We start from the raw sequence: 144,179 nt of genomic DNA, 5'->3' as shown, positions 1-144,179 counted from the left end.
GTTTGAGATTTTGTGAAAACGACCCCGGAACGATGTTTTGATGGCTCCGATAGATTCGTATTATGATTTTTCATCCCCTTTTTCAAAATTGTATAATGTTTTGATGGCTCCGATAAATCGACTAGTGAAGTAAAGCCTGTATTGCGCACGGGCCCAATATTGCAATTAAAATTGTGATGAAAGAAGAAGAATCTAATATTATACAATTTTATCTAGCCGCATAAATTTTTTAAAAACTTTTAATGTTCTAAAGTATCAAGGAAAACCCTTGTAAAATCTTTAATTGCTTAGATGTGCTTTGCCTATATTAGCTAATGAATAACTACTCCTTAAAATATTTTTTATGTGTCAACTTTCTCTAGATTAAACATTATATACTAATTGGGGATTGAATAATTTTAGCTAAAATTTTAGATAAAGTTATTATAATTAAATTTGAGCATAATGTTAAAGATAGTTATAAATAATAATTGTGTATAAGATATATTTTTTGAGGGAATATCAACACAAATTTGCATCACTTCTTGTTTCCGTAGAATAATCAAATCAATTTCAAGTGCTAGTAATAAAAATAGACATATCAATTGCAATTCAAAAAGTAACTAACTTAAAATCTTATTAATTGTCATTTTTTTCATAACACAAATATTCTACTGATCCGATCCACTGAATTTAGGATGAATAGCAAATATAAATTAAATTAATAACTAAATTAGTAATTAATTTAAATATTAGCATTTTAAATAAATAAACTCATGATACTATAAGGTTTAATATGTTAGACATAATATCGTAAAAGTTAAATTAGAAACTAATTTAAAGTTGTAAATTAATATAAAATCTCAGAGTAACTTCTATTTAGCTAATCATACTTTTGTTAGAAGAAAAAGGTATGCACATGCCTTCAAATGAAAGAGTTGTCGTACAAAATACTTTTACAGTTTAAAAGCATCAGCAACAAATTAAATTGTAAATTGTGATATCGTATTTACTTTCTTTATGAATTCATAATGTTTAAATTTTTAGATAAATATGAATATTAATTATGAACTTGCTGGTGTAGTTAAACTTCAGCTTAGCATATATAATATATTTTTATGCTAATATTTTATTCAGTAAATTAATTTTGCTACGCTTTAACTTGTCAATTATTTATATTGAACAATTGATTTAACATATTTGCTATTCATACTAAAAAATTTATTAGTTCCTGATGGCATAAAATTTAAATATTTAATTGAATTCTAATATAATTTCCTTTTCACTTTCTATGGTTGGAATGAAATAGCTACCAAAATGTATTTGTATTTTGTGCAAGTATGAAACATGCAACTTTTAAGGAAAAGTGGGTCTCACAATTTGTATATGCATTCTACTATATTAGATTTAGAAGTAGAATACTAATCTACACTAATCCAAATAATATTTGAATACTAAGATCCAATATTTGCAAATACATAACCACCAATATTTAATACTGAACTTTTATTACCAAAATTTATAAGGTGAAATATTTAAATACTTCTTAGAATGTATCAAATAAAATAATTATAAGCTTCAATTTTATTAAAGTAAAATATAGATGAAATACAACTTCAAGAACTTTTTTCCTTTTAACTTCATTCAAATTAAATTATCCAAATGACCGCTAAAATAATTAGAAATAAAATAAACAATGGCTAAAGTTGAACTATAACGTAGCAAAGGTTAAACATCGTTAAATTTGGTCCAAAATCTTTTGGCCTTTTTTTTGAAATATTAAGAACGAATTAATTATTTTTTTGAAAGTTGCCCTTGGAGTAAAGAGATTAGTAGTATTTGTTATAATGCTAATGAACAAATAAAGGTTAATACGGTCAATTTTATTATTAATTAATGCTTAAAGATGAATTTTTTAATATGTGTAAAAATAATAAAAAAAATCAATTAAAGCGGACCGAAAAAAGTAATATTTAGGCATGTTATTTTTCGGTGTAATTATTCAGTGTAAAACTGATAGAATTGTTGTTTTGGCTTCAGACTTAATGCTTATATGTATGGAAATGTATACTTGTGTCTATATTTTTACTCTTACTGAGAGTTTTAGCGATCCCTATATGAGAATGGAGAGCTAGGTGATGGTTGCTGAGGGTATTTAAGTAATTTCATAAATCTGAGCAACACGATTGGGCAAAAAGTAAATGTACTGTAGCTACTACATAAAGTTTTCAGTGCCTTGGCGAAACTACCCTCGCTTATCTCATCAACCATCAGCCCATCCCTTGTACCACTTTTTAAAGTTTTGCCCTTGTTTCCATCCATTATTACATAGTTGCTTGTATGTGTTTTGTTAATTTTGAGCAAAGTTTAAGCACAATTTATATTTCGAAAAGCAATAGATATGGTGTCAGAGAGACACCTGACATATTTTCTCTCTTTCCCACAATCTCTATAATTCTACTTACTGACTTTAAATAAATAAAAGAAGAGACAAGATTTTATAACAAATTATACAATAATGCTATACATAGTTGAACCCATAGGAAAGGCTAAAATCTATCCACACAAAAACTAAAGACTAAATCTATCTCTACATATTAAAATGGAAAAGACTCAATTTTAAAGGAACTTAGAGTTGCAAATTGATTTCCATTTGTTTAAAATGAAAATTTATTTTAAAAACATAATTTTAACAATTCAACGTAAAGTTACGATCAGCCGTAATAATTCAAAGACGATTTTTTTTAATTTTAAATTAACCCACTTGTGAGAAAATTCTGAGCTTGTTATTGTATAGTTTATTTCATGATACAACAATAAATATAGAATATAATATTTGTTCTTGCATACGAAATATCTGTTGTTACAAATAGTGGGTTATCTAATATTTGATCTTTATAAAAAAAAATCATGCATGTGCTATAGGTCACATTAGAGTTCAAGAAAATTATCAAAAATTACATCCTAAATGGTACATTAAAAGAAAGAAATTTTTATTGTTCATTTGCAAATTAAATAAAAGAGAAATATATTCTACAACTCTGAGGTACATTAGTGTCACGACCCAAAATTCTAACCTGTCGTGATGGCGCCTATCTCAATACTAGACAAGCCGACACCATCAATAACCCACAATTTCCTTTAAGTTTGAAAATATAATGTTTAAATACAATCCAAAAATCTCGCAAATGCCGATACAAACACTCCCAAAATCCGGTGTCACTGAATACATGAGAATTTATACATTACAAGTCTAGAAAATACGGTCTATAATGATTTGAAACCAAATACAATAAACAAGAGGATAGGGAAGGAGAGACAAGGTCTGCGAAATATGGCAGCTATCTCTGAATCTCCGGAAAATTAATTATGTGAAAGAATCAACGCCCCATGTGTCCGGGATCACCTAGATCTGCACACGAAGTGCAGGATGTAGTATGAGTACAACTAACACAGCAAGTAACAATAATAAATAAGGAATTGAAAGTAGTAACGAGCTTCTCAGCTAAGTCCAAATACAATACTTTCCAACATAAAAGGGTAGGCATGCTTTCAAGTTCAACGTTTAAAACATCTATGATGACCCAAAAGGTCATCTTATGTTTTAGACCTCAACTCTGCGCTCTTAAGCCTTAAAAATCTTATTTTTACCCTCCTCGATTTATGTGCGCAGTCCGAGCATGTTCCCTGAAAGCTTTTATGTTGAAAATTAATGAAAATAAGAATTTTTATCTTAAAAGTTGATCTTAGTTGACTTCGGTCAATATTTTTGGTAAACAGGCCCGAATCCGTTTTTTGACAGTCCCGATGGGTCCGTATCGAATTATGGGACCTGGACGTATGCCCGGAATCGAATTTGGAGGTCCCTAGAGTTATGAACTTTTGATGAAAATTAAAAATCTGAAAATTAATTATTTTTAAGAATTGATTGATGTTTGGCATTTTGAGTACCGGGCACGTATTTTAGTTTTGGAGCCCGGTACAGGTTCATTATGATATTTAAGACTTGTCTGTGAAGTTTGGTGAGAAACGGAGTTGATTTGATTTGATTTAGACGTCCAGTTGAGAAAATAGAATTTTTAAAGTTTTCTTGAGAATTTCATTTGATTTGGTGCTAAATTCGTAGTTTTAGGTGTTATTTTGGCAATTTGATCGCGCGAGCAGGTTCGTATAATGTTTTTAGACTTGTGTACACGTTTGGTTTGGAGCCCCGAGCGCTCAGGTGAGTTTCGGGTAGGCCACAGGATGTTTTGAACTTTGAAAATCTGGTATTTTGCTGCAGCAGGTGTTCTGGCATGTCCTTCTTCGCGAACGCGAAGAGTACTCTGGGTAGCTGAAGTTTTCTTCTTCGCGAACGAGAAGCGATGGGGGCGTTACCCTTCGCGAACGCGACCAACTCCTCGCGAATGCATAGTGCACACCTGGGGGAGAGTCGATCGTTCCTTCATCGCGAATGCGAGCAATATCTCGCGAACGCGAAGGCCATGGGGGGTGGGGTAGCCTACGCGAACGTGAACACTGTCTCGCGAATGCAAAGGCTTGGAAGCCTATACTCTACACGAATGCGACAGTGCTCTCGCGAACGCGATGAACACTGTCGCCCAACACTTAACAGAATCCAAACACGGGAGTTAACCAAAAATTTATTTTTCTCAAAAACCAAACGGTGTGAGGCGATTTTTCAAGAGTCATTTCTTCCCCAAAGTATTGGTAAGTGATTCTAAACTATTTTTTTTCAATTACCCATTACGTTTCTTGAATTATCAACCTAAAATCTAGAGTTTTCATAGTAGAATTAGGGGTTAGGGTAGAAAACTAGGGATTTCAGAATTTGGGAATTTAGACCTCAATTTGAGGTCGGATTTCAAAACTAATTACATATTCGGGCTCGGGGGCGAATGGGGTAGAAGGATTTTGGTCCGAACCTCGGGTTTTGATCAAGCAGGCCCGGGGTCGATTTTTCGACTTTTTGGAGAAAAATTTGGGAAATTTAATTTATGCAATATAATTGATTCCTTTAGCAATATTTGATATTATTAAGTCATTTTTTGAATAGATACGAGTGGTTTGGAGGTGAATTCCAAAGGAAAAGCTGTGATTGAGAATTAAGTAGCCTTCGGAGCGAGGTAAGTGTTGTGTCTAACCCTGACTTGAGGGAATTAGGAACCTTAGATTATTTGCTAAGTGAAATTCATGTGAGCGGCGTATATGTGAGGTGACGAGTACTTATGTGCCGCCAATTTACCTGTTTTCCATGTTTCTTCCATTTTTCTTGTATTGTCTCTTTCCTATGCTTAATTGCTACATGTTTACACTAGTGTTGTAAATTGATTGCCATTATCATGTTTACGGATTTTCGATTGGTAATCAAGTATTTATTTAAAAGTTGAGATATATATTGTGGAAGCAAATATTGGAGTAAGGTTTGTACTTGTTATTCTATCTCCTTGTTGTTATTTATGCATTGCATTATGGTAAGGGAGAGCGTTAATGCACGAAGGGTGATGTCGTGCCATATTGAGAGTGTTACTGCACGAAGGGTAATGTCGTGCCATATTGTGAGTGTTAATGCACGAAGGGTGATGCCGTACCATATTGTGAGTGTAAAAGCACGAAGGGTGATATTGTGCCATGATATGAGAGTTAATGCACGAAGGGTGATGCCGTGCCGTTTCTATTGATTTTATGGTGAGATTGAGAGTAAAAGCACGAAGGGTGATGCTGTGTATTTTTTCTTACTATATTCACTATTTTTGTTGATTCATGGTATATTGACTGTTCCGATGATCATTCTGTTGTAGTTCTTTATCTTGTATTTCCCTCAGTCTGTTGCCCTCCCGGCATTTTCTGTTTAGTTCTTCATTTCTGTTATTTGTCTATACACTGTTAAATTGTACAGGTTGATTGTAGGTGCCTTGCCTTAGCCTCGTCACTACTTCATCGAGGTTAGGCTCGACACTTACCATTACATGGGGTCGGTTGTACTGATACTGCACTCTGCACTTTCTGTGTAAATTTTGGTACTGACTCGGGTTGATCGAGATTTTGCTATTGGTCTGCTGTCTGGAGACTCAAGGTAGATCTGTCGGCGTTCACAGACCTTGAAGTCCCCGTCTATCTTTTCTGTTCTACTGTTTCTTTCATTCAGACAGTTGTATTTCTTTCAGACTATTACTTGTAGTAAATTCTAGAATGCTCGTGAATTGTGACTCCAGATCCGGGTGGTAGTAATTAATATACTTTTATAATATTCCGCACTTATTATATTTTATCCTAGTTAATTATTGTTATTTACTGAATGAAAATAAGGAATTGGTTTAATGATTCTCTAATGTTGGCTTGCCTAGCAAGTAAAATGTTAGGCGCCATCACGGTCCCGTCGGTGGAAAATTCCCGATCGTGACAACTCCATAGTAATTTCATATCAAATTTGACTGAAACGGAAAATAATATTTTTCCGAAATTTCCAAAATAGTGATATATGATAGTTGAAATGCAACAATGATGAAATCAATGCATCCTTTCAGAGTAACAGCCACACAGTCCTCCCATTCACTTCAATCTTACAATCACTCTTTCCTCACAGTCACTCATTCCTCACAGACACTTATTCCTCCCAATCACTCAACACTCGACACTCGACACCTGCGCTCACTGGGGTGTGTACAGACTCCGGAGAGGCTCCTTCAGCCCAAGGGCTATATCAAGCCAATCATGGCATATAACAATGAAACATGTTGCGGTGCGCAACTCGATCCCATAAATATCCTCACAATTAGGCCCTCAGCCTCACTCAATCATCAACCTCTCTAGTCTCTCGGGCTCAAGATGTCATGAAAATCAACACAAAATGATAATATGATGTATCAATAAATAGCAACACAGACTGAGATATGATATGAAATGAATGAACATGACTGAGTGTGAAATTATAATTTGAACATATAATTCACCCACAAAAATGACCCATACGGATACCAATAATAACAACATATGTCTAAGCATGATTTTTAATATGAATCTCAGCTCAATTTTCTCTAACACGTAGAGAATGTACGGATATCAACAGATTATTCAACTACACAATTTCATGGAATTTGACCAAGTCACAATTCCTACTGTGCACGCCCACACGCCCGTCACCTAGCATGTGTGTCACCTCAAAACCAATCACACAACACATAATCCGCGGTTTTATACCCTCGGGACCAAATTTAGAACTGTTACTTACCTCAAACCGTGTAATTTATTATTCCGCTATACCCTTGCCACGAGAATTGGCCTCCAAACGCCTCGAATATAGCCATAAATAATTTGATTCAGTCAATAAAATTTATTAGAATTAATTCCATAAGAAAATACTAATTTTCCAATAAAATCGGAAATTTAGCTCAAATGTCGCCCGTGGGCCCACATCTCAGAACCCGACAAAAGTTACAAAATCAAAAAATCCATTCAACCACGAGTCTAACCATACGAATTTTACCAAAATTCGACCTCAACTCAACCTCCAAATTCTCAAATCTTATTTTCAATTCCCTAGGTTCAAATCCCAGATTTACACCTCAAAAACATGTAATCTAGTCGGATTTTCAATGATAATTCAATATTATGGAGTAGAAATGATCACAAGGGACTTACCTCAAGAATTCCTGTGAAAACCTCGCTCAAAATCGCCCAGCCCGAGCTTGAAATGCCCAAACATGGCAAAAGCTCGGAACCTCTCTGTTTTTGTACTGTCCAGGGGTTTCCACTTCTGCGGCATTTTTAACCGCTTCTGTGGATTTTCTCCCGCTTCTACACCAAATCTCGCTTCTGTGATCCCCCACGCGCAGGTGCGAGTCCGCACCTGCGAATTTTCTTCCCCATCTGCGCTTTCCGCTTCTGTGCATCCCAACTCGCACCTGCGGGCTCGCTTTTGCGAGTTTTCGTCCGCTTCTACGGACCTTGCACACCTGCGATTCCCATTGCGCTTCTGCGTGCTCGCACCTGCGAGCCAAATTCCGTAGGTGCGATTGCACCAGAAGGCAGAAACTTCAGCTTTTCTTTCTAAGTCCGAATTTGATCTGTTAACCACCTGAAACTCACCCGAGGCCCCTGGGACGTCAACCAAATATAACAACAAGTCCTAAAATATCATACGAACTTAGTTGAGTCTTCAAATCACATCAAACAACACTAAACACGAATCACACATAGATTCAATCCTAATGAACTTTGAAACTTCCAATTTCTACAAACGACGCCAGATCCTATCAAATCACGTCCGATTGATCTCAAATTTTGCACACAAGTCATAAATGACATAACAGACCTGTTCAAATTGCCATAATCAGATTCATACCCCGATATCAAAAAGTCAACCCCCCGGTCAAACTTCCCAAAAATTCGACTTTCGCCATTTCAAGCCTAATTCCACTACGGACCTCCAAATAATTTTTCGAACACGCTCCTAAGTCCAAAATCACCATACGGAGCTATTGGAATCATCAGAATTCAAATCTGAGGTCGTTTACACATAAGTCAACACCCGATCAACTTTTCTAACTTAAGTTTTTAATTATGAGACTAAGTGTCTCATTTCACTCTGAAATCCTTCCGGACCAACCAACTAACCCGGTAATTTATAAAACAACTGTAAAGCATAAATTGAGCAGTTAATGGGGGAACAGGATTGTAATACTCAAAATGACCGGTCGGGTCGTTATATTGTCCCTATCTTAAACAAACGTTCATCCTCGAATGGGTTTAGAATTATAACTGGATCCTCAAATAAGTATGGATATTTGCTCCGCATATCCCACTCAATCTCCCAAGTAGCCTCTCCGACTGGCTGGCCTCTCCACTGTACCTTTACTGACGCTATGTTCTTTGACCTCAGCTTCCGAACTTGCCGGTCTAAAATGGCGACCGACTCCACATCATACGTCAAATTACCGTCGAGCTGCACGGTACTGAAATCCAAAATATGAGACGGATCCCCGGCATATTTTCGGAGCATGGATACATGAAACACTGGATGAACACTTGATAGACTAGGTGGCAAAGCAAGTTCATAAGCTACCTCTCCAATCTTCTTAAGTATCTCAAAAGGCCCAATATACCGAGGGCTCAACTTGCCCTTATTTCCGTACCTCAACACACGTTTCATGGGTGAAATCTTGATCAGAACCTTCTCCTCAACCACGTAAGCAACATCACAGACCTTCCGATCGACATAACTCTTCTGTCTAGACTGCGCCATGCGAAGTCGCTCCTGAATCAATTTAACCTTCTCCAAAGCATCCTGAACCAAATCAGTACCCAATAGCCTAGTCTCACCCGGCTCAAACCAATCCACCGGAGACCGACACCACCTCCCATATAAAGCCTCATACGGAGCCATCTGAATGCTCGATTGGTAGCTGTTATTGTAAGCAAACTCCACAAGTGGCAGGAATTGATCCCAAGAACCCCCAAAATCAATGACACAAGCACGTAGAATATCCTCCAATATCTGAATAGTGCGCTCGGACTGTCCGTCCGTATGAGGGTTAAATGTTGTACTCAACTGAACCTGTGTGCCCAATTCTCGCTGCACTGCTCTCCAAAACTGTGATGTAAACTGCGTGTCCCAATCTAAAATGATGGACACTGGCACACCGTGTAGGCGAACAATCTCGCGGATATAAATCTCAGCCAACCACTCCGAAGAATAATTAGTAACAACTGGAATAAAATGCACAGATTTGGTCAACCTATCCACAATCACCCAAACAGCATCAAACTTCCTCAAGGTCTGTGGAAGCCTAACTACTAAATCTATGGTAATACGCTCCCATTTCCACTCTGGAATTTCAAGTCTCTGAAGAAATCCTCCCGGTCTCTGATGCTCGTACTTTACCTGTTGACAATTTAAACACCGAGCTACAAACCCAACTATATCTTTCTTCATTTGCCTCCACCAATAGTGCTGCCTCAAATTCTAATACATCTTCGCGGCACCTGGATGAATGGAGTACAATGAACTGTGAGCTTCCTGGAGAATTAACTCACACAACCCATCTACATTAAGCACACATATCCTGCCCTGCATTCGTAATACGCCGTCATCCCCAATAGTGACTTCCGGCGTAACCGTGCAGAACCGTGTCCTTAAGAACAAGCAAATGAGGTCATCATACTGACATTCTCTGATACAATCATAAAGAGAATATTGAGAAACAACACAAGCCAAAACTCAATTCGGCTCCGAAATATCCAATCTAACAAACTGGTTAACCAAGGCCTGAACATCAAAGGCTAAAGGACTCTCTGCTACCGGTAAGTATGCTAAGCTGCCCAAACTCTTCGCCTTATGACTCAAGGCATCGACCACCACATTGGCCTTTCTGGGATGATAGAGAATGGTGATGTCATAATCCTTAAGCAACTCCAACCACCTCTGCTGCCGCAAATTAAGATCCTTCTGTTTAAACAAATGATGTAGACTCTGATGATCGGTATAAACCTCACAATAGACACCATACAAATAATGCTGCCAAATCTTCAAGGCATGAACAATAGCTGCTAACTCAAGGTCGTCTACAGGATAATTCTTCTCATGTACCTTTAACTGTCTGGATGCATAGGCAATCACCCTACTGTCTTGTATCAGCACTGCACCGAGACCAATACGCGATGTGTCATGATACACAGTATAAGACCCTGAACCTGTAGGCAAAACTAGAATTGGAGCTGTAGTCAAAGCTTTCTTGAGCTTTTGAAAGCACTCTGCACACTCATCCGACCACCTAAACGGAGCACCTTTCTGGGTCAATTTAGTCATAGGCGATGCAATAGACGAGAAACCCTCGACAAAGCGACGATAATAACCAGTCAAGCCGGGAAAACTCTGAATCTCAGTAGCTGAAGATGGTCTGGGCCAACTCTGAACTGCCTCTATTTTCTTCGGATCCACCTTAATCCCTTCACTGGACACTATGTGTCCCAAGAATGCCACTGAATTAAGCCAGAATTCACACTTAAAGAATTTGGCATACAATCTCTCCTCTCCCAGCCTCTATAATACAGTACCCAAGTGTTGCGCATGCTCCTCCTAGCTACGTGAGTACACCAGGATATCATCAATAAATACTATAAAAAATGAATCAAGATATGGCTGAAACACACTATTCATCAAGTGCATAAATGTTGTTGGGGCGTTGGTCATCCCAAAAGACATTACTGGGAATTCATAGTGGCCATAACGAGTCCTGAATGTCGTTTTTTGAATATCTAAATCTCGAATTTTTAACTGGTGATACCCCGACCTCAAGTCAATTTTGGAGAATACCCTCGTTCCCTGAAGTTGGTCAAATAAATCATTAATATGCAACAAAGGATATTTGTTCTTGATTGTAACTTTGTTCAATTGTCTGTAATCAATGCACATCCGCATAGTACCATATTTCTTTTTCACAAACAAAACTGGTGCACCCCAAGGTGACACACTAGGACTAATAAACCCCTTATCAAGAAGTTTCTAAAATTTCTCTTTCAATTCTTTCAATTCAGTTGGTGACATACGATACGGAGGAATAGAAATGGGCAGAGTGCCCGACACCAAGTCAATACCTAAATCAATATCCCTTTCAGGCAGCATACCCGGCAGGTCTGCAGGAAATACATCCAAAAAGTCTCGCACAACTGGTACTGAATAAATAGTAGGAGTATTTGCATCCATATCTCTCACAAAATCCAAATATGACAAACACCCCTTTCCAACCATATGTTGGGATTTCAAATAAGAAATTACCTTGCTCGGAACCTGATCTAGAGAACCTCTCCATTCGACCTTCGGCAACCCTGGCATCGCCAACGTCACGGTTTTTGTGTGACAGTCCAAAATAGCATGATATGGAGACAAATAATCCATACCCAGTATTACATCGAAATCAACCATACTGAGCAGTAAGAGATCAACTCTAGTCTCTAGTCCCCCAATTGTTACCACACAAGACCGATACACACGGTCCACAATAATAGTATCACCCACCGGCATAGATACACGAACAGGTGAAGCCAAGGACTCACAGGGCATATCCAGATAATGATCAAAATATGATGATACATACGAATAAGTGGAACCAAGATCAAATAATATAGAAGCCTCCCTGTGGCAAACTGAAACAGTACTTGTGATCACTGCATCTGAAGAAACATCATCTGGCCTGGTAGGAAAAGTATAGAATCGGGACTGACCGCCACCTGATCGGCCTCCCCCTCTTGGGCGACCCCTAGCTGATTGAGCTCCACCCCGAGCTGGCTGGGCGAGTGGCAAAGTAACTGGTGCTGAAGTCGTAGTCTGACTCCTCTGATGCACTAGACCTCCCGAGCGACGAGAAAACTGTCTCCACATATGCCCAAATTCCCCGCACTCAAAGTAGCTCCCTGGTACTGGTGGTGGTACAGACTGAATCGGGCCCTGAGAACCAGAATAACTGCTATAAGCACCCGGTGCAAATGAACCCTGAACTGAGCGGGCACGGGACGAACTCTGGGCTGGAAGAACACCGAGAGATGGCTGACCCTGATGAGAACTGTATGAACCATGGCTGGATGATGCACCATGGTGAACTGGACGACCCGTCTGAGCGTGTCTGTAAGGACGACCCATGTCGCGGTAAATCTGACCCCCTAAAGGAACATTACTGAAATCTCCTGGTCCACGAGGCCTCTTGGCCTCCCTCTCTCCACACTCCTAGCTACGGACCATCTCTATCTGCCGAGAAATGATGACTACCTCATCAAAAGTATCACCAGATACCATCTCTCGAGTCATAAGTAATCGCAACTGATATGTGAGGCCATCAATGAACCTCTTAATCCTATCCCTATCAGTGGGAACCAACCAAACGGCGTGACGATCCAACTCAAAAAATCTCATCTCGTACTGCATCACAGACATGCCATCCTGATGTAACTTCTTAAACTCTCTGCGCAGCTCCTCTCTGCAAGACTGCGGCACAAACTTCTCCAAAAAAACTAACGGAGAACTCTTGCCATGTAAGTGGTACTGCACCGACCGACCTGCATCTCTCATAAGCCTCCCACCAACTGAAGGCAGTCCCAGAAAACTGAAAAGTAGTGACGAGACCCCACTGGTCTCCATAATACCCGTTGTCCGAAGCATTCACTGGCACTTATCCATAAAACCCTGAGCATCCTCTAACCTAGCACCGCTAAATGATGGAGGTCGAAGCCTCCCAAATCTCTCAAGTCTCCTCTGCTCATCATCTGCCATAGCATGAACTATCGGGGCCTGAGAAGCTATAGCCAGCTGGGCTGGTAATGCCCTTGGTATCTGAAGTCCTTGTACTACATAATCAGGAGTACGAGTAACTGGGGTATGAGTACCTCCCCCGGCCTGAGAAATGGTAGCTGCGGCTTGAGCCGAAACCACCTAAGCAAGGCCAGCGCAAACTGTCAATATCTGGGCCAAAGCCTCCTGAAGGCCTGGCATAACAATGGGCATAGTTAGTGCCTGAGCTGGTCTTGTCGGCTCGGCTATATCCGGAATCTGCACTTGAGCTGGAGCAACTGGTGGTGCCACGGGTGCTGCTCCAACTGTTGTACGAGTTGTACCTCGACCTCGGCCCCGGCCTCTACCACGGCCCCGACCTCTCGCGGCCCTAACTAGTGGCACTGGTGGCTAACCATCCGATCCGGTAGTACGTGTCCTCACCATCTCTGAGAGAATAGAATAACATAATTTTAGTTTCCGGAATCAACAAATTCGCACAACGGAGTACAAGAAGGTAAAATTTTCCTAAGGGTTCGGCAACCTCTCGAAGATAAGTACAGAAGTCTTCGTACTAATCCGCAAGACTCTACTAAACCTGCTCATGGCTCGTGAGTCCTATGTAACTTAGGCTCTGATACCAACTTGTCACGACCCAAAATCCTAACCTGTCGTGATGGTGCCTATCTCAATACTAGGCAAGCCGACACCATCAATAACCCACAATTTCCTTTAACTTTGAAAATATAATGTTTAAACACAATCCAAAAATCTCGCAAATACCGATACAAACACTCCCAAAAATCGGTGTCACTGAGTACATAAGCATCTATACATTACAAGTCTGAAAAACATGGTCTATAATGATCTGAGACCAAATACAATAAACAAGAGGATAGGGAAGGAGAGACAAGGTCTGCGGAACATGGCAGCTACCTGGGAATCTCCTGAAAATCAACTGTGTGAAAGAATCTACACCCCATGTGCCCGGGATCTTCTGAATCTGCACACGAAGTACAGGGTGTAGTATGAGTACAACTAACACAGCAAAAAACAATAATAAATAAGGAACTGAAAGTAGTGACGAGCTTCTCAGCTAAGTCCAAATACAATACTTTCCAACATAAAAGGGTAGGCATGCTTTCAAGTTTAACATTTAAAACTCTACAGTAATTTCATATCAAATTTGACTGAAACAGAAAATAATATTTTTTCCGAAATTTCCAAAATAGTGATATATGACAGCTGAAATGCAGCAATAATGAAATCAATGAATTCTTTCAGAGTAACAAGCACTCAGTCCTCCCATTCACTATAACCTTACAGTCACTCTTTCCTTACAGTCACTCATTCCTCACAATCACTCAGCACTCGGCACTCGCACTCGCACTCAGTAGGTACCTGCGCTCACTGGGAGTGTGTACAAACTCCGGAGGGGCTCCTTCAGCCCAAGCGCTATATCAAGCCAATCGTAAAATATAACAATGAAATATGCTGCGGCGCGCAACTCGATCCCATAATATCATCACAATTAGGCCCTCGGCCTCACTCAGTCATCAACCTCTCCAGTCTCTCGGACTCAAGATGTCATAAAAATTAGCCCAAAACAATAATATAATGTATCAATAAATAACAACAAAGACTGAAATATGATATGAAATGAATGAACATGACTGAGTGTGAAATTACAATTTGAACATATAATTCAACCAGAGAAATGACCCCAGTGGGTACCAATAATAACAACGTATGTCTAAGCATGATTTTTAATACAAGTCTCAGCTCAATTTTCTCTAACACGTAGAGAATGTACGTATATCAATAGATTATTCAACTACATAGTTCCATGGAATTTGACCAAGTCACAATTCCTACAGTGCACGCCCACACGCCTGTCACCTAGCATGTGCGTCACCGCAAAACCAATCACATAACATATAATTCGGGGTTTCATACCCTCTGACCAAATTTAGAATTGTTACTTACCTCAAACCGTGTAATTCTTTATTCCGCTATGCCCTTGCCACGAGAATTGGCCTCCAAACACCTAGAATCTAGCCACAAATAATTAGATTCAGTCAATAAAATTTATTGGAATCAATTCCATAAGAAAATACTAATTTTCCGACAAAATCCGAAATTTAGTTCAAAAATCATCCATGGGGCCCACGTCTAGGAACCCGACAAAGGTTACAAAATCCGAAAGCCTATTCAACCACGAGTCTAACCATATCAATTATACCAAAATCCGACCTCAACTCGACCTCCAAATTCTCAAATCTTATTTTCAAATCCCTAGGTTCAAATCCCCGATTCACACCTCAAAAACATGTAATCTAGTCGGATTGTTCGATGATAATTCAATATTATGGAGTAGAAGTGATCACAAGGGACTTACCTCAAGAATTCCTGTGAAAACCTTGCTCAAAATCGCCCAGCCCGAGCTTGAAATATCCAAAAATGGCAAAAGCTTGGAACTCCTCTATTTTTGTACTGTACAGGGGTTTCCGCTTCTGCGGGATTTTTAACAACTTATGCGCAACTGCTTCTGCTGATTTTCTCCCGCTTTTGCGCCAACTCTCTCTTCTGCGATCCCCCACGTGCAGGTGCGAGTTCGCATCTGCAAAATTCCTTCCGCATCTGCGCATCCCAGCTCGCACCTGCGAGCTCACTTTTGCGAGTTTACGCCCGCTTCTGCGGACCTTGCGCACCTCCAATACCCATTGCGCTTCTGCGTGTTCGCACCTGCGAGCCAAATTCTGTAGGTGCGATTACACTAGAAGGCAGAAACTTCAGCTTTTTCTTCTAAGTTCGAATTTGATCCTTTAACCACCCAAAACTCACCCGAGGTCCCCGGGACCTCAACCAAATACACCAACAAGTCCTAAAATATTATACGAACTTAGTCGAGTCTTCAAATCACATCAAACAACACTAGAAACATGAATCATACATAGATTCAAGCATAATGAACCTTGAAACTTTCAATTTCTACAAACGATGCCGGACCCTATTAAATCACGTCCGATTGACCTCAAATTTTGCACACAAGTCATAAATGACATAACGGACCTATTCAAATATTCAGAATCGGATTCGGACCCCGATATCAAAAAATAAACCTCCGGTCAAACTTCTCAAAAATTCGACTTTCGCCATTTCAAGCCTAATTCCAATACGGACCTCCAAATAATTTTTTGGACACGCTCCTAAGTCCAAAATCACCATACGGGGCTATTGGAATTATCAAAATTCAAATCTGAGGTCGTTTACACATTAGTCAACATCCGGTCAACTTTTCTAACTTAAGTTTTCAATTATGAGACTAAGTATCTTATTTCACTCCGAAATTCTTCCGGACCCGTACCAACTAATCCGGTAATTTATAAAATAACTGTAAAACATAAATTGAGCAGTAAATGGGGGAACGGGGTTGTAATACTCAAAACGATCGGCCGGATCATTATAATTAGATAGTTTAATTCTACTACTACAATCATGCATTGCAGCTCGAAAATATATTTAAGCAGTGAAAATAAAATTATAACAGAAAAAACAAATTAACTAAAATTCCAAAATACCATGAAAATGAAAATGAAAATGAATAAGAATGATTCATTCACCTTTTCGGCTATTGAATATTGTAAATATTATTTTGTGTAGCATTGAAATTTTTAATATTTGATGGTTACTCTTTAATCTTTTGCTATTTAAAATTTTAAAATTTGATCCTCTACCCAACCGATTAAACTAAACATAGTCGGTGGATGTGCATATATATATAATCGTGTATATCTATTTATACCGGCAAAAAAAATAAATTATGAATCCAATCGGCTATTTATTGTCCTATTAAACTAATTTTAAGTTAAACATTTAATAATTTCTAGTATTAAATTATTAGTCATAACTTTTGTATCTGTAGTTGAGGCTTCATAGCTAATATGCATATTGTTTTAAATATTGAAAGTGAGAAATTTGTCATACTACTTTTGATTTAAGATTTGAACCTAATTTTGTTCAATAAAAGGGGATGATTCAACATTATTATCATATTTATCAAGTACTAATTAACAACTTTCAAATTATTTAGAAAACAATCGGACCTAAATTTATTATACGAAGAAGGGCCAAAACTTCCCCTCAAGTATCGGAATTGGTACAAAAATACCCTCCGTCCATCTATTTGAATAAAAATGCCCTACCGTTATTTTTTTTAGCTCAACATTACCCTTATTACTAACAAAAAATTCTGGAAAAAAAGAAATTTAATTCATATCCACGTGTAACCGTTCCATTGGGCTAACTTGAATTTCAACCAAAATATAATTAAACTCACCTATAACTCGTCCAAATATAATTAAACTCCCTCCCTCTCCCTTCTCTCTCTGCCTTCTTCTCCTCGTTGCTACTTGGGCGGAATCCATCGGGCGGATCCGGCGAAAATAGCAACAAACATAGCAGCCCATCTCACATGCAAATTATGGATATAAATTTCTTTTTTTTTAACTAAAATTAAAAAAATTGAATCCATGATAACAAAAATGATTTCAAAAGAAGAAAATAAATATTAGTGAAGAAATTATGTAATAAATTGCCGACTATTATTAGTACATCATATAAACCCAGTGTACAAGAAATGTGATAAATGCACAATACCCGTTACACTGGGTAGAAAAGCTTACATATTAATAGAACAAATAGCGAAATGAATTAAATACACATTATATAAATAGTAAAAAAAATTGAAAGTACTCAGATTTTCATTGATGAATGGAAAAAAATAATGAAGCAAACCACCAGAAATTTCAAATAAAAAATTACAATAAATTAAGAATACCCATTACATAAACAAAAAGAATCTAAACCTTTTACATAAAGAAGAATATGACACTTCCTTCTATTTTCCATAAAAATTATTCTAATAGAGAACTCTATGTTGGGTTTGCTTCATGAATAATTATAGATATACACTCATAAAAAATGCTCATTAAAACGAAATGGCGAAGAGGCGGAGTTGTGTGTGAGAGAGAGAGTTATGTTTTAAAATTAGGATAAGTCAATATCCGGGCGGATTACAGTTGAATTTAATTATAATTTGACTTAGAGTTTAAGTTAGGCTAATAGGACGTGACACGTGGATATTAGTCATACACCAAACAAGCAGTTAACAGTCGTCATCCTGTGACTCTTGAGCACCTAATTAGTAATTATAGATAATTATCATCCCACCTTGGGTCCACTTCCCATAATGCAATTTGTTAGGCCATGAGTGGGAGCCTATATATGCATTTTCATATTCATTTATTTGGTTAGCACACTTGTTTAACCTCCCCAAACAAAAAAGTCCCTTCCTATATAATTTATGAGTTTACTATCAGTCTAAACTTTTTACACTATCAGAATTTTCATGTGATAATTATAGGTAAACCTTCTTAAAATGTGGAATTTATAATTTTGAAAATAAAATTGATACTTGTTACAATAGATAAAGGTAATATAATAGTGTAAAAATATTCTTTATATATATAACTTAAAACCTTAATTGATTGTATAATTCAAACACGATAAGATATTTGGTCAATTGTGATTATGCTTACACGATTACCGAAAAACTCATGATTTCCTATCGTATCAAAAGTTAAGTATTCAACCGCAGCACTTATGATGACAAGACGAACATGTACACTTGTCCAAGCTATTGCAACGGCGGAGTACTATTTCTCTTGTGATAATTAGTAAGGCTAGGATGATACAAATCTTTCACAGTAAGTAGACCAAAGACTCTTTAAACAAAACAAGGCAAAGCAAGGAAGTAGGAGATTTTCAGAGGAGTATAAGTATCGGTGTCCTATTTGCTAACCAAACAAGGCAAATAGCACAGCTAACTAAAGATGTAGTCTGTGTTTCAATTTATGTGGGGGTTTGACTCAACATGAATTTAAAAAAGAAACAAAAAAGTTTTTGGACTTGTAATTTTAAACTTGCGATGACATTTAGGTTCCACACTCCACCATGCAAAGCGAGTGGTAACACTCATTCTAATGGCTCATATGCACTAATTGAATTTTATGTGACCACACAGTCCCTATAGCGAGAAGCCGAGAAGAAATCCAAAGTAAACACTTTAATTCGACGAGAAACCTGGGAACTGTAGTTGTTCCCGGTGCTAAAAAATGAAATATCGAAACAAACACAAACTTTTTCTAAAGGAAATCAACAAACCAAAAAGATACCCAAAGAAAGATTAAAATACTCAAATTTGCAGCCCAGGCATTCCTAATCAACCACAGACCTAACAAACAGAGAGCTCTAGTGAGAGGGAAAGAGTGAACTGAGCATAACAACAACCAAACCACACAACAAATCACATGTGCTATCATCACAACAACACAACATATCAACTCGTATTATAAGTGCTCGTAGGTGTAACGATCCAGCCGGTAGTTTTGAGAGTATTAGCCCTGAACCCCTATTTATTGCTCCCTCTATTTTATTATGTGGTTACATGACTCGCCGGGAGATTTGGTTTTTTGGTTTCGGAGTGGAATGGGACACGTAGTCCCTGAAATAAAAGTTTAAGTCGTAGGAGACAGTAGTTTGAGTTTGGTGAAGACGACTCTGGAATATAGTTTTGACGGTTCTAATAGTTTCGTAAGGTGACTTTGGTCTTAAGAGTGTGTCCGGATGTTAATTTGGAGGCCCGTAAGTCATTTCGGCGTCAAATGGCGAAAGTTGGAAAATTGAATAATTTTGGAAAGTTTGACCAGCAATAGACTTTTTGATATCGGGGTCGGATTTCGATTCCGGAAGTTGGAGTAGGTATGTAATGTCAATTATGACTTGTGTGCAAATTTGAGGTCAATTGGACTTGATTTGACAAGTTTCGGCGTCGAATATAGAAGATAGAAGTTCTAAAGTTCATTAAGCTTGAATCGATATACAATTCGTGTTTTTAGCGTTATTTGATGTAATTTAAAGGCTCCACTAAGTTCGTATGATATTTTAGGACAGGTTGGTATATTTGGTTGAGGTCCCTGGGGGCATCGGGTGGATTCCGGATGGTTAACGGATCAAATTTGGACTTGAAGCATTTGTTGGGCCTTCTGGTGCATTCGCACCTGCGGAATATTGCCAGCAGGTGCGAGCTCGCAGAAGCGATCGGGCGAGCGCAGAAGCGAGGCTGAAGAGGGTGGCCAGTGGTCGCGGGTGCGATGAGGAGGTTGCAGAAGTGGACGAGAGCTTGGGAAGATGGTCCGCAGAAGCGAACGAGTTTGCACAGATGTGTACCCGCAGAAGCGGGATTTGGACCGCATAAGAGGTTGTCCAGCGTCAGTGACTTTCCGCAGATGTGGTTGGTTGACCGCAGAAGCGGATAAATGTACCGCAAAAGCGGTTTAACTAGGAAGAAAAGGAGATTTTTGAGGGTTTGATTTTATTGTCCATTTTTGGACCTAAAGAGCTCGGTTTTGTGGTGATTTTTATAGAGATATTCGGAGGAAATATTTGGGTCAAGATTCTTGACTCGTTTTTTATTAATGTCCACTAATCTATCATAAATTTCTTCATTTAATTAAGAATTTGGGTTGAGAAATTTGGGGAAAAGGTGAAAAATTCATTAGGCCGAATTTTGAGGTTTTGATCGAGATTTTTGAATCGGATTTGAATAATTTCTGTATGGGTGAACTCGATATCAAATGGGTGTTCGTATTTTATGACATTTACCCGATTCTGAGATGTGGGCCAGGGTCAACTTTTTGGGGCGATTTTCAAATTCCTTGTTAAAGTCATAATTTCATTATTTAGATTAGTTTCTTAAAGTTATATTTATAGTATGTAATTGCTTTTGGCTAGATTTTGGCCGTTCGGAGTCCGAAAGTCGACGGAAAAGCATTCTTATCGATTGATTGAGCGAGATTCGAGGTAAGTGACTTGTCTAACCTTGTGTGGGGGAACTCCCCTTAGGTTTGGTACTGTTATGGTATTTGCAATACGTGAAGGTCATGTACGCAAGGTGACGATTGCGTACTCGGGTTAAATGTTAAAAAATCCGGTTCTTGTTGAGTAGTTTTATTTTAATTCGTTAACTGAGTTGCTCTAGCATGTGTAGTCTTCATGTTTAGCCTAATGTCGCATGTCTACGTGTCTTAACTTTTACTTGCAATTTGTGAAACATGCTTAGTTAAATTACCTGCTTCCTTGATCTTGTATTCAGTGTTTAACTGTAGGATTCCTTGCCGTAAATTCATTTTTCCATAGGTTATGACTTGTGTATTTACTTTTGAGACTACGAGGCGGTACCTCGGGAGCGCTTCTGTTGCATATTTACTTTTGGGACTACGAGGCGGTACATCGGGAGCTCCCCTGTTGTGTATTTACATTTGGGACTACGAGGCGGTACCTCGGGAGCGCCTCTGTTGCATATTTACTTCTGGGACTACGAGACGGTACCTCGGGAACTCCCCTGTTGTGTATTTACATTTGGGATTATGAGGCAGTACCTCAGGAGCACCTCTGTTGTTTACCTCTATTTGCTGTGTTGTTTCCTTTCTGTAATTTCTCATTGTTCAATTCTCAGTCATTTCATTATATTATTATATCTTCTGTATTGTTTCCTTTTATTCCAGTAGGGCCCTAACCTGAAGTTAGGCTTGGCACTTACTTGGTACCGTTGTGGTGTACTCATACTATACTTCTGCACTTTTTTGTGCAGATCTAGGTACTGCTTACTAGACCAGGTACCAGTGAGCTAGCTCGTACTCGGAGACTTCAAGGTACATATGTCAATGTCCGCAGATCTTGAAGTCCCCCTCTATCTTTATGATGTTGCTTTCTTTATTTTCATTAGACACTTAGCATTTTCTCTTTAGAGCTTATGACTTATTTCTATCGGATTTTGGGATTTGTAATTATTTTGAACGGCAGTTCTTATTTATTTCAAATGTTGAGGTTGAGTTTTACCTTTATATTTAGTTATTCTGTATAATTGTTAGGCTTACCTAGTCTTAGAGACTAGGTGCCATCACGACATCCTACGGAGGAAAATTTAGGTCATGACAAGTTGGTATCAGAGCTCTAGGTTTATAGGTATTTGAGTCACAAACAAGTTTAGTAGAGTCTTGTAGATCAGTATGGAGTCATTTGTACTAATCTTCGAGAGGCTATGGAACTGTTAGGAAAAGCTTCACTTCTTTGATTCCTTATCGTGTGAAATTTTGACTTCGGATTCTAAATTTCTATCTTTCAATTCTCTTACAGATGGTGAGGACACGTAGAGCTGTATCAGATGACCAAACACCTGCGCCCCCTGCTAGAGTCATGAGAGGCTGGGGCCAGGGTAGAGGTCGACGACGTCCACGTGGTGCAGCCAGAGCACCCCGCACGAGCTACTACAAAGGAGCCACCAGTAGCTCCAGTTGGAGGGCAGGCTCGTGAGACGCCTGTTACTGCCCCAGCTCTCTAGGAGACTCTCGCCCTGTTTCTGAGCATGTTCAGCACCTTGGCTCAGGCAGGATTGATATCACTTGCTCCTATCACATCTCAAGCCGGGGGAGGAGCACAGACTCCAGCCGCCCGTACCCTAGAGCAGTGGGTCCAGGTCGACTAAGTTCCTGAGGTTATATCGATGCAGCCAGTAGCTCCAGTTTAGCCCGAGGTTAGGGCAGTAGTTTCTAAGGAGGGGCAGCTCAGGCTCGAGAGGTACAAGACGTACCACCCTCCTACTTTCGGTGGCTTGGTATCAGAGGATTCCCATGATTTTCTTGAGGAGTGCCACTGTATCCTCCGTACTATGGGTGTTGCGAAGTATAATGGGGTTTCTTTCACTACGTTCCAGCTTAGAGGAGCAGCCTATCACTGGTGGCGAGCATATGAGTTGGGTAGTCCAGCCAAGGCAGCTTCACTCACTTGGACTCAGTTTTCAGATATGTTCTTAAGGGAGTATCTCCCTCAGAGTCTCAGAGATGCATGACGCGTAGAGTTTGAGCAGTTGCGCCAGGGTTCTATAATTGTGTCAGAGTATGCGGTCCGGTTCAGTGATTTGGCCAGGCATGCACCAGCCTTGGTTGCTACTGTTCGGGAGCAGGTTCGTCAATTTATTGAGGGCCTCAACCCCAGTATCAGATTTAGCATGGCCCGAGAGTTGGAGATGGACATCGCATACCAGCAGGAGGTGGGGATCGCCAAGGGATTGGAGGGTATGTTAACTCGAGATAGAGAGGAGAGAGAGGCCAAGAGGTCTCGAGAGTCTGGCTCATATAGTGCTACTTGTTCCCCCGTTGTAGCTTGTCAGAGTAGGGGCTATGTTGGTCACCCTGTTCATTCAGCACTTTCAGCCGCCAGCGGTGCTCCAGCCACTCCTAGGCCCTAGACTCCTTACTATGCATTGCCATTGTCTAGTGCACCTCCAGCATGGGGTGCTTTCAGCGGTCAGTCCAGCAGATCGAGCCCAAGCCAGTCGCAGAAGCTACGTCCTCTGAGAGCTTGTTTTGAGTGTGGGGACACTCGTCATATGGTGAGGGATTTCCCCAGATTCAGGAGGGGTGCACCTCCACAGACCGCTCAGGCACCGCGTGCTACACCGGGTCCTCATGCTATGGTTACAGCACCATCTATCACCCCACTTGCATAGCCAACTTGAGGTGGAGGTCGGACAGGTAGAGGTCGCCGTAGAGGGGGAGGCCAGGCCAGATAGTATGCCCTTCCTGCTAGGACGGAGGCAGTTGCATCCGATTCTATCATCACAGGTATTATCCAGTCTGTCATAGAGATGCATCAATCTTATTTGATCCAGGCTCCACTTATTCCTATGTGTCATCTTATTTTGCTCTGTATTTGGGTGTACCCCATGATTCTCTGAGTTCTCCTGTCTATGTATCTACACCTGTGGGTGATTCTATTATTGTTGACCGTGTGCATCGGTCGTGTTTGGTTGTTCTTAGTGGTTTTGAGACCAAAGCATATTTATTATTGCTCAGTATGGTGAATTTTGATGTTATTTTGGGCATGGACTCATTGTCGCCCTATCACGCTATCCTTGATTGTCACGCCAAGACGGTGACGATGGCTATGCCAGGTCTACTGCGGCTAGAGTGGAGAGGTACCTTAGATCATGCTCCTAGTAGGGTTGTCTCATTTCTAAAGGCTCAACGGATGGTTGAGAAGGGGAGTGAAGCATATTTGGCATATGTGAGGGATGTTATTGCTGAAACTCCCAACGTCGAGTCAGTTCTGATAGTGAGGTATTATTCAAACGTATATTTGGAGGAGCTTCTCGGCATGCCGCCCAACAGAGATATCGACTTTTGCATTGATTTGTTACCTGTCACTCAGCCCATTTATATTCCACCTTATCATATGGCCCCAACAGAGTTGAAAGAATTAAAGGAATAGTTGCAATAATTTCTCGATAAGGGCTTCATTCGGCCTAGTGTGTCGCCGTGGGGTGCTCCTGTATTGTTTGTAAAGAAGAAGGATGGTTCTATGCGAATGTGTATTGATCATCGCCAGTTGAACAAGGTTACAGTGAAGAACATGTATCCATTGCCACGTATTGATGACCTATTTGATCAGCTTTAAGGTGCCAGAGTGTTCTCTAAGATCGAATTGCATTCAGGCTATCCTCATTTCAAGATTCGGGAGCCATATATCCCGAAGACTGCTTTCAGGACTTGGTATGGTCATTACGAGTACCTTGTGATGTCTTTTGGGCTTACCAACGCCCCCGCAACATTCATGCACTTGATGAACAGTGTATTTCAGCCTTATCTTGACTCTTTAGTCATTGTGTTTATTGATGACATTCTGGTGTACTCCCGGAGTCGGGAGGAACATGAGCATCGCCTGAGGATCGTGCTTCAGACCTTGAGGGAAAAGAAGTTGTATGCAAAAATTTTGAAGTGTGAATTCTCGCTAAAGTCAGTGGCATTTTTGGGTCATGTAGTATCGAGTGAGGGGATCAAGGTAGATCCGAAGAAGATTGAAGTAGTGCAGAGTTGGACCAGACCATCCTCAGCTACGGAGATCCGGAGTTTTCTTGGCTTGGTAGGGTATTACCGTCGATTTGTACAGGGTTTCTCGTCTATTGCAGCACCTATGACCAGATTGACCTAGAAGGGTTAGGTGGACCGAGGAGTGTGAGGAGAGCTTTCAAAAGCTCAAGACAGCTTTGACTACAGCCCCAATGTTAGTATTGCCTACTGGTTCGGGGTCCTATACGATGTATTATGATGTGTCACGCATTGGTCTCGGCGCGGTGTTGATACAGGACGGTAAGGTGATTGCCTATGCATCTAGACAACTGAAGGTGCATGAGCAGAACTATCCTATCCACGACCTCGAGTTAGCAACTATTGTTCATGCCTTGAAGATCTTGCGGCACTATTTGTATGGTGTCCCTTGTGAGGTCTACACCGATCACCGCAGTCTACAACATCTATTTAATCAGAAGGACCTTAACTTGCAGCAGCGGAGATGGTTGGAGCTGCTTAAGGATTATGACATCACCATTATTTATCATCCCGGGAAGGCCAATGTAATGGCTGATGCCTTGAATCGCAAGGTGGAGAGTTTGGGTAGCTAAGCATATCTAACAGTAGCAGAGAGGACTTTAGCCTTGGATGTTTAGGCATTGGCCAACCAGTTTGTCAGATTGGATATTTTCGAGCCGAGCAAGGTTTTGGCTTGCGTGACTTCTCAGTCTTCTCTTTATGATCGCATCAGGGAGCGTCAATATGATGACCCCCATCTGCTTGTCCTTAAGGACACGGTTCAGCATGGTGATGCCAAGGAAGTCACTATTGGAGATGACAGTGTATTACGGATGCAGGGCAGGCTATGTGTACCCAATATAGATGGTTTGTGTGAGTTGATTCTCCAGGAGGCTCATAGTTTGCGGTATTCCATTCACCTAGGTGCCGCGAAGATGTATCAGGACCTGAGGCAGCATTACTGGTGGAGGAGAATGAAGAAGGACATAGTGGAATATGTAGCTCGGTGCCTATTGTCAGCAGGTGAAGTATGAGCCTCAGCGGCTAGGTGAATTATTTCAGAAGCTAGAGATTCTGGAGTGGAAATGGGCGCGGATCACTATGGATTTCGTTGTTGGGCTCCCACGGACTCAGAGGAAGTTCGATGCAGTTTGGGTGATTGTGGATAGATTGATCAAGTCAGCTCATTTCATTCCTGTGGTTACTACTTACTCTTTGGAGCACCTGGCTCAGGTTTACATTCGCGATATTGTTAGGCTTCATGACGTGCCGGTATCTGTCATCTCTGATTGGGGCACGCAGTTTACATCGTGGTTCTGGAGAGCCGTACAACATGAGTTGGGTACTCGGGTGGAGTTGAGTACATCATCTCACCCTCATACGGACGGACAGTCTGAACGCACCATTCAGATAATGGATGATACACTTCGTGCGTGTGTGATGGATTTTGGGGGTGCTTGGGATCAGTTCTTGCCACTTGCGAAGTTTGCCTACAACAACAGTTATCAGTCGAGCATTCAGATGGAACCATATGAGGCTTTGTATGGTAGGCGGTGCCGGTCTCCAGTGGGTTGGTTCGAGTCGGACGAGGCTAGGCTATTGGGTACAGACTTAGTTCAGGATGCTTTGGAAAAGGTTAAATTGATTCAGGATCGACTTCGTACAGCCCAGTCTTAGCAGAAGAGTTATGCTGATCGAAAGGTTTGCGACGTTGCCTTCATGGTTGGGGAGCGGATCTTGCTCCGGGTTTCGCCCATGAAGCGTGTTATGAGGTTCGAAAGGAAGGGCAAGTTGAGCCCTAGGTATATTGAGCCTTTTGAGATCCTTGAGAGGGTTGGAGAGGTGGTTTACAGACTTGCACTACCACCTAGTCTCTCTGTAGTTCATCCAATATTCCATGTTTCCATGCTCTAGATGTATCACGCCGATCTTTCACATGTGTTAGACTTCAGCTCAGTCTAGTTGGACAAGGATCTATCTTATGTTGAGGAGCCGGTGGCCATTTTGGACAGGCATGTTCGAAAGTTGAGGTCGAAGAACATCGCTTCAGTGAAGGTTCAGTGGAGGGATCATCCGGTCGAGGAGGCGACTTGGGAGACCGAACATGATATGAGAAGTCTTTATCCTCATCTTTTCACCACTTCAGGTATGTCTCTATACTCATTCAAGGACAAACGTTAGTTTAAGAGGGGGAGGATGTAATGACCCGGCCGGTCGTTTTGAGAGTATTAGCCCTGAACCCCTATTTATTTCTCCCTCTATTTTATTTTGTGGTTACTTGACTCGCCGGGAGGTTTGGTTTTTGGTTTCGGAGTGGAATGGGACACATAGTCCCTAAAATGGAAGTTTAAGTCGTAGAAATTCACTGTAGTTTGAGTTGGGTGAAGAAGACTCCATAATGGAGTTTCAACAGTTCCAATTGCTCCGTAGGGTGATTTTTGTCTTAGGAGCGTGTCCAGATATTGATTTTGAGGTCCGTAGGTCATTTCAGCGTCAAATGGCGAAAGTTGAAAAATTGGATGATTTTTGGAAAGTTTGACCGAGAGTGGACTTTTTGATATTGGGGTCGGATTCCGATTCTGGAAGTCGGAGTAAGTCCGTAATGTCAATCATGACTTGTGTGCAAAATTCGAGGTCAATCGGACTTGATTTGATAGGTTTCGGCGTCGAATGTAGAAGATAGAAGTTATAAAGTTCATTAGGCTTGAATCAATATGCAGTTAGTGTTTTTAGTGTTATTTGATGTGATTTAAAGCTCGACTAAGTTTTTATGATATTTTAGTACTGGTTGGTATATTTGGTTGAGGTCCCGGGGGCCTCAGGTTGATTCCGATGGTTAATGGATCAAATTTGGACTTGAAGCATTTGCTGAGATTCTGCCTTCTGGTGCATTTGCACCTACGGAATGTAGAAGATAGAAGTTATAAAGTTCATTAGGCTTGAATCAATGTGAAATTTGTGTTTTTAGCGTTTTTGATGTGATTTAAAGCTCGACTAAGTTCGTATGATATTTTAGGACTGGTTGGTATATTTGGTTAAGGTCCTGGGGGCCTCGACTTGATTCCGGATGGTTAACGGATCAAATTTGGACTTGAAGCATTTCCTGATATTCTGTCTTCTGGTGCATTTGCACCTGCGGAATTTTGCCAGCAAGTGCGAGCTCGCAGAAGGAGCGGGCGAGCGCAGAAGCGGGGCTGAAAAGGGTGGCCAGTGGTCGCAGGTGTAACGAGGAGGTCGCAAAAGCGATGTCGCTTCCGCGGAAGGATGATCGCAGAAGCGGACAAGAGTTTCGGAGGCCGGTCCGCAGAAGCGGATGAGTTTGGGCAGATGCGCACCCCCAGAAGCAGAATTTGGACCGCATAAGCGGTTTGCCAGCGTAGTGACTTTCCGCAGATGCGATTGGTTGACCGCAAATGCGGCACCGCAGAAACGGTTTAACTAGGAAGAAAAGGAGATTTTCGAGGGTTTGATTTCATTGTCCATTTTTGGACCTAGAGAGCTCGGTTTGTGGTGATATTTTGAGAGATTTTTAGAGGAAATATTTGGGTAAAGATTTTTGACTCATTTTTGATTAATGTCCACTAATCTATAATTAATTTATTCATTTAATTATGGATTTGGTTTGATAAATTTTGGGAAAAGGTGGAAAGTTCCTTAGGCCGAATTTTGAGGTTTTGATCGAGATTTTTGTATCGGATTTGAGTAATTTTTGTATGGGTGAACTCGATATCAAATGGGTGTTCGTATTTTGTGACTTTTACTCGATTTTGAGACGTGGGCCAGGGTTTACCTTTTAGGGTGATTTTTTAATTCCTTGTTTAAAGTCATAATTTTATTATTTAGATTAGTTTCTTATAGTTATATTTATAGTATATAATTGCCTTTGGCTAGATTTGGGCCGTTCGGAGTCGAAAAGTCGAGGGAAAGGCATTCTTATCGATTGATTGAACGAGATTTGAGGTAAGTGACTTGTCTAACCTCGGGTTAAATGTTGAAAAATTCGGTTCTTGCTGAGTAGTTTTCTTTTAATTCCTTAACTGAGTTGCTCTAGCATGTGTAGTCTTCATTTTTAGCCTAATGTCGCATGTCTATGTGTCTTAAATCTTACTTGCAATTTGTGCAGCTTGCTTAGTTGAATTATTTGCTTCCTTGATCTTGTATTCAGTCTTTAACTATAGGATTCCTCGCCGTAAATTCGTTGTTCCATAGGTTATGAGTTGTGTATTTACTTTTGGGACTACGAGGCAGTACCTCAGGAGCGCCCCTGTTGCATAATTACTTTTGGGACTACGAGGCGGTACCTCGGAAGTGCCCTTGTTGCATATTTACTTTTAGGACTACGAGGCGGTACCTCGCAAACTCCCCTATTGTGTATTTACATTTGGACTACCAGGCGGTACCTCAGGAGTGCCCCTGTTATTTACCTCTATTTGCTATGTTGTTACCTTTCTGTAATTTCTCCTTGTTCAATTCTCAGTCATTTCATTATATTATTATATATTCTGCCTTGTTTCCTTTTATTCCAGTAGGTCCTTGACCTGACCTCGTCACTACTCTACCGAGGTTAGTCTTGGCACTTACTGGGTACCGTTGTGGTGTACTCATACTATATTTTTGCACATCTTTTGTGCAAATCCAGGTAATGCTTACCAGATCAGGTACCCGTGAGATAGCTCGTACGTGGAGACTTCAAGGTACATCTGCCAGCGTTCGCAAACCTCGGAGTCCCCCTCTATCTTTATGATGTAGCTTTTTTTATTTTTATTATACTCTGATGTATAGAGACACTTAGCATTTTCTCTTTAGAGCTTGTGATTTATTTCTACCGGGTTTTGGGAGTTATAATTATTTTGAACCGCAGTTCTTATTTATTTCATATGTTGAGGTTGAGTTTTACCTTTATATTCAGTTATTCCGCATAATTAATAGGCTTACCTAGTCTTAGAGACTAGGTGCAGTCACGACATCCTACGGAGGGAAATTTGATTTGTGGCAGTAGGCCACAACCTCTCCAAAGATTCAATGATATCAATATTTTCACAACAAATAGCTTGTAGCTCAACACAATGTATATAGAATCTTAATAACAACAAAATGAACAGAAAAGTAACTCAACAAGAAACAACACCCATTTTTAAACACAACTTTGATTAGAATAGATTAATGACTCTCGATAACTTCAATTCCAATTAATTGTTTAAGGACCCTCGATAGTGATAGTACTTACATGGAATGGCATACTTCAGACTCTAGTGTATGAATTAGGCTAACAATGAAAGAGATGGCATGAACTAGCACTAAGTCTAAATGCATGAGAGCAACCCGGCAACAAAGAATATCATGTGACGACAATTTCAACTAAGAGTATCTCCACAATAAAAAAAATCACATAATGTCATAAAGTGATAACAACTCCCAATAAAGCATATAAGAGCAAAACTCGACAAGTAAAGAATGTGACATGTAACAACAACTTCAAATAAATCATGTGATAGTAGACATGACGAATAAAAGATATAACATGTGCTAATAATTCCAAATAAGTGCATAAAATATTTCTAAGGGTCTTGACCGGTCAATTTTCACATATAAACCCGAGTACGTACTCGTCACCTCGCATACACGATTTCCACATGACACAAATAGCACAACGACTCAATTCCTAAGGGGTAGTTTCCCCACAAAATTAGACAAGATGCTTACCTCAAAGAAGCTAAACCGGTACTCTAAAATAAACTTCTCGTGTGAAAGTACCTCAGAACGGCTCAAATCTAGCCAAAATAACTTAATATCATAAATAAAGACTATAGAAAACAATTCCGGATAATAAATCTTCGATATTTAATAACAACTAAAAAGTCAATCCAAAAAGTCAACTACGGGCTCGTACCTCGGAACCCAATAAAATTTATAAAATCCGAATACCCATTTTGATACGAGTCTAACCATGCAAAATTTATCCAATTCCGACATCAATTCATTTTTTAAATCATCATTTTATATTTTTGAAAGTTTTCACAAAATTTTCATTTTTCCCAACTCAAACCACTAATTTAAATATAAAAACAAAGATAAAATCATGAAATAAAATCAAATCTGGGTAAAGAACACTTACCCCAATCCAACATGTGAAGAACCCCTCAAAATCGCTCAAATCTGAGGTCTACACTTCAAGATATGATAAAAATGGTCAAACCCTTGAAATAGAGTCTTTATATTTCTACCCAGGTAACATGGATCGCGATCGCGGATATTTGTATGCGATCGCGAAGAAGAAAATCATCAGCTGCCAAGGATGTGCTGGGCAAACGCGAAAAGGGAAATGCACACGCGATGCACCAAAGCCCTAAAGCTACGCCGACGCGATGACATTCCGTGAACGCGAAGGCTAACACTCATGGCCTCCCCCAGCCTGGTCACTCACCGCGCAATCGCGACCACAATATGCGAACGTGATGAGGTAGCTTCCCAAAGGCAAGCGATCGCGACCTCTTAACTGCGAACGCAAAGAAGAAAATCTTCCGGCAACAAGAACATGCTACGCGAACACGGCTTGTACCTCGCGATCGTGTATAAGGGAACACCAGATATCATATAAGCAATCCAAAACATGAGAAAATGGCCCGTAGCCTATCCGAAATACACCCGAGGCCCACAGGACCCCGTCGAAACATACAAACAAGTTCCATAACATAATGCAGACCAGCTCAAGGCCTTAAATCACATCAAACAACATCAAAACTATGAATCGCACCTCAAATAGAACTTAATGAACTTATGAACTTTCAACTACTACAACTTGCACCGAATCATATCTAATCAACCCGGAACGACGTCAAATTTGCATGCCGGTCCTCAATAATATAACGGAGCTATTCCAACTTTCAAAATTATAATACGAGCCCGATATCCACAAAGTCAACTTCCGGTCAAACCTCTCAACCTTCCAAACCTTCAACTTTCCAATTTTTGCCAAAATGCACCAAATTAATCTATGTACCTCCAAATCCAAATTCGGACATACGTCTGAGTACAAAATCATCATACAAAACTATTGGAATCATCAAATCACCATTCTGGAGTCGTCTATACAAAAGTCAAACTCCAGTCAACTCTTACCGCTTAAGCTTCTAAAGAAAGAATCCTTCTTCCAAATCAATTTTGAATCCACCGAACGGAATGCTAGTTCTCAAAAAGACCAGTCGGGTCGTTGCATCAAAGAAGTTCACAAACACCCTGGTTCATTGCTATATATTCTACTTCTACACTGGATCTAGCAACTACACTTTGTTTCTTGTTTCTCCAAGTAACTAAGTTCCTTCTCATGAGTATATAGTGATGTAACGACCCGGCCGGTCATTTTGAGCGTTGTAGCCCCGTTCCGCCATTTACTGCTTATTCTATGCTTAATTGTTATTATATGACTTATCGAGGTAGTTGGTTTGATCTCGGAGATGTTTCAGAACGAATTGGGACACTTTGCCCCAAGGTTGAAAGCCTAAGTTGAAAGAGTTAACCGGATGTTGACTTATGTGGAAATGGATCCGAAATAGAGTTTTGACAGTTTTGATAGCTCCGTATGGTAATTTTAGATTTAGGTGTGTGTCCGAATAGTTATTTGGAGGTCCGTAGTTGATTTTGGCTTGAATTGGCGAAAGTTGGAAAAATAGAAGTTTGGAGAGTTGAAAAGTTTGACCGAGGGTTAACTTTGTGGTTTTCGGGATCGGATTTTGGTTCCAGAAGTTGAAGTAGGTCCGTTGTGTCATTTATGACTTGTGTGTAAAATTTGAGGTTAATTGGAGTTGATTTGATAGGTTTCGGCATCGATTATAGAAGTTGGAATTCATTAGTTTTCATTAGGCTTGAATTGGGGCGCGATTCGTGTTTATGATGTTGTTTAATGTGATTTGAGGCCTTGACTAAGTTCGTATCGCGTTTTAAGACTTGTTGATATGTTCGGTTGAGGTCTCGGGGGCCTTGGATGTATTTCGGATGGTTATCGGAGTGGAATTGGACTTTGGAGATGGTTGAAGTCTGCTAATGCTATGGGTTCTGGTTTCCTTCTATGCGATCGCTAAGATAGGTCCGTGATCGCGAAGGTTCATTAAGAGCTGTTGAATTTTTCTTCTTCGCATTCGCATAGTAAGGGACGCGATAGTGAAGGATGTGAAGCTTGTACTTCCGAACACGTAAACTGGATAGCGTTTGCGTACAAGGAAGTGAGTTAGTCGGGGGTCACGCGAAGTTGTTCTTCGCGATCGCATGGGGATGTTCGCGATCGTGTATGTCTGTGAATCATTGAATGGCGTTCGCGAAGGCCATTTTGGATGGCAACTTTGTTTTGTTCTTAGCGATCACGAGGGACTTTCCGCTATCGCGAAGAGGTTCACTGGGCAGCATTATTAAATACCAAAAACGGGGATTTGAACCCATTTTTTTTTATTTTGAGCTAGAGACTTCTGATTTGGGCGATTCTTGAAGGGATTCTCAAGGAGTTGATTGAGGTAAGTGATTCTAACTCGATTTTAGTTGTATTACATGAATCCATCCTTATGTTTGTCATAGAACTAGTGATTGGAGTTGGAAAATTTTGGAAAAAATGGTGAAACTTCTTAGGCCGAATTTTGGGCCGGGGTTGACTTTTTGAGTTGACTTTTTGACTTTTGATTAAGAACGTAACATTTTCATACGAAATATATTCCGATAGCTTGTGTTGATTGTATCGAGTTGTTTGTGGCTAGATTCAAGGCGTTCGGAGGATGATTCGCGAGGCAAGGGCTTGCTAGTGGAGTGATTCGATTTGCTTGAGGTAAGTATCTTATTTAAACTCGTTGAGGCACCAATTGCTTGAATTGTTGTGATAGCCACGTGCAATTGGGTGCGCACATGCATGGGAATGAGCCCATGTGCGGGCACCGGGGTCATATATTCATGTTCGGGTTGTGCTCGGGCTTTTGCAAGCCTAGAATTGACTGTTAAGCTTTAAACTATGATATCTCACATGTTGTAACAGTTTATGTGATCTATTTGAGCCGTGATGAGGCTACATGGAGGTTTAATCCCTGAACGAACTTGATAAATGCTTATCAGTGATGAAATTGCTAATCTGAGCTACGATAGCACACTTTGCATATGCCTACACTTTAGCATGTTATTTATACCAGTCCAGGAGCATGAAAATCTTATTTTATTCATCATATACATGTATACTTGTTTAGCTGCTCCTGTACGATATGTTTGGACTAGAGGCATGTGACTTTGCCGGGCGGATTAGTTATTGGCACGTGAGTTGTCCGTTCGGATCCACATATTGATATTATTGGCAGGTGAGTTGTCTGTGCAGCATGTGAGTTGTCTGTGCTGATCTATATATTGATATTATTGACATGTGAGTTGTCCATGTCGCACGTGAGTTGTCCGTGCAGGATCTATTATTACCACGTGAGTTGTCCGTGCAACGTGTCGAATTTGCATTTTCTTGATCATTTTATCTGATTTATTGTTTCCTTCCTCTATATGCCATGATATTGTCTGAGCAATGTATTTGAGAAACTGTGCACATGCACACACGAATATTGTTCTTACGAAACTTGATGAGTTAGTTTTAAATATTGTTCTATGCTAGTTTAAAAAGACAGAATTGCACCGGAGCAGCTAGTATCCTCAATAATTTAAGCTTCTCTTACCTTGCCTTCTTTATTTACTATACTTATTGAGTTGGTCGTACTCACACTACACTCTGCACCTCGTGTGCATATCTAGGTATTTCTGGGCACGGTGGTTGCTGATCTTATAGTTTATACCCGTTCGGAGATTATCAAGGTAGTTGCTTTGGCGTCCGTAGATCTTGACTCTCCTCCTCTATCTCTCAGTTTTACTTATACTGTTCTACCCTCTTAGATAGTGTTTCGGACTATGTTATTGTATAGATGCTCATATACTCAGTGACACCCAAATTTTGGAAAAGTTTGTATTCGAGTCGCAATTGTTCATATCGGCTATTTAAGAGAGTTATTGTTGTTAAACGTGCTTCATCTTATTTTTTATATAAAAATGCCTAGTTTTATTGTAATTGTCGGCTTTCCTAGTTTTGTGATAGGCACCATCATGACATGTTGAGTTTTAGATCACGACAAGTTGGTATCAGAGCCTAGGTTACATAGGTCTCACGAGTTATGAGCAGTTTAGTAGAGTCTTGCGGATCGTTACGAAGACGTTTGTACCTATCTTCGAGAGGCTGCCGAACCCTTAGGAAAAATTCACATTCTTGTATTCTTATGGTGCAAATTTGTTGATTCGGACGGCCACCAGTACCACAACCTAGGGCCATGAGAAGTTGGGGCAGCGGTAGAGGCCCAGGTACAGCTCATACAGCAGCTAGAGCAGCACCTGTAGACCCACCAGATGCTCCAGCTCAGGAGCAGGTTCCAGATGTGGTTGAGCTGGTGGGACCAGTTTAGGCACCAACTGTACCCATTGTTATTCCAGGCCTTCAAGAGGCTTTGGCCTAGATATTGATTGTTTGCACAAGCCTTGCTCATGCGGTTTCAGTTCAGGCTGCACCAACCACTTATCAGGCCGGGGGAGGTACTTAGACTCCGGCCGCCCATAATCCAGAGCAGGTAATGCAGGGACTCCAGACACCGGGGGTACGTTGCAGTTTCTTAGGCCCAGGTGGCTCCCGTTTTGAGTGATGAAGAGTAGAAGAGACTAGAGAGATTTGGGAGGCTCAAGCCTCCAACATTCCGTGGGGCTGAGTTAGAGGATACTCAGGACTTCTTGGATAGGTGCCAGTGGATTCTTCACACGGCGGGTATTTTGGAGACTAGCGGGGTCTCATTTACTACTTTTCAGCTGACAGGGGCAGCCTTTAGATGGTGGGAGACCTATGAGCGGGGTAGGCCAGCCGGTGCTGCACCACTTTCATGGCACGAGTTCTCCATTATCTTCTTGGAGAAGTTTGTGCCATCGACCCGTAGGGAGAAGTTACGTATGCAGTTTGAGTAGCTATGCCAAGATGGTATGTATGTGACCCAGTACGAGATGAGATTTTCAGAGTTGGCTTGTCATGCGATCTGGTTGGTTCCCACAAAGAGGGAGAGGATTAGTAGGTTCATTGTTGGCCTCAGCTATCAGTTGCGTTTTGTTATGACTCGGGAGAATGCATTAGGTGCTAGGTTCAACGAGGTGGTTGATATTGCTCGGCGGCTAGAGTTGGTCCACAGTCAGGAGCGTGAGGAGAGGGAGGCTAAGAGACCTCACGGTTCGTTTGGTTTCAACAGTGTTTCTTCTGGGGGTTAGTCCCACTACAACAGGGTCGTCCTTATAGGCCTGCTCAGATGGCTCGTCTAGTTCATCGTGGTGCATCAATTAGCCATGGTCCTTACAGCGCTCGTTCGGGTCAGTCATCATTCAGTGCATTACCAGCGTAGAGTTCTTACCATGCCTCGTCTTCTCCGGTTTCTGCAAGCAGTTCCTCGGGTTATCAGGAGCAGCAGCTCTGTCAGAGGAGGGGTTGTTTCGAGTGCGGGGACTCTAGTCATCTCAAGAGGGATTGTCCTAGACTGTTGAGTGGGGTTCCACAGTAAAGTTCTCAGCCGATTATACCAGCACCAGCAACTACACCACCCGCTCAACTAGCTCAGGGTGGGGCTCAGGCAACTAGAGGTCGCCAATGATCCGGAAGTACGTCGATGATCCGTCTCATGTTTTGGATTTCAGCACGGTTCGTTGGATGGTGATTTCACTTATGATGTGGAGCTGGTGGCTATTTTGGATTGGCAGGTTCGAAAGTTGGGGTCAAACAACACAGCTTCAGTGAAGGTGCAGTGGAGAGGCCAGCCAGTAGAAGAGGCTACTTGGGAGATCGAGCGGGAGATGCGGAGCAGATATCCATGCCTATTTGAGACTCCATGTATGATTCTACATCCATTCGAGGACGAATGTTTGTTTAAGAGGGGGGATATAATGACCCGGCCGGTCGCTTTGAGCGTTGTAGCATCGTTCCCCCATTTACTACTTATTCTATGTTTAATTGTTGTTATGTGACTTGTCGGGGTAGTTGGTTTGGTTCTAGAGATATTTCAGAATGAATTGGGACACTTAGTCCCAAGGTTGGAAGCCTAAGTTGAAAGAGTTGACCAGATATTGACTTATCTATAAATGGCTCCGGAATGGAGTTTTGATGGTTCTGATTGCTCCGTAGGGTAATTTTGGACTTAGGAGTGTCCGATTAGTGATTTAGAGGTTCGTAGTTGATTTTTGCTTGAATTGGCAATAGTTAGAAAATGGAAGTTTGGAGAGTTGAGAAGTTTGACCGAGAGTTGACTTTGTGGTTTCTGGGCTCAAATTTTGGTTCCAGAAGTTGTATTAGGTCCGTTGTATCATTTATGACTTGTGTGCAAAATTTGAGGTTAATCGGAGTTGATTTGATAGGTTTCGGCATCAATTGTAGAAGTTGGAATTCATTAATTTTCACTAGGCTTGAATTAGAGTGTGATTCGTGTTTTTGATGTTGGTTGATGTGATTTGAGGTCTCGACTAAGTTTGTATCGTATTTTAAGACTTGTTAGTATGTTCGATTGAGGTCCTGGGGGCCTCATGTGGATTTCAGATGGTTATCGGAGTGGAATTGGACTTTGGAGACGGCTAAAGTCTGTTGATGTTATGGGTTCTGGTTTCCTTCTATGCGATCGCGAGGATAGGTCCGCGATCGCGAAGGGTCTTTGAGGGCTGTTGAATTTTTCTTCTTCGCGTTCGCATAGTGAGGGACGCGATCACGGAGGTTGTGAAACTTCTGCTTTGCGAATGCGTAGAGTGGATCGCATTCGTGTTCAAGGAAGTGAGGCAGCTGGTTAGGAGAAGTTGTTCTTCGCAATTGTGTGGGATGTTCGCGATCGCGTATGTCTGTGAATATGTAAACCGGATTTGCGTAGAGTAAACCGCGTCCGTGAAGGCCATTTTTGGGGGCAGCTTTGTTTTGTTCTTCGCGATCGCGAAGAGGAATCACGGGCAGCAGTGTTAAATACCAAAAATGAGGGTTTGAACCCATTTTTCCTATTTTGAGCTAGAAGCCTCGGATTTGGGTGATTCTTGAAGGGATTTTCAAGGAGTTGATTGGGGGAAAGTGATTCTAACACTGTTTTAGTTGTATTACATGAATCCATCGTTATTTTTGTCATTGAATTAGTGATTGGAGTCCGAAAATATTGGGGAAAATGGTGAAACTTCTTAGACCGAATTTTGGGGATTTGAGTAGCATTTTGATTTCAAATTTGAGTAATTTTGGTATGGTTGAACTCGTGGTTGAATAGGTGTTCGGATTTTGTAACTTTTGTCGAATTCCCAGACGTGGGCCCGGGGTTGCCTTTTTGAGTTGGCTTTTTGACTTATGATTAAGAACTTAGTATTTTCATATGGAATTGATTCTGATAGTTTGTGTTGATTGTATCGAGTTTGTTGTGGCTTGTTTGTGGCTAGATTCGAGGCGTTCGGAGGCCGATTCGCGAGACAAGAGCTTGCTAGTGGAGTGATTTTATTTGCTTGAGGTAAGTATCTTATTTAAACTCGGTTAAGGCACCAGTTGCCTGAATTGTTGTGATAGCCACGTACTATTGGGGCGCACATGCATGAGGATGAACCCATGTGCGAGCACCGGGGTCATATATTCATGTTCAGGTTGTGCTCGGGCTCTTATAAGCCTAGAATTGACTGTTAATCTTTAAGCTATGATATCTCAAAGTTGTAACAGTTTATGTGATCTATTTGAGCCATGATGAGGCTACATAGAGGTTTAATCCCTGAACGAACTTGATAAATGCTTTTCAGTGATGAAATTGCTGATTTGAGCTATGATAGCACACTTTGCACATGCCTACACTTTAGCATGTCATTTATACCAGTCCAGGAGCATGAGAATCTTATTTCATTCATCATATGCATGTATACTTGTTTAACTACTCTTGTATGATATGTTTGGACTGGAGGCTTATGACTATGTCGGGCGGATTGTGTTATTTGCACGTGAGTTGTCAGTGCAGATCCATATATTGATATTATTGCCACGTGAGTTGTTCGTGCAGATCTATATATTGATATTATTGACACGCAAGTTGTTCGTGTTACACGTGAGGTGTCCGTGCAGGATATATTGTTAGCACGTGAGTTGTCCGTGCAGCACGTGAGTTTTTCGTACAGCATGTAGAATTTGCATTTTCTTGATCATTTTATCTGATTTAATTGTTTCCTTCCTCTACATGCCACAATATTGTCTGAGCAAGGTATTTGAGAAACTTTGCATATGCACACACGGATATTCTTCTCACGAAACTTGATGAGTTAGTTTTAAATATTATTTTGTGTTGGTTTTAAAAGGCAAAATTACACCGGAACAGCTAGTATCCTCAATAATTTAAGCTTCTCTTACCTTGCCTTGTTTATTTACGATACTTATTGAGTTGGTTGTACTTACACTACACTCTGCGCCTCGTGTGCAGATCCAGGTATTTTCGGGCACGGTGGTTGCTGATCTTGGAGTTTTTACCCATTTAGAGATTATCGAGGTAGTTGCTTTGGCGCCCGTAGACCTTGACTCTCCTCCTTTATCTCTTAGTTTTACTTATATTGTTCTACCCTCTTAGACAGTGTTTCATACTATGTTATTGTATAGATGCCCATGTACTCAGTAACACCCGAATTTTTGGAAAGTTTGTATTCGAGTCGTAGTTGTTCATATCGGCTATTTATGAGAATTATTGCTATTAAACTTGCTTCATCTTATTTTTTTATATAAAAATGCCTAGTTTTATTGCGATTGTCGGCTTGCCTAGTTCTATGATAGGCGCCATCACGACATGTTGAGTTTTGGGTCGTGACAAGTAACTAGATGTAGATCTTCTATCATCTAGAGATCCAACCTAATCCGCATATGTAAAAGCTTCTATATGGAGGTGAACATGTATAAAAAAAATAGACCCTTCCCTAGAGCAGACTTCAGATACCGAAAAATGTGAATGACAGCTTGCATATGAGGATTTCGGGGATCATGCATGAACTGACTCACTAAGAAGAAATAGCCTCATCATCTTCATCTTCACCTATTTGCTCACCATTATTACAATTTTCCTCATCATCTTCTTCTTCATCTAACTGCTCACCATTATTCCAATATTCCTCATCATCTGCATTGTGATTATTTACATGTACCACACCATCATTTACTCCCTTTGCATCATTATCATTTTCATTGATCTCGTTAACCATTCCATTGTTTGCATTTAGATCAATTGGATGTTCTACATCTTCATCTGTAATATTACCATCATCCATAATCCCTCCACCATTCTCATCATCATCCATAAATGTTAGAATAGTTGGACCAAACCATACAGGCCCAAAAGCTTTCGAAGAAGAAATGGATCCAGGCCCACATACTTGACAGTATTAAGTCTTGTAATATTATTGTAGAAATAGCCACAAATATAATAGATAGCCATTCTTTATTGATTTAGTATAAATATATGAATAATTGTTAAGTTGTACAAGAGAGACATATTATCAATACACACAGAATTATCATCTCTGTCTTTTCACTCTAGAATATTCGATCTAGGGTTTTCTATCAAAGGAAAATCTTGGATTTTGGCTTGATTATCTACATTTTAACGTGGTATCAGAGCGAATCCCGGTGATCACTACTCTAATCTGAGTGTTCATCGGAGAAATTATCAGAAATTCTCGAGTTTTCTGGCTCTGATGAGTTCAGAGGGTTTTTGTTTTCTATTTGATTTAGATCCTTCGGCTGGGTTTTTCGTTTAAAGGTCTTGTTCAACAATTTCTATGAAGATTCTGAGCCATTTTCATCGATCAATTTCATAGCAATTGCGCCCTGAAGATCAACTCGGAAATTAGGGCTTTCTGTCATCATCACTCTTCGCATGTGGTGACATCCTTCTAGCCCTATCTCTTTGAGTTTTCTAGTTGATCGTTTTAGATATTTGCTTGTAGAAACTATGACTTTGAGTAGTGATTCAACTGAACCTTCTAGTGTTTCAACAACATCAGTCCTCGATCCCTTTCACCCTCTCTGACAGACCTTCTCAACTTGTCCACATTGACCTTTGGGGGCCTTACCATACTGCCACATACAATGGTTTCAGATACTTTCTGACCATTGTAGATGACTACAGCAGGGTCACATGGACACATCTTCTTTCATGTAAAGGCAATGCCTTATCTATTATCAAAATCTTTATTGCCATGGTGTCTACTCAATTTCATACTTCAATTGAAACCATCAGAACTGATAATGCATCTGAATTGGGATATGCTCATTCCCATGCCACATATCTCACTTCTCTTGGCATTTCTCACCAAATTTCTTGTCCACACATACCTCAACAAAATGGCATACTAGAAAGAAAACATAAGCCTTTGTTAGAGACTGCCAAGGCCCTTCTATTTTAACCCAAACTTTCAATCCAAACTACCTACCAAATATTGGGGAGAGTGTGTACTTATTGCAACATACCTCATCAATAGATTTCCCTCCATTGTTCTTTCTAACAAAACACCCTATGAAGTATTACTTGATCATCCCCCTGCCTATGATCATCTCAGATCATTTGGATGCCTGGCATATGCCCATGTTCCTCATCCTTCCAGGGATAAACTACAATCTAGAGTTATCCCTTCTGTGTTTATAGGTTATGATTTTGGTAAAAAGGGTTACATAACACCATTCTCATCATCTGATATCTTTTCTTCATCATCCATAGCTAGGACCTGCTCAATGCCTCCCACTTCATTCATAGCTGGGACTGTTGCAATATGTCCCTCTTCATTGTTTTCACCGTCGGCTTCTTCCTCGTTATTTATCACTTCACCGTCAAGGGTGAAGTGTTCAAATTCATTATAGTCTTCTGCATGTACAAGTTTATTAAAAAGTTTTCTCTTTTTTTCTTTTGTGAAGCTAAATTAATAAACTAGTGAAGAAACCGAGATACTTAAGGCATGAAGAAAATCTCAAATCAGTTGTCTAAAAGATCTTTAGCTTGACTAAATGAGTCGATATAATCTCGATCATACACACTCACCGTTCTTATAGATTAAATGGGAAAGGGAAAGAGAAACCAAACTCCAGTTATAATTATGATGGAATATGTGAGAGAAACTCAAGCTCCTCGTCAACTCTCCTATGAAAATGTGTAATATCTCGTTTACGGTAAAGAATGCGATATCGTGGAAACCCTCGCTCTACACTACTCCATATACTCTGATTTCACTCGTGTTTGCTATTTCTGTTGGAACCACGAAAAGATTGAAGCGGAATTATCGAAACATATTCATCATATCACATGAAAAAAGATTTGAAGAGGGGGCGGCGGGAGCTGGTAAGTAGGCAGTGTTTATAACAACAACAAAAAAAATGCATCGTTAGAGCACCTTTCTAATATGGATTCAGCAACCAGTTAATGTGTTTATTAAAAAAAAAAAAAAAATCTTTTTTCTTTTGTGAAGGTAGATTTATAAATTAGTGAAGAAACTTTATTGGGCAAATATCACTTTTAGCCTGCGCCAGAAACTATTTACATTCGGTGTCATTTTGAAAGCGGTTATACATTGTCATTTTCTCAACTTTTTTATACGGCGAGGAAACAAAGACCAGAAGGCCATCCACCTAGAAACTGGAAGTCCAATACCCTAACAAAGAAAGCCGATGGACTCGGTATAAGAAACCTGAGAACTCACAACCAGAGCTTACTGATGAAGTGGCTTTGGAGATTTCAAAATGAAGAAGGTACTCTTTGGAGACAGGTTATTGAAAGAAGTACGGACGGGATAGGAGTTTGGTGTAGAACTGCTGTACTGTACTGATTTGAAATGGTATAAAGAGTTCCTATTGGCATGATAATTGGATTGGTGATGGTCCACTGAAAAACAATTTCCCTGATTTGTTCGAATCATCACTTCAGAAGGATTGCCTTCATCTCACAATGCAGATCTAACAACACATAGAGCTTGATTTTCAGAAGAAACTTGAATGATTGCGAGTTGAAACAACAATGCAGACTAGGAGTTCTATCAAAAGTGATCATACTCATGGATATTATGGATATCCATATTATATGCCGGTTGATCCATTTTTTTATCCGTTTTTGCATTATCCGTTTTTGACCTGTCCTTATCCGACCTGACCCAACCCGCCCGTTTGTCATCCCTAAAGCAACCAATGGATATGGAGATCATCCTAAAACTCACCTGCTTTACATGGTTGGCAACTAAAGGTGCATGTCTAATACTAGATGCATTTGTAAAGAAGAGGGCTCCAGCTTTGTAGTAGATGTTTTTTGTGTGGGATACAGTGAAAGCTCTGTAACACCTATTCCTACATTGTAAATTGACACTCCAATTGTGGCAGATGTTCTTTTGCATCATGGGATTACAGTGGGTAATGCCCAAGTCCCAACTTGAAATGCTGAAATGCTGGAACATAAAAATTAAAGATACGAAGGTTAGAAAGAAATAGAACACAATCGCGGCTTGTATATGGTGGATTTGGAGGTAAAGGAACCAAAGATGCTTTTAAGTATTAACAAACCCAAACTGGAAGATCAAATTTAATTGTTTTGTTTGCTTCTTGGTTTAAAATGTAATACATAGGGGGAGCTGGGACAATTCTAGAGGTTTTTGAAACTGACATTTTATAAGAAAAAGTCCCCCCTTGTAAAAAAGGCTATATTAGTCAGCCTAGTCTAATATTTTGTTCTTTTTATTTCTTTTTTGGGGCTCTGGCATATGATGTTGTAAATAGTTCAGCACGCACTCAGTTCTCTTTCGACATCAAAGAAAAAACTTTTACCTTCTCTCAAAACAAAAAAGATATTTTACGTAATTACAAGTCGCTTAAATTGGTGGGAAAAACTATGCGTAAACGTACAGCATGCATCATTACACATGTTTAACTAAATTGTGTACACAACAAACAAAATGATAGTTTGCAAGAGCTGGAATACTTTCAACAGATGGAGTTGTTTCAGGCAACCTTTGACTGCACTTTAGGAAGAAAGCTATGAGCTAATGATAAGATATGACTCTTTAGGCTTGCCACTAGAGAAAGCTCCGGTTTTTGTACACTATTTATTAGCCATTTATAATCGGACAGTGCATTTTCTGGCAATGGCTCTAAAAGTTCACATTTAGCCAAGATATCAGATGGAGGGACTCCAGCAATAAGGTTTGTCTCAAGTTTTGGTCTACCCCTAGTAAGTTTTTCGGAGACTTTAACCGGGGATTCAAGGGCGTTAGGTGAAGCACCTGGAACAACGTCGTCTTTGAACCTTTCAGCTTGCAAGCAGAATTCTATCCACTGATGCACTACTGGTGATGGTCCTCTAACTCTTCCTCCAATTTGATCAGTTGCAATTCTCGAAGCAGCAGGTATTGCCTGATAAAGACATTTTTTGCAAAGTTATTTGCAGTAGAAGAAATGATCCCATCTCTAATAAATCTCTATACCAGCTGCATTTCCTAACACGTAGTATTATTTACATTGGTTTTGTTCCAAGCATGTTTGGGAGATTTAATAGATAAGTCCAGAAATCTATTCAGCGGAAAAAGAATGCCAAAGTTTGTTGTCTTGACTCAAGTGTCTTTTTTTTGTTTAGTCTAGATTTTGTCTACTTTATCAAAAAGGAGAGTTTTTCTTACACTTGGTAAACTAATGTAAAGTGTTTGATGGACTTACTTTAAAATTTCAAACTCATAAAACTTCATCAATAATTCATTGAAATTCAAGAGAGAAGATATTTTATTCTTGTCTGGACACGTGTACTCCAAACACTGACAATAAAGAGTAAACCAAGGGAAAGAAAAAAAGAGAAGCTGTCAAAATGGAACTTTTAGATCTGTTGTACCTTTCAGGAATTATCGATCAAAAGAAAACAAATAAATAAGGCCAATAAAAGAAGATTAGTCCGAAGCAATTTAGGATGTACATAGAGGGAGAAAATTCTGGACGTACCCAGCAATCAGCCCACAGACTTGCACCAGATTTGGGAACAACTACAGCAATATTTGACATCCGCTTTGCAGCAGGAATAACATCATTGCTCCATCCAACAGCTACCCATACATCTCCAACTCCGAAGGCTTTAAGATAGTGGCCGCTATCAAATAGCCGGACCTTTTGAGAGATACAAGTATTTAGATATCCAAATACTGAAGCATTTGGCGCACAAATGTTACTTTTCATGTACATAGAGGTCTCACATAAAAAATGCGAACATACATGAATCCACCTTTAAAGGATTCTAAATCAAGTCAATATAGATATCATTTTAAATCCTAACATATGTTTGACTTAGAAGATGAAGGACTCAATCAATCAACTCTTTTATATAATCGAGGACTCATTTAACCATCAGAACTATGTTTTTGCAAGTCTCCATACGTTTATAAGCGTTTGAATCTATCAATCCAAGCGCGACCTTAAATATTGGGAAGGGAAGTTGCAACTTTTAAGCACATGACAATACGAAAATAATAAAAAAAGGAAACAACCATGTACCTGAAAAGTTTAGAGAAGTTACTAACTGCAGATATGGTACTTGGCAGGAAAAATGAATGTACTAGATAGTTGGATAGATCTCTTGGAAGCTCAACACAAAAATATTTACTTATTAATTTTTGGCAGCAGCTTGGTGCAATATCAGTGAAATTACTTTCTGAATTACCACAGAAATCTTCAAAAGTTGACAAGAACAGAACTTGGCTTAAGTTTTGTATGACTAACGAAAACACTTTAAGCATGGCTGTAAATCTTGCATTAATAACTCCACATCTTTTTCCTATATCTGTGCATAATATAAGTTCATATTAAAATTCTTTGTACCACTACCTTAAACCATAAATCACAACTCAAGTGCTCAAGATCAGTTATGAACTAGCTGAATAACCTTGGCATGCATAGCTCATACCAGTATTTTTCAAACTTATACAGAGATGCATCTAGAAAAATTCAACAGGTTCGTGGAATCATGTGTAGACATCATACTAATAAGTTGGAATTATTTTGCAGCAGTGCTATGTCGGCTAGGAAATTCCGGTTGCACCAGTTTTTGCCGACTATAATAATTTGAATCCCTGCCCCTTATTTCCTTTGACTGTTGCATCCTTAGAGATTCAGGTCCTCTTCCAGAATATTTTGTAGATTTTCACTCTTGTTCTTCTTCTTTTTTTAATTTATATTTTTTGTTAAAGAACACTAAAGCTGATAAATTGGTGGAAGATTCATTGAGGTTATATTTTGCTCCGGACAGAGTACACAGCATTGAAATTGTTCAATTCAAAGAACAGAAAAGACACCCCACAATCCACCTTTAAGGAGGCTCAAGCCTAGAAAATTTTTACAATTTCTTTAAATTACCTGTTTAACAAGTGATGCAAGATTCTGCTGCACAGCCTCTCTCCCACCAGCGACTTCAGACATGTTAGTTGTGTTGTATGATGCCCCCATATACTTTAACACTGCACCAACAATCTCTCGTGGTGAATCAACCATTGAAATTTTTCCAGCAAGCTCTGGTCGCCACAGATCAGCCCAGTCCTGCAGAGGTGGTTTACAACCCTGAATAAGCGAGCTATCACGCAGAATGTAACTTTTGAAGAAGACATTGACAACACAGACACAGGGGTCTGTGAACTTTAACACTCGTTCGATACAAGCATGTCAAAGACAAATGAAGAATCCATATAACATAGTTGATGGTAAAAAGTAATATTATGCAAATAAAAGTCATATTCTCATTGGAATAACATTCAGCAATTAGGGAACTTCATCAATGAATTGTGGAAAGAAAATGGTGTAAAGGTCAAGAACGACACGTTCAAGAACTTCCCCTTATGGATGTCGATCCTCTTGGTCTTTCTTCTCCAAGTGGGTTCAGACTTCCAGAATCTATCTATTTCTATCCAAGTGGAATAAAACACATGCAGTAGTAGCTAGAAAGACAACATGACTATTTTAAAATTGCAAGCAATGAGCATAAAATTAAAGCATCAGCCTTCGTGGTTCCATTTTAAATAGAGATACTCTAAATATAGAGCCAAGTTACCTTTATAGGAGCCATTTTACGCTTTCGAAATTCGGTTTTCTTGTAAGCTATCACTATGCTTCCCCATCTATATGGAGCCGCCCAGATCCTACCACGAGAATCCAATTTCCCTTCATCGCTCCTGCGCAAATATACCTGGCATTATTTTAAAGTCAAAGGGAACTATCAAAGGGATCCGAGTACAAGATAGATGCCAAAGTAAACAAGACGACATTTCCAATACAGAACTATAGGAGAAACACACACTTTTTCTTTTTCCACAAAAAGACAATTTAGTAATATATAATTTACCAGCATGCATGGAAATTTTGGTGAGATATAAGGTATCATCTAAATAAAATGAATAAAACAAATATAAATTAAATGGTTTAGGCCTCAAGACGAAGTGATCTACTCCTGTTCAATATGGGACTCGGACTAATTACATATTAACTATATAATAACTATCTAACACTCCCCCTCAAGCTGGTGCATACAAATCATATGCACCGAGCTTGTTACATATGTAACTAATACGAGGACCAGTGAGGGACTTTGTGAAAATGTCTGCAAGCTGATCATTCGACTTCACAAACTTTGTAACAAAATCTCCTGAGTATCTTTTCTATGATAAAATGACAGTCAATCTCAATGTGTTTACTTCTCTCATGGAACACCGGATTTGATGCAATATGAAAGGCAGCTTGATTATCACACACAAGTTCCATCTTGCTGATCTCACCAAATTTCAACTCATTAAGCAAATATTTGATCCAAACTAGCCCACATGTTGCCACAGCCTTTGCTCGATAGACCGAGCAACCACATTCTATTTCTTGCTCTTCCAAGATACCAAATTACCTCCTACTAAAACATAATATCCAGACGTAGAACATCTATCAAAAGGTGATCCTGCGCAGTCAGCATCCGAGTACCTAACAATTTGCTCATGGCCTCGATCTTCAAACAATAATCCTTTGCCTGGAGCTGATTTTATATATCGAAGAATGTGGACAACTGCATCCCAATGATTATCACATGGAGAATCCAGGAACTGACTTACCACACTCACAGGAAAGGAAATGTCAGGATCCATAGGAGTGTCAACAGGTCTACAGCCTGTCATTCCCGTCTCCTCAAGAATGTCTAAGACATACTTCCGTTGTGAGATTAAATTACCTGAGCTAGATTGAGCGACCTCAATACCTAGAAAATACTTTAATCTGTCAGATCCTTAGTCTGAAAGTACTGAAAGAGATGTTTCAACTTAGTAATACCATCATGATCATTGTCGGTAATAACAATATCATCAACATAAACCACCAGATAAATATTGAGATTTGAAGCAGAATGCCGATAAAACACAGAGTGATCTGCTTCACTACGAGTCATGCCAAACTCTTGAATAATTGAGTTGAACTTAGCAAACCAGGCTCGAGAAGACTGCTTTAGACCATAGAGGACCGGCGCAACCGACATACAAGGCCACTAGACTCCCCCTGAGCAACAAAATCAGGTGGTTGCTCCATATAAACCTCATCCTTAAGGTCACCGTGAATAAAAGCATTCTTAATGTCCAACTGATAGAGAGGCCAATGGCGAACAACAGCCATGGATAGAAAAAGGCGGACTAATGCTATTTTAGCCACGTGAGAAAGTATCACTGTAATCAAACCAAAATATCTCAGTATACCCTTTAGCAACAAGACAGCCTTAAGTCGATCAACCTGGCCATCTAGACCAACTTTGACTGCATACACCCCAGTGTTGTCAAAGGCGAAAAGCTCTAAAAAGCGCTCTAGGTCCATTGGGGCTTTAAGCGCAAAGCGCAATTTAAGTGTGGGCTTTAGTTATAAAAGGCGCAGTGCAAGAAAAAAATAAAAATATATATGTAATTCAAGAGAAAAGTAACAAACTCATTCATATTGTTCTCATTAACAACTAATACACTTATTTGCCAATTATATTTGTAGTTTAGTATTGCTCCATTTAAGATAGAACTCATGGGCAATAAGGGGCACGTCTTGGTGCCTTGTCTACACTGAAGCGCAACTTAAGCGAGGCAAAGCGCCCTCCTCTGAGCTTTTTTGAGCTTCAGGGATTAAGCACTCCTTAAATGAGCCTTTGACAACACTGATACACCCAACGACAACCAGCAGTCGATTTACCCGAAGGAAGACGAACAAGCTCCCAATTACCACTCGTATGTAAAGCAGACATCTCGTCAATCATAACTTATCGCCACCCTGGATGAGACAGTGCTTCATCTGTAGACTTAGGGATGGAAACAGAGGACAAAGATGATGCAAATGCACAATAGGGTGATGACAGACGATAGTAACTTAAACCAACATAATGGAGATTAGGATTAAGTGTGGACCATATACCTCTTCGTAGTGCAATCGGTTGACTAAGAGGAGACAAGTCCGCAATATTAGCAGGGTTAGGTGCAGGACGTGAATCAGCTGGGCCTGATGTTGGGCGTGGACGACGATGATAAGTCAGGAGTGGTGGAGCTGTTGAAGGTTGAACTGGACTAGGTGGTGAAACTAGATCTATAGATGGTGGAGCTGCAACTGGAGTTGTAGGTGGTGAAGCTGGAGTTATAGAGGAAGTTAAATGGGAGATAGTGACTTAATCTCCAAAAGATGGAACTGGTAGCACCTCAGAAATATCTAAGTGATTACCTGGATTTGTTAAGTATGATTGGGTTTTAAAGAAGGTAACATCAGCAGACATAAGATACCGCTGGAGGTCAGGAGAATAGCATCGATATCCCTTTTGCGTTCTCGAGTAACCTAAAAATACGCATTTAAGAGCACGAGGAGCTAGCTTATCTTTTCCTAGATTAAGGATATGAATAAAACACGTGCTCCCAAAGACACGGGTGGAAGAGAGAACAAAGGCAAGTGGGGAAACAGGACAGAGAATGGAACTTGATTCTGGATGGCTGAAGATGGCATACGATTAATAAGATAGCAAGATGTAAGAACTGCATCCCCCAAAAACGCAACAGAACATGAGATTGTATGAGTAGGGTACGAGCAGTTTTAATATGATGTCTATTCTTTCTTTTAGCTACCTCATTTTGTTGGGATGTGTACGGACAAGATGTTTGATGAATAATCCCATGAGAGTTCATAAACTGCTGAAATGGATTAGACAAATACTCTAGGGCATTATCACTACGAAATGTGCGGATAGAAACCCCAAATTGATTTTGAATTTTTGCGTGGAATATCTGGAAAATAGAAAACAACTCAGATCGAATTTTTCATCAAAAGTATCCAAGTGCACCTGGAACAATCATCAATGAAACTGACAAAGTAGCAGAATCTAAAGGTAGAACTGACCCGACTAAGACCCCAAACATCTGAATAGACTAAAGTAAAAGGTGACTCTAATCGATTATCAAGACGCCGAGGGAAATAAGAGCGGGTATACTTACCGAGCTGACATGACTCACACTCTTGAGTGGACAAGTAAGATAAACCAGGTACCATTTTCTGAAGTTTTGACAAACTGGGAAGTCCCAACCGTTAATGTAATAAATCTGGTGAATCGGTAACATGACAAGTTGTTAAAGGAAGAGAAGATGTGAGTCCATATGATTTTGCAAGGAAAAGGTAATAAAGTTCATATGATTCACGTCTGTTACCAATGATCCACCTCGTACTGCGTTCCTATATAAAAACAAGGTCATCAAGAAATAAAACAAAGCATTTAAGTGATTTGACTGAGCGACCAACGGCTATGAGATTAAAAGGACTACCAGGAACATAAAGAACTGAATCTAAAGGTAAGGAAGGAAGTGGTCTTGCTTGACCTATTCTAGTTGCCACGGTTTGAGACTCGTTGGCCATCGTGACTGTTGGAAGAGATTGAGAACATGAAATAGTAGTGAAAAGAGATTTATTACCAGAAATGTGATCAGATGCACCTAAATCAATGACCCAAGACTCGGAGATTGAAGATTGGGAGATACAAGTCACGCTACTACTTGTTTGAACAACGGAAGCTATCTCTGAAGATGTCGGCTTACATGCTTTGTATTGAAGGAACTCAATATAATGATAAAGAAACCATCTGGATTGGATTCAATGCATTGGATCCAACGGATTGTGAGTCAAAGGCTTCTGATACGAATGACATTATAATGTTCACGCGGGCAAAATCAGAAACCCTTCTGGAAATTACTATTCACGGAAGAAAAACCAGAAATTTTTCTGGAAATCACTGTTCACGCCAGAAAAATATTAAAGTGGTCGGAATTTGGTTTAAATTGGGTGGGTAGGCTCGGAATTGTAAGGCGATGAGTAGAGGCGTATCTAGGATTTTAAGAGTATGGGTGCACTATACTACCTACTAGCTTGACTCCATCAAAATTTTGCTATGACAACAACTTATCGAACAAACCATGGTTAATACTATTATCACAAGGAAATATTATTCAGTTTACAATTGTTCTTAACAAATTTCATACCTTAAAGTGATTAATAATAGCATCGTTATTTGAAGAAAACTCACTTCACAAATCAAAGAAAAATTTGAAGGAAAATATAAATGAGAGAAATGATAAAGAAACTAGTTAGAGGATGACTGTTGTTCGTAAAAAAATTGAGATAGAAAGAGAGGTAAGGAGGAGATGTGAATTTTAATTTTTTAGGAATTTTAAAACTCAAGAATGAACCAAAAAAGAAAAGAAAAAAGGGAGAAAAGAATAAACATAAAATAAAGAAAAGATAAAACAATAAAAGAAGAACAACAAAATGAAACCAAAAAAGAAAAGAAGGAAAAGGAAGACAAGAAACAGAAAAAGAAAAGACAAAAAGTATAAAGGGAAATAGGGGAGAGGGGATTCGAACCCCTAACCTGGAGTATCAAAGGGACACACAGCCACCAATGGACCAAAGTGGCATCATGTGCATGGGTTCACACAGATCTAATTAAGTATTATACCAGAAAAGTTACAGTGTTATATGCAGTTTAGGGAGGGGAGCATGGGTTCACGTGAACCCATACCCCTCCCTGTAAATCCGCCCCTGGCGATGACACTGTCCAACAGAAAGTTTTTCCAATTTTGACCGGAGCAAACCTCACGGTAGACGCGCCGCCGGAGGCAGATCTCCGACAGGCGCGTGGGGGCACATGAGTGGGTTTTTTTAGGAGAATCTTTCTGGGATTTGGTCGCCTCTCTTGGGAACCTTGTGGTGCTGTTGAATTTCGCACAACACTGATAATTAGTGAATTTGACGCAAATAGTCACTTAGGTCACCGGAAAATCGGACGGTGACTAAGTTCTTTCTTCCCGGATGTCGCTGGAATGACGCACAGAGATCTTTTCTCACCGATGCTCTGATACCATGTGAGAAAGCACGGGAGAAAATATATATTATTGATCAATTAATTATAATACAATGAGCCCTATTTATAACTATACATAATACAGATCCTACTCCTGTTCAATATGGGACTCGAACTAATTACATAATAACTATGTAACTATAAAACAGTCAACAAGCAGCTAATGATGCAAGCGCTCTTTTTCCCTTGTGCTGTCAAGAAAATGGTATGTTGGGTTTTGGACCCTATGTCGAGTAAGGTTCCAAACCTTCCAAGAGTGATAGGTGTGTAATTTCTAGGCAATCTCTTTCTACATTTTGCCAACCTAAACAGAATGATGAAATATGGATTTCAGGCTCAATAGAAAGTAGTAGCTAAAGTTATGTAAATCTTAATATTGCTTTCAAGTTTCAACAGCCTGGCATGAAAATAGGAGACTATAGATAAGTTTATTTCCTAGCACTGAAGTGAACAGATTCTCATGTAATAGTTGATTTGAGAGACAAGGCATTGTCAGAAACATCAAGGCTATGATTTAAAATCAAAAAAAAATATCAAAGCCTTGTTCGGTTTTCTGCTGTAACAGTTAATTTTCATTGGGACAAGGCAATCTGGAAATTCTCAGAAACAGACCATCTCTTTAGAAGATGAAAAAGAAAAAGGAAAAAGAAAAGTAAAGGCAAAAAGCACCAGGGATGCTACCGACAGCCTGAAAGACAACAAAATGCAAATGTCACTCCTCATCAAACAAAAGAAGATGGTTCTTACCTTCCATTTGTTACTTAAATTCTTAAACCAATCTTGATCTTCTAAACCATGCATCGGCTCGATTAACCTCTTCTCAATGGCATAATTGAGCCAGGTATCACCAAGAGTGACAATATCAGCTGCCAAAGCAGATTTAGGATTAACTTTTCCTTTCTGATTAGGCATACAAAGTTCATGAAAGATGTCTTGCAGGCTTTGACGAAACTCAGAACGTAGTCTCACTCTCTTCCCTTGAGATCGCAAGAAATCCTACACATCAATGAGCAAAGACCATTATTCTCCAGACTGTACACAGAGTTGTCATCATTTGAATGACAACTAAAGCGGCTAATTAATGCACAATAGATGACACAAGTCCAGTGAGCTTGATTTCTTTTTCGATAGGAGTAACAGCGATGTGATGTACATAAAATAAGTGTTTTGGAGGGAACATAGGGAAAAGCCTTGAATGGAAGCTAATAAGTGATATCTAGCAATATCCTAAAGTTCTTGATAAGAACTCAGGGTCATTTGCAAACTACAGTACTTATATTATAAAAAGACCTCAAAAGCGCATCAACTTGGACTTCAATTTAGAAGCTAAGCAGAAATGACATCAAAGGAAAGAAAACTGAGAGAAGCATACAACCACTAGGATGCAAATGATAACCGCTTCTTAAAGTAATGGAGACATAATTATACATTTCCTAGTATTTTTGGGTTTATATAGCAGTGAGGACAGTAATAATACAGTTGCGTTTCTTGTGTTCTTCTTTTTCCAGTAGCTTATATATAGAAGAGATTCATTTTAATCTACCATTTGACATTACATACAGCAATCAATTAATGTCTTTTTTGCTAATATTCTTTTATTATCTAAACTAGAATCAGGAGATCAGTAATCTCTAAAATTTAATGTGAACATCAATATGAAAACAAGTCATTTTGATACCGGAATTTTGAAAACATATAGAAGATATTTCCAACCTCTTTCCTTGTTTTTCTTCAATTCCTTTTAATTTGGTGGTCTGCAAACTAACTCAAATACTAGTCTTCTACCCCCATACTACTCTTCGCTCATCTTTCCTAACTTTACACCTAAGGCAACTAGTACAATATTTCTCGTTTGTAACTTGCAACCTTGAAGCCACTAAATTCTCACTTTTTTCTCCACATGAATAACTCTTCTCCTTGATTATACGCACTCTAAATTTGTTTTGTTATTAAAGTCAAGGAGCGGCATAAAAAGTACAATAAATTTGTGGCTAAAATACTATAATCGACGACCGTGGCGCACAAAATATTGGATCTCCAACATAGGAATTCATTGGCCAAGCCAGGGCTAGTAGAATAGCAAGAGAAGACCAAGATAACATCATAATCTCTCTTTGATCCTACATATAGAAATATCTACTTGCAACTTATTAAAACAACCTTTACACCACACAAGGTCTGAAAGGATCATATCCTGGAAGTAAAAAAGTGAGATATGGAGCAGAGTTAACAGACCTTGAGCCATACAGGAGGAAAAGAGTTACTAAGAGAAACAACCCTTAGAGGGACAGTCAAAGCATACGTCTTAGACTTCCATTTCTCAAATGCTGCTTGAATTTCTTCATCATCGATATCCTCCACATTTTCCGAATTTCCAACTCCAGTGCCTATGTAATCCAAAGCCCATAAGTAAAATAAACAGTAAAAAATAAAAAGGGACAGAGAGAAAATGAAACTCTGGTCGAGATCCTCATGCAACATTCATATATCAATACTATCAAAGGCCAATCGCAAAAATGGTGAAACTTGCAATATCACTAAGAAGAGTGGCATTAAAAGTAATCAACAAGAACAAAAATAAACGTTCATCTTTTCACACTAAACATCATGGATTGACTTGATAAAGCTTAACCTTTCTCTGTCTCACTACCAATATTTAAGCCAAACAAAGCTACATTGATCTTTGCATAATCCCTCTCTCTTCCTCTCTTCCCATCTATCTCTCTCTCTTTCTCGCACTCTCACTTTCAAACCTTCCACAAGCTACTTGCATTTTCACAGCTTAATACCTACATTTTGGATAACAACTCTCAATCCGGTGTTTTTATTCACCTACGGTTCATTTACTCTGTTTACTTTAGAGGACATTAGTCCTCCCTTTCCATACTATATAACACGACATTCAAGTGGATACACGATTTAAGCTGTTAAATGGCATATATCTTACTTATATACGTATAGCAATAGTGAAAAATTAGTTTGATAGAGAAATATCATGTCAAAGTTTCAAACTTGAATAGTTTAACAAATTTGAATTCGAACTCCTGAAAATTATGAAAGATCTATAGGAATGTCAAACAGGAGGTGTGCAAGAGGTAAAATTGTCATATATATATATATATATATATATATATATATATATATATATATATATATATATATATATATATATATTGGGCCTGAGGCCGCAGTTTAATATTTAGACGAACTGATATTTACCCGCTATGGTTACTTAGAGGCCGTTTGGATTAGCTGATATGAAGTAGCTAATAAGCATTAGGTGCTGAAAAGTACTTTTAAGTGCTGAAACTGATTTAATAAATAAGCAGTTAACATAAGTTATAATAATTAATAAATTGATAAAAGTTTCTCAGTAAAAAATAAACCTAAATAGGACAAAATATTTAAAGAGAAACAAACACTGTCTTTATCACCACAACATTTAGAAAGCAACACACCAAAAATTTGATATGTCCTCATTTATTACATACAGTTCAAAGATTAATACACAATCACATAGATATAAATATGCAAAGGAATAAAGAATTTGCTTATCTTAAATAGTCAATGGACATTGCAGACTTGAAGAGAGGGGGTTAGGTTGAAATAGTACTTGAAGTAGTGAGTATCGATGTAATAGTTTTGTTCTAAAAAAGAATATTTTAAGGATAAAATAGTAAAAATTTTGGTCAAACTTAAAGTGCTTATAAGCTAAAAATTTATAAGGGGTGACCAGTTTACGGCTTTTGACTTATTTTTGACTTATAAGCACTTGGCTTATAAGCACTTTTAACTTTACCAAACACGTAGATAAGCCGAAAAGTGTTTATAAGCTAGTTTGACCAGCTTAGCCAAACACCCTCTTAGTCTAGCCTAAACACCAGGTGTTGGTAAATGACACTACTAATGCTGCCATAATATACTTTAAAAATTGTAATCGTAGTTAATTTGATCCAACATGTTCAACCATTATCCATAAATAGAATTTTCACAAAAAAAAATTAATACCTTGAGATTCTTGGTCCTGAAGCTGAGTTAGAGAAGGGACTTGAGGAGGAAAGTGAGTAGAAGAAGCAACAGCTGGAAAGGCAAAAAGGGCCGAACCCAAACTGATAAAAAGAACGGTAGAAGAAGCTATTTGACGGAGAAATTCGCCGGACGCCGGAAAAGTCGCCGAGTTACGGTGAACGGGGACGCCGGAGGCCCAAACGGAGAGCCTAAGGTTTTTGTGGAAGTGGAAAGTTCGAGAATTGTGCTGACGAAAAGTGTTGTAATGGGGTTTAGAGCTGTGGGGAATTGGGATTGGGAGAGGAAGTGAGAGCAAAGACATTTTATGTGTGGGATTGAGATGATCAAGGAACTTAAGGATTTATACTCGAGACAAATATTATATTGGAAGTTAAATCATTTTTCTTCAATTACTATTTTTAAATACTTTTGAGTAATTATATTTTTATATAGTTTTCAACTATACTCTATAATTTTTTAACTTTTTTTCAAAAAATAAATAAATAGGAGATCTGATGTTTAGATGAACAAACACGGGGGTATAAAAGAATACAAGCTAGCCGAGCCAAATTAACGGTATAAATTTATTCTATGACTAAGTTTATACTATGTTTGATGGACGGGATAAATTTATACGGTCAATCAAACATAATATAAATTTAATATCATATTTTATCCCACGCGTGCCAAACAACCCCAAATTTAGAGCTTAGTGCAATCAGTAGACAAGAAGAAAATTTTGTTAGCCACAAGATCATATCCAATTAAGAAATTCATTTGTGCCTAGTTCGCAAAAAAGAGCAAAATACTCATTTGGCACTGTTGTAAAGCAAACCAAACCTTCATCCACTTCCATAAAATATATTCATTGACGACAACTCTACGTCTGCATTAGTAAAATGGACGACAGACGTGCGCAAAACACAGTACAAAATTGATGCTCACTGGCCAAAGATAGTATAATTTAATTATCGTCTTCATAGAGATTGAATTTAAACAATGCTCAAGTAATTTCTAGCTTAACGCTATTTAGGATGATTAACACTTTAGTTGGGATGATTAATAACTAAATTAACTATGAAACTAAAATAATTAACAATTGATCACAGAAAGATAAGAGTTGAGCAACACCGAAATATCAATGGGAGAAATAAAGGTCATGACAGAATAAGTGCAAGATAGCTATTTGGGATCTAACTCTAGTTCAATTCACTCTAAAGTTCTAATGATTCTCACGAATTCACTCGATGATTAGTTCAAACGTGTAGTCAAGACTTCTCTCTCGATTAAATCTTAACTCTACGAGATGAACTAATATAAGCACTATGAACATATGCAAGCATGCGTTGATGGATTAGTTTTCAGGAAAACGTCTCTCGAATATTCTCCTAACTTGATTTAATTAACAATTCAACAAGCTCTTTCGATTACTTAAAAGAATCACTAAATTAAACCAAACAAAATAATGCAAAGATAATTACCAAAATATTCCTCTTTCGATTAATTAAACTGGTGAATAAAGTTGCAAAGCTCCCAAAACCTACTCACTTACTCTAATTCAAAGGCCAAAGATATTACCTTTCCTTCGAAAATCATGTACCCTCACACTAAAGATAGAGAGTAGTTCCACATACAATAAAATTCAAGAACAAATCGAAACTCAAGATAGAAGAATTCACTCACTCTTAGAAATAAAATTCATGTGCCACAGAAAACGTACCCTAGGCTCGCCCGTAGTGTAATACTCTACTAATTGAGCTTATTCAGTCAAATATCAAGTAGGACTTTATTTTGGTTGTAATATAGGCTACTGGACGGGTAAGATACATTTAGATATAGTGACTACACCTCTCTAAGAATTTTAATACATATACATTAACATTTCAAACCCCACATTTATATGGAACCAAACCCCAACCTTCACCTTTAATGACATCAAGCTCCTAATTTCTTTAACCACGGACAAGATGAGAACTACCACTAGCAAGGTATCAATTTTTTTCTTTTCTAAGTTCTGATTTTTTTTTTCTTTTCATGAAAACTTATTTTTTTTTCAATTCCCTACAAGTGGCTCTCACAATTTTTCAAACAATTCGCCTTTCTCCTTTTTCAATAATTCCACTCAAAAACCTGACCATACCTTAACTTAGCTTTTACAAGCTCATAACAAATTCAAGTGCTCAAGAGAGGTAAAGAGTTCAAACAGATAGTCAATTCAAATAAAATGGACCAGGCTTATAGTGTGGTTGTAAAAGAAGTAGGATTACAGGCTCAAAGGGGCTACTAGGATACACAACAGTTAGGCGGGCCATAAACATATAATTGGCTCAACAAAAATAAATGCCTATATCACTTTCTAGACTGAACAAGACTACTATTTTGCTTTGCAAACACACGGAAAAAGTTTTAGACATCAACTGACATGTACAGAATATCAACAAAATCTCACACACACATTGGCACATAACTCACTTAGGACTGGATCTATCCCATCTCTCTAGTCATAGCAGTTAATCAACATCAAAATCAACCAAATTCAGGCACTTATACATGAGTCAAGAATTGGGCCAAGGCACTCACTACTCTCAAGGAATAACAAAGTCAAGAAAAGTCATCTCCATTTAATACCATAACCCAGGACTTCACTATTCTTAATGAAAAAAAAACTAACTACACTTGGTTCAAGCAAAACGCTTGAAAAAGAACCGCGACACAAAGAAAAATTAAGGGGGAATTGTTACACTACCTAAGAGAAACAAAAATATATTTTTTTTCTTCGACTTTGATCCCTCAAGAAGACAGTCGAGGAAATCCATCGCCGGGAAAAGTCAATTTATTTTGCCAAACAAAACACGAGAAAACAAACATACATGTACATATTTACATCCCCCACCGCACATTATAAATTGTGACATGTCCCCATGACATACAAATAAAAAGCAAGAGGTAAAGAAAAATCCCCTGATTCATCTAGTCGGGGTCTGAATCGAAGTCGGGATCTCCTTTGCATGCCCGACCCAGTGCATACATCCATGCTTAGAGCTTTTCTTTTTGCCTTTTTTGGGTAGACCCCACACTTATCATGCTTACTCTATCCAGCTAGTTCTTTTAGGGCCCCCATTGCTCCTTCCATCTTAAAGACCACCCTTTTCCCCCCGCTCTGAGCATAAGCTTCCTTGCTTGAATGTCCAGAATCGCTCTGGCAGTGGCCAAGAAGGGTCTCCCTAGAATCAGAGGGACTTCCCTATTATCTTCCATGTTCACCACGATAAAGTCCACAGGGAACACACATTTATCTACCCGAACACATATTCTATATTACTTCAGGTATGATTATGGTCTGATCTGCTAGCTGGAAAGATACATGTATAGATCTAATTTCTCTAATATCTCCCTCTAATTTCCCGAAAATAGACAGAAGCATAAGTGTTACACCCCGTGCGTCCCAATATGACGTATAATGAATATGAGACTTTTTAATCATGATTTAAATAAGTTTAAAGTTATAATATGACTATTTATGATGTTTGGATAGAAAATATAAAGTTTGGGAAAAGTCGGACTTAACTTGCGAAAAAATCGACTAAGGATTTGCCTTGTAACGGAGCGTTTTAAGAAATATATTTTGTGTGCTATATGGGATCGTTTTTGGGATATAATATATACCAAATTGAAGGTCTTGGAATGTAGTTTCCAACGCTCTTAACCATTCATTCATACGACATCCGGATAAAAAGATATAAGCGTCGGAAGATGGGCCAATGATAGGGTGCCAAGCTAGCACCTCTTTGACTTTCCGCACTTGATATATATAGGTCTTAGGCCGTCTTTATCTTCATTTTTTCATAGAACACGATCTGCGAACATCCATAAGCTCTCTTCTAGGGTTTCAAAGGAGATTAACATCCCGGATACGAAATCAAGAAGCGATAACATTAGAACGATCCCTACGAAGTAAGTATCGCTATATCGCCTCTCTTTTTCTTTGGTGTTTAAGTTTTGGAAGGTACTTCATAGTTAAGAAAATACTTACTTTCTGTATTTAAGCTTTAAATATCATGGAAGGTTGATAAATTTGTTTCCTAATAGTTAGAACTCACGGGACGACGATAGGAAGCCGTGAGTTCGATTTATTTTACATTTAGTGGACTGTTTTGTAGTCCACTCGTGATAGCCTATTATGTTGCTGGTTTATAGAGTTTGGAAGGATAAAAGGGCATGGATAAATTCCACATGTGGTAGGGTAATAGGCTGGTCGCTCGTCGTTGCAATTTCAGGCCAATTGATAATTTGTTGATTGGGTGTGTTATGGTATATTTGGGGTTTTATTGTATTGAAGATCCCGAATTGTAGTTGGGCTATTTTTGAGTTGTTGATTGTATTATGTTTTTATATAGCCTATATAAGGCTTGAGGGAGCAGTAAAATCGGGGGAAATGCTGCACGTTTTATTTTAGAATCGAGTTATCGTTTGAGATACATGATATACTAGCACCATCTAAGTTGTACATGTATTTCTTTGTTATAGGGTTGGTGCGCTAGTTGTCATAAGCTTGTTGTTGAGTTGCATTGACGACTTGAGGTGTAACGACCCGACTTGTCGTTTTAAATATTTACGCCCTGTTTACTAACTTAAGGTCTCAAGCAGCTTTGCAATATGTATTATGACCCGCGGGTATGGTCGAGTTTGATTTACTAAAAATTCGGAATTAAATTAAAAGAACAATCCTTAATTTGAAGCTTAAATGGAAAGAGTTGACTGGAGAGTTGACTTCTGAGCAAACGACTCGGGAATGGAATTTTGATAATGTCAATAGCTCTGTATGGTTATTTTGGACTTAGGAGCGTGTCCGGAAAATTATTTGGAGGTCCATGGTGGAATTAAGCTTGAAATGCCGAAAGTTGAATTTTTGAAAAGTTTGACCGGGGAGTTGACTTTTTGATATCGGGGTCGGAATCCGATTCTGGAAGTGGGAGTAGGTCCGTAATGTCGAATGTGACTTGTGTGCAAAATTTGAGGTCAATCAGATGTGATTTGATAGGTTTTGACATCGAAGGTAGAAGTTGAAGTTTCAAAGTTCATTACGTTTGAATTTGGTTGCGATTCATGATTTCGATGTTGTTTGATGTGATTTGAGGCTTCGAGCAGGTCTTTATTATGTTATGGGATAGGTTGGTATGATTGGACGGAGTCCCGAGGGGCTTGGGTGTGTTTCGGGGTAGGTTTGGACCAAATTGGAGCTGTTTGGACTACTGTTGCTGAAGTTTGGTTTCCTTCTTCGTGAACGCGAAGGGAGTCCCGCGTTCGCGAAGAGGAATTTGAGGGACTGATGGTTTACCCATCGTGAACGCGAAGCTGTGGACGCGAATGCGAAGAAGGAGCAGGGCAAGCCTTTGTGAACGCGGCCCACGCAACGCGAACACGAAGAAGAAAGGAAGATTAGGGCCTAGGGTCGTTTGGCCTTCGCGAACGCGAAGAGTGGAATGCGAAGGAGTTGGTCAGCTGGTCATCGCGAAGACGATGAGGGGTTCGCGAACGCGAGGAGGAAATGATGGGGCAGAAACAATTGGCCTTCGCGAACACGACGAGGAGGTCGCGAACGCGATGAAGGATTTGAGGCAGTTCTATTTTGGCCTTCGCGAACGCGAAGAAGGCCTATTTGGGCAGAATTAAAAGTCCCAAAAACGGGGGTTTGAGTTCATAACTCAAAATCAAATTTGGAGCTCGGTAGAAGGCGATTTTTGGAGAGATTCTTGCGTGGGTATTTGGGGTAAGTGATTCTTATCCAGTTTTGATAAATTTCCGTGATTATGCCTTTAAATCCATCATTTAATTCGGATTTAATGGAGGAAAAATCAAGATTTTTGTAAAATCTTCCAAAAACGAAAATTTAAGATTTGGAAGTCAAGTTGTTATTGGAATTCGATAAAATTGGTATGGTTGAACTCGTATCGGAATGGGTGTTCGGATTTCATGAAAATTTTGCCGGGTTCCGAGGGGCGGGTCCCGCGTTGACTTTTGTTGACTTTTTGGAATTAAGTACGTACTTGGAATATCTAACTAACTTTAAAAAGGTAAGTGTCTTGCTTAACCTCGAGTGGGGGAATTACCCCTTAGGTATCGAGTCTTATGTGCCAAATTGTGTAATTAAAAACCATGTACGCGAGGTGACGAGTACGTACTTGGTTTATATCTGTAAATTTCATGGATTAAAAATCCTTAGACGCCCTTATGTATTAAATTGGAAATTATTGGAAATTATTAAATCCTCTATTTGTCATGCCTAGATTCTTGTTTGTTGAAATTATTTTTACATGATGATTTGGTGTGATTGCCACCTTGATTTTTATGTGAAATATTATTTTGTTGAGATGTTCATTTCCGGATATTTTGTTAAGATTTTTGTGCATATTATGGTCGAGCCATGGGCTCCTTATTGTAGATAATAATATATTATTGATTTCTGTGGCAAGTTGTAATATTTGAGCACCTGATGTGTAATTTGTGATATGTTGTAAGATTTGAGCACTTGATGTGCAATTTGTGATATGTTGTAAGATTTGAGCACTTGATGTGCAATCTGTGATATGTTGTAAGATTTGAGCACTTTATGTGCAATTTGTGAAATGCTGTAATATTTGGGCACTTGAGGTGAAAATTATATTATGCTGTGATATTTGGGCACTTGGAGTGCAAGTTATATTATGCTGTGATATTTGGGCACTTGAGGTGCGATTTGTAAAATATTGTGATATTGATACGCATGCGGTGAGATAAGGGTGGCTTGAAACGTGTGGCTAGTAGGAGAACTACTAGAAGTCATGCGGTGATATAAGGTCAGGGTGTTGAAACGCATGCGTGAGATAAGGGTGGCTTGAAATGCGTGGCTAGTAGGGGAACTACTAGAAGCCATGCGGTGTGATAAGGGTGGATAAAATGCGGGATGCTATTTCGAGAAAATGATTTATTTAAAATTTAATGTGAAGGCTCCCGCGGTGATATAAGTAAATGAGATATTGTGAATTTATTTATGATTTGGGACTATGATGCGGTACCTCAGGAGTGCCGTGTTGATATTTCTTTATTCATGTTCTTGCCTTGGGTGATTTTGTTTCATTTAATATGTAAATTCTTGCCTTCTTCCGTGATGTACTAGTTGACTTTATTATTATGTGTTTTGTGCTCCTAGTTGTATTGTGTTGACTTTGGCTTTTTAGCACGAGACTCTGAAGAAGTATGTTTCTAGTTTTTCTTACTGATTTTCGATGATTGAGTTGATTTAAATAAAAGAAATTATTATTATGTTTTAAATTAAATAATTTTACAACCAAACCAGTAGTTTATCTGATGCTTTGATATAAGTGCAAAGTTATTTTCTTCACCCAAATGATTTCAAAAAAATAAATTCAATTCTTTGTTGATTTCTTACTTGATTTAAAAACTTTTAAACTTACTTTAGTGGAAATACATTGATCATGTGGGTCTTATATACATTGAGGATATTGGCATGTGAATTGTCCGTGTGATTGTGATATGAAATGTGGGCACGAGGTGCTGTGATTAAATGATAATGATATTTGGCACGTGAGTTGTCCATGCAGTTGAGATATGAAATGAGGGTATGATGTGCCGGAGAAATATAATGATTTAATAATGGGCTGAGACTCGTATTTATGAAAAATATAAAAATGGGCTGAGACCCGTATTTTTATGATTATGAAATGAGGTGTCACATGGTGACTTTTTAATTGAAGAATTATATTCAAAATATTTATTTGGAAAGATTTTTATTATGAAAGAATTATATTTGAAAGATATTTATTTGAGAAAAATTTTATTTGAAAGAGAGTATTTGGTAGAATTATATGCGAAGGACATTATTTGAAGAATTTGATTTAATTGGGTTTACTTGTATTATTATTTGTTGAGCGATATTAAATGGTGTTGTGTTGTCTTGCTGTGCATATCACTAGTTATTTTATGACATCCTTATTGTTATCTGTTTTCTACTATCCTGTACATTATACTGCACGGGCTATTAGACTAGTGAGTGTCTTGACTATACCTCGTCTCTACTCCATTGAGGTTAGTCTTGATACTTACTGGGTACCGACCGTGGTGTACTCATACTACACTTCTACATATTTTTGTGCAAAGCCAGGTATTGGAAATATCAGACTTGAGCAGAGTTAAAGCGGGATCGTAAGGATTCAATGTAGAGCTGCTTGGTCGTCGCAGTCCCTTGAAGTCTTTTCATTTCATTGTACTGTTAATTTTTAATCAAACAGTATTATATATTCGGTCCTCGTGATCATTCTATGTATTCAGTTAGAGTTTGTGACTCAGTATTACCAGTCTTGGGAGGTTGTATATTCATATTTATTCCGCTGTTAGTTTCAAAAAAATATGGCTTCAAAATGTAAAAGAAATCGGCTTACCTAGTCTTAGAGACTAGGTGCCATCACGACGCCTGTGGTGGGATTTTGGGTCGTGACAAGTTGGTATCAGAGCTCTAGGTTCATAGGTTCTACGAGTCACGAACGAGTCTTGCGGATTGGTACGAAGACGTCTGTACTTATCTTTGAGAGGCTACAGAACTTTTAGGAAATTTCCATTTCTTTCATTCCTGTCGTGCGGAATTTGTTGAATTTGGAATTTGAACCTTTGTATATCCATTCTCTCACAAATGGTGAGGACACGTGCTACTGGGTTAGCTGAGCAGGCATCCGCACATACTGCTAGGGCTGCAAGAGGCCGGAGACGAGGTAGAGGCCGAGGAAGGGCACGTGCTACGACTAGAGCACCTGTCAGAATGACAGTTGAGAAGCCACCATTAGTTCCAGTTAGGGGACAGGTACCAGAAGCACATGTTGTTACCCCCGGACTTCAGGAGACTTTGGCACAGTTCCTAAGTATGTTTGGTACATTAACTCAGGCGGGATTGATCTCTGTTGCACCAAATATTTCGCAGATTGGGGGAGTAACTCAGACTCCTACCACAACTACAAAGCAGAAGGCTCACGTTGTTCAGGTTTCGGGTGTAATACCGGTACAACATGTTATTCAAGTTCTACCTGAGGTCAGGCCAGAGTCATCAGAAGAAGAACAAAAGAGACTTTAAAGGTTTAAGAGGTATAGTCCACCTACTTTCAGTGGCACAACTACAGAGGATGCCCAAGGATTTCAAAAAAAAAATTGTCATCGTATTCTCCGCACCATGGGTATTGTGGAAGCGAGCGGAGTTGTCTTTACTATATTTCAACTGTCAGGCACAGCGTATCAGTGGTGGCAAATCTATGAAGAAGGTAGACCAGCCAATGCAACACCACCAATTTGGGCTCAATTTTCGGAAATGTTCTTGAAAGAGTTTGTTCCCCAGACTCTCTAAGATGTGTGGCACACAGAATTTGAACGGTTGCATCAGGGCACTATGACAGTGTCAGAATATGTTATCAGGTTCAGTGAGTTAGCCCGTCATGCACCTATCTTGGTTCCTACAGTTAGAGAACGGGTCCGCAGATTCATTGAGGGGCTCGATTATGATATTAAAATATGCATGGCTCGAGAGTTGCAAACTGATACTCCATTTCAATAAGTAGTGGAGATTTCAAGGAAGATTGAGGGTGTTTTAGGCGAGGAAAGGGAGTCTAAGGAGGCAAAAAGGTCTCGAAGATCTGGAGGGTTCAATGGATTTTACTCTTCAGCTAGAACCCATTATAGCGAAGACTCGAGCAGTCAGTCAGCTTAGTCCGCACATCATATTACTCGGAGTGCTCCAGTTTACAGTGCACCACCGACACGAGATTCTTACAGTGGTTCCAGTTATCCGGCATAAACTCAGTAAGAGCAGCCGCGACCTTAGAGGGGTTGTTATGAGTGTAGTGATACTAGGCATATCATGAGAGATTGTCCCAGACTTGGGAGGGATGGATTTCATCAGAACACTCCAGCTACAAGTTTTATTCCAGTTGATACTCCACATGTACCGTCAGCAAGAGGTGGAGGACAAGCGGGTAGTGGGCACCTAAGAGGTGGAGGCCCGACCTGTTGATATAATCACTATGATTTGGCTGAGGCCGATACACCAGATAGTGTCGTTACAGGTACGATCTTGATTTTGTTATAACATGATATTTTTTCTTTAATTTGATTCGGTTCTAAATATTGAGGTGAGTCCTCCTATTATGCTCCGCTTATGGGTGAGCTTTGTAAATTTGTGACCCACTTATATGTTTATCCCTGTTGGGAGATTTGAAGATGTGAGCCCGTGTCTATCATTTTATTTTTGTACACCATTGAGGGCTCTAAGTCCAAAAGTAATTAATATTATTCATTATAGTGGGTTTAATGTGTTTCGGAATGATCGATTCCAATTATTATGAATTATATGCCCTACCGGTATGAGTGTTCATTATGTGTTGTAAAAACTATTTATGAAATTTATTGAAAAGAATAAAGAAAGGAAATTAAAAATTTTAGTTTGCACAATGTGCAAAATACTTGTGATACGGAGTTGAGGACGAGATCCTCGCATTTTTACATGATGTGAAATATTTAAACCGGGCTGCAAGCCGCGGTGGAAGTTATGTAAGGACGAGGTCCTTGTGGTGAAATATTTATGAGTTTAAAATTATCCCTTTATGAAATTAATTTGTACAATAATATTAATAGGGAGTCATGCCTGTTAGGCTTATTTGAAAATTCTTGTGTATTTTTCTTTTTATATTCAGTCATTTTTGTGCTGTAAACATTGAGTTTTAGCCTATGAGTTGAGTGCCCAGGTGGCATTAAATGTGACTCATTAATCCGAGTAAGTAATCATGAGGTCTTCATGCCTCACATTCTGTTGTCAGTATTGTGAAAATTCGAAATGAGGTGGTGGTTAATATGAGATTAATTGGTGATGCTGGAATTAATTATGAACAGCTTTTAAGACCAGAGATATGGTGATGAGCATACATATGATGTGCTTCATGTCCTGATATCATTATGATAATGCAATGCTGAGATTAATGTTATTGATATATACTATATGGTATTTTGTTGAGTTGTGGATATGTTGTTAGGAGTTGTTTGGGTGTTACTCTGGCAGGTGGATAGGCCCAATTACAAGGGAGACTCTGCCGAAATTTCTGAAAAATTTGGGAGTTAGTAAAATTTGGAGGATTGAGAATTTGCAAAAGAAGAGATAAATATGTTATGTGTTTGAGGTCGAATGATCCTAAGCGGGGAATAATATAGCACCCCAGAGAAAGTTTTGAATTACTTCAACACTATCGAGAAAACTGATGTGTGCATAGGCACGAGTTGCTATAGCCAGTTGAGACTAATACTGTGCGTTGTTATGAGAAATCAAGCCTTTTGAAAATATTAGAGCGTAAGAAAATGGCCTTAAAGTTTTCAAGTATGGATAAAAGAAATAATCTCAAATGAGATGATGTTGTCATACTTATCTCAAATGCGGTAGCGTGGAATCAACCGTGAGTATATGTGTAAAAGTAAAATCATCAATTTGGTAATCTCAGAATAATTCTTAGAACGTTCGAGGACGAATGTTTGTTTAAGAGGTGGAGAATGTAATGACCTAACTTGTCGTTTTAAGAATTTACGCCCCGTTTAGTGACTTAAGGTCTCGAGCAGTTTCACAATATGTATTATGACCCGCGGGTGTGGTCGAGTTTGATTTACTAAAAATTTAGAATTAAATTAAAAGAACAATCCTTAGTTTGAAGATTAAATGGAAAGAGTTGACTGGAGAGTTGACTTCTGAGCAAACGACTCCGGAATAGAATTTTGATGATGTCAATAGCTCTGTATGGAGATTTTGGACTTAGGAACGTGTCCGGAAAATTATTTGGAGGTCCGTAGTGGAATTAAGCTTGAAATGCCGAAAGTTGAATTTTTGGGAAGTTTGACCGGGGGGTTGACTTTTTGATATCAGGGTTGGAATCTGATTCTAGAAGTGGGAGTAGGTCCGTAATGTCGAATGTGACTTGTGTGCAAAATTTGAGGTCAATCGGACGTGATTTGATAGGTTTCGACATCGAAGGTAGAAGTTGAAGTTTCAAAGTTCATAACATTTGAATTAGGGTGCGATTCATGATTTCGATGTTGTTTGATGTGATTTGAGGCTTCGAGCAGGTCAGTGTTATGTTATGGGACAGGTTGGTATGTTTGGACGGAGTCCCGAGGGGCTCGGGTGTGTTTCGGGGTGGTTTTGGACCAAATTGGAGCTGTTTGGATTGCTGTTGCTGAAGTTTGGTTTCCTTCTTCGCGAACGCGAAGGGAGTCCCGCATTCGCGAAGAGGAATTTGAGGGACTGATGGTTTACCCATCGCGAATGCGAAGCTGTGGACGCGAACGCGAAGAAGGAGCAGGGCAAGCCTTCGCGAACGCGGCCCAGGCAACGCGAACGCGAAGAAGAAAGGAAGATTAGGGCCTGGGGTCGTTTGGCCTTCGCGAACGCGAAGGAGTTGGTCGGCTGGTCATCGCGAATGCGATGAGGGGTTTGCGAACGCGAGGAGGAAATGATGGGGCAGAAACAATTGGCCTTCGCGAACGCGACGAGGAGGATTTGAGGCAGTTCTATTTTGGCCTTCGCGAATGCGAAGCAATGGTCGCGAACGTGAAGAAGGCCTATCTGGGCAGAATTAAAAGTCCCAAAAAAGGGGGTTTGAGTTCATAACTCAAAATCAAATTTGGAGCTCGGTAGAAGGCGATTTTTGGAGAGATTCTTGCGTGGGTGTTTGGGGTAAGTGATTCTTATCCAGTTTTGATTAATTTCCATGATTATGTCTTTGAATCTATCATTTAATTCAGATTTAATAGAGGAAAAATCAAGATTTTTGTAAAATCTTCCAAAAACAAAAATTTAAGATTTGGAAGTCAAGTTGTTATTGGAATTCGATAAAATTGGTATGGTTGAACTCGTATCGGAATGGGTGTTCAAATTTCATGAAAATTTTGCCGGGTTCCGAGGGGCGAGTCCCGCGTTGACTTTTGTTGACTTTTTGGAATAAAATTTTAAGTCGACGTATTATTATCCGAAATTGTTTCCGATGAATTTTAATGAAGTTATACAATTAATTTGGATAGATTTGAGCTGTCCGGAGGTCAATTCAAGCAAGAAGGCTATTTTGGAATATCGGCCTAACTTCAAAAATGTAAGTGTCTTGCTTAACCTTGAGTGGGGGAATTACCCCTTAGGTATCGAGTCTTATATGCCAAATTATGTAATTGAAAACCATGTACGCGAGGTGACGAGTACGTACTTGGTTTATATATGTAAATTTTATGGATTAAAAATCCTTAGACGCCCTTATGTATTAAATTGGAAATTATTGGAAATTATTAAATCCTCTATTTGTCATGCCTAGATTCTTGTTTGTTGAAATTGTTTTTACATGATGGTTTGGTGTGATTGCCACCTTGATTTTTATGTAAAATATTATTTTGTTGAGTTATTCACTTCCAGATATTTTGTTAAGATTTTTGTGCACATTATTGTCGAGCCATGGGCTCCTTATTGTAGAAAATAATGTATTGTTGATTTCTGTGGCAAGTTATAATATTTGAGCACCTGATGTGTAATTTGTGATATGTTGTAAGATTTGAGCACCTGATGTGCAATTTGTGATATGTTGTAAGATTTGAGCACTTGATGTGCAATCTGTGATATGTTGTAAGATTTGAGCACTTGATGTGCAATTTGTGAAATGGTGTAATATTTGGGCACTTGAGGTGCAAGTTATATTATGCTGTGATATTTGGGCACTTGATGTGCGATTTGTGAAATATTATGATATTGATACGCATGCGGTGAGATACGGGTGGCTTGTAACGCGTGGCTAGTAGGGGAACTACTAGAAGTCATGCGGTGATATAAGGTCAGGGTGTTGAAACGCATGCGGTGAGATAAGGGTAGCTTGAAACGCGTGGTTAGTAGGGGAACTACTAGAAGTCATGCGGTGTGATAAGGATGGCTAAAACGTGGGATTCTATTTCGGGAAAAATGATTTCTTTAAAATTGAATGTGAAGGCTCCCGCGGTGATATAAGGAAATGAGATATTGTAAATTTATTTATGATTTGGGACTACGAGGCGGTACCTCGGGAGTGCCCTGTTGATATTTCTTTATTTATGTTCTTGCCTTGGGTGATTTTGTTTCATTTAATATGTAAATTCTTGTCTTCTTCCGTGATGTAGTAGTTGACTTTATTATTATGTATTTTGAGCTCCTAGTTGTATTGTGTTGGCTTTGGCTTTTTAGCACGAGACTCTGAAGAAGTATATTTCTGGTTTTTCTTACTGATTTTCGATGATTGAATTGATTTAAATAAAAAAATTATTTTTAAATTAAATAGTTTTACAACCAAACCAGTAGTTTATCTGATGCTTTGATATAAGTGCAATATTAATTTCTTCAACCAAATAATTTCTAAAAATAAATTTAATTCTTTGTTGATTTCTTACTTAATTTAAAAATTCTAAACTCACTTTAGTGGAAATAAATTGATCATGTGGGTCTTATATACATTGAGGATACTGGCATGTGAATTGTCCGTGCAATTGTGATATGAAATGAGGGCACGAGGTGCCGAAAAAATATGATGATTTAATTATACACACGAAGTGCCGTGGAGATATTAAAAATGGGCTGAGACCCTTGTTTATGAAAGATATGAAAAATTGGCTGAGACCCGTATTTATGAAAAATATGAAAATAGGCTGAGACCCGTATTTTTATGATTATGAAATGAGGCGTCACACGGTGACTTTTTAATTGAAGAATTATATTCAAAATATTGATTTGGAAGGATTTTTATTTAGAAAGTATTATATGAAAGAATTATATTTGAAAGATATTTATTTGAGGAAAATTATATTTGAAAGAGAGTTATTTGGTAGAATTATATGTGAAGGACATTTATTTGAAAATTTTGATTTAAGTGGGTGTACTTGTATTTATTATTTGTTGAGCGATATTAAATGGTATTTTGTTGTCCTGTTGTGCATATCACTGGTTGTTTTATGATGTCCTTATTGTTATCTGTTTCCTACTATCTTGTATATTATATTGCACATGCTATTAGATTATTAATTGTCTTGACTGTACCTTGTCTCTACTCCACTGAGGTTAGTTTGATACTTACTGGGTACCGACCGTGGTGTACTCATACTGCACTTCTGTACATTTTTGTGCAGAGCCAGGTATTGGAGATATCAGACTTGAGCAGAGTTAAAGTGGGACCGTAAGGATTCAAGGTAGAGCTGCTTGGTCGTCGCAGTCCCTTGGAGTTTTTTCATTTCATTGTACTGTTAATTTTTAATCAAACAGTATTATATATTCGGTTCTCGTGGTCATTCCATGTATTCAGTTAGAGTTTGTGACTCAGTACTACCAGTCTTGGGAGGTTGTATATTCATATTTATTTCGCTGTTAGTTTCAAAAAAAACATGGCTTCAAAATGTAATAGAAATTGGCTTACCTAGTCTTAGAGACTAGGTGCCATCACGACGCCTGTGGTGGGATTTTGGGTCGTGACAAGTTGGTATCAGAGCTCTAGGTTCATAGGTTCTACGAGTCACGGACGAGTCTAGTAGAGTCTTGCGGATCGGTACGGAGACGTCTGTACTTATCTTCAAGAGGCTACAGAACTGTTAGGAATTTTCCACTTCTTTCATTCCTGTCGTGCGAAATTTATTGAATTTGGAATTTGAGCCTTTGTATCTCTATTCTCTCACAGATGGTGAGGACACGTGCTACCGAGTTAGCTGAGTAGACATCCGCATATACTGCTAGGGTTGCAAGAGGCCGGGGCCGAGGTAGAGGCTGAGGTAGAGGTCGAGGAAGGGCACGTGCTGCGATTAGAGCACCTCTCAGAACAACAGTTGAGGAGCCACTAGTAGCTCCAGTTGGGGGATAGGTACCAAAAGCACCTGTTGTTACCCCCGGACTTCAGGAGACCTTAGCACAGTTCCTGAGTATGTTTGATACATTAACTCAGCCGGGATTGATCTCTGTTGCACCAAATATTTCGAAGATTAGGGGAGTAGTTCAGACTCATACCACAACTCTAGAGCAACAGGTTCACGTTGGTAAGGTTCCGGGTGCAATACCGGTACAACCTGTTATTCCGGTTCGTCCTGAAGTCAGGCCCGAGGCATCAACAAAAAAGACTTGAAAGGTTTAAGAGGTATAGTCCACCTACTTTCAGTGGAACAACTACAGAGGATACCCAAGGATTTCTAGAAAATTGTCACCGTATTCTCCGCACCATGGGTATTGTGGAGGTAAGCGGAGTTTCCTTTACTACATTTCAACTGTCAGGCGCAGCGTATCGGTGGTGGCAAATCTATGAAGAAGGCAGACCAGTCGATGCCACACCACTAACTTGGGCTCAATTTTCTGAAATGTTCTTGAAAGAGTTTGTTCCCTAGACTCTCAGAGATGCGTGGCACACAGAGTTTGAACGGTTGCGTCAGGGCACTATGACAGTGTCAGAATATGCTATCAGGTTCTGTGAGTTAGCCTGTTATGCACCTATCTTAGTTCCTACAATCAGAGAATGGGTCCGCATATTCATTGAGGGGCTCGATTATGATATTAAAATATGCATGGCTCGAGAGTTGCAAACTGATACTCCATTTCAACAAGTAGTAGAGATTGCAAGGAAGATTGAGGGTGGTTTAGGCGAGGAAAAGGAGTCTAAGGAGGCCAAAAGGTCTCAAAGATCTGGAGGGTTCAATGGATTTTACTCTTCAGCTACAACCCATTATAGCGGAGGCTCGAGCAGTTGGTCAGCTCAGTTCGTACATCAGATTACTCGAAGTGCTCCAGTTTACAGTGCACCTCCGACACGAGATTCTTATAGTGGTTATTCCAGTTATCCGGCACAAACTCAGTACGAGCAGCCGCGACCTCAGAGGGGTTGTTATGAGTGTGGTGATACTAGGCATATTATGAGAGATTATCCCAGACTTGGGAGGGGTGGGTTTCATCAGATCACTCTAAGTACAAGCTTTATTCCATTTGATACTCCATGTGCACAGTCAGCTAGAGGTGGAGGACAGACTAGTAGTGGGCACCTAAGAGGAGGAGACCCGACCCGTTGATATAATCGCTATGATTTGGCTGAGGCCGATACACCCGATGGTGTCGTTACAGGTACGATCCCGATTTGTTATAAAATGATATTTTCCTTTAATTTGATTTGGTTTTGAATATTGAGGTGAGTCTTCCTATTATGCTCCGCTTATGGGTGAGCTTCGTAAATTTTGTGACCCACTTATATGTTTATCCCTTTTGGGAGAATTGAGGATGTGAGCCAGTGTCAGTTATTTTTATTTTTGTGCACCATTGAGGGCTATAAGTCCAAAAGTAATTTTTAATATTCATCACAATGGGTTTAATATGTTTCGGAATAATTGATTCCAATTTTTATAAATTATATGCCCTACCGGTATGAGGGTTCATTATATGTTGTGAAAAATGTTTACGAAATTTATTGAAAAGAAGAAAGAAAGGAAATTGAAATTTCAGTTAGCACAATGTGCAAATACTTGTGATTCGGAGTTTAGGAAGAGATCCTCGCATTTTTATATATGATGTAAAATATTTAAACCGGGCTGCAAGCCGCTGTGGAAGTTATATAAGGACGAGATCCTTGTGGTGAAATATTTATGAGTTTAAAATTCTCCCTTTGTGAAATTTAATTTGTACAATAATATTAATAGGGAGTCATGCCTGATAGGCTTATGTGATAAATCTTCTATGTGTTTCTGTGCCATAATTGTGCTGTAATTATTGAGTTTTAGCCTACGAGGTGAGTGCCCAGGTGGTGTTAAATGTGACTCGTTAATTCGGGTAAATAATTATGAGGTATTCATGCCTCACATTCTGTTGGCAGTGTTGTGAAAATTTGAAATGAGATTTTGATTAATATTAGGTTAATTAGCGATGTTGTAATCGATTATGAACAATTATTAAGACCAGAGATGTAATGATGGGCATACATATGATGTGTTTCATGTCCTGATATCATTATGATAATGCAGTGCTTGTAATGCTAAGATTAATGTTATTGATATATACCTTGTGGTATTTTGTTGGGTTGTGGATGTATTGTTAGGAGTTGTTTTGGTGTTACTCTGGCAGGTGGATAGGCCCAAGTACAGGGGAGACTCTGCCGAAATTTCTGGAAAATTTGGGAGTTAGTAAAATTTGGGGGATTGAGATTTGCAAAAGAAGAGATAAGTTATGTTATGTGTTTGGGGGCGAATGATCCTAAGCGGGGGATAATGTAACACCCCGGAATAAGTTTGAAGTACTTCAACACTATCAAGAAAGTTGATGTGTGTGTAGGCACGAGTGGATATAGCCAGTTGAGACTAATACTGTGAGTTGATGTGAAAAATCAGGCCTTTTGAAAACGTTTGGAGTGTAAGAAATTGGTCTTAGAGTTTACAAATATGGATAAAAGAAATAATCTCAATTGAGATGGTATTGTCGGTCTTATCTCAAATGCGGTAACGTGGGATCAACCGTGAGTAAATGTGTAAAAGTAAAATCATTAATTTGGTAACCTCAGAATAATTCTTAGAACGTTCGAGAACGAACATTTATTTAAGAGGTGGAGAATGTAACGACCCGACTTGTCGTTTTAAAAATTTACGCCCGTTCAGTGACTTAAGGTCTTGAGCAGCTTCACAATATGTATTATGACCCACGGGTGTGATCGAGTTTGATTTTCGGAAGATTCGGAATATAATTAAAAGAACAATTCTTATTTAAAAAACTTAAAAGAAAAGAGTTGACCAGGGAGTTGACTTTTTGATATTGAGGCTCGAATCCAATTCTGAAAATTTGAATACCTACATTATGTCATTTATGACTTGTGTGCAAAATTTGAAGTCATTCCGGATTGATTTGATACGTTTCGGCACAAAACATAGAAGTTGGAAGATTCGAAAACATATAATTCGATTCGAGACGATTTTTTGTGGGTTTTTCAAGAAATTCATCGGGGTAAGTGATTCTAAATCGGATTTGGTTATTATACATGAGTATATCACTGATTTAATCATTTAATTAGTACTTTGAGATGGAAATTTGGGAAAAATTGTAGAAACTTCATAAACCACAAAGTTAAGATTTGGAGGTCGATTTGTTATTGGAATTCGATAAAATTGGTATGGTTGAACTCGTATTGGAATGGGTGTTCGAATTTCGTGAAAATTTATTCGGGTTCCGAGGGGCGGGCCCGCATTGACTTTTTTGACTTTTTGGAATAAATTTTTAAGTCGACGTATTATTATCCAGAATTGTTTCTCATTAATTTTAATGAAGTTATACAATTAATTTGGATAGATTTGAGCGGTCCGGAGGTCAATTCAAGCAAGAAGGCGATTTTGGAATATCGGCATAACTTCAAAAAGGTAAGTGTCTTGCTTAACCTCGAGTGGGGAAAATACCCCTTAGGCATTGAGTATTATGTGCAAATTGTGTAATTGAAAATCATGTACGCGAGGTGACGAGTATGTACTTGGTCTATATGTGCAAATTTCATTGATTAAAATCCTTATACGCCCTTATGTATGAAGTTGGAAATTATTGGCACTTATTAAATCCTCTATTTGTCATCCCTAGATCCTTGTTTGTTGAAATTGGTTTTATATGATGATTTGGTGTGATTGCCACCTTGAATTTATGTGAAATATTATTTTGTTAAGTTGTTCACTCCCGGATATTTTTGTAAAGATTTTATGCACATTAGGGTCAAGCCATGGGCTCCTTATTGTGAAAAATAATGTATTGTTGATTTCTGTGGCAAGTTATAATATTTGGGCACTTGATGTGCAATTTGTGATATGTTGTATGATTTGAGCACTTGATGTGCAATTTGTGATATGTTGTAAGATTTGAGCACTTCATGTGCAATTTGTGATATGCTATAAGATTTGAGTACTTGATGTGCAATCTGTGATATGTTGTAAGATTTGAGCACTTGATGTGCAATTTGTGAAATGTTGTAATATTTGGGCACTTGAGGTGCAAGTTGTATTATGTTGTGATATTTGGGCACTTGAGGTGCGATTTGTGAAATATTATGATATTGATACGCATGCGGTGAGATAAGAGTGGCTTAAAACGCGTGGCTAGTAGGGGAACTACTAGAAGTCATGCGGTGATATAAGGTCAGGGTGTTGAAACGCATGCGGTGAGATAAGGGTGGGTTGAAACGCGTGGCTAGTAGGGGAACTACTAGAAGTCATACGGTGTGATAAGGATGGCTAAAACGCGGGATGCTATTTCGGAAAAAATGATTTCTTTAAAATTAAATGTGAAGGCTCCCGCGGTGATATAAAAAAATAAGATATTGTGAATTTATTTATGATTTGGGACTACGAGGCGGTACCTCGGGAGTGCCCTGTTGATATTTCTTTATTTATGTTCTTGCCTTGGGTGATTTTGTTTCATTTAATATGTAAATTCTTGTCTTCTTCCGTGATGTACTACTTGACTTTATTATTATGTGTTTTGTGCTCCTAGTAGTATTGTGTTGGCTTTGGCTTTTTAGCACGAGACTCTGAACAAGTATATTTCTGGTTTTTCTTACTGATTTTCGATGATTGAGTTTATTTAAATTAAAAAAATTATTATTATATTTTAAATTAAATAGTTTTACAACCAAACTAGTAGTTTATCTAATGCTTTGATATAAGTGCAATGTTAAATTCTTCAACCAAATGATTTCTAAAAATAAATTCAATTCTTTGTTGATTTCTTACTTGATTTAAAAATTCTAAACTCACTTTAGTGGAAATAAATTGATCATGTGGATCTTATATACATTGAAGATATTGGCATGTGAATTGTCCGTGCAATTGTGATATGAAATGAGGGCACGAGGTGCCGGGATAAAAAAAAATTTAATTATGGGCACGAAGTGCCGTGGAGATATGAAAAATGGGCTGAGACCCGTGTTTATGAAAGATATGAAAAATGGGCTGAGACCCGTGTTTATGAAAAATATGAAAATGGGTTGAGACCCATATTTTTATGATTATGAAATGAGGTGTCACATGGTGACTTTTTAATTGAAGAATTATATTCAAAATATTGATTTGGAAGGATTTTTATTTAGAAAGTATTATATGAAAGAATTATATTTGAAAGATATTTATTTGAGAAAAATTATATTTGAAAGACAGTTATTTGGTAGAATTATATGTGAAGGACATTTATTTAAAAATTTTAATTTAAGTGGGTGTACTTGTATTTTTTATTTGTTGAGCGATATTAAATGGTGTTTTGTTGTCCTGTTGTGCATATCACTGGTTGTTTTATGATGTCCTTATTGTTATCTGTTTCCTACTATCTTGTATATTATATTGCACATGCTATTAGACTAGTAATTGTCTTGACTGTACCTCGTCTCTACTCCACTGAGGTTAGTCTTGATACTTACTGGGTACCGACCGTGGTGTACTCATACTACACTTTTGCACATTTGTGTGCAGAGCCAGGTATTGGAGATATCAGACTTGGGCAGAGTTAAAGTGGGACCGTAAGGATTCAAGGTAGAGCTGCTTGGTCATCGCAGTCCTTTGGAGTCTTTTCATTTCATTGTACTGTTAATTTTTAATCAAACAGTATTATATATTCGGTCCTCGTGATCATTCCATGTATTCAGTTAGAGTTCTTGACTCAGTACTACCAGTCTTGGGAGGTTGTATATTCATATTTATTCCGTTATTAGTTAAAAAAAGGCTTCAAAATGTAATAGAAATTTACTAGGTGCCATCACGACGCCTGTGATGAGATTTTGGGTCGTCACAATACCTATGCATGATATGACATTTTTACGTATATACATGACATTATAATTATTTCATGATTCACAGAACATGACATTTTTACTCTATGTTTCTTTCATGTCTTTTATATATTAAATTTTATACCTTACATACTCGGTACATTATTCGTACTGACGCCCCTATTGCATGGGGGAATGCGTTTTACTCCCGCAGGTACAGGTAGAAAGGCTGACGGTCCCCAATCTTAGGATCCTATTCAGCGAGAGTTGATGTGCTCCATTTGATCCAGAGCTGCTATTGAGTTTTGGTACGATACATTTGTATACATATAGGTATGACGGGACCCAGTCCCGTCCTTTATACAGTTGAACACTTTGTTAGAGGTTTGTAGACAGTCATGTATAGTTCCTTGTCGGCTCGCCCTACCATATGTATAATATATATGTGTGTGTGTGTGTGTGTATGTATGTATGCATGTATGTATGTATGTATGTATGTATGTATGTATGTATGTATGTATGTATGTATGTATGTATGTATGTATGTATGTATGTATGTATGTATGTATGTATGTATGTATGTATGTATGTATGTATGTATGTATGTCTGTATGTATGTATGGGGTGGTTGGTTAATGAATCAATAGTTTATTTCCAGACGTTATGCATAACCTACACTTATTTCATGTTTATATCTTTGGCATATGCTTAGGGGTGTTCAATAGGTAGAACTCGAGCACTCGTCACGACCCATCGATTTGGGTCATGACAAAAGTGGTATCAGAGCAGTTCCATCCTAGGGATGTCTACAGATCATGTCTAGTAGAGTCTTGTTTATGAGTGTGTTGTGCACCACACTTATAAAAAGGAGGTTGCAGGACATATAGGATGTTATCCTCCCTTCTTATCTTAGATCGTGTGATATACGGATTCATTCTTCTAATGATATGTTATGTTTTCAGCGATGATGCCCAAGAAGGCTACAACCGCCCAGAAGGGCAAGTCTGTGGGTGATGAGACTACAAGTCGAGCGCCATGAGTTACCAGGGCTCGGGGAGAGTCGCATACTAAGACTCCATCTCAGACTTCACATACCCTGCCCTCTCCAGAGAATATCCGAGGGGCACTAGCTCCAGCGCCCACTCTAGTACCCCCAGCTCCTCAGCCAGATGCAATGGGTCAAGACATATGAGATGATATTCAACTACTGACTCGATTAGTGGCCGCACAGGCTCGGCACCAGGAGATAGGTATTGGTCATGCAAATAATGCCATCAGTGCGAGGGTTTGTGATTTCATTAATTTGGACTCTTCGATATTCACTAGAGCAGATCCAAACGAGGACCCTCGGGTATTTATTGAGAGGATGCAGAGGACTTTGAGGGTAATGAAGGCCACTGCAACTGAGTCAGTTGAGCTAGCTTCCTATAGACTTCGGGATGTTGCAGTTAATTGGTACGAGTCTTGGGAGTTGTCCAGGGGTAAGGATGCCCTTTCAGCAGTATGGCAGGAGTTTACAGAGGTTTTTCTTCGTCATTATTTGCCACCAAATCTTAGACGGGCTAGATTTAATAGGTTCTTGACCCTTCGGTAGGGTAATATGAGTGTTCGGGAGTACAACCTTCAGTTTGATTCTTTGGCTAGGTATGCTCCCACTATTGTAGCTAAGATGGAGGATCGGGTTCACCAGTTCGTGAAGGGGTTGGAGCTGCACCTACTTAATGACTGTATGTCGGTCTCACTTCATCCAGGCATTGATATTTCTCGTATTCAGGCATGCGCTCAGGGTATAGAGGAGCGTAAGTAGAAGCAGAGGTCCGACCGTGATCATGATAGGGGCCAATGTAAGAGAGCGAGATCTTCAGGTCCTTCTGGTGAGTTTCGAGGTAGTCAGAGACAGAAGTACCCTAGGTATCCAGCCTAGCTATCGGCTAGTGCACCCCTCAGTTTGCCGGTAGAAGATTTGATCGTTCCACCTATCCAAGGCCTAGTCAGAGTTATAGGGCCTCTAGTTCTCAGTATAGGGGTGAGTCAAGTCAGATGAGGCCACCCTTGCCACGATATGCTCAGTGTGGTAAGCAGCATGTCGGGTAGTGCCTTGTGGGGTTGGGTGTTTGTTATACTTGTGGTTTTCCAGGCCACTTTATGAGAGAATTCCCGACGAGAGGTGGTGCAGGTATAGTTCAGTCAGCGGGATCTGTAGTTGGTTCATCATCATCAGTACGCCCCCTGGGAAAGGTTCACAGGCACCAACCAGTCGTGGTAGAGGTAAGAGTGGAACATCTAGCTCGAGCGATCCTCCGAACCGCGTTTATGCATCAACGGGTCGACATGATCAGGAGTCGTCACCTGATGTTGTTATATGTATATTATAAATCTCCTCATATGATGTATATGCATTGATTAATCCAGGTTCCACCTTATCGTATGTCACTCCGTTGGTCGCTAGCAAGTTTGGGATAAAACCTAAGTTGATTAAACCTTTAGAGGTGTCTACACCTGTTGGGGATCCAGTGATAGCTAGACGGGTATATATAGATTGTATAGTTGTAGTACATAATCGTTCTATAGTAGCAGATCTGATTGATCTAGATATGGTAGAATTTGATGTTATAATGGGTATGGATTGGTTGACTTCTTGTTATGATAATGTTGATTGTATACCAAAGATGGTTTGGTTCCAGTTTCTAGGGGAGCCATTTCTAAAGTGGAAAGATAATACTGCATCGCCGAGAGGTAGGTTTATTTCCTATCTCAAGGCAAGGAAGATGATAAAAAAGGGCTATATTTATCACTTAATTCGGGTACAAGATGTGACAGCAGAGTCACCGACCCTTCAGTCAATCCCAGTCGTTAATGAGTTTCCTGATGTTTTCCCGATGAGCTTCCAGGCCTTTCGCCAGAGCGGGAGATTGAGTTTGCTATTGACACATTACCAGATACTCAGTCGATATCTATTCCTCCTTATAGAATGTCACATCCAGATCTGAGAGAGTTGAAAGAACAGCTGAGGGATTTGCTAGAAAAAGGCATTATCAAACCCAGTACATCACCGTGGGGAGCACCTGTGTTATTTGTGAGAAATAAAGATGGTTCCTTGCGGATGTGTATTGATTACAAGTAGTTGAATAAGGCGACAATTAAGAATAAGTACCCGCTCCCGAGGATTGATGATTTATTTGATTAGTTACAGGGTACTAGGTGTCTCTCAAAGATAGACTTAATGTCTGGGTACCATCGGGTAAGGGTTAAAGAGAAATATTTTCCAAAGACAGCATTCAGGACCAGATATGGGCACTTTGAGTTTCGTGTTATGTCGTTCGGTTTGACCAATGCCCCAACAGTATTCATAGACTTGATGAACAGTGTGATCAGACCCTTTCTAGATCTGTTCGTGATTGTATTTATAGATGATATTTTGGTTTATTCTCGTTCAGAGGCTGAGCATGCAAATCATTTGCGTACTGTGCTCACAGTTCTACAAGAAAGGAAGCTGTATGCAAAATTCTCCAAATGTGAATTCTGGTTGAATTCTGTAGCTTTCCTTGGACATATTATTTCAGGTGAGGGTATCCGGGTTGATAGACAGAAGATTGAGGCAGTGAAGACTTGGCCTAGACCCACGACACCGACGGAGGTTCGTAGCTTCTTGGTTTTGGCAGGTTATTATAGGATATTTGTAGAGGGCTTTTCTTCTCTTTTAGCACCATTGACAAAGTTGACTCAGAAGGCAACTAAGTTTCAGTGGAGTAATGCTTGTGAGCGGAGTTTCCAGGCATTGAAGGACAGATTGACTTCAGCACCGGTTCTGACTCTCCTAGAGGGTACCGATGGTTATGCTATCTATTGTGACGCTTCGGGCATTGGATTGGGTTGTGTACTGATGCAACATGGTAAGGTTGTGGCTTATGCTTCTAGACAACTAAGAATTACCCGCTCCATAATTTAGAGTTATCCGCGGTGATTCATGCACTAAAGATATAGAGGCACTATTTGTATGGCATTCATGTTAATATCTATACGGATCATAAGAGCCTTCAGTATGTATTCAAGCAAAAGGAATTGAATTTACGTCATAGGCGATGGTTGCAGCTATTGAAAGACTATGATGTTGATATTTTATACCATCCAGGGAAGGCGAATGTAGTAGCCGACGCCCTGAGCCATAGATCTATGGGTAGCCTATCATATTTATAGCCATAGAAGAGTGAGATAGCCAGTGAGATTCATCAACTAGCTAATCTTGGAGTTCCATTACTAGATTTATGTGATACTAGAATTACTATTCAGGACATGACAACATCCTCTTTAGTAACTGAAGTGAAGGAATGCCAGTATGAGGATCCTATGCTAACTCATTATAGAGATACAACCCCTCAAAAGGATAAGACACTATTTGAGATTACATGAGATGGAGTCCTTAGATATCGAGGTCGATTATGTGTTCCTAATGTGGCAGGACTATGCCAGCAGGTTATGGGAGAAACTCACTATTCTCATTATTTTGTTCATCCAGTAGCGACGAAAATGTATCATGATATCAGGGAAATATACTGGTGGGACGAAATGAAGAAGGATATAGCAGAGTTTGTTGCTTAGTGCCCTAATTGTCAACATGTTAAGATTGAACATCAGAAACCTAGTGGATTATTGCATGCTATAGAGATTCCGACTTGGAAATGGGAAGTAATTAATATGGATTTCATCATAGGCTTATCTCGTACCCAGCGTAAGTTCGATTCTATATGGGTTATTGTTGATAGACTTACATTAAGGAGATAATATGACTTCATGGTGTCCCTATATATATTATCTCAGATAGAGGTGCTCAATTTATAACTAATTTCTCGAGGTCCTTCCAAAAAGGATTGGGGACTCAAATAAGTCTTAGTACAACATTTCATCCCCATACAAATGGTCAGGCTGAGCGTACTATTCAAACACTAGAGGATATGCTACAGGCTTATGTGATAGACTTCGGGGGTAGCTGGGATGATAATCTTCCATTTATTGAGTTTGCATATAATAATAGCTATCATTCCAGCATTCAGATGGCTCCATATGAAGCTCTTTACGGACAGAAGTGTAGTTCACCTATCAGATGGTTCGAAGTTGGGGAAACTAAGTTAGTAAGACCAGAGTTGGTACAACAGGCAGTTGAGAAGATTAAGCTTATATGGGAAAGGCTATTAGCAGCTCAAAGCCGTCAGAAGTCCTATGCAGATAATCGACGACGAGACTTGGAGTTTCAGGTAGATGACTGGGTATTCCTAAAGGTATCATAGATGAAAGGAATTATGAGATTCGGTAAGAAAGGAAAGATTAGCCCTCGGTACATTAGACCTTATAAGATCATACACAGAGTACGCCATGTAGCATATGAGTTAGACTTGCCTTATAACTGAGAGTCAGTACATCCATTTTTTCATGTGTCTATGCTCTGCAAGTGTATTAGAGATCCTTCTAGAGTCATTCCAGTTAACGATGTTCAGGTCACAGAGCAACTATCATATGAGGAAGCTCCCATTGCTATACTAGATAGACAAGTTCGGAGATTGAGAACTAAGGACGTAGCTCCAGTTAAAGTACTTTGGAGAAACAAGAATGTGGAGGAGATGACTTGGGAGGCTGAAGAAGACATGGAGTATAGGTATCCTCACTTGTTTCCACTTCCGGAGGAGGATCGTACTGAGACATCACAGCCTTTAGGTATGTATATGGCACTTGATTCTTATGTTAGTTATTGTCATTGGTCGTGTGAGGCCATTGGTGTTATTGATGATTGTGGCCCTGTGTGGCTTTGTATTGTTGGATTTTCTGTCTGACAGGTTGGTAGTAGTACCGTTATAGAGGAGACTCTGCCAAAATTTCTATAGATCTCTGCTAGTTTAACATTCGAGGACAAATGTTTCTAAGGGGGGAGATTGTTACACCCTATACGTCCCAAGGTGACGTATAATGAATATGAGAATTGTTAATCATGATTTAAATAATTTTAAAGTCATAATATGACTATATATGATGTTTGGATATAAAATATAAAGTTTGGGAAAAGTCGGATTTAAGTTGCGGAAAAACCGACTAAGGATTTGCCTTGTAATGGAGCTTTTTGAGAAATATTTTCATGTGCTATATGGGGTCTTTTTTGGGACATATTATATACCAAATTGAAGGTCTTGGAATTTAGTTTCCAACTCTCTTAACTGTTCGTTCATACGACATCCGAATAAAAAGATATAAGCGCCGGAAGATGGGCCAATGATAGGGTGCCAAACTAGCACCTCTTTGAATCGTTTTCCCATAGAACACGACCTAAGATCATACATAAGCTCTCTTATAGTGTTTCAAAGGATACTAACATCCCGGGTACGAAATCAAGAACCGATAACATTAGAACGATCCCGACGACATAAGTATCACTATATCATCTCTCTTTTTCTTTATTGTTTGAGTTTTGGAAGGTACTTCATAGTTAAGAAAATGTTTACTTTCTGTATTTAAGATTTAAATATCAAGGAATGTTGATAAATTTGTTTTCTAATAGTTAGAACTCATGGGACAGTGATCGAAAGTCGTGAGTTCGATTTATTTTACTTTTAGTGGACTGTTTTATAGTCCACTCGTGTTGGCCTATTATGCTGTTGATTTATAGAGTTTGGAAGGATAAAAGGGCATGGATAAATTCCACATGTGGTAAGGTAGTAGGCTGGTCACTCGTCATTGCAATTTCAGGCTCATTGATAACTTGTTGATTGGGTGTGTTATGGTATATTTGGGGTTTTGTTGTATTGAAGGTCCCGAATTGTAGTTGGATTGTTTTTGAGTTGCTGATTGTATTATGTTTGTATCTATCCTATAGTAGGCTTGAGGGAGAAGTAAAATCAGGGGAAATGCTGCCCGTTGTATTTTAGAATCGAGTTATCGTTTGAGATACGTGATATACTAGCGCCATCTAAGTTGTACATGTATTTCTTTATTATAGGGTTGGCGGGCTAGTTGTCATAAGCTTGTTGTTGACTTGCATTGATGACTTGAGGTATGCTAAGGCTATCCCTTCTTTCTTTTTGGTATGATCCATATGATACAAACGAAACGAGCAAGTGCACAACTTTCATAAATGATTTTATTCTTAGAGGTACTAGAGTTGCCTATGTTCTGGATTCCCCATATGTCCTACTATCATATCGTCTGTTCATGGGTCTCATGACATTTCGAGAGATCTTATTGACTTACTTCATTATGCATTGCATCCATTTATACATGTATACTGACCCATGACCAGATGGCGTTATAAACGCGTATAGTATATATATATATATATATATATATATATATATATATATATATATATATATATATATATATATATATATATATATATATGTGTGTGTGTGTGTGTGTGTGTGTGTGTGTGTGTGTGTGTGTGTTATATATGCACTACCACCTGATCAGCTGGTATACGTTTATGATTTTGCCCACAGAGCCTCAGAGGCTTAATGATGTTATGTACGCATATACCTATGCATGATATGATATTTTTACGCATATACATGATATTATAATTGTTTCATGATTCACGGAGCTTTTCAGACTTACAGGTTTAGTCCTTTACTCTATGTTTCTTTCATATCTTTTATATATTAATTTTTATGCCTTACATACTCGGTACATTATTCGTACTGACGCCCTTATTGGATGGGGGCCTGTGTTTCATATCCGTAGGTGCAGGTAGACAGGCTGACGGTCCCCCATCTTAGGATCCTACTCAGCGAGAGTTGGTGTGCTCCATTTGATCCGGAGCTGCTATTGAATTTTGGTATGATACTTTTGATACATATGGGTATGACGGGGCCCTGTCCCGTCCTTTATATAGTTGAACACTCAGTAAGAGGTCTGTAGACAGTCATGTATAGTTGAATAGTATGTGGCCTTGTCGGCTCGCCCTACCGTATTCCATATATATATATATATATATATATATATATATATATATATATATATATATATATATGTGTGTGTGTGTGTGTGTGTGTATGTGTGTGTGTGTGTGTGTTAGTGCGCACGCACGTGTTGGCCGAAAAAGGGAATTGTCGAATTCAAATTGTTTTAGCTCTCGGTTTTCGTTCTTAATACTATGCAAAGTTTAAACTGTCAAATTGAGGGATGCAATCAAGAATTTGACCTAATTCTTAGCGAGAGGAAGAAGAAGAGAAGAGGAATTTGACGGAGTGTTATATATTTCTCACTTCCTAAAGAGCAAGGTATGGTAAAACTCTCTAGATATCCACACTTTTGAGGGAGCTTGTTTTTGCAGAATGGTACTACGATGCTCTGTAAGCTTGACAACCAATGTCTCTTCTACTTTTCGCTTTTTGGACAATATATTCTTCAAAAATTTAGCATAAGCTAGCATATGTGAAAGCACCTACGTGAAAGGTATAGTCACATGCACTTGCTTCAGGGGTGGGCATAAAATCTGAAAAACCGAATTACGAACCGGACCAAATTAATTCGGTATTTCAGTTTTGATTTTTTCGGTATTTTGGTCTAATTCAGTATTATATTTTCGGTATTTCGGTATACCGGTATGGTCCTCGGTATTAGGATCTTGAAATTTTGGTATACCGAAATACTGAATTTTTAAAGACTTTTAAATTGGACCTATATCTATACATACTGCCCAACACCCCAGCCCAACCCAATAAGGCCCAGCACCCCAGCCCAACCCTTATCTCTAGTATTTCATTCAATTAGGGATTAGGCATTAGGGAGTTTAGAAAGGGGGATAGTTTCAGAAAGTCAGAAACGGCAAACGACAATAGTTTCAGCCTTTCAGGCTTTCAGCCACAACGAAAACTTCAAACTTCAAAGAGATCGGCTGCTGTGAGAATACTAAGAGATCAGCTGTTGTGACTTCAAAGAATCAAAGGTATATTTCTAGTTTCTTCAAATGTATCATGTTTTTATTAACAAATTTTCGGCGGTGACCTTAATCTCCGGCGGTGACCGTAATCTCCTCCGACGTTAAACAAAAGTTTCTGACGTTAACCAAATCGAAAAGCATTCTCTCCATCCATTCCTTTGGTTTTTCTTATTCTCTCCATCCATTCCTTTGGTTTTTCTTTCTATCTCTGAATATCCAATTTGATTGCCATATCCAATTTGCAACTTGGCTTGAATCTTAAATAGTTTTGATATTTTGGGCATTTGAGTTGTATACATTGATTTCCTTTTTACTTGTTTATACTTAAAGTGATTAGCGAATTATGAATCTTAGAGTGTTTTATCAAATAATTTTGGTTTTCTTGATTGGGAATGAATGGATTATTAGTTTCATTAGACCCATTCTGAAGTCCTTTCTTAATTACTGAAATTAAGTTTCAATTATTCTTTTTTGTAAAATATCCACTAATGAAGGCTTCTTCTCTCTCTTAGATTTTCTTTTTATTTAGGACTAAGTTACATATACTGCCTACTTTGGTGTTAACTTTTTAATATATAATTATTAGAATTAATTTGGATATAACAAACTATCACTCTATTTTCATGTTACAATATCAAGCATGCTATAAAGACAAATGTAATTTGATTATATAATTATTTTACACAGCTTACCAGTATACAAGACTTAAATTCTTTTATCTTATCATTTCATTTCCAACATTATAGAAAAAATCTATTAAGGATATTAGAGATTCATTTAAGCAATAGAAACTAGTAGCAACTCGAATGAAGTTATGAAATATAAGTGTTAATTTGTGTTTATATTTGTTTTAATTTTATATAGATGGCAGATAAAAGTAGAGTAAGTGATGCCGGTTCAACTGAAAGTTTACCTATTACTGAAGATAGCAACACCAACACAATTGATACTCAAGATTCTAAGAAAAGAAAAGCAATGCAACCTAGATCTGAAATTTGGCAACATTTTGATAAATTTGAGGTAAATGGGGTCGGTAAAGCAAGGTGTACATATTGTAAGCAAGCTTATGCTGCTAATTCATCTAGGAATAGAACAACAGGATTGAAAAATCATTTGGCTAGATGCAAAGAATACCCACTTAACATTGATAAAGATAATAGTTAAACAAAGATAAATTTTCAATCTTGCAAAAATTATGGAGGATCACTTTGGAAATTTGATCAAGAAGTGGTTAGGAGGGCCTTAATTGAGATGATAGTTATTGATGAACTACCATTTAGCTTTGTAGAAAAGGGAGGCTTTATGAAGTTTATGAGAATAACTCAATCACTATTTCATCTTCCTTCTCGTAAAACAATAACAAGGGATTGTTATGAAGTTTACGGTGAATTGAAGCAAAATCTAAGAAGGTCTTTTAGAGAAGCACAACCAAAAACTTGCCTCACAACAGACACATGGACTTCATTACAAAGAATAAATTATATGTGTTTGAAAGCCCACTTCATTGATAGGGATTGGAAGTTGCATAAAAGAATACTAAATTTTTGCCCTATCACTAATCATAAGGGTGAAGAGATGGCTAAAGCTATTTCTAATTGTTTGCTTGAATGGAAATTAGACAAGGTGTTCACTATTACCGTGGACAATGCTTCTTCATATGATGTCACAGTCAAAGAATTGTCTAAAATATTAGATATGTGAAAATCTAATATGATGAGTGGTAAACATCTTCATGTGATATGCATGGCTCATGTACTAAATCTAATTGTGCAAGATAATTTGAAAGAAATTGATGTTTCTATTACACGTGTTAGAAATATTGTGAGGTATGTGAGATCTTCGTCTGCAAGGACCTTAAAGTTTAAACAGTATTGTGCACATGTAAAGGTAGAATATACCAAAATATTGTGTTTGGATGTTCCTACTAGATGGAATTCCACCTATTTAATGTTGGATACGGCACAAAACTTTAAAAAGGCCTTTGATAAGTTTCATCTTTTTGATAATGGATTTTCTGCTTATCAATGTTCTCATCATTGTGAAGATGGTAGTAGTGCAGGTCCTCTTGAATATGGTGATTGGGTGAATGTGAGAAATATGATAGAGTTTCTTGCAAGATTTCATGATCTCACCAAAAAAGTTTCAGGTTCACGTTATATCACTTGTAATTCTCATTTTAAGGATGTATCTGAACTTTATTGTCATTTAAAAATGTGTTTAATTAGTGAGGATGAGCATTTGAGAAATATGGCTGAGCGGATGCAAGAAAAGTTCAAGAAGTATTGGGGTGAGCCTGAAAAGATGAATAAAATAATTTTTATTTCTTTTGTCTTGGATCCACGTAACAAATTTGAAAATGTTAGCCTTGAACTTGAAGAGCTTTTTGGGGAGGAAAAAGGGAAGAAAATAAATGCTGAGGTGTATGCTTATATGAATTCTTTGTTTGAAGAGTATCTAAAAAAGTATTCAACTAGATTTTGTCCCCAATCTCCATCTAGTTCTACTTCATCTAATAACGCATCTAATACATCTAGTGGGAGTGTTATAACCGCATCATTAATAAGGATGAAGCTTCACTTGTAGAAACAAAAGGAAGACAATGGAAGTGGGGGTGCTAAATCGGAGTTGGATAAATATATTAGTGAAGAACAAGAGCCTTTTAGTGAATAATTTGATATCTTAAGTTGATGGAAAACACATGCTCCTAGATTTCCTATTCTTTCGGAGTTGGCTCGTGATGTGTTGGTCACTCCAATTTCTAGTGTGGCATCGGAATGTGCCTTTAGCACCGGCGACCGTATTCTTAATTCATTTAAGAGTTCATTGACTCCTAAATGTGTGAAAGCTCTTGTTTGTGTTCAAGATTGGCTTAGAAAAGAGAAGAATCCTATTAGTACTGAAAATGACTTGGAGTATCTTGAGGAACTCGAGCTTGGTAAGCTTTAATATTTTGTGTGTATTTTAGTTCAAAATAATATATCATACTTGTTTATTTGTATGACATATTTGGCCGAATTATCTTTAGATATGGAAAATAATGGAAGCACCACTACTAGAAATTCGCTAAAAACCGACCAAAAATACCGATCAACGTTGGTCGGTTATGAAAAATTACCGACCAAAACGCAACCATTACGGTGTGAACGGTGTTTTGATGGTCGGAATGGCTTACCGACCAAAGTTGGTCGGAAATTACCGACCAACTTTGGTCGGTATATTAAAATGACCATCTGACAAGTTTAATTACTTACCGACCAACTTTGGTCGGAAACATATTTTATTAATTTAATTTTACCGACCAAAGTTGGTCGGTTTAACTAAATTATGTTTTTTTATTAATTATTAAAATTAAAAAAAACCGACCAACTTTGGTCGGTAATTGAAAATATATATTTTTTAAAAATAATTAAAATTAAACATTACCGACCAACTATGGTCGGTAATCTCAACAATGCAAGCAAAATACCGACCAAAGTTGGACGGTAGTGTTGAATTCTGGGAATTCGATGTTCATTAACCGACCAACTTTGGTCGGTATTTTAGAATAATTTATTTTTTTTATTAAAAATCGACCAACTTTGGTCAGTTTTTCTGGGTTTAATTTTGGCATAAAATGCCTGTTTTGGCAGCTTCACTACCTGCCAGCATACCAATACAACAACACAACAACAACAACACAACAACAACAACAACAACAACAACAACAACAACAACAACAACAACAACAACAACAAAAACACAACAACAACAACAGCAACAACACAACAACAACACAACAACAACAACCAAAACATTCAATAAATACTTTAAAACTAACAAATTAAAGTTCAATTGAACATAAAAATCCAAAACCAAGTTAAAACTAATTACAACTAGTTCAAAACTGGTTCTATTTGTCTAGTTCAAAGTATATAAAAGTCAAGGGGTATTTTCTACAACATCATCATCACCGTCTGATGAACTTTCATTTACAAGACGATATAGAGAACATTCTTGTGGAGGACGGGAAGCACGATCACGGGGAGGACGGGAGGAACGATCACGAGTAGGGCGGGAGGAACGATCACGTGGAGGTCGACCCTCTGGAGATGACTCACGAGATCGGGGCAATGGAAAAGCTCCACTAGATAGGAGAGTTCTGATATGAGATTGCATGCCAAGGAATTGAGCATCTCTAAGTCTTTCTCTTTCCTTGGCCGCTTCTAGCTCTGATGTGAGCTTTGTCACTGTCTCCCGCATAGCGGAGAGGCTCTCCCTATTAAGTTGCTCGCCTTGCGAGGAAGTCCCTATTCCTCGCATTCCACACTTATAGCGATGGAAGTTTTTAGTAGGAAGCCCGTATACCTTCCCCCATTTTGGACCGCCAACAGACTCCAACCATATTCTTTCAGCATCCTCGTCCGAAGGTTGGGTTGGCTCACCCGATTCACCAGCTGGATGACTACGGATGAATTCCTCCACGTTACTTTGGTAGCGACCCTATATTATTTTAAATTAAATCAGTATTTCAAGTTTTTTATAAAAGTAAATTATAATACTTAAATAAAATTGAAAGCTTACATATGCAGTCGAGGCCCGGTCCTCGACCCACCTATCTTGATCCCCCTCTTTCTTCTTCTTCACAATATGTGTCTCCTTGAATAGCTCATCATGACTCATTGGACGCCCATACTTCTTTTCCTGAAAACAAATTAATTTAGTTAATAAACAGAATAGATATACTTAGAAAAGTAAAATAATTTAAGCAATTACGTACCAATCTTCTTTTTATTGTCCCTAGGCTGATCGCACCTCCAGTGTGTAAGGAGCCTCCCTTCTCGGATGCGCGATCTTTCTTTCCTTTTTCGCTCCTCTCTAAGAACTCTGCGGTAAGCCATTTCCTTTGCAAATCATTCCACAAATTCTCAAGTAACCAGCCAGGCTTCTTGTTCTTCTTTCTAGCATCCGAGAAAGCATCCGCCAATCTCTTGCGAGCTTTATGATGAAAATTTGTAGCCACTTCCGCGCTATAGCGGTCTTCCCATACACACTTGCTCTGTATTTCAAAAGTTAAATATTAGATGGAAACATCATAAATATAAATTATTAAACTGTTTAAAAGAACATTTATACCTTAAATTGATTGAAAATTTGCTCCTTCAGTGAGAATGGGCAATCAGTCCAAGTCGCATAAGGGCCATCATAAAGCTTTCTAATGGCATTGGTGATTATCCTCGTAGTCTTATTACCCGGCTTGAACCTACAATTTAACAATAAAAACACATTAATATCTTAGTAAAAATGTTACAAATCAATAGACGCAAAAATAATGAATAACACTTACCCATCACCCTCAGGGACTATGATGATCCTGCCATATCGATCATAATGCACTACCTCGTCATCACCATCCGAAGCATGTGTATCAGAGGCATGTGAAGACGGTGTAGGCGGGTCAGAGCTAATGCCTCGCAGGCGAAGGCCTGCAATAGATGGAGTCGATGATGAAGATGGTTGCGATCCCTGTGACTGCGACATAGCTGGATGCGACCCAAGTGGATGTGATACCGATGGCTGTGACCCGAGTGGCTGTGACCCGAGTGGCTGTGACCCGAGTGGCTGTGACATGGGTGGATGCGATCCATGTGGCTGTGATATGTAGGGATGTGATCCATGTGGATGTGATGCAGATGGCTGTGAGGCAGCTGGACTGTATGTCGGACGTATAGTCCTGTGGCCCTGTGATGGAAGACTGGGTGTCTGAATGAAGGTGTACGGCTCGTGATGCTGTGGCAGCTCAGTATAGCCGTGTGGTGGAGGATAAGACATAGGCATCTCTGAAAAGGGTGGACAAGAGGGAGTATTATTTTCTACCCTCCTCTTTCCCTTCCTACCCTTTTCTCGACCCCGAGAACTAGTAGGGTCATTGTTACCTTGACCCTTGCCTGCCATCTGCATAATATAATACACATTTAGATTGAAACATATAAGAAACTAGCTATAAAACGAGAGTGCTTTAAAAAACCAACTTTTTAATCCTCATCGACGTATTGTTCCTCGTCTGAGAATTCTTCGTCCTCACTTGTTTGAGCTTCATCAGTTGATTCTTCGTCCTCATTTTCTATAATTGTTACTTCATTTATATCAACTTCTTCCAATATGCATTCAGGATGTTCCAAATCATTTTATAACTGATCGTCCACTATTTGGTGAACATTGGAGATATCGTTTTGATATGCAACATCTAACACATTCTCGACTTCCACCCTACCTACAGGCTTAGTTTTTATTACAACCCACCAATCGGACTTATTCCGCCGCAATGGATAAGGAGCATAATACACTTGCCTAACGTTATGTGCAATTATTAAAGGATCATAGCGATCATACTCCCTCGTATGATTAACCTCAATTATGTTGTATTGGTTGTGTACTCTTGTACCTCTTGTTGTATTTGGGTCAAACCACTTGCATCTAAAGAGTATCAATTTCTTATATGGCTAACCTGTATATTCTAGTTGTAATATTTCTTTGACCACACCATAATAATCAATATCTCCAACTTGGTTGCCATCACCACCTTGAACCCACACCCCGCTGTTGTTGCTATTTTTATTTTTAGAGCAATCCTCTGTATGAAACTTATAACCATTCACTACGTACTTAGACATTGTTGTGACCTGAAGCCCAGGTCCCCAAGATATATCTTTCAAAAATTGATTTACACCATTATTTGGATTATTTACCTACATAGAGTTAAAAAAAATTCATAAGTTAGCACAACTTATGAATCAATTTTTATACATTCACTACATATGTATATTTTTATACATTCACTACATATATATATACACACACTTACAAACTGTTTGAACCACGTATCAAATCTCGTATATACAACATCATAGCCAAATTGACCCACGAAGTGACTGTGACATATCAAATATTTTTAGTAGTTGCATCAATATGTAGTCACAGTAAATTTTACATTTTGATAACTAATAAATCAATACTTACTTGAGAAATGGTACAACTTCGGGACAATTTAGCAACACATGAAGTGTAGCTGACTTGTACTCCATATCACTCAAACTTCTCTTTCTAACATCCTTAGAACATCGGCCTGGTTGATTGAATATGGACATTGGTGGATATAATGGATCATTCACACATTCGACCGTGTGCCTATTGGGCCTATTCCTAGAACATGGCACGTTACTCTCAAAATAATAAGAACAAAAATGTGCAGTTTCCTTTGCAAGATAGGCTTCGCATATAGATCCTTCAATCTTATTCCTCTGCTTAACAAATTGTTTGCATTTGCCAATTGTCCTACATAATCTCATGTTAGCCAAGAACATTCAAATAAAATAGAATATTACATCAAACTTATAATATTACCTCTCAAAGGGATACATCCATCTGCATTGAACATGCCCTCCAAGTCATGCCTCGTGTACAAGGTGTATTGGAAGGTGTTCCATCACATCAAAGAAATCACATGGGAATATTTTTTCCATCTTACTAGAAATTACACGGATGTTCTGGTCCATCCGAAGTAGGTTTTCTTCCCTTAATGTGGTAGAACACAAGTCTTTGAAAAATAAACTAATCTCTGTGATGGGTTTCCAGATTCTTTCAGGCAAACCACAAAATGCAATAGGCACTAAGGTCTCCATGAAAACATGGCAGTCATGACTTTTCAAATGGCTCAACTTCCCTACCTCCATATCTACTTTTTTCCAAGATTCGACGCATAACCCTCATGCATCTTTAATTTCGTAACCCAATCACAAATTTGTCGTCTTTCCTCCAAAGTGAATGTGTAACTTGCTTTGGGCTTGAACACCTTACCATTATTTGTCTGTCTGCAAGTATAATTCAGGCCGCCTGCAATATTCTTGTAAGTCCATTCTAGCCTTCGGGTTATCTTTTGTCTTACCTTTAACATCCATCACTGTGTTGAACAAATTATCAAAATAATTCTTCTCAATATGCATGACATCAAGGTTGTGTCGGAGAAGATTATCCTTCCAATAAGGCAACTCCCAAAATATACTCTGTTTCGTCCAATTATGATTAACACCATATCCGGGGAATCTATAAGGTGGAGCCTCAGTAACTTTACTGAAGTTCTGGACCCTCTCCCAAATTTCTTCACCTGAAAGTATCGGAGGTGGAGAATCATATTCCACTTTATTCTTTTTGAATGCATTTTTCATCCTTCTAAACTCATGATCATCAGGCAAGAATTGACGGTGACAATCAAACCATGATTGCTTTCGGCCATGTTTCAAAGTGAACGCTTTACTATTTTCCATGCAGTAAGGACGAGCTAGCTTCCCAGCAGTCATCCACCCAGACGACATTCCATACGCAGGAAAATCATTAATAGTCCACATTAAATTAGTACGCATATTAAAATTCTGCTTGGTTGATATGTCATATGTTTCAACACCATCATACCACAATTGTTTTAGCTCATCAATCAAAGGTTGCAAATATACATCAATTAAACTTTTCGGATTACGTGGACCGGGAATAATACAATTTAAGAATATATATGGACTAGTCATACACAACTCAGGTGGTAGATTATAAGGTGTAAGAAAGACAGGCCAACATGAATATGGTGTCGCAGATATAGAAAAAGGCGTGAAGCCATCGGCACACAGACCTAACCGAATGTTCCTTGGTTCACTAGCAAAATCTGGATATGTCCTATCAAAGTGCTTCCAAGCTTCTCCATCTGAAGGATGACACATAACACCAGGTGGTCTTCTATTTTCAAAATGCCATCTCATATGAGGAGCAGAACTCATCGACGCATATAACCTCTTTAACCTAGGTATAAGAGGTAAATAATGCATTGCCTTGATAGCGACCATATTCCCGCTGGAAAGCCTCTTGAAACGAGGCTTTTCGCAAAATTTACAATTGTCTAAAGTTGCATCATCTTTATAATATAACATGCAACCATCTTCACAACAATCAATTCTCATTGACAAAAGTCCTAACTTAGAAACCAATCTCTTCGCCTTATAGAAATCACCAGGTAAGTTGATATTAGGGTCAACTAGTTCAATCATAAGGTCAATGAAAGAGTCCATGGCTGCTTGAGAAATATTCCAATTAGATTTGATACTTAGTAATCTAACTGCAACAGACAGCTTAGAGTGCGGACTTCCTTCACGTAGTGGATGACTAGCTTCCTCTAACTGTTCATAAAAACGTTTTGCGTCATCATTAGGAGTTTGTTCAACATTTTCATTGGGCTCACCCCAAAAGCATCCGCAACAATATCCTGAATTCTAGAATCAAGATTTGTATTCTCCACCGACCTACTAATTTCACCAACAACCATGTTATGAAATATCCCAAGGCTACCATCGATCTCTCCATGATTAGTCCACACAAAGTAATTCTCTATAAACCCCTTCCTATAAAGATGAAGCTTAACTTCCTCCGATTTTTTAAACTTCATACAATTGCACCTGACACAAGGGCACCTAATTACTCCTTCATTTTGGTATGGTGGAAGTGACATTGCATGTCTAATAAAGTCATCAACCCCTTCTACAAAATCCTCCCGCAATCCCCGCCGATTAGGATAATTTCTATTGTACATCCAAGTACGATGTTCCATCTATACAAATAAAACAAGAACAAATTAATTTATTCTACAATTATAAATTAATTATATCTTTTTTAGTTAATTCAAGATAATTATTTTTTCCTAATTACATCAATTTATATCCTAAAAGTTCAATTCATATCCAAAAGGTCCAATTCATATCTTAAAAGTTCAATTCATATCCTAAAAGTTCAATTCACAAGAACAAATCCTAAAAACTAAAATTTCAATTCATATCCTACGAGTTTAAACATAAACTAACTAAACTAAAGAAATTCAACCCATACCCTAAAAGTTCGATTCACAACAACAAATTAATTTATTCTACAATTATAAATTAATTATATCTTTTTTAGTTAATTCAAGATAATTATTTTTTCCTAATTACACCAATTTATATCCTAAAAATTCAATTCATATCCAAAAGGTCCAATTCATATCTTAAAAGTTCAATTCATATCCTAAAAGTTCAATTCACAAGAACAAATCCTAAAAACTAAAATTTCAATTCATATCCTACGAGTTTAAACATAAACTAACTAAACTAAAGAAATTCAACCCATACCCTAAAAGTTCGATTCACAACAACAAATTAATTTATTCTACAATTATAAATTAATTATATCTTTTTAGTTAATTCAAGATAATTATTTTTCCTAATTACACCAATTTATATCCTAAAAGTTCAATTCATATCCAAAAGGTCCAATTCATATCTTAAAAGTTCAATTCATATCCTAAAAGTTCAATTCACAAGAACAAATCCTAAAAACTAAAATTACAATTCATATCCTACGAGTTTAAACATAAACTAACTAAACTAAAGAAATTCAACCCATACCCTAAACTAAACTAATTCATAACTAATTGACTAATTAACAAAACTAATTAGTTAATAAAACTAATTAACAAAACTAATTAAAACAAGACCTAAACCCTAATCCTTAATAAAATGCAATGTTCAAATAATTAAAACACTAATCAATTGAAACTAATTCATAACTAATTAACAAAACTTAGAAATAATAAATAAATGGGTTGTAATTCAAACCTAGAATTTTTAGGAGATGGAGAAGGAGAGGGGCGGCAGTGGCATCGGCGACGGCGCGGCGACGGCGAGGGGGAGGGCTGGACGGCGAGGGGGAGGGCTGGGAGAAGGAGAGAGGGGAAGGTTTAGAGTGAAGAGGGAAAAATTTCAGAGAAATGGGGGTTTCCCTCATTTTTCACTTCTCTGATTTTAGAATTATCGACCAAAGTTGGTCGGTAATTTTGGTCGGTACATTAAGTGCTGACCGTTTGACCAAAAACTGACCAACTTTGGTCGGTTTTTTTTTATAAAAAATTTAAATTCTTTTTTTTTGTGTTTTGTTTTTTTTCCTTAAAATATTATAAACTATAAAAAAAATATTATAAACTACAAGCATTTATTTTATTTAACTATGCAATTATTATAAATAATTATAAACTATAAGCATAATCTTTATAAATAATTATATTAACTATTTAATTTTAATAAATTATAATAGCATCTATCTAAGTAAATTTTCTAAGTTATAATTAAGTATGTGAGTAATTTCTCTCACACACGCATACACTATATTGTAATTGATGCTAATAACTTCTTTTTTCATTCGTTCATCACTAATAATGCATGACATAGATTAATCGATATATAGGTCGAGACGTTTTGATGAATCATCGATTAATATTCATCAATACATCTAAGTAAGTTATAAATCGATGAATCAATTTACAAATAGATATATTTGATGATAAAGTATATATACTAATTAGTATCTTCCCAAGTCTATCCCTAAAAGAACCCGACCCTGTGGTCCTAGCGCTTCGTGTTCTTATATATATATATATATATATATATATATACACACACATACAAACACACTTCACTGTAATACTTTAACTATATATATAGCTTGTTATAGTATATGTTAGTGTGTATATATATAGCTTGTTAAAGTTTGACCATGTTTGACCTATTAATTTAACTCGTTTACTTAATACTAATATCTTCTTTCGTTTATTTAATTTGTGATCCATATATATATATATATATATATATATATATATGTCACAGATGTTTAGTATTAATTCTTTTATTTTTTATTCATTCATCACTAATAATACATGGCATAGCTAGATTAATCAATATAAGTCGAGACGTTTAGTTTTTACTATTAGTCGATATAGGTCAAACGTTTTTATTTTTAATATTCATCGATGCATCTAAGTAAGTTATAAGTCGATGAATCAATTTACAAATAGCATGTTATATATAGTATATGTTAGTGTATTAATTTTTTGTATTACAAAAGTGTTAACGAATTCAATTTATATTATTTAGATAGTAAATATAAAAGTAATTCGAAAGTTTGATCAATGTTGACGTAATAACCGACCAACTTTGGTCGGTTATTTTGCAGAAAATAACAATTACCGACCAAAGTTGGTCGGTAAATGCTTCCCCTACATTAACCGACCAACGTTGGTCGGTAATTTTAAATATAAATTCTTAAATATTATAAAATATTTTAAATAATAAAATAATTATTAAAATTTAAAAAATTGGATCCAGATTACCGACCAACGTTGGTCGGTAATCCAAAATTTTCTTGTCTGACCAGCTTGGTCAATTCGTTGACCAATTTACCGACCAACGTTGGTCGGTATTTAGTTTTTAAAAAATGTAAATTTTTTTTTCTCTAGTTTCCATCCAACCTGGACGGTGTTTGGTCGCTTTTTTTGACCGATCAACGTTGGTCGGAAATAGTTGGTCGGTTTTTAGCAGATTTTTAGTAGTGCACTACTAGCATTTTTTGATGTATAGTTGTAACTTACAACTTGAGTGATAAGTTTAATACTCTATTTGTTTGGTGATATACTTTTGTAGTTTTGTTTTATTATCATCAAAAATTAATATTCTAACTTATGATTTATCTTTGTTTTTTAGGTTCAAGTGCAATCATGCCCCGCGCTCCTAAAGTACGCTCTCATATTTGGGAATATTTTGAGGTGAAAGAACATAACAGAGAAGTTCGCAAAGTAGAGTGCAAGCATTGTGGTCGAGTCTATAATGTTCATCCAAAGAGGGATGACACATATAGTTTAAGGAAGCATATTAGGTGTTGTCTTGAGTGTCTTCCTGGAAATCCGTATTTAAGAATTAAGACTAAGTTGATTTGAGACTATTAGTGTAAACTTGAATTGAGGGATGCCCTCTCTGTTTTTTTGTTGCATTGTATTTAATTCTGCTGTTGTGTTCTCTGAGCTTATGCATATAGTGTCTTAAATTAGTATGCTGCTTTCTTTTCTTGACTGTGTTTATGGTTCTATGTTTATGGTTTTGCATGTCTTAAATCTGTCTTAAATGTTGTGTTTATGGTTTTGCACTTGACAACAAAGTCGATCGTCAATGTGTGGCATCAAAGATCTCTGAATGTTGTGTTTATGGTTTTAAACTGAATTGTGAATTCATTGTGAATCACTAAATCAATTTCATAGATTGTAAGATGAAATAGGTCAAAATGGATTTTCACCCGATTTTCATACATTTAACATCCTGCTTCATGTTCTTTGGTAAAGGAGACAAACCGCTAGGAGAGGGCTGTCAGTGAATTGTGAATTCATTGAGTGAATTGTGAATTCATTGAATCACTGAATCAGTGAATTGTGCCCGGAGAGGGCTGTCAGGCGTCATAAGCTTATTTAGCAATAATTAAACTGAAACCGTATCGAACCAAAATAAAAAATACCGAACCATACCGAAATAATTTGATACGGTATTTGGTATACACAATTGATAAACCGAATATCGAACCAAAATTCTTAAATACCGAACCAAAATACCGAATGCCCACCCCTACCTGCTTGAGCACTTCTAGAAAGCGCTCGAATTGTTTGTCTAGCTTCTCTCTTCTCTGCTTCTGCGAGAAAGGCAGAGCAATCATACATTTACTTTCTTCACTCTCCTCATTTATTGCATTCTCATCTTTCTTCTTCATTTAAGCTTTAGTGTTCCCCTTCTTCCTCAAACCATCATCTACCGTCCCTGCACCTTCGTGAATGTTGTCATTTTTTGCTCCTCCACAATATCCACCTGTCTTTCAATCAGTTCATCCCTTTGTTTTGCCCTGGGATCCTCCAATACGTGCCCATTCCTCAAAGACACTACATTTATTATCTCTTTTGGATTTCTTTAAGTATCAGCACGAAGAGATCATGGAACCCTCTCAGATAATAGATTAGCAAGTTGCCCCACTTGTCTTTCCAAGTTTCGAATGGCCTTACCCTGTTCTCTGATAGTTGAACCATGGGATTCAAGACTCTCATTTGTTTTAATAATAAAGGCCTTTATCAGATCTTCCATGCTAAACTGATTAGAATGTGGAGGATGATATTGCTACCTCTGCTAATTTTGAAAACCTGGATCTCCCTGTCCCTGGGGTCTCGGATTATTCTGCTGCCATGAGTTCAGACCACCTGGTGAACTCCAAGAAAAGCCTGGGTGCCTCTTTCCCATAGAGTTAAAATTATTATCACTCTAGTAGTTGCCTCTGTCAAATCTTCCCACAACATTTGCCACTTCATCTGCAGCTAGGCCTGACACTTATGCGTTGGATGACCCATTCGACAAAAATCACAAATCGAGGATGACTGACTCTGGACCTTGGCTAAGGTAAACTTTCTTATGTCTCTGGCCATGGTGTCTAGCTTGGCTTGCACTGATATGTTAGATTCCACTTGATATGCCCCAACCTTTTTCTTCTCTTGTTATCAACTGCAGGCCATTTATTTGCATCTTCAGATATTCATTTGGAATTGCAACAATCTCCTCAGGAGTTTTCTTCATAAGAAGACCTCCAACTGCTTTGGTTAGCGTCCTCCTGCCAGAGGGTGTCAGCCCATCCCAGAAATCTTTGAGTTGCATTCACAAGTCTACTCCATGATACTGACATTCTTTCACAATATCCTTAAATCTTTCCCATGCTTCAAACACCATTTCTGTATCTTTCTACTCGAAGTTGTGGATCTCTCTTCTTTGTCATGTCTTTCCAAATTTGAATTGACCTAGTCGGCAAACTCCGCAACCCGTGCTTATCATCTTCCCTAAGTGAAAAAGGAAATGTCCTCAAGTAGATAGCATCTTTCGATACCCGGTTATGTTGGAAGGTATTCATAATCACATCAAAATCCATCAAATGAGTATTTGGATCTTCGTTGGGTTTGCCTCGGAAGGCACAATTGTTCTGGATAGTCTGAAGTAGCCCTTGCTTGATCTCAAAATTATTGGTCACAATTGGAAGAGGTCACACACTAGATACTCCTTGGTTGTAGATTGGCCTGATGTAGTCTCCTAGTAATCGTCCAGGCATGGGCATATTATTTTCAAATTCGTCTTCAACCAGAGCTCGGTTCAAGTTGAATCTTCGTCCTCTATTCCCGTCCACAGTTTCATCAGCTCTGAGACTGCTTGTCACGACCCAAATCTCACATGTTGTGATGGCGCCTATAGAAATACTAGACAAACCGACAATCTCAATAAATGCACATCTTTAAATTCGAAAACATAATAAAATAAGCTTGAGAGAAAAATCTCATAAATAACTGGTAAGAAAATACCGTGACTCAATACATAATCCCCCAAAATCCGGGTGTCATTGAGTACATGAGCATCTAAATGACAACATAGTCTGACTGCTAAAAACACTATCTAGGAAGATAAAATAGTACAAATAACTAAAAATAAGGAGAGTGAAGGTTTGCGGACGCCAAGGAAGCCACCTCGATAGTGTCCAAATAGATAAGGCTCCAAAGCTAACAACCGCCGTGCCCAGAAGTACCTGGATCTGCACACGAAGTGCAAGATGGAGTATGAGTACAACCAATCCAATGTACTAAATAAGTATCGTAAATAAACACGGCAATGTAGAAGAAGCATAAATTATTAATGATACTAGCTATCACCTGTGTAGTTCCATCATTCAAATTCATCTGTGTGTGCATGTGTACAGTTTCTCCGATACTCTGCTCAAATAATATCATGGAATATAGAGGTGATATGTAGTTAAATCAGAGAAATTATCAAGGAAATGAAAAATCCAACACAACACTGGCCAAATTCCCTCAACTTTCCATATCTGTTCTAAACCACTGATCAGTATTCTCAATAACCGTGTGTACACCATCAAGAGAGAAATATGAGAGGGTGACCCTAAGGGGATGGATCCGTATCTACACGCTGCACGGAAAACTCACGTGTTGCACTAACAACTCATGTGTTGCACGGACAACTTGCATTCCAATAACATCAATATATAGATCTGCACGGATAACTCATGTGTTGCACGGACAACTCACGTGTCAATAACACAATCTGCCCGATATGGTTACATGCACAATAACACAATCCGCCTAGCATGGTCACAAGCCTCTAGTCCAAACATATCATACAAGAGCAATTAAACAAGTATACATGTGTGTGATGAATGAATAAAAATTATCATGCTCCTGGACTGGTATAAATGACATGCTAAAGTGTAGGCATGTGCAAAGTGTGTTATCATAGCTCAAATTGGCAATTTCATCACTGAAAAGCATTTATCAAGTTTGTTCAGAAATCAAATCTTTGTGTAGCCTCAAACATGGCTCAAATAGTTCACCCAAATATTACAAATATAAAAAATATCATAGCTCAAAGTTTAATAGTCCCGAGCGTAACCCGAACATGAATAAATGACCCCGGTGCCCACACATGGGTTCATCCCTATGCATGTGCGCACCCAATAACATGTAGCTGTCACAACAATTTAGGCAACTAGTGCCTTATCCGAGTTTAAATAAGATACTTACCTCAAGCAAGTTAAATCACTCCGCTAGCAAGCCCTTCCCACGTGTATCGACCTCCGGAAGGCTCGAACCTAACCAAAAATAACGTAATACTATCAACAAAAGCTATAGGAATTGATTCCAATTAATAAAGCTACGATCTTTAACTAAGGTTAAAGAGTCAACTCAAAAAGTCAATCCCGGGATCACGTCTTAGAGTCCGACAAAATTAATAAAGTTCTAACACCCATTAAACTACGAGTCCAACCATACCAAAATTACTCAATTCTGATCACAACTCAACCTTCAAATACTCAAAATAAAGCCTAAGAAGTTTCTACAATTTTCCCCACCTTTTCCAACCCAAAATACTAAGTAAATGATAAAAACAATGATATATTCATGTACATTAATCAAACCCAAGTTAGAATTATTTACCCCAATCAATTTCTTAAAAATTCCACCAAGAATCGCCTCAATCTGAGCTCTGAAAGTCCAATTATGAAATTTTACTCTAACCCTCCTTTTTGAAATCTTACATTCTACCCAAATGTTCCTCTTCGTGATCGCAAAGAACAAAAATTAGCTTCCCTCAAAATACCCTTCACGAATGTGAATAAACCATCGCGAACGTGACTCACATGCTCATAAACATACGCGATCGCGAAGAACAAATCATGTGAACTCCAACCTCTTCCTTTCCTCTTCGCGAATGCGACCTAACCCACACGTTCGCGATTCACTGACTCCCCAAGCTTCACGATCACGAACACCCTCTCATGAACGCATACCACAAATTTCCCAGCTACTTACAATACTCTTCGCGATCTCGATCCTCCACTCACAATCGCGTATAAGGAAACCAGCAACAGAAAATTCAGGAGTCCCTCCAAGTTCAAAATGCACCGAACATGATCCGAATCACCCGAGACCCCGGGACCTCAACCAAATATTCCTAAAACATCATACGAACTCGCTCGAAGCATCAAATCACATAAAAACCACTAAAACCATGAATCGCACACTGATTCAAGCCTAATGAACTTATGAACTTCTAACTTCCAAAACCAATGCCGAAACATACCAAACCAACTCTGATTAACCTCAAATTTTGCACAGAGGTCATAAATGACACAACTGACCTATTCCAACTTCCGGAACCAAAATCCGAGCATGGTAACCACAAAGTCAACTCTCGGTCAAACTTCTCAACTCTCTAAACTTCTATTTTTTCGACTTTAGCCAATTCAAGCCAAAAGCATCTACGGACCTCCAAATCAATATCTAGACATACTCCTAAGTCCAAAATCACCCTATGATCGGAATCATCAAAACTCCATTCCAGAGCCATTTACACATAAGTCAACGTCCGGTCAAATCTTTCAACTTAGGCTTCCAACCTTGGGACTATGTGTCCCAATTCATTCCGAAACATCCCCGGAACCAAACCAACTACCCCGAGAAGTTACATAATAACAAATGAGTATGGAATAAGCAATAAATGGGGGGAATGAGACTATAATACTCAAAATGACCGGCCGGTTCGTTGCATCCCCCCCTCTTAAACAAATGTTCTTCCTCGAACGGGTCTAGAATCATACCTAGAGTCTCAAATAGGCCTGGATATCTACTCTGCATCTCCTGCTCTGTCTCCCAAGTTGCCTCCTTGACTGGCTGGCCTCTCCACTGCACCTTCACTGAAGCTATGTTATTTGACATCAATTTTCAAACCTGTCGATCCAAAATAGTCATTGGCTCCACATCATAAGTCAAATCACCATCCAACTGAACCGTGCTGAAGTACAAAACATGACACAGATCGTCGAAATACTTCCAGAGCATAGAAACATGAAACACTGGGTGAACACTCGATAGACTAGGTGGTAATGCAAGTTTGTAAGACACCTCTCCAATCATCTCAAGCACCTCAAAAGGACCAATATATCGAGGGCTCAACCGCGCCGTGCGAAGCAGAACTTAATCAACTTAACCTTGTCCAAAGCATCCCGAACCAAGTCAGTACCCAATAGCCTAGCCTCACCCGGCTCAAACTAACCCATCAGAGACCGACACCGTCTCCCATACAAAGCCTCATACTGAGCCATCTGAATGCTCGATTGGTAGTTGTTATTGTAGGAAAACTCTGCAAACGGCAGAAACTGATCCCAAGAACCCCCGAAATCCATGACACAAGCGCATATCATATCCTCTAATATATGAATAGTGCGCTCGGACTGTCCGTCCATCTACGGGTGAAATGTTGTACTCAACTTAACCCGTGTGCCTAAACCTCGTTGCACTGCTCTCCAAATCTATGATATAAACTGTGTGCCCTAATCTAAAATAATGGACACCAGCACACCATGAAGGCGAATAATCCTGTGGATGTAGATCTCAACCAACCGCTCCAAAGAATAGGTGGTCCCAACTGGAATGAAATGCGCGGACTTGGTCAATTGATCCACAATCACCTAAATAACATCAAACTTCCTCGAAGTTCATGGGAACCCAACTATAAAGTCTATGGTGATACGCTCCCATTTCCACTCTGAAATCTCAAGCTTTTAAAGCAATCCGCCCGGTCTCTGATGCTCGTACTTCACCTGCTGACAATTTAGGCACCGAGCTACAAACCCAACTATATATTTCTTCATTCTCCTCCACCAATAGTGCTGCCTCAAGTCCTGATACATCTTTGCGGTACCCGGATGAATGGAATACCGTGAACTGTGGGCCTCTTTAAGAATCAACTCACATAGCCCATCTATATTGGGCACACAAATCCGACCTTGCATCCGCAACACCCTATCATCCCCAATAGTAACCTCCTTGGCATCATCGTGCTAAATCGTGTCCTTAAGGACAAGCAAATAGGGGTCATCATACTGACGCTCTCTAATGCAATCATATAAGGAAGACTGACAAACCATACAAGCTAGAACCCGATAGGGTTCCGAAATATCTAACCTCACTAACTGATTAGCCAGGGCCTGAACATCTGATACATGCGGCCTCTCATCGATCGGAATAAATGCAAGCCTACCCATACTCACCGCCTTTCTACTCAAAGCATCGGCCACCACATTGGCCTTCCCAGAATGATACAAAATGGTGATATCATAGTCCTTTAGCAGCTCCAAACATCTCTGTTGCCTCAAATTTAGATCCTTTTGCTTGAACAAGTGCTAGAGACTCCGATGATCCGTAAATACCTCACAAGACACACCGTAAAGATAATGCTTCCAAATCTTCAATGCATGAACGATGACTACCAACTCCAAATCAGGAACATGGTAGTTCTTCTCATGGGGCTTCAACTAGCGTGAAGCATAAGCAATCACTCTACCATCCTGCATCAAGACACACCCAATATAAATCCGAGAAGCATCACAATACACTGTATAAGAACCTGAAGCTGAAGGTAAAACTAGAATTAGAGTTGTGGTCAAAGAAGTCTTGAGCTTCTGAAAGCTCTCCTCACACTCATCTGACCACCTGAATGGAGAACCTTTCTGGGTCAACCTGGTCAAAGGCGCTGCAATGGACGATAAACCCTCCACGAAGCAGCAATAATATCAGACTAAGCCGAGAAAACTCTGAATCTCAGTAGCTGAAGTCGGTCTAGGCCAACTTTGAACCGTCTCTATCTTCTTTGGATCCACCTTAATTCCCTCACTGGACACCACGTGCCCCAATATTGCCACTGAACTGAGCCAAAACTCACACTTGGAGAACTTGGCATAAAGCTTCTCCCCCTCAACCACTATAGTTTAATCCTCAAATATTTTGAATGCTCCTCCCGGATACATGAGTACGCCAGTATATCATCAATAAATACTATGACAAACGAATCAAGATATGGATGGAATACACTGTTCATCAGATGCATGAATGTTGCTGGGGCATTGGTCATCCCAAAAGACATCACAAGAGACTCATAGTGACCATAGCGGGTTCTGAATGCCGTCTTAAGAATATCTGAGTCCCGAATCTTCAACTAGTGATACCCAGACCTCAAATCAATCTTAGAGAACACTCTAGCTACCTGAAGCTGGTCAAATAAATCATCAATGCGTGGCAAAGGATACTTGTTCTAAATTGTAACTTTGTTCAACTGCCTATAATCGATGCACATCCGTATAGTACCATCCTTTCTCTTCCCAAATAGAACCGGTGCACCCCAAGGCGACACACTAGGCCTAATGAACCCCTTATCAAGAAGCTACTGAAGCTGCTATTTCAATTCCTTCAACTCTGCTGGTGCCATATGATACCGAGGAATAGAAATGGGTTGAGTGCCCGACGCCAAGTCAATACCAAAATCAATATCCCTATCGGGTGGCATGCCTGTCAGGTCTGCAGGAAACACATCCAGGAAGTCTCCCACTACCGGAACATAATCGATAGTAGGAGTATTAACACCAACATCTCTCACAAAGTCCAGATGTGATAGACACCCCTTCCCAACCATCCGTTGGGCTTTCAGATATGAAATTACCCTGCTGGGAATATAATCTAGTGAACCTCTTCACTCGATCCTCGGCAACCCCGGCATCGCCAACGTTACAGTCTTAGCGTGACATTCTAGAATAATATGACATGGGGACAACCAATCCATACCCAGAATCATGTCAAAATCAACCATACTAAGTAATAAGAGATCAACTCTAGTCTCCAATCTTCCAATGGTCACCACACATGATCGATACACACGGTCCACAATAATAGTATTGCCCACCAGCGTAGATACATGAACAGGTGAAACTAAGGACTCATGGAGCATATTCAAATAACGAGTAAAATAGGATGATACATATGAATAAGTAGAACCGGGGTCAAATAATATGAAAGCATCCCTCTGGCACACTGAAATAATACTTGTGATCACTACGTCTGAAGCAACGGCCTCTGGCCTGGCAAGGATATTATAAAATTGAGCGTGGCCGCCACCTAATCGGCCTCCCCCTCTAGGGCAACCTCTAGCTGCCTGAGCCCCACCTCGAGCTAGCTGAGTGAGTAGTGTAGTTGCTGGTGCTGGTATCATCGGCTGAGAACTCTACTTTGGAACCCCACTCAACAGTCTAGGTCCCCGCACTCGAAACAACCCCTCCTCTAATAGAGCTACTACTCCTGATAACTCGAGGAACTGGCTGTAGAAGACTAGGAAGATGAAGCATAGTAGGAACTCTGCGCTAGTAACGAACTAAAAGATGACTGACCCGAACAAGCACTGTAAGAACCATGGATAACTGATGCACCACGATAAACCGGGCGAGCCATCTGAGCGGGCATATAAAGACGACCCCTGTTGTGGTGGAACCACGAGGCCTCTTGGCTTCCCTCTCCTTATAACAAAATGCTGCCCGTAGTTGAGGCCATCAATGAAGCTCCTAATCCTCTCCCTCTCTATGGGAACCAACCAGATCGTGTGACGAGCCAACTCTAAAAATCTCATATTGTACTGGGTCACATACATACTCTCATGGTGCAGCTGCTCAAACTGCCTATGCAACTCCTCCCTATGGGTCGGTGGTACAAACTTCTCCATGAGGAGAATGGAGAATTCGTGCCATGAAAGTGGTGCAGCACCGGCTGGCCGGCTCCGCTCATAGGCCTCCCACCATCTGAAGACTGCCCCGTTAGCTGAAAAGTAGTAAATGAGACCCCTCTAGTCTCCAGAATACCCGTCGTGCAAAGAATCCGCTGGCACCTATCCAAGAAGTCCTGAGCATACTCTAACTCAGCCATACTGAATAATGGAGGCTTGAGCCTCCCAAACCTCTCTAGTCTCTTCTCCTCCTCATCACTTATAATGGGACCCACATGGCCTGAGCAACTGCAACCGGCTGGGATGGTAGTACACCTGGTGTCTGGAGTCCCTGTACCACCTGCTCTAAAGTACGGGCGACGAGAGTCTGAGCACCTCCCCCAGCCTAAAAGGTGGATAGTGCGGCGTGAACTAAAACTACCTGAGCAAGGCCAGTGGAAACAGTCAATATCTAGGCTAGAGCCTCCTGAAGGCCTGGGATCACAATGGACACAGCTGGTGCCTAAGCTGCCCCCTCCAGCTCAACTATATCTGGAATCTACTATGGAGCAACTTGTGGATCTACAGGTGCTGTTCTAGTTGCTGTACGAGCTGCACCTCGACCTCTACCGTGGCCCCGACCTCTACCGTGGCCCCGACCTCTTGTGGCCTTAGCTGGTCCACCTGATCCGGTAGCACGTGTCCTCACCATTTGTGAGAGAATAGAATTACAGAAGTTTAGTTTTTGGAATCAATAAATTCACACGGACACAAGAAAGTGAAGTTGTCCTAATGGTTTGGCAACCTCTTGAAGATAAGTACAGACGTCTCCGTACCGATCCGCAAGACTCTACTAAACTTGCTCATAACTCATGAGACCTATATAACCTAGGCTCTGATACCAACTTGTCACGACCCAAATCTCACATGTCGTAATGGCGCCTATCGCAATACTAGGCAAGCTGACAATCACAATAAATCGCGCATCTTTAAATTTGAAAATATAATAAAATAAGCTTAAGTGCAAAATCTCACAATTAACTGGTAAGAAAAATACCGCGACTCAATATATAATCCCCCAAAGTTCGTGTGTTACTGAGTAGATGAGCATCTAAATGACAACATAGTCTAACTGCTAAAAACACTATCTAGGAAGATAGAACAATACAAATAACTAAAAAGAAGGAGAGTCAAGGTCTGCGGACGCCAAGGCAGCTACCTCGATAGTCTCCAAATAGATATGGCTCCAAAGCTAATAACTATTGTGCTCAAAAGTACCTAGATCTGTACACGAAGTGCAGAGTGTAGTATGAGTACAACTAACCCAATGTACTCAATAAGTATCTTAAATAAACACGGCAAGGTAAAAGAAGCATAAATTATTAATGATAATAGCTATCACCTGTATAGTTCCATCTTTTAAACCAGTATAGAACATCATTGAAAACTAACTCATCAAATTCTGTGAGAAAACATCCATGTGTTCATGTGTACAGTTTCTCAAATTCTCTGCTCAGATAATATCATGGCATATAGAGGTGATATGCTGTTAAATCGATAAATGATAAAGGAAATGTAAAATCCAACACAACACTGGCCAGATTCCCCCAACTTTCCATATCCTTTCCAAACCACTGATCAATATTCACAATAACCGTGTGTACACCATCAAAAGAGAAACATGAGAGGGAGACCCTAGGGGAATGGATCTGTATCCATACGGTGCACGGACAACTCACGTGCTAATAATAGAACCTGCACGGACAACTCACGTGCCAATAACATCAACATATGGATATGCACGGATAACTCATGTGCTAATAACACAATCCGCCCGGTATGGTCTCAGGCATAACAACACAATCCGCCCGGCATGGTCATATGCCTCCAGTCCAAACATATCATACATGAGCAATTAAACAAGTATACATGTAAGTGATGAATGAATAACAATTATCATGCTCCTGGACTGGTATAAATGACATGCTAAGGTGTAGGCACGTGCAAAGTGTGCTATCATAGCTCAAATTAGCAATTTCATCACTGAAAAGCATTTATCAAGTTCGTTCAGGGATCAAACCTCCATACAGCCGCAAACATGGCTCAAATAGTTCGCACAAATGTTACAAATATGAGAAATATCATAGTTTAAAGCTTAAATGTCAATCCTAGGCTTACAAGAGCCCGAGCACAACCCTAACATGAATAAATGACCTCGGTGCATGCACATGGGTTCATCCCCATGCATGTGCGCACCCAATAGCACGTAGCTATCACAACAATTTAGGCAACTAGTGCCTCATCCGAGTTTAAATAATGATATTTACCTTAAACAAATCAAATCACTCCGCTAGCAAGCCCTTCCCACTATCGACCTGTGAAAGGCTCGAATCTAGCAAAAAATAACGTAATACTATCAACAAAAGTTATAGGAATTGATTCCAATTAATAAAGCTACGATCTTTAACTAAGGTCAAAAAGTCAACTTAAAAAGTCAACCATGGGCCCACGTCTCGGAGTCCGATAAAATTAACAAAATCCGAACACCTATTTGACCACAAGTCCGACCATACCAAAATTACTCAATTCCGATCACAACTCGACCTTCAAATCCTCAAATTAAAGCCTATGAAGTTTCTACAATTGTTCCTACCCAAAACACTTATTAAATAATGAAAATAATGATATATTCATGTATATTAACCAAATCCGAGTTAAAATCACTTACCTTAATCAATTTCTTAAAAATCCCACCAAGAATCGCCTCAATCCGAGCTCTCAAAGTCCAATTATGAAATTTTACTCTAATCCTTATTTTTGAAATCTTATATTTTGCCCAGATGTTCCTCTTCGCGATCGCGGAAAGACGCTCGTGATCGCGAAGAACAAAAATTAGTTGCTCTCAAAATACCCTTCGCAAACAAGACTCACATTCTCATCAACCTACGTGATCGCGAACCTCCTCACATGATCGTGATGAACAAATCGCGTGAACTCCAGTCTCTTCCTTTCCTCTTCGCGAACGCGACCTAACCCACGCTTTCACGATTCACTGACTCCCCAAGCTTCATGATCGCAGACACCCTCTCGCGAACAACAATAACAACCCACTTTAATCCCACAAGCGGGGTCTGGGAAGGGTAGGATAAACGCATAGCACCAATTCCGCAGCTGCCTACAATACTCTTTGCGATCGCTTATAAGGAAACCAACAACAAAAAATTTAGCCGCCCCTCCAAGTTCAAAATGCATGATTCGAATCACACCCGAGGCTCCCGGGACCTCAATCAAACATAACAACAAGTTCTAAAATATCATACAAACTCGCTCGAAGCGTCAAATCACATCTAACAACACTAAAACTATGAATCGCGCATCGATTCAAGCCTAGTGAACTTATAAACTTCTAACTTCCAAAACCAATGCCGAAACATACCAAACTAATTCCGATTAACTTTAAATTTTGCACATAAGTCATAAATGACACAACATACCTATTCCAACTTTCGGAACTAAAATTCGAGCCTGGTAACTACAAAGTTAACTCTCGGTCAAACTTTTATTTTTTCAACTTTCATCAATTCAAGCCAAAATTATCTACGGACCTCCAAATCAATATTCAGACACACTCCTAAGTTCAAAATCACCTTATGGAGCTATCGAAGCCATCAAAACTCCATTCCGGAGCCATTTACACATAAGTCAACATACTGTCAACTCTTTCAACTTAGGCTTCCAACCTTGGGACTAAGTGTCCCAATTCATTCCGAAACATCCCCGGAACCAAACCAACTACCTTAAGAAGTCACATAACAACAAATGAGCAAGGAATAAGAAATAAATAAGGAAACGAGGATATAATACTCAAAACGACTGGCCAGGTCGTTACACTTCAGCAACTGCCTGTGTGGCTGCTTCCTGTTGGGATGGTTCTCGTGCAACAAAATCAACTATCTCCTCACCGTTCTTAGACATGTTCTCTTGTGTTGAATATATCCTAAATAATTTTTCGGTGAGTTCTTTCTCTTTCCTCAATTGTTGCAGATGTTTTTCCACCTCTGGATCGTATGTGATCACTCCTTTTGAAGAAGATCGAGTCATACACCAAAGAACTTAACATGTTTCCTGTACACAGAAGAGAAAAATTGTGAAGAATAAAATTAAATTGGTTCCTAAATTAGTAGCAAAAACTATTTTGAACACAATTGATTGCCAATCCCCGACAACAACACCAAAAATTGACGAGCGCAAAACACAATACGAAATTAATGCTCGCTAGCCAAAGATAGTATAGTTTAATTATTGTCTCCATAGGGATTAGATTTAAATAATACTCAAGTAATTTATAGCTTAATGCTATTCAGGATGATTAATACTTTAGTTGGGATGATTAATAACTAAAATTAACTATGAAACTAAAATAATTATCAATTGATCATAGAAAGATAAGAGATGAGCAACTCCGAAATATCAATGGGAGAAATAAGGGTCATGACAGGATATGTGTAAGATAGTTATTTGGGATTTAACTCTAGTTCAATTCACTCTAAAGTTCTAATGATTCGCACGAATTCACTTGATGATTAGTTCAAACGTGTAGTCAAGACTCCTCTCTCGATTAAATCTTAACTCTACGAGGTGAACTAATATAAACACTGTGAACATATGCAAGCATGTGTTTATGTATTAGTATTCAGGAAAACGTCTCTCGAATATGCTCCTAACTTGATTTAATTAACAATTTAACAAGATATTTCAATTACTTAAAAGAATCACTGAATTAAACCAAACAAAATAATGCAAAGATAATCACTAAAATATTTCTCTTTCGATTAAATAAACTGGCGAATAAAGATGCAAATAATTCAAAGATCCATAAACGAATTCAAGCAAAGAACTAGAGTTAAAATCCACAAATATCAATCAAAATACTATATTCGTCAAACCCTAAGGTAAAGTACTCCATATTCACTGAGGAAGTCATCACAAATAAAGTTGAATAATAAGAAAACATGAATTCAATCCAAACTCGGGTGTTGAGTTGAGGAAAGAATGATGAATCATTGTGCTTTGAGTCTCCAATGCTTCTCCAATCTTCCGTAGATCTAAGGTCCCTTCAAAAATGTGTTTCCCGTGTATTTATACCAAGTAGAAAGGAATCCAGACGAAACTACTCTCTTTGAGCCGAAATGGGAAAGCCTGCAAACGTTTTACACTTCACATGTCGCACAGTGTTACGCAGGGTGTGTCGCATTAGTGTATTTTGCTCGGTTGTAAACTCTTTGAACTTAGCTTGTCTGACAAAATTTTATCCTAATGCGTCGCATTATGCCACGCGCTATGCCACGCGCTATGCGTCGCACTAGTGTATTTTTCTATGAGACTCAAAAACTACAACCCTCTGAACTTCTCAAATTTTTGACAAACTTTTATACTAATGCGTCACTCCATGACATGCCTTATGCGATGCAGTAGTACATTTTGCTCTAGCCCTTGTGCTTTCTTCCAACTTTAGTATGCAACGCCGGTCCACAAGCTCTGGAAGCGATCCCAGTTTAATCGTTTGGGCTTTTACTTAAACTTCAAAATTTTAAATTATCCGATTTAGCTCCAGAACATCTTCTAAACTCGGAATCATCTCCTACAAAGCATAAAACACATAATAAGTACAAATCCCATCATTTAAGCTCAAATAAGCTCTAAGTAAAGTAATTAGAGTGCAAAATACGGCTAATACACGTGTTCCTAGCCTACCTATTTTTGGGAGCATCATTAATCGTGCCATTCACACTCGTAATGTACCTTAAACAGCCCAAACAAATAATTCTTCTAGTAGCATTGATTGAAACCACCAATGTTGATTCCAAATCTGAGTAAAAATCATTAGGAAGATACGACAACATCTAACCAGAATCAATTATAATGTTTCCTTGATCATAACTGGAGTTTACTATACACTACAAGAAATTCGGCAAAAATCGACCAAGGTCGACCGATCAATTTTGGTCGGTCAAAAAACCGACCAAAGTTGGTCGGTTATTCAAAATATTATTTTTAAAATTTTTTTTACGAAACCGACCAACTTTGGTCGGTTTTCTTTGGCGCAAAAATGCGGGAAACTATTTTTGAGTCCGCGAAATTTATTTTTCAAGAAACCGACCAACTTTGATAGATTTTTCAATTAAAATAAATAAAAATTAATATTAAAAAAACCGACCAAAGTTGGTCGGTTAATTCGGCCGGTCATTTTAAAAAACCGACCAACTTTGGTCGGTAATTTTATTTTTAATAAAACCGACTAACTTTGGTCGGTTATTTTCGTTCGAAAATACAATTAAAGAGTATAAATCAAATTAAAGAGTAAGAATAGTATCCTGCTACAGTACAGACCCGGTTCGATTCCCAGATGGTGAATCTTTTAATTACATAATTAAAATACCGACCAACTTTGGTCTTTTTTTTGCAACATATTTTTTTTTGAATTTAATTGACCGACCAAAGTCGGTCGGTAATTTCCGACCAACTTTGGTCGGTATACCTTTCCGACCCCTAAAATACCGTCCACATGTAAATGGTCATGTTTTGGATTGTTATTGGCCATTACCGAGCAAAGTTGGTCGGTTTTTTTGGTCGGTTTTTACCAGATTTCTAGTAGTGATAGAAGATAATTTGAATAGCAAAATCTTATTCCCGACATTGAAACTTTCCAAATTTAGATAGTAGCATACATCTTTTTTTTTTTTTTTTTTTTTTTTTGTATCAAATTAGTTGAAACGATGCTTGGGCCAGACTCGACAACACTGTCACCAAAATTTATGTGACTAGTCGCATTGGAATAATTAGTTGATGATTCTAATAGGATCAAACAGTAAGAGAATTTCTCATTGACTAATTGATTTATCTGGCTGACAATAAGAGAATTTTTCATTGACTAACTGGTTAATCTAGTTGACAATTGACACTTCTCCACTACCTAAGCCAATTGCCCTAAAAGTTTAGTTATCGAACGATGTGTCATTATTGATGGATTGTAAGAAAGGTGAAAGAAGAGAATCGAGATGGATGAGACAAGAGTGAAGTCATTTCCCATTTTATGGCAAGAAACCAAAGAAGGATGGAAAAAAACTAAAAAGACTAATGTAGGAAAAAGAGTGAAAGCTTTAGTATTAATTTTCATGGCTTGGGATTTGGAGAGTTGATTTTGGAGAATGTTGAATGACGAAGAGGTTCCTTTATTAGTATAGGTAAAAGAATTAGATTCATGTAATTAATTAGTACTATATTACTTTATCTAAAAAATTAGATTCATGTCATTAGTTACTCCTTTTTGTATCTTCCATATTTTTCCTTGAGAACGTGTATAATACAATTCATTAATTGACTTTCTAGACGTGTCTAATACGTATATATGCCCATTGAACATATAAAAAGATCTCCACATTTTAAGCATCAGATGAAATACATGTCAATCTTCAAGAATTGAACATCTGTATTATTGCTTACAACATTATAAGACCAACAAACAAAGGGGGAATAAAAGAATACAAGCTAGCCAAGCCAAATTCATTATATGTATAACTTGTCAACCCCTATCCACAGCCTTTGCTATAAACCCTTAATGCTTAGTACAATCAGTAGGCAAGAAGGAAACTTTCTTGGCCACAAGATCATATCCAATTAAGAAATTCCTCTGTGCCAAGTTTCCAAAAATAGCAATATCCACCTCTGGCAATATTGTAAAACAAACCAAACTTTCAGCCACTTGTGTAAATGTGTTTATTGGTGACAACTCTACATTTGCATTCGTAAAATGCGCGACAATCTTGGGAGCATCGATAGTGCCATTCTTAGACTCGTAACAATCCTTAAAAAGTCCAGATGGATCATCCTTCCTAGTAGGATTTATCGAAGCCACCAATTGTTTTTCCAAATCAGAGTAAAATTCGAAAGGGAGAAGCGTAAGTGTTGTACCAGAATCAATTATAATGTTACCTTGATCGTTGGAACTGATTTTAGAAGAATATTTGAATGGCAAAGTCTTATTCCCAACAGTGATACCTTCTAAAGATAGAAAGTAGAATGTTTCTGTCTCTTCGCTTTTTATCAAGGGAGTTGAAACGACGCCAGGACCAGTTACAACAACAATGTCACCAAAATTGATGTGACTAGTTGCATTGGAATTAATTGATGATTCCAATGGGATTAGACAGTAAGAGAATTTCCCTTTGATTTCTTGATTCATTTGGTTGACAATTGAGACATTGCCACCACCTAAGCCAATGATGCCAGAAGTGGTATTTGGGAATGTGCCACCATTGTCATGTCCACAACCAAAGATGATATTAGGAATTGAGACATTTTGACTAGAATTAGATGAAAATGTGAAAGTTTCACTAGAAAGATCACCACTAGTTTCAGAGTGGTCACCATAAGTCACTTCATAACCACATATGTTATTTTTACATGCAGAAGATCCTACTTCTTGACATATTTTTTGTTTGCAGTCAATTGGTTTGTAAGAAGAGCTATTTTTGGGATTAAAAATAGGTGCCACTTGTTTGAAACACTCAACACAAGGCTCACATTGTATCCATGTCAAGTCACTACCAGTGTCAGCAATGGCAAGGGTATCTATTGTTGGAGTTCCAATAGAGATTTTCATAAGGTATTCACTTGGGATTGGGACAATCGTCGATTGGATTGCATTAATGGAGTTTTTCTTGAAGAAGGAAGCACGGGAAAATGATCGTTGGAAGGCGTTTCGGAGACGGTCATATGGAGTGTTTGACGGGTTGTAAAAAGTGAAAGAGGAGAATCGCTATGGATGAGATCAAGAGTGAAACCATTTACAGTATGGCTGCTTATGGATTTACGGCACGAAACCAAAGAAAGATGAAAGAAAGCTAAAAAGACTAATGTAGGAATAAGATTGAAAGATTTAATATTAATCTTCATGGCTAGAGATTTGGAGAGTTGACAAGATTTTGGAAAATTATAAGAAATGATGAAGAGGAGACACTGTTTAGTACCATTTATAGGTAAAATATTGTATGTTTAAGACTAATATGGTAAGTCAAAAGATGGGAAGTAGTAGTGTGGTGGTGTAGTGGAAAAGGTAAGTTCTTGTTACAATTACCAAATACAAGAGTATGAAGTGCAATATTTTGGAAAGTTGAGTTTCACTTTCCATAAAGATATGGATATATAATTATATAAATTAAGGAACTACTATATCTAATAAGATTCATGCCATATACTCCTTTTTTTCCTTCCATACTTTCTATAATACAATACACTGACATTCTAGACATTAATTATTTAACTTTCTTTGGAAATACAACTAGATACTCATAAAAATATGTATGATATTATATTGGAAAGCCTTCTCCAGATTTGATTTTGTAACAGTAACTTCTTTTATGATTTGCTATATTGCCCTTACATTATTTTCATTTTCTAGTAACAATTCTTTTAAATTATTTACCATTAATGAATAATAATAATAATTTAACAAATTTTCCCTTTCTTCCTCCTCTTTCCAAGTAAATAAGTTCAAGTTTGTCCAAGAAGTCTAACCCTTTTTTGAATGACACTTTCTTGGGTCTTCTTCAACAGTTTTTAAAGTGTTGGTAATCTCTAACTCTCCTTTTCCTTCTTAATTATAGCGTCAGAAGTCTTCATTATTTCTTACTGAAAATTCTCCATACACTAATCTCAACAGTGGCGTACAGAAAAAGTTTCCTAAGTGGAGTCTAAAAAGTGAACTGACTAAATTATTATTATAATAAGGGGTGTCATTTTTTATATTTATATCTAATTTTTTATTTTGCTTATTATATTTTTGCACATATCTAATTAATCTTTTTGAAAAGACACAAGCATCATTAGTCCCGGTCGTCGGGTGAACGTCAGTAGGGTCCGATATTGATCACTCTCTATTCTTAGCGTGATGGATATTGAATAAAGGAAGCATTAAGGAAAAGGGCCGACCATATGTACCTCGGGAGCTCCAGCCCGTTCAAATCAAAATAGAACGAGCACCAACGATTAAGGAGAATGGATTGTCGACCACAGGAAAAGGTTGATCCGCCCTTGATGTTATCATCTTTCTCAAACAACTCTTGCACAACACACAGTTCTTCCGACGGATGCTTTCTCGGTATTAATTAATTTGTCAAAATACGGCCGTCGGGAAATCCGAGTAATTCCAGCAATGATGATTGCGCTACATGCTGTGCTGGTGAATATTGTATCCAATTTCATCAATTTATAGTATCAAACATATATGATTTGCAAATACATAACAACACATTTGAATCATTAAAATACATTATTAATTATACTAGCATTATACAATATATAAGAACTCTCATTGATATTATGTAGTTAATAATTAAAAATACATACTTGTAATATAATCATATATTTGAAATATTTGTTGTTACTTAAATTATACCATCATTATACAGTTAAATATTCAAAATACATATGGCATACATTTAAATTCTTGAAATACATTGATAGTTTCATTTGGAAAAAATACTTCAAATAAAATAAACATTTATTATACCTATCAGATTGATATTATATATTTTCTTAATCCTATTTTTATCTAGCCAGAATAGCCTAGGAGACACCAATACTTATTCTGATTTGACATTTTGGTCCTTGTACTTCATAAAGTTTCATCCAGACATCTCTACTAGTTCAAAACAACTCTTTTAAACCCTCTGATCTTGCGTGCTCTTCAACAATCCTACGTGGATGACATATCCATGTCCACCTCAGTTTTTTGTATGCCACATCATTATTTTTTCAATTTATTTCTACTCCATCTTTTATGTAGGAGTACTACTTACCAGAGGAATGGGAAGGTTGGGTGAAACCCAGGCGACTAGCAGTTTGAATTTGTTTGTGACAGTAAATGTTCCAATTCCGTTAAGGGAATGAAGCTTCTGAGTTTTAAGAACTATAAATCCAAAATTAAATAGGCCTGTGATTAAAAGTGAAAAGGGAAAGAGAAGCGACAGTGCTTGAGTTGAGTAGAAGAGAACAAACCTACAAGATAAGAGGTGGAGGCGGGAAGAAGACGATGGGTTTTAGTAAAAGAAAAAGAGAAGGGAGGAGTAGTAAAGCAGGTGGCAGTGGTAGCAGGCGAAAGAGGCATGATTATCTCAATGAAATATCATATAATATCCTATATTGTTAGCAAATTACGTGTTGTTTATTGACTTACCTTTAGATTTATTTTTCTTCTTTACAAAGAAAATGAAAGCAAAAATCGGAGGTGAAACACAATTTTTTTTGTAGGAAGGCAAGTATGAAGGGAGAAGAAGAAGAGTATATAAAGGGGGAGGGGTTAGCGAAGAAGAGCACTATGGAGGAAATTAAGTGTCACGACCCAAAATCTCACATGTCGTGATGACGCCTATCTCAATACTAGGCAAGCCAAAAATCCCAATAAACCACCATTTCTTTTAAATTTGAAAACGAAATAACTAAATTCAGCGGAAGAAATCTCAAAATTTTAAATTTATCACTCCCAAAATCCGGTGTTACTGAGTACATGAGCATCTAAATGAATACAAAGTCTGAGTGATAAACATCACTGTCTGAAGTATAGAACAGTACAATAACTAAACAGGAAGGGAATCAAGTTTGCGGTCGTCAAGCAGCTACCTTGATACTCTCCAATAGAAATAACTTTGAATTCTAGCAGTCGTCGTATCCGGGAGCACCTGGATCTGCACACGAGGTGCAGAGCATAATATGAGTACAACTAACTCAATAAGTAACAAGACTAACCTCTGCGCTGAAAGAAATAATGAGCTCCGCAGGTACAGTCCAGTAAAAATAATGGTACAGAAATATAAGCATGCTTTCAAGTTCAACAGTTAAACTCAGTACAAGTGAAATAGATCAATACTGCATGATATGAGGCATATGACATCTCAGTAGAAAGACCTCATGTAAATACTGGTCACAAATTATCCGGTCACTCGGTACTGTTTATGGGCAATCTAGCCCAGGGGTGTTCCAACCCGTATATAAATACACATCAACTGATAGTCAGTCACTCCATACCGTATAAGGCCAATCCAGCCCTGGGATAATTTATCCCTAAATATAAATGATACGTACAAGATCCATGTCCAGATAACTCATTACTATACAAATAAGGCAAGTCCATGCCCTGGGAAAATCCATCCCAAATATATATATAAGAAGTAAGTAAGGTAAGTCCATGTATATATATATATATATATATATATAAGTAGTAAGTAAGGCAAGTCCATGCCCTGGGAAGTCCATCCCGAATATCGATGATCATCTACGCTTACTGGGGGTGTGTACAGACTCCGGAGGGGCTCTTTCAGCCCAAGCGTAATACAAAGCCAATATGGCCTACTGCAGGCGGGCAGTCCCGATCCGTATAATAACAAAGCCTATAAGGCCCGCTGCAGGCGGGCAACCCCGATCCATAAAATAGTAAAGCCAATAAGGCCTGCTGCACGCGGGCAGCCCCGATCCAGAACAATAATAATGTATAAAGCCATTCCGACCTGCTACAGGCGGGCAACCCCGATCCATTTAATAATAACATATATAAAGCCAAATGGCCTGTTGCGTTGCGCAGCTCAATCCCATAAATATCCTCACAATGGACAATTATTACTGAGGATGAAATGTATATTTTTGAACAATTAATTCAACAGCATCACGACCCCGTGGGTCCTAAAATATCGGCACATAGCCTAAAAATGATCTTTATTACTAGTCTCAACTTAATTCCTCTAACACGTGCCATATGTTCAGATAATAACATGATTCTTTAATTTTACTAATTCACAGAATTTATTCAAGACACACTTTCTGTGGTGCACGTCTACATGTTCATCACCTATCGTGTGTGTCACCACCAAACAATTCATATCATACCAAATTCGGGGATTCATACCCTCAGAACCAAGTGTAGAAGTGTTACTTACCTCAACCCGTGTAATTCTTTATTCCGCTATGCCCTTGCCACAAGAATTGATCTTCGAAGGCCTCGTATCTAGCCACAATTAATTCGATTCAATCAATACCAATTATTGTAATTAATTCCATAAGAAAATACTAATTTTTCCAATAAAATCCGAAATTAACTAAAAACATCGTCCGTGTGTCCCACATCTCGGAACCCAACAAAAGTTATAAAATATGAATGAACATCCAACCACGAGTCCAACCATACAAATTTTATCAAATTACGACATCAACTCGACCCTCAAATCTTCAATTAAAGTCACTGAAGATGTTTACTATTTTCAACCCAATCTTTACCCATTTGAACTCAACAATCTTTCCATAAACCTTATTGATATGTATAAATAATACTATTACACCCAAGAATCATACTGTTAATCACTCATCTTTACCCAAACTCAAAAATTTGAAGACTAGGGGTTAAAACCTTACCTCTTGGGTGAAGATCTTGTGATATTTCCTTGTTGGATTTCAAAGCTTGAACAAGATCTTGATGAACAAAGCACTTTAGCTTCTGCCTCTCTCTAGAACACTCTCCCTTTTCTCTAAAAAGGTCAGATTTTTGCTCCAAAATGAGTCCTAAAGCCTATTTATCAAAATGGGATCGAGTTATGAAAATAGAAAAATTAACCCTCCGAAAGTAGGTCTGTAGTCGCATAATGGACCACAGAATGGGTATGCGGGTCGTAAAATGCACCGCAAAATCGATGCCCAGAAATGGACTTCACTGGACAGGTTTGCGACCATTTTGCGATCGCATAACTACTTCTGCGATCGCATAATGGTTCTGCGATCGCAGAATTGGTCGCAGAATCGCATATTTTCAGCCTTTGGTAATTTGGTCCTAACTTCTTGTAGGAATGTCCAATTGATGAACGGTTTGAAGCGTTAGAAATTACACTCAAAGATATTTTATTTGATAGGCAATACACTATATAACACTTCGTATCATGAGAGTTATGCTCATTTGAAGTTGGGTCTTGTGCGAACTCACTTGAACTTTAGTCTATTATGAAATTTCCAACTTCTACATTCGATGCCGAAACCTATCGAATCAAGTCCGATTGACCTCAAATTTTGCACACAAGTCATAAATGATATAACGAACCTATTTCAATTTCCGAAATCGGATTCCGACCCTGATATCAAAATGTTAAACCCCCAGTCAAACTTTCTAAAAATTCAACTTTCGCCATTTCAAGCCAAATTCTACTACGAACCTCCAAATAATTTTTCGGACATGCTCCTAAGTCCATAATCACCATACGGAGCTATTGGAATAATCAAACTCTATTCCGGGGTCGTTTATACATAAGTCAACATCCGGTCAACTATTTCAACTTAAGCTTCCAACATGAAATTCATTCTTCCAAGCTAACTCCGAAATACCTTAAAATCAAAATCGACAGTTTACACAAGTCATAATACCTCGTAGGAAGTTATGCAAGACCTCAAATAGTTGAAAGGAGCGTAAATGCTTAAAATGATCGATCGGGTCGTTACATTAAGGGAGGGTGGCTGGGTTGGGGAAGAAGAGTACATGAAGGGGAGGGGAAATTTTTAATAATAAAGTAACAATTTCTTAACTTCTTCTCCTTTTTTTTAATTTTCTTTTATTTAATCTCTTAAAAAAAATTAAATTCATTGTTTACACTAGCTTTATATGCGTGCATTTCACACATTTCGTCCAACTCAGCAGACTCAATGCTACATAAGCTTGGTCAATGGTGAGAAGCATTTAAAATACTAGTTTTGATCGAGTTCAAGTGTCTGGATAAAACTTTGTAGAGTACATGCACCGGAATGTCAAATCGGAATAAGTACAAGTGTCTCCTAGGCTATTGCCTTTTATCTATCAAAAAGTGGGCCCTAAATCTCTTATCTTCCGCTGCTTATAAATTAGTGATGTACTGGTGATATTATGATTACTACAAGAAAAAGTAAAATATTAGTTTATAAAAGAATATATAACGAACTAATAATGATCGAAAATACATGCAATTAAGGACTGAAATAAGCATGAATCTCAGCAAAGAGAAGGTTCCGCTGTTGGAAGCTACTACAACATATTAATATTTAATTGCCAGAAATGATAATCAATAATTACTGCTATAGTTTTGTAATTTTTTTTTAAATATTGCCTAGTTATGTTTTTCCCCCAAAATAATTCACATGAATCCAGTGGTTTTTGGAAGACACTAAAGTAATAAGAGAATATGCTTTAATTTTGCAGATTTTATACACCGTTGCTACTTGCAAATGAGTATTAATATTAAGAAAGGGAATTTGTCTGTCAAGAATTAAGTCAAGCAAAAGAAGAACAATTATTATATGTAATGTCAAATATAGAAATGCTTTGAAAATCAAACAAGATCATTGAACAAGACTAATTAACAGTAACTGCTCATTGAACACCATAAAAAGATCTACATTAGTAAGCATCAGATTGAATTAAATAACTAAATATAAGTCATTCAGAATTGATCAACAACATTTGAAACTGCTAATGACATTAAAAGACCAACAAACGTAGAAGGTATAAAATAACACTAGCTAGCCAAGCCAAATTCATTACATAATTTTTCAACCTTAACTAAATCTTTAGTACTTAGTGCAATCAGTAGGCTTGAAAGAGACTTTGTTAGCAACAAGATCATATCCAATTAGGAAATTCGCATGTGCCAAGTTTCCAAAAATAGCAATTTGTTCTGCTGGCACTAATGTAAGACAAACCAAACCTTCCTCCACTTCTGCAAACGTGCTCGAAGGCGCCAACACTAAATCAGCATCAGTAAAATGCGCGACAATTTTGGGAGCATCAATAGTACCATCCTTAGACTCGTAACAGATACCAAAAGTGCCCGAAGGATCATCAATTCTAGTTGCATTGATCGATTCCAACAATATCGACTCCAAATTCAAGTAAAAGTCATTAGGCAAAAAAGTCAACGTCGTACCAGAATCAATTATAATGTTACCTTCATCACCACCAAAAGCATTAGAAGAAGCAATTTTAGAAGATTTGAATTCTACCCTCTTATTCCCAACGCTAATTCCTTCCAAATTTAGATAGTAGAACGTGGACGGTTCCTTTTTTATCAAGGGAGTTGAAACGACATTAGGACCATACACAGTGGCACTATTGCCAAAGTTGATATGACTTGTAGCATTGGAAATAGATGATTGTAATGGAATTGGGATTAAACAATAAGAGAATTTCCCTTTGATTTGTTTATCCAATTGGTTGACAATTGAGACTTCACCACCACCTAAGCCAATAATACCAGAAGTATAGTTATTGAATGTGCCACTATTGTCATGACCACAACCAAACACAACATTAGGAATAGAAACATTATTTCCAGAAGTAGAAGGAAATGTGAATTTGTCAAAAGCAAGATCACCAATAGTTTGTGATTGGTCACCATAACTCATTTGATATTCACAAATATTTCCTCTCACACAAGAAGAAGTTTCTAGTGATGCACATTCTTCAGCGTTACACCCTATGGTTTTATAAGTAGAGCTTTGTTTGGAATCAAAAATAGGGGCTGTTTGTTTGAAACAACTAGTGCAAGGCTTACATTGTGTCCATGTTAAATCACTACCAGTATCAGCTATGGCTATAATTTCAACTGGTGGGGTTCCAATAGAAATTTTCATAAGATATTCCCCTGGGATTGGAATAATATCCGATTGGATTGTGTCATTAGCACTAGCAAAGGAACTTTTCTTGAAGAAAGATTCCCGTGAAAATGATCGAAGGAAGGCGTTTCGTAGGCGGTTTGAATGTGTAATTGATGGGTTGTAGAAAGGCGAAAGAGGAGAATCGCGATGGATAAGATCAAGAGTGAAGCCATTTCCACTAGGATTGCTTATTATTTTGCGACAAGAAACTAAAGAAAGGTGAAAAAAAGCTAAAAAAGTAAATGTAGAAAAGAGAGTACTAGCTTTAGTATTCATCTTCATGACTATAGGATTATGAGAGGGTAGAAAGTACGGTATTAGAAATGATGAAGAAAAAGCTAAATATTAGTACCAATTTATAGGTAAAATAGGAGAGTGGGAAAATGCATGTAAGAATATGGAAAGTCGAGGAAAATATGGGATTTTGGGGAATGCATATTAATTTAACAAATTTGGACGAAATGTTAGAAGATATACCAAATGCAGAGTAGGAAATGAAACATTTTTCTGAAAATTGACTACATAAACAGCTTCATTTTCCATATAAGATGCGAATGTAATTAAGGGAATATATTAAAAAAAGATTCATTTAATATAATCATTTTTTACCATATTTTTCCATTTACACCATGTGTAATACTCCACATTAATTTCAATTGGCATTAATAGTTTAGCTTTAGTTTTGAAATAAAGCACGACAATCATTTATGATAATACATCTAATGTGAGAAATGGTTCTATTTATGAGTGGTTTGAATATTACTTTTGGCCAGACGACGATAAAAAAAGATTTTGTTTTTCCTTTTGAATTAAAATCACCAAGAGATGGCTGATTTTTATTGATAAAACAAAAAGAACAAACAAAAATGTGGAGTGAGACAATAAAATCTTATATATATATGACAATTAAAGTTTGATACTTGTTAATATAAATTTTAAAAATCATATCAATCTGATATCTTGACCATTTATTTATGAATAAGGAAAATATAATCCCATTTAAGATGTGATGTGTATAGAATAATTAAAAATATCAAAATCTCGTTTGCAACATTCTTGATTGCTACAATCATATCTTTTGGGTACAACTTCATATTTTAACCGTCGACAAGCTGTAAAAAGTCGATCATTACCATAAAAAGAGTATCTTTTTAAGAAATTACCATTAAAATATTTAACTGAAGTAGATTACAAAGTAGTAATGCATAGTTAAGGCAGGTAAATTTTGGACTTTAGGACGTTCCTTTTTTCTTGGAGTGAAATTCCTCAAACATCCCACAATATTTAAAATATGGGATAAATGCCCTTATGTTAAAATGTTATAAGAAAGCCCCTTTGGATTATATTTTCCCCACAAGTTTCCATTCAGTTAAAGAATAAAAACTATCTATATTGTAGCCTCATTATTTCAAATTAATATTCTTGTTAAGCAATTGTTTTTTGTAAAACAGTTTTCCTTTATGAGTCGCACCTTATCGTATTACTGTATATTTTATGATTTGCACCTTATAATCTTTATTTACTTGCAAAAATATAAAAAAGTTTCTTGTTAATTTAATTATGAAGATAAAATAAGGAAATATACAACTAAAACACATATCCCTATAATTGATTTATGTACAGGAGGCTGGATGGGTCGTGAAACTTACAGCTTGTTTGGAAGGTCGTTACCCTTGTATCGTATTGTATTATTTTTTTCAAAACAATGTTTGTTTTGATTGTTTAGTTAAAATTGGTTATGAAACAATGAAAAATTCTATTTTTTGAAACAATCGATTTGGTGTGGTGTGATTGTTTCCTATTTTTCTTTTTAATTATACCCTAACTTATTACTTTATAATTCTATTTTACCCTTTACCTTTTTTATTTTATTTTAAATAATAGCAAAGTGTCTTTCTCATATAATTCTATAATAGAATTTTACGTGAAGTCTAATAACCTATATAAATTCTCAAAGACAGCATCCCAAATATAACCTATATACGTGAAGTCTAATAACGTGAAAATCTCGTTCCTTCTGCCGCTTCCAAACTCTTCAGGTATAGGTTTACCCTTACTTTTGTTTTAGTCTTTCTTCTACTTTGATTTGTAATTCCAATTCTAATTACTTTATTTCCAATTAGCTTTATGTAAAGACTTGGTCGGTCGTTTTGAGTGTATTAGGCCCAATCCCCTATTTATTATTTCCCCCGTACCTTTTTCTGCTTATGTGACTTACCGGGAGGTTGTCGTGGTGGTTTCAGAGTGATTTGGGACACTTAGTCCCTAAACAAAAGCTTAAGCCTTAGGATTTTGACCGTAGTCAGAACTGTGTGAAAACGACTCCGGAATGGAGTTTCGTTGGTTCTGTTAGCTTTGTTGGGTTATTTTGGACTTAGAAGCGTGTCCATATTGTGTTTTGAAGGTCTGTATCTTATTTAGGCTTGAAATGGCGAAAAATTAAATTTTTGGAGATTTTGACCGGTAGTGGACTTTTTGATATAGGGGTCGGATTCCAATTTCGGAAGTTGGAGTAGGTACGTAATGTCGAATATGGATTGTGTGCAAAATTTGAGGTCAATCAGACGTGATTTGATAGGTTTCGGTATCGGTTGTAGAAGTTTAAAGTTTCAAGTTCATTATGTTTGAATCGGAGGGTGATTCATATTTTTAGCGCCGTTTGATGTGATTTGAGGGCTCAACTAAGTTTGTATGGTGTTCTAGGATTTGTTGGTATATTTGGTTGAGGTCCCGAGGGCCTCGAGTGTGTTTCGGATACTTGACGGATTGAATTTTGACTTAGGCTAGTTGCTGAAGATTTTCTGGTTTCTGGTGTTTTCGCACCTGCAGAGGGGAGACCGCAAGTGAGAAGGAGGAGCCGCAGATACTGCCAAGAAGGAGCTGGGCAGGAACCGTAGGTGCAAAAATTTTCCCGCATCTGCGAGAGTCGCAGGTGCGAGGGGAAGCTGAAGGTGCGATGCATTTCTGCACCTACGATAGTCGCAGATGCGGTCGCAGAACCGCAGGAGCAGAACCTGGGATTCTAAATGGAATCCGCACCTGCGATGGCATTTCTGCAGATGCGGTATCGCATATGCGACAGAGATTCCGCAGGTGCAAGATTTCTGGACAGAACACTTAGATGCAAAGGTTCGCGATTTTTGCTCATTTTTAACATTTTGAGCTCGGGTTTGGCGATTTCTTGAGAGCATATTTGAGGGGTTTCTTGAGGTAAGTCCCTTGTGCTTATTTTTGATCAATAATCTTGCTTCCGTATTTATTTTTCCACCTAGTTAGTGTGTATTTAAAGTGAAATTTGGGAGTTTGAGTCTAGGGATTTGGAAAATTTGATTTGTGGATTTGGATGGCCATTTGGTGTCGAATTTTAGTAAATTTGATATAGTTAGACTCGTGAGTGAACGAGTGTTCATATTCTGTGACTTTTACCGGATTCCGAGATGAGGTCCCTGGTCGACCTTTTTGGGCGAATTTCGAAATTTTTATTAAACTATTAATTTCATTAATTAGATGAGCCTATTATAGTTGTATTTACGATATGCAATTGTTTTTGGCTAGATTTGGGCCATTCAGAGTCGGATATTCGTGGAAAAGGCATTGTTACCGATTGTTTAAGCTTGATTCGAGGTAAATGGCTTGCCTAACCTTGTGTGTGGGAACTCCCCTTAGGATTTGGAACTACTTTTGATATATGAGCGCCGGGTACGTGAGGTGACGAGTGCGTACACGTGCTATTGTTGCAAAAAAAACTCCATTTTCATTAAGTAAAATACATGTCTTCCTTTAACTGAACTACACTAGCATATGAATTTATCCTGTTTAGTCCAGAACAACATGTCTATGTGTCTTAATTGCTTATGTGAACTATGTGCAACATACTTGAGGAATATCCTGCTTCTTCCTTGACTGGTACTTAGTCTAAATAGTAAGATTTCGTGATGTAGTTGTATTTCTATGGTTTGTGCTGCATATTTACTTTGGGACTACGGAACGGTAGTCTGGTAGATCCCACTGCTCTGCATATTTACTTTGGGACTACGGAACGGTATTCTGGTAGATCCCCCTGCTCTGCATATTTACTTTGGGACTACGGAACGGTATTCCGGTAGATCCCTCCTGTTTTGCATATTACTTTGGGATTACGAAACGGTATTCTAGTAGATCCCCCCCTTTTTTGCACATTTACGTTTGGGACTACGGGACGGTATCCTGGGAGATCCCCTGTTGTTATTTTCTGTGTACTGAGCTGTTGACTTGCTATGATTTCATTCTTGTTAAATTTGAGTACTTATTTTTACTGCAATATTTCATTCTGTCTTAGTTATTATATATATACCAGTAGGGCCCTGACCTTATCTCGTCACTACTCGACCGAGGATAGGATTGACACTTACTAGGTACCGATTATGGTGTACTCATGCTATTCTTCTGCACATGTTTTGTGTACAGATCTAGGTACTTCTTATCAGCCCCGCTACTAGCTGAGAGTGCTTGCTGCGGTACGGAGACTTCAAGATATATCTGCCACGTCCGCAGACCTCGGAGTCCCCCTCTATTCCCTCCTATGTCATTTACCTTCCTTACTTATGTTATTAGACTCTGGTGTATAGAGATACTAGTTTCCTTCTGTAACTTGTGACTTATGATGTTTCGGGTTTTGGGAATATTGTGTATTACTGGAGTGATGGCTATTGTACATACCAAGCGGCATTGTTACGAGTTATTTAGTTACCTGTTACAGATATTTGTTAAGTTTTACTTCCATTTTTGTTATTTCCGCATTTCGTGTTACACCCCTTGTTTTCGTACGTGAAAGTACGCCATAAGTAAATTGATGGAAGTTTAGGAATGAGATTATTTTGATAAGCATTATGCTATTTAAAACAAGTGATAAGTAAATTCGTGAAGGAGAAAGGGGAAGCAAATCGAAGAAAAGAAATTTCGTCAAAGTTTGACATTTTGGGATAAAATACGGCCCGAGCTAAAATACCCGGTATTTATGGACTAGTGTCATACAAGGTACCACATGGCCATGATAGTAAGGTGTATAAAGTGTATTAAAAGTGAGTAGTATTTTATGTAATTTGAGATAATTCTTAATTATGTGAATAATTGGATAACTAGTGATTTTAGTGGGGGTTTAACTTATTAATTAGATTATTTGGATAAATTTGATTAGCCACCTAACGTGGAATCCCAAAGGGTCTTGATTTAAAGACCATATAGTTACTCCTAATACATGTGAAAAGTGGCATCTTTAGGAGATAATTGTTGGCCAAGTCATGCCTAAGCGGGGCCCGTATTCACTTTGATAAAGACAATTCAAGTAAGATGTATAATCTTGCAAAGGCTACTATTTTTAACATCACACAGATTGTGCCATTTTCATGTCTCTTTTACCATTTTACATTCATCACTTATCCAACCCCTATAGCAAAGAAAATTCCAACTTCATGTTCATAGAAATTTCAGCAAAACACTACGTAGCATATCAAAAAGGGACTAAATCTTGAGACAACAAATAGAATCTCTTGTATAAGTAGAGTGGGCTGATCGTGAGTAAGTAAGAAAGAAAAACAATTTCATACCAAATTTTAAGAGAATCGGTTCAGGTATGTTAAGGCTATCCTTTCTTTCCTTTTGGCATGATCCATATGATACAAACGAAACGAGCAAATGCACAAATTCCATAAATAACTCTATTCATAGAAATTCCAGAGATGCTTATGATCTTGATTCCCCATGTGAATTATTATTATATCTTCTGTTCATGGGTCTCAGAAAAATACGTATTTGATAAAGTTTATCCGACAAATATATTATTTTTATGACATTCCGAGAAATCTTATTAACGTATTTCTTATGCATAACATGCATTTATACATGTACATTGGCCCATAACCAGATGGTGTTATATACGCGTATATTATGTGTATATGGGATATGAGAAAAGGTTATGGCGTTATATACGCACCACCACCTGATCAGCTGGTATACGTTGATGATTTGCCCACAGTGGCCGAAATAATATGATGGGATGCCCTCAGAGGCTTGATGACGTTATGAACGCATATACCTATGCATGGTATGACATTTATACGCATATGCATCACATTATAAAAATGAAATGATTCACAGAGTTATTTAGACATACATGTCGAGTCTTTTACACCATGTTTTCTCATGTCTATTGTTAACTGATTTTCATTCCTTACATACTCGGTACATTATTTGTACTGACATCCCTTTTGCCTGGGGACGCTGCGTTTCATGCCCGCAGGTCCCGATAGACAGGTCTGTAACGATCCGACTTGTCGTTTTAAGAATTTACGCTCTGTTCAGTGATTTAAGGTCTCTAGCAGCTTCACAATATGTATTATGACCCGCGGGTGTGGTCGAGTTTGATTTACTGAAGATTCAGAATTAAATTAAAAGAACAATCCTTAATTTAAAGCTTAAATACCAGAGAGTTAACTTTTGAGCAAACGACTTCGGAATGAAATTTTGATGATGTCAATATTTTCGTATGGTAATTTTGGACTTAGGAACGTGTACGGAAAATTATTTGGACGTTCGCAGTGGAATTAATCTTGAAATGTTGAAAGTTAAATTTTTGGGACGTTTGACCGGAGAGTTGACTTTTGAGCAAACGACCCCAGAATAGAATTTTGAGGATGGCAATAGCTTTGTATGATGATTTCGGACTTATGCGTATGTTCGGATTTGGAGTTGAAAGTCCGTAGGACGATTCAACACATTTTGGCGAAAGTTGGAAAATATAAAATTTTGGAAAAGTCCGACAAGGGTGAATTTTTTATAACGAGGTCGGATTTCGATTACGGAAATGGGAATAGCTCCATTAAGTCAATTATGACTTGTGTGCAAAATTTGAAGTCATTCCCGATTGATTTGATACGTTTCGGCGCAAAATATAGAAGTTGGAAGATTTAAAAACTTATAATTCGATTCGATGTGCGATTCATAATTTCGGCGTTGTTTGACATGGTTTGAAGCCTCAACTAATTTCGTATTGTATTTTGGGACGTGTTAGTATATCTGGTTGAGGTTCCGAGGGCCTCGGGTTGATTTCGGAAGGTTAACGGATCAATTCGGACATGAAGATAAGTTGCTGGAATTTTCTGGGCAGCAACATGAACAATGATTCGCAGAAGCGTGAACAGTGATTCGCAGAAAGCGTGAACAGTACCGCAGGTGCGTGAACAGTAACCGCAGGTGCGAATCTGGGCAGAATGTTAAGGACCAAAAATTGGTCATTTTGCCATTTTCGTTTTTGGATTTTTGGAGCTCGGATTTGGGCGTTTCTGGAGGAATTATTCACAAGCTTGGTTGGGGTAAGTGTTCTATATCCTAAAGTGTTTATATTTTATGAATCCATGATTATATTCGATATTTAATTCGGATTTAAATGGAAGAAATCAAGATTTTTGTAAAATCTTCCAAAAATAAAAATTTAAGTTTTGGAGGTCGAGTTGTTATCGGAATTTGATAAAATTGATATGGTTGAACTCATATCGGAATGGGTATTCGGATTTCATGAAAATTATTTCGGGTTCTGACTTCCGAGGGGCGGGCCCCGCGTTGACTTTTGTTGACTTTTTGGAATAAATTTTTAAGTCAACGCATTATTATCCGGAATTGTTTTCGATGATTTTTAATGAAGTTATACAATTAATTTGGTTAGATTTGAGCGGTACAGAGGTCAATTCAAGCAAGAAGACGATTTTAGAATATCGACATAACTTCAAAAAGGTAAGTGTCTTGCTTAACCTCGAGTGGGGAAATTTTCCCTTAGGCATTGAGTCTTATGTGTAATTGAAAACTATGTACGCGAGGTGACGAGTTCGTACTTGGTTTATATGTGCAAAGTTTGTTGAGTTAAAGTCTTGAACATATTGTGTAGTAAATTGGATAATTGTTGGCATATATTTAATCATCTATTTGTCGTACCTAAATCTTTATTGTTGAATCTGTTGTTATATGACAATTTGATGTGATTGTTATTTGATTATTTATGAAATTCTGTGAATTTGCTGGTTTGATAATTATTGAAATTTAATTTCATTTTGGATTCTTCCCTCTGTAATTAATTAATTAAATGAGCTTAAGAAGAGGTGATTATATAATTATTGAAAAATTTGGAGTTAATGAAGGCTTTGTTTTATGTTGAGTAATTTATATCTCTATTAATTATTTTTGGGTGTTATATACATTGTGTGGAGCTTTGGGATATTTGTTGTGTAATTAATTAATTTTGTTATATCTTTGAAATTTGGTTGTGGCCATTGGGCAAATTGTGATATGAATTGATTTTTGTCATGTTGCCGTGATCATTTCCCATGTAAATTGTTGTATTGTGTGAATTATTTTGAGAAATTTTTGTGTTGTGTGAGTTATTATTTTGGGAAGATAAGAGTGACATTTCACCGTTGATATTATGTGGGTATAAGGGTGGCATTTTACTGTTGTTGTGTTTGTTGGAATATTGTCTGAGCGGAGCGATAAGGGTGGCTATAAGAGTGTTAAGGGTGGCAATAGAAGCGATAATGGTGGCTATTGATATTGTCTGGGTTGAGCGATAAGGGTGGCTATAGGAGCGATAAGGGCGGCAATAGGAGTGATAAGGGTGGCTATTGTCAGGGACAATATGTGATGATGTGGGGTTGTGGTGTTGATAATTTTCATGTGATGTTATGATTTTCTTGTGTTTATTTTTATACCTTGTGCAATTTGTTTTATCATTGGTAAATTGAGAATAATCTGATTTATGTTGAACTTGAGAGCCTGTGGCCATTGCCAGACGGATTATAAAATGAAATGTGGGCACGAGGTGCCGTGAGTAAATAATGAGGATATTTGGCACGTGAATTGTTCATGCAGTTGTGATATAAAATGTAGACACGAGGTATTGTGATGAAATTATAATGATAATTGGCACGTGAATTGTCCGTGCAGTTATGATATGAAATGAGGGCACGAGGTGCCGTGAAAATATGAAAATGGGCTAAGACCCGTATTATTTTTATGATTATGAAATGAGGTGTCACATGATGACTTTTTAATTGAAATAATTATATTCAAAATATTTATTTGGAAGGATTTTTATTCAAAAAGAATTATATGAAAGAATTGTATTTGAAAGATATTTATTTGAGAAAATTATATTTGAAAAGATTTATTGAAAGAATTATATTTGAAAAGTAATTATTTGAGAAAATTATATCTGAAGGAGAGTTATCTGGAGGAATTATATGTGAAAGACATTTATTTGAAGAGCTTGATTTAATTGGGTGTAATTGTATTTATTAATTGTTGAGTGATATTAATGATATTCTTGTTGTCTGTTGTGCATATCACTGGTTGTTTTATCCAGCCCTTATTGTTATTGTTTCCTATTATTCTGTATATTATATTGCACAGGTTATTAGACTACTGAGTGTCTTGGCTGTACCTCATCTCTACTCTACTGAGGTTAGTCTTGATACTTACTGGGTACCGACTGTGGTGTACTCATACTACACTTCTGCACATTTTTGTGCAGAGTCAGGTATTGGAGATATCGGACTTGAGCAGAGTTATAGAGGGATCGTAAGGATTCAAGGTAGAGCTATTTGGTCGTCACAGTCCCTTGGAGTCTTTTCATTTCATTGTACTGTTAATTTGTAATTAAACAGTATTGTATATTCGGTCATCGTGATCATTTCATGTATTCAGTTAGAGTTCGTGACTCAGTACTACCAGTCTTGGGAGGTTGTATATTGTAATTATTTTCGCTGTTAGTTTTAGTTACTTATTCAATTAAAAAAATGGCTTCAAAATGTAATTGAAATCGGCTTACCTAGTCTTAGAGACTAGGTGCCATCACGACGCCTGTGGTGGGATTTTGGGTCGTGACAAGTTGGTATTAGAGCTCTAGGTTCATAGGTTCTACGAGTCATGAACGAGTCTAGTAGAGTCTTGCGGATGGGTACAGAGACGTCTGTACTTATCTTTGAGAGGCTACATAACTGTTAGGAAATTTCATTTTCTTTCATTCTTGTCATGCAGAATTTGTTGAATTTGGAATTTGAGCCTTTGTATCTCTATTCTCTCACAGATGGTGAGGACACGTGCTACCGGGTCAGCTGAACAGGCATCCGCATATACTGCTAGGGCTGCAAGAGGCCAGGGCCGAGGTAGAGGCCGAGGCAGAGTTCGAGGAAGGGCATGTGCTGCGACTAGAGCACCTGTCAGAACAACAGTTGAGGAGCCACTAGTAGCTCCAGTTGGGGGACAGGTACCAGAAGCACCTGTTGTTACCCCCCCCAGACTTCAGGAGACTTTAGCACAGTTCCTGAGTATGTCTGGTACATTAACTCAGGAGGGATTGATTTCTGTAACACCAAATATTCCACAGATTGGGGGAGTAGCTCCGACTCCTACCACAACTCCAGAACAGCAGTTCACGTTGGTCAGGTTCCGGGTGTAGCACCGGTATAACCTGTTATTTTGGTTCGGCCTGAGGTCAGCCTCGAGGCATCAGAAGATTAACAAAAGAGACTTGAAAGATTTAAGAGATATAGTCCACCTACTTTCAGTGGCACAGCTACAGAGGATGCCCAAGAATTTCTAGAAAATTGTCACTGTATGCTCCGCACCATGGGTATTGTGGAGGTGAGCGGAATTGCTTTTACTACATTTCAACTGTCAGGCGCAGCGTATCGGTGGTGGAAAAGCTATGAAGAAGGTAGACTAGCCGATGCAAAACCACCAAATTGGGCTCAATTTTCGGAAATGTTCTTGAAAGAATTCATTCCCCAAACTCTCCGAGATGTATGGCGCACAGAGTTTGAACGGTTGTGTCAGGGCACTATGACAGTGTCAGAATATGCTATTAGGTTCAATGAGTTTGTCCGTCATGCACCTATCTTAGTTCCTACAATCACAGAATGGGTCCGCAGATTCATTGAGGGGCTCGATTATGATATTAAAATATGCATGGCTCCAGAATTGCAAACTGATACGCCATTTCAACAAGTGGTGGAGATTGCAAGAAAGATTGAGGGTGTTTTAGGTGAGGAAAGAGAGTCTATGGAGGCCAAAAGGTCTCGAAGATCTGGAGGGTTCAGTGGATTTTACTCTTCAGCTAGGAGCCACTATAGCGGAGGCTCGAGCAGTCGGTGAACTCAGTCTGCACATCAGATTACTCGGGGTACTCCAATTTACAGTGCACCACCAACACAAGATTCTTACAGTGGTTATTCCAGTTATTCGACACAAACTCAGTACAAGCAACCGCGACCTCGGAGGGGTTATTATGAGTGTGGTGATACTAGGAATATCATGAGAGATTGTCCCAAACTTGGGAGGGGTGGATCTCATCAGAACACTCCAACTACAAGCTTTATTCCAGTTGATACTCCACATGCACATTCAGTTAGAGGTAGAGGACAGGCGGGTAGTGGGCGCCTAAGAGGTGGAGGCCCGACCCGTTGATTTAATCCCTATGATTTGACCGAGGCCAATACACCAGATGGTGTCGTTACAGGTACAATCCTAATTTTTGTTATAAAAGGATATTTTCCTTAATTTGATTCGATTCTGAATATTGAGGTGAGTCTTCCTATTATGCTCCACTTATGGGTGAGCTTCGTAAATTTGTGACCCACTATATATGTTTATCCCTGTTGGGAGATTTGAAGGTGTGAGCATGTGTTTGTAATTTATTTTTGTACACCATTGAGGGCTATAAGTTCAAATGTAATTTTTTATTATTCATTACAGTGGGTTTACTATGTTTCGGAATAATTGATTCCAATTTTTATTAATTATACGCCCTACCGGTATGAGGGTTCATTATGTATTGTGAAAATTATTTATGAAATATATTAAAAAGAAGAAAGAAAGAAAATTGAAATTTCAGTTGGCACAATGTGCAAAATACTTGTGATTCGGAGTTGAGGACGAGATCCTCGCATTTTATATATGATGTGAAATATTTAAACTAGTCTACAAGTCACGGCGAAAGTTATATAAGGACGAGATCCTTGTGGTGAAGTATTTATGAGTTTAAAATTATCCCTTTGTGAAATTAATTTGTACAATAATATTAATAGGGAGTCATGTCTGTTAGGCTTATTTGATAATTCTTGTATATTTTTCTGTTCATATTCAACCATCTTCGTGATGTAAACATTGAGTTTTAGCCTATGAGGTGAGTGCCCAGGTGGCGTTAAATGTTCCTCATTAATCCGAGTAAGTAATCATGAGGTCTTCATGCTTCACATTCTATTGTCAATGTTGTAAAAATTCAAAATGCGGTGGTGGTTAATATGAGATTAATTGATGATGCTGGAATAAATTATGAACGGCTTTTAAGTACAGAGATGTGGTGATGAGCATACATATGACGTACTTCATGTCTTGAAATCATTACGATAATGCAGTACTTGTAATGGTGAGATTAGTATTATTGTTATTTACATTGTGGTATTTTGTTGGGTTGTGGATGTGTCGTTAGGAGTTGTTTTGGTGTTACTCTGGCAGGTGGATAGGCCCAATTACAGGGGAGACTATGCCGAAATTCCTGAAATATTTGGGAGTTAGTAAAATTTGGAGGATTGGGATTTGCAAAGGAAGAGATAAATATGTTATGTGTTTGAGGGCGGATGATCTTAAGCGGGGAAGAATGTAGCACCCTAGAGAAAGTTTTTGAAGTACTTCAGCACTATCAAGAAAATTGATGTGTGCGTAGGCACGAGTTGCTATAGCCAGTTGAGACTAATACCGTGCGTTGTTGTGAAAAATCAGACATTTTGAAATGTTTGGAGTGTAAGGAATTGATCTTAAAGTTTACAAATATGGATAAAAGAAATAAACTCAAAAGAGATGATGTTGTCAGGCTTATCTCAAATGCGGTAGCGTGGAATCAACCGTGAGTATATGTATAAAAGTAAAATCATCCATTTGGTAACCTCAGAATAATTCTTAGAATGTTCGAGAGCGAACATTTGTTTAAGAGGTGGAGAATGTAACGATCAGACTTGTCATTTTAAGAATTTACGCTTCGTTCAGTAACTTAAGGTCTCGAGCAGCTTTGCAATATGTATTATGAACCGCGGGTGTGGTCGAGTTTAATTTACTAAAGATTCAGAATTAAATTAAAAGAACAATCCTTAATTTGAAGCTAAAATGGAAAGAGTTGACCGAAGAGTTGACTTTTGAGCAAACGACTCCGGAATCAAATTTTGATGATGTCAATAGCTCCGTATGGTGATTTTGGACTTAGGAGCATGTACGAAAAATTATTTGAAGGTCCGTAGTGAAATTAAGCTTGAAATGTTGAAAGTTAAATTTTTGAAAAGTTTGACCGGAGAGTTGACTTTTGAGCAAACGACCCCGGAATAGAATTTCGAGGATGGCAATAGCTTCGTATGATGATTTCGGACTTATGCGTATGTTCGGATTTGGAGTTGAAAGTCCATAGGACAATTCGACACATTTTGGCGAAAGTTGGAAAATATAAGATTTTGGAAAAGTCCGACCGAAGGGTGAATTTTTTATAACGAGGTCAGATTTCGATTACAGAAATGGTAATAGCTCCATTAAGTCAATTATAACTTGTATGCAAAATTTGAATTCATTCCGGATTGATTTGATACGTTTCGGAGTAAAATATAGAAGTTGAAAGATTTGAAAACTTTTAATTTGATTCGTTTTGCGATTTGTAATTTCGGCATTGTTTGACATAGTTTGAAGCCTCGACTAAGTTCTTATTGTATTTTGGGACGTGTTGGTATATTTGGTTGAGGTTCCGAGGGTCTCGGGTTGATTTCGGAAGGTTAACGGATCAATTCAGACATGAAGATAAGCTGCTGGAATTTTCTGGGCAGTAACATGAACAATGATTCGCAGAAGCGTGAACAATGATTCGTAGAAGCATGAACAATGATTCGCAAAAGCGTGAACAGTATCGCAGGTCCGTGAACAGTACCGCAGGTGCGTGAACAGTAACCGCATGTGCGTGAACAGTAACCGCAGGTGTGAATCTGGGCAGAATGTTAAGGACCAAAAATTGGTAATTTTGCCATTTTCTTTTTTGGATTTTTGGAGCTCGGATTTGGGCGATTCTGGAGGGTTTTTTCACAAGCTTGTTTGGGGTAAGTATTCTATATCCTAAAGTGTTTATATTTTATGAATCTATGATTATATTCATCATTTAATTCGGATTTAAATGGAAGAAATCAAGATTTTTGTAAAATCTTTCAAAAACGAAAATTTATGATTTGGAAGTCGAGTTGTTATCGGAATTTGATAAAATTGGTATGGATGAACTCGTATCGGAATGGGTGTTCGGATTTCATGAAAATTATTTCGGGTTCCGACTTCCGAGGGGCGGTTCCCGCATTGACTTTTGTTGACTTTTTGAAATAAATTTTTAAGTCGACGCATTATTATCCGGAATTATTTCCGATGAATTTTAATGAAGTTATACAATTAATTTGGTTAGATTTGAGCGGTCCGGAGGTCAATTCAAACAAGAAGACGATTTTGGAATATCGGCATTACTTCAAAAAGGTAAGTGTCTTGCTTAACCTCTAGTGGTGGAATTTCCCCTTAGGCTTTGAGTCTTATGTGTAATTAAAAACTATGTACGCGAGGTGACGAGTTCGTACTTGGTTTATATGTGCAAAGGTTATTGAGTTAAAGTCTTGAACATACTGTGTAGTAAATTGGATAATTGTTGGCATATATTTAATCATCTATTTGTCGTACCTAAATCTTTATTGTTGAATCTGTTATTATATGACAATTTGATGTAATTGTTATTTGATTATTTATGAAATTCTGTGAATTTGCTAGTTTGATAATCATTGAAATTTAATTTCATTTTGGATTCTTCCCTCTGTAATTAATTAATTAAATGAGCTTAAGAAGAGGTGATTATATAATTATTGAAAAATTTGGAGTTAATGAAGGCTTTGCTTTTATGTTGAGTAATTTATATCTCTATTAATTATTTTTGGGTGTTATATACATTGTGTGGAGCCTTGGGATATTTGTTGTGAAATTAATTGATTTTGTTATATCTATGGAATTTGGTTGTGGCCATTGGGCAAATTGTGATATGAATTGATTTTTGTCATGTTGTCGTGATCATTTCCCATGTAAATTGTTGTATTGTGTGAATTATTTTGAGAAATTTTTGTGTTGTATGATTTATTATTTTGGGGAGATAAGGGTGGCATATCACCGTTGATATTATGTGGGTATAAGGGTGGCATTTCACTGTTGTTGTGTTTGTTGGAATATTGTCTGAGCGGAGCAATAATGGTGGCTATAGGAGTGATAAGGGTGGCAATAGGAGCGATAAGGGTGGCTATTGATATTGTCTGGGCGGAGCAATAAGGGTGGCTATAGGAGCGATAAGGGCGGCAATATGAGTGATAAGGGTGGCTATTGTCAGGGACAATATATGATGATGTGGGGTTGTGGTGTTGATAATTTTCATGTGATGTTGTGATTTTCTTGTATTTATTTTTATACCTTGTGCAATTTGTCTTGTTGTTGGTAAATTGATAACAATCTGATTTATGTTGAACTTGAGAGCCTGTGGCTATTGCCAGGCGGATTATAAAAATGAAATGTGGGCACGAGGTGCCGTGAGTAAACAATGAGGATATTTGGCACGTGAATTGTTCGTGCAGTTGTGATATAAAATGTGGGCACGAAGTGTTGTGATGAAATTATAATGATAATTGGCACGTGAATTGTCTGTGCAGTTATGATATGAAATAAGGGCACGAGGTGCCGTGGAAATATGAAAATGGGGTGAGACCCGTATTTTTTTATGATTATGAAATGAGGTGTCACATGATGACTTTTTAATTGAAATAATTATATTCAAAATATTTATTTGGAAGGATTTTTATTCAAAAAGAATTATATGAAAGAATTGTATTTGAAAGATATTTATTTGAGAAAATTATATTTGAAAAGATTTATTAAAAGAATTATATTTGAAAAGTAATTATTTGAGAAAATTATATCTGAAGGAGAGTTATCTGGAGGAATTATATGTGAAAGACATTTATTTGAAGAGCTTGATTTAATTGGGTGTAATTGTATTTATTAATTGTTGAGTGATATTAATGATATTCTTGTTGTCTGTTGTGCATATCACTGGTTGTTTTATCCAGCCCTTATTGTTATTGTTTCCTATTATTCTGTATATTATATTGCACAGGTTATTAGACTAGTGAGTATCTTGGCTGTACCTCATCTCTACTCCACTAAGGTTAGTCTTGATACTTACTGGGTACCGACCGTGGTGTACTCATACTACACTTCTGCACATTTTTGTGCAGAGTCAGGTATTGGAGATATCGGACTTGAGCAAAGATAAAGCGGGATCCTAAGGATTCAAGGTAGAGCTGCTTGGTCATCACAGTCCCTTGGAGTCTTTTCATTTCATTGTACTGTTAATTTGTAATTAAACAGTATTGTATATTCGGTCCTCGTGATCATTCCATGTATTCAATTAAAGTTCGTGACTCAGTACTACCAGTCTTGGGAGGTTTTATATTCATATTTATTCCGCTGTTAGCTTTAGTTACTTATTCAATTTAAAAAAATGGCTTCGAAATGTCATTGAAATCGGCTTACCTAGTCTTAGAGACTAGGTGCCATCACGATGCCAGTGGTGGGATTTTGGGTCGTGACAAGGTCGAGAGCCCTCCAAGTAGGCTATCAGCTCAGCGAAAGATGTTGGTGCACTCCATTTGCTCTGGAGTTGCTTGTTTGGTCAGTATGAAAATTATGTATTCTTAGAGGCTTGTAGACAGATGTCATGTACGTAAAATATTTTATGGTCTTGTCGGCCTATGGTCAGTGTACGGAGGATTATTTTGGTCTTATAGGCCTGTATGTCTTAAGTATAAGTTGGTATTTCATGTTGTATTCTACTTATCTCACAGCAGCCTCTCCGGCTCAGTTATCTATCATAGTATGATGCGAAAATATACATTATGTTGGTACTCGGTTGAGTAAGGTATCGGGTGCCCGTCGCGGTCCATCGGTTTGGGTCGTTTCAAAAGTGGTATCAGAGCAGTTCTGTCCTAGGGAGTCTACAAGCCGTGTCTAGTAGAGTGTTATTTATGGATGTGTTGTGCACCACATTTATAAGCATGAGGCTACAGGGCATTTAGGACTGTCACTCTTTCTTCTTACTCTAGATCATGTGGTAGAGCTCAATCATAGAAATTCAAATTCCTAAATTCTATTATATTCGTAATACAACAATACCGATATCTAGAAAGACGGTTGGTAAGGGATTGGATATGGTTGTGGAAGAATTGAGTTAGAGGAACTCGATTTTAGATCATGCTTATGATGAGTAAATGTAAGGTCTCCAGCAGAATATGTGGATACTAAGACGTGAAAACTTCTTGATAAGGAGCATTAAGGCAATAATATCTATCCACCCCTATGGTGAAAGGCAATGAGAGATTTAGAAGATAGATACAGATTTCAACAAGTAAAAGAAGCAAGGTGAAGAAGGGTACGAGCTACCCAGTTAGTAAAGATGAACATTATCTACAATTCAGGAAGAGAGATATAAGCATTTGAGTTACCTTCAACAGTAACAAAGGTATGTACAATTGGCCACACCCATCTCATTTATGCCTTATGGGGGCTAACAAAAGTAGTATAAGAGAAGGAAGGATATCAGGATCCGGCTGGGGTAAGAGTAACCCCAATTGGTGAATGGATTGTTTGTGTTAGTTGATATATCCGAAGGATATAGCAAATGTGCTAATAGATATCCTTGTGAAATACCCAGATGGTGCATTCTAGAAAAGTATAGCTAGATATGAATACTAGAATGTTCAAAGACAGGCACTGAGATCCTGGAAGGTATAAATATTACCTTAGTATGGCTCCTGTTCCTAGTAGAGTGAGAATGCTAGGCAACCCGAAGAGCTAATGGATGAAGCAAGGGGAGATAAAAACAAAATAATGTCTTGTTGAAGTTTTCAAAAGAATAGATTAGGGA

The 144,179-nt window shown here is 38.2% G+C and overlaps 2 protein-coding genes, 1 long non-coding RNA gene and 1 pseudogene across 5 annotated transcripts; 1 reads left to right on the top strand and 3 right to left on the bottom strand.

Moving 5' to 3' along the window:
- Nucleotides 1-43,537: 43,537 nt before the first annotated feature.
- On the bottom strand, nucleotides 43,538-57,033 carry LOC107759853 (uncharacterized). 2 transcript variants are annotated; one of them, XM_016577866.2, is made up of 8 exons: nucleotides 56,691-57,033; nucleotides 54,918-55,069; nucleotides 53,430-53,678; nucleotides 47,340-47,474; nucleotides 46,652-46,831; nucleotides 45,248-45,409; nucleotides 44,542-44,671; nucleotides 43,538-43,710 (listed from the first exon to the last, which is right to left on the bottom strand). In XM_016577866.2, the coding sequence occupies exons 1-8, from the start codon at nucleotides 57,010-57,012 to the stop codon at nucleotides 43,667-43,669; spliced, it is 1,374 nt and encodes a 457-aa protein (XP_016433352.1). In that variant the 5' UTR covers nucleotides 57,013-57,033; the 3' UTR covers nucleotides 43,538-43,666. The 2 variants fall into 2 exon arrangements, with proteins under 2 accessions (XP_016433352.1, XP_016433351.1); XM_016577865.2 differs by lacking the exon at nucleotides 43,538-43,710 and having other exon boundaries at nucleotides 44,110-44,671; nucleotides 56,691-57,032.
- Nucleotides 57,034-87,258: 30,225 nt separating this feature from the next.
- LOC107796254 (uncharacterized) lies at nucleotides 87,259-100,355 on the top strand. 2 transcript variants are annotated; one of them, XR_012699155.1, is made up of 3 exons: nucleotides 87,259-87,437; nucleotides 89,491-89,577; nucleotides 100,013-100,355. It is a non-coding gene; the product is annotated as an uncharacterized LOC107796254 (long non-coding RNA). The 2 variants fall into 2 exon arrangements; XR_012699154.1 differs by lacking the exon at nucleotides 89,491-89,577.
- A 16,545-nt stretch (nucleotides 100,356-116,900) lies between these two features.
- LOC107768306 (aspartic proteinase CDR1-like) lies at nucleotides 116,901-118,369 on the bottom strand (annotated as a pseudogene).
- A 6,450-nt stretch (nucleotides 118,370-124,819) lies between these two features.
- Nucleotides 124,820-126,437, bottom strand: LOC107768307 (aspartic proteinase CDR1-like). Its single transcript, XM_016587429.2, has one exon. It carries the CDS (start codon nucleotides 126,410-126,412, stop codon nucleotides 125,045-125,047), a length of 1,368 nt encoding a protein of 455 aa, XP_016442915.1. The 5' UTR covers nucleotides 126,413-126,437; the 3' UTR covers nucleotides 124,820-125,044.
- Nucleotides 126,438-144,179: the final 17,742 nt, after the last annotated feature.

Source organism: Nicotiana tabacum, chromosome 15 (assembly GCF_000715075.1).
Source record: "Nicotiana tabacum cultivar K326 chromosome 15, ASM71507v2, whole genome shotgun sequence".
NCBI classification, from domain to species: Eukaryota; Viridiplantae; Streptophyta; class Magnoliopsida; order Solanales; family Solanaceae; genus Nicotiana; species Nicotiana tabacum.
The sequence above is the reverse complement of the archived record's forward strand: the minus strand, read 5'-3'. Positions and strand labels throughout refer to the sequence as shown.

Coding starts and splice junctions, on each gene's coding strand:
- LOC107759853 (XM_016577865.2), bottom strand. CDS start 57,012: ATGTCTTTGCTCTCACTTCCTCTCCCAATCCCAATTCCCCACAGCTCT. Junction 53,679..54,917: donor TTCCTCCTGTATGGCTCAAG/GTCTGTTAACTC, acceptor ATTGATGTGTAG/GATTTCTTGCGATCTCAAGG. Junction 44,672..45,247: donor GTCTGTGGGCTGATTGCTGG/GTACGTCCAGAA, acceptor TGTCTTTATCAG/GCAATACCTGCTGCTTCGAG.
- LOC107768307 (XM_016587429.2), bottom strand. CDS start 126,412: ATGAAGATGAATACTAAAGCTAGTACTCTCTTTTCTACATTTACTTTT.